Source organism: Lactuca sativa, chromosome 4, assembly GCF_002870075.4.
Source record: "Lactuca sativa cultivar Salinas chromosome 4, Lsat_Salinas_v11, whole genome shotgun sequence".
Taxonomy (NCBI): domain Eukaryota; kingdom Viridiplantae; phylum Streptophyta; class Magnoliopsida; order Asterales; family Asteraceae; genus Lactuca; species Lactuca sativa.
This window is the reverse complement of record NC_056626.2, coordinates 235652584-235796762: the sequence shown is the minus strand read 5'-3', so window position 1 is coordinate 235796762 and position 144179 is coordinate 235652584. Positions and strand designations below refer to the sequence as shown.

At 37.9% G+C, this 144179-nt stretch overlaps 1 pseudogene; it reads left to right on the top strand.

The window, feature by feature from the left end:
• Positions 1 to 400, top strand: part of LOC111897683 (cytochrome P450 CYP82D47-like) — a 1975-nt pseudogene extending 1575 nt beyond the window's left edge.
• Positions 401 to 144179: the final 143779 nt, after the last annotated feature.

Here is a 144179-nt window from a genome sequence, read left to right as displayed (position 1 = left end):
TGCCCTGGTATTCCCTTCGCCATTCAGGCTGTTGGTTTAACGCTAGCCAGTTTCATTCAACAATTTGTGCTAAAAAATCCATCAAATGAACCTATTGATATGAGTGAAACTTTCGGACTGACTATCAGTAAAGCTACTGCACTTGAGGTACTTTTGGCCCCACGTTTAACCTCGAATATGTATTAGGTGGGTTCATGCAAATCGCCTACAAACCACAGAGGCTAAACGTTTCTGATAGCAGAAAGAAAGTATTAGAATGATCTTGACAGCAACTGTTGAACATGATTGATTTTCATTCCCGTTTGAAAGTGGGTATGTTATGGAACAAATTAATATCTACTTAATGTTGTTGCATAATGAATTATTATAGTTGAATTTAATTCATAAATGTTCACTATCAAATGCTTAATTCAATTTTTTCGTCATATTTTTTCTAAAAATAATAGTGTAATCCAATGAAACTTCGGTATATATCTTTGTTGGTGAACGGACAGCAAAAACAATCAAACATATGAAAAATAAAATAAATGGTAAATTACACAAATGGTCCCTATAGTTTTTTGGGAGAACCTGTGTGTTTGGCTCCTAACATACAGTTATTTAGTTATTTGTTGGACCGTCTTATGGGTATTTTGTTTCATTTTTAGTCATTGATTTAATTAAAATGATCATATTAATGTATTATCCTTATCTATTTCCTTATTTATTATTTTTCATGATTTATGAATTTTTTAGAATGAGAAGCTTTCATTCAGGAAGCATACTAAAAAAGTGATTCATCTACTCCGTCGATCTAAAACGTGAATCAGAGAGACAAACATGCATATTGGATTTTGGATTCTCTCTATACTCCGGCAGAGAGAGAGAGAGAGAGAGAGAGAGAGAGAGAGAGGAGAGAGAGAGAGAGAGAGAGAGAGAGAGAGAGAGAGAGAGAGAGGAGAGAGAGAGAAGAGGAGAGAGAGAGAGAGAGAGAGAGAGAGAGAGAGAGAGGAGAGAGAGAGAGAGAGAGAGAGAGAGAGAGAGAGAGATTTTCGTTGGAAACAGCGAAGGAAACTAAGTAATATATGGGTTGATTGTTGGCTCATGGTTTTACAAAACTCGAAGGTTCAGAAGAGGGTAGATCAAGGGCGACGTTTGAGATTTTAGAAATCAATGGTTTCAGGAGAAGTTTATGCTCGTCGGGGGTTCTAGATCTCGAATTGTTGGGTGTCGTGGTCATCGGTGTGAAATAGTGGTAGATGTCAGATGTGGTCGGAGAGAAAGAGAGAGAGGAGAGAGAGTTAAACATGAAGGGGGAGCCTAATTTCTTTTCTTTCTGTTAACTTTTTAAATGATAAGAAATTATATATAAATTAAATGTTAAAATACATAAGGTTAATATAGTCAATGCAAGTATGTTAGAGATGAAATTCGCAACAACTAAATCATAAGGACAATCTGATTTAAAAAAAAAAAAAAATAGTTAGCGGACCAAACGGGCACGCTATCCAAAACCGTAAGAACCATTCATGTAATTTACCATAATATAAATAAATCTACAATCCATCTTACTTTATGGTCAAAATTGGTTGAATCTATGGATATTTTTTGTAAAACTAGTTAAAAGTCTAAATTTTATTTGTATGAAATTGCTTTATATAATTATTTGTAAATTTTTAGAACATTCAAGTAGCTTTTGGAATTAAAATTTTGTTATAATAAAACTATTAAACTTGTGTTGTTGGGTTTTTCTTTTTTTGTTTGATAATTATAGATTTTGTTAAAAGTTAAATATGAAAAAGTATTAAAACTCCCTCTGACAGAAACCATGTACTTCTTTTAAGGAAAGTGACATATATGTGTAAGATAGTTCTCATTTTGTATATACGTAGACCTTCATGTTTTTTTTGGTTAAATAAGCTTGTATACTTTATATTATTATACACATTAAGTCCTTCGGACTGCATTCTACATGTTTTGCTTACATAGAAGCATATTTGTCATATACAACAATTACATGGAATCTTACGTGGCCGTGTGACAACCCGAAATTTCCATTCTGTACAAACTATATCACTTCAATAGAAGTTATAGCAGTCACAGTTAATTTTCAGACTTTTTCGCGTAAGTTTGAGTAATTCAGGGTTTACACTTCAGGATATATCAGGAGAGTGGGTGCACTAGGATTTTGTGCAACACTGTTATTCCAACACTCAATTATATTAGAGATTATTTCAGGAATAAAAATATTTTCTGCCAAAAATATCTCAGGACTATAAATAGAATTCTGAACCAAATACATTCATTATTCACATTTCCAACTAGAGAAAAACCATTTTCTCTCTCACGTATCTTCGGGTTTTTATCCCAAATCGTGCGTACCTCTTTCTAGTAGTGTTAGAAAGCCTTATATGTGTTTATAACATGATTTAGAAGGCTAAATCACTAGATCTAGGAGTTTACTCCCCAAGGTGTTCTTGGGCGGTAAACTCCCGAAACAAAGCCGAGACCGACCCTTGTGTTATGCAACTGCCTTAGACTCATATGTATGTGTGTTAGGGACAAGAAAACAACCAAGAATCACCCAAGTTTGGGAGTTCACGGCCGAAGAGTTCTTAGGCCGTAAACTCCAATTTCAAACTCAAATGGTGCTTTTAAGGCACCTAAAGCTTTAGACTTTTATCTAGACTTGTTCCCATTTAATCTAAGACCTTAAGCACATCAAAATCACTTATCAAAGTGAGTTTACGGCCAAGAAATTGTTCTTGGGCCGTAAACATGAAAGAAGGGCACCAAAGTGTGCCTAATGTCTTCATATGCTTGGAATAAAAGCCTAGAACCTATACCACATGTGCAAGAGACTTGAAAGCATCAAAATCACCTCTTGAAGTGAGTTTACGGCCTTGGTAATGCTCCTAGGCCGTAAACACCAAACAAGGGCACCAAAGTGTGCCTAGGGTCCTAATTAGCTTTAAACAAATGCCTAGAAATTATCCCACTTATGCATGAAGCTTGAAAACAACAAAAACAACACCCAAAGGGAGTTTACAACCGTAAACTCCAAGGGAAATGGCCTTGGGGCCATAAACTCTTAAATGGAGTGTTTCTAGACCTTAAATCATTCCAAGGACTTAACCACCAAGATTGGAATAATTATAGGAATCATTTGGGACTTCAAAACACACAATACCCCATGGTTGGGAGTTTACGGCCGTAAACTCAAGAGTTTACAACCGTAAACTCCATGTGTGATGGTATATGGGGAGTAAACTCATATATGGGGTCCTTTGGAACACTAAACACAAGTGCCTTGTCCCACAATAGCTTAGATGCATTCCTTAGGGCTTAAAACACTTATATAAAGTGTTTATTATGTCTAGGATGTCTTAACATTATCAATTAGTAATTTGAAACTAATTGAGTGCATATATGTGTGATTATATGTTTATTAGGATCGTAGTGTGTGTACAAGTCCTCGCTTGACACCTAGCAATCCTATACCGTTCAGTTCATCCCAATCACCAACTACAGGTGAGTTCATACCCCTAATCAATGTTTTAAATGATTTTAAATGCTTTAAAGGGGGGAATACAAGTAGAAACAAACATGTTATTAAATCATTGATATGTATTTTATAACTATGTTTGTCATTTAACAGATTTCACATACTACAAAATGAGATGCATGAAATGGTTTTAAATCTTAAAAACACATTGTTATCAAATGTTTTACCTTTGAGATGTATATTAAAATGACATCAAGTCATTGTTAATTATTGTTCAAAACCCATAAGATGTCTTACAAAACCATTTTACATTCTTGAACTAAATTATGCATGTACACTTATATTCTTATATATGTATTGATGTTATAGTTTCCAACTTTCATTTAGTTTCTCACACCATTGAGTAGTAAGAGTGTATAAACCTACTTGAACAACCAATTACCTTCCAGTAAATTATCATAGGGATTATTTGGAGATATCAAACATAATTCCTATTACAAGGAATCACACAAGAGTCAGTTCATTCATGAGTCTATACCAGTACATTACCTGATGCATGAGTACATTTACATTTGATTACATGATACATGAGTACGTTTACATATACTTACATGATACATGAACACGCTTACATGAACACATTACATGAGTACCTTTACGTAGATACACTTAACTGTGTACATTAACATGAATACTTGTATCTCGAATTGCGAGGATGATTTATTAGTACCTTCTGTGTAAATATTCCTGCATATCCCTAGTACCTCGGGATATCTAGACAGGACCCTATCCCTAGTACCTCGGGATACCTAGATGGGTCCCTATCCCTAGTACCTCAGTATATATGGACGGGACTAACCATTATGGAACCCATCTGTTAGCAACAGTGGGTGATGAACATCTACGGATGCCTACGGTTATTACTTATACTAGGAGTACCTTTACAGTGACTAGCCCTTCCTACGCCCTGCTGCTGCTACAGAGAACAATTGGACAATCTTCGGATATTCATTAGGTTATATAGGTTGTGTTAGCCCTAGTACCTCGGGATAACAGTTACATATGTTGTGTTAGTCCTAGTACCCAGTGGCAACACTTACAGTAGTACATTTTCCTGTTTACTTTATTTTGTGATACCTTCACATAAACGATGAGTTAGACTAAGTACTTTAGTACTAAACAATTAAAGGAAAAACTATAAGTTTACTTACAAAACATTCGGGTCTTGGTAGAAGACTACATTGTCATAATAAAACATTCGGGTCTTGGTAGAAGACTACATTTCATACTTATAGAAAATAAGGGATTTTCTAGGTATTTCATACTTACATCAACATTTTCATTTGAAGGTTTACATGGCCTTCATAACAGATTTTCATAAGCAAGACAACGACACTTAATTACTTATGAATTCACTAGCTTTAAAGCTGATACTCGCTTTCAAAATAACTTGTATTCTCAGGTCAACAGTAGACACGTACGATGGCCAGGTTTTGAGAAGACAGAGCAGACAAGTCTCGTCTTTTATTTTGATTGTATATTTTTGGTGTCTTATTACAATGAAAGAACACACATGTATTAAACTTTACTTATAATGCAATGGATGATGTTGTTGCTTGTTTATTATATTACACTGTTGTGATATTGTACATGACGTCCTCCACCCCTGAACGTTTCCGCCATTCGTGGTTTTGGGGTGTGACATAATGAACGTTCATAAAAGAACATTTAAACAAAATATTAAATTACTCAAATTTTTCCTACAAGAAGAAGGAGGTTATTTGATTTCTCCCTTGAAGAAGAAGGATGTTATTTGATTTCTCCCTTGAAGAAGAAGAAGGATGTCGACTGGCTAAAGGATTTTGACTAGTTCAAGCAACTATAGAGTAGATAATTGAATACACTATGATTTGTTTATCCCCTACCCAAATTCGTACCCCCAATACCAAATTTAACTCCGGGAAGAAATTTATAGTATGTCGTAACTCATTGGTAATTATCGATTTTGATTTTATTTTTCATAATGCATGATTTTGGTATTCAATTTCTCCTTCTTACCTTGTTGTTTGTTTTTGTTTACTAAAGAATCTAGAAAAAAGTGTATAGTTTGAAAATGGTTTGCAGAAGAACTGGTGAATATGAAGCTCAATGTAGAAGATATGTTTCTAGAGGTTGTAGAGGACATGGAATCTGTTAGAAAAGAAGTGAATGAATTGAAGCTTATGTTTCTTGCAATGGGTTTTGTATTGGCTCTTGTGTCCGTTGGTAAGATTATGTATCGAGGTTTATAAAGTAGATTGTTGTTTAGGGTTCATTGTGAACCTTATGTATTGATGATTATGTATGGATGTTGATGTAATGGTTTTTGATGTAATGGATGTTTATGTAATGATTGTTGTTCTAATGGATGTTTATGAAAGAACATTTCTATTATATGCATCAAATTGGTAGAAAACTTTAATATAAGTAAAAAACAGTAGGGGTCGAAATTGATTCTTTTGAATAAAACTAATATATATGGAAGGGGTTGATTCCATTGTATAAAACCAAGACAATTTGTAGGAAATATTCTTTTGTAGACAAATAGATGTAAAGACAAACAAAAGTAACAGACAAAAGGCATCAAACCTTTAACTAATTATAAAAGTTGAGCCCACTACATCAAAATATTAAACTCGTAAGGGTAATATAATAATAAAGTTCAACAAATTCTCCCCTGCATAAAAATATTAAACCAAGATGGATAATATAGTACTCCCTCCGTCCCAAAATTATTGTGCACGTTTGACTTTTTAAGTCTCTTTTGTTCAACTTTGACCTTAAATAATTTACTTTTTGTTATATAATTTTTTATGCAAGATATATAAATAGATTGTTTTTTAAATATATTTTCATAAAAAATTATATAACACAACTAAATTATTTATGGTTAAAGTTGATATTCAAAGATTTCAAAAGTCAAATGTGGACAATAATTATGGGACAGAGGGAGTAATTAACTTCAAAACATTAGCCCACTACATCAAAAGATAAACCCACTTGAATTATACCATTACATCAATATTAACAACCAAGCACTAATCAATCTAAAGCTACATGTTTGTTGTGAATATATCCATTTCCATCCTTGTGAGGAACCTTCTTCTTTAGTCCAATTTTTGTGACTCTTTTTGAATATTTCCTCACCCAACCAATATCATTCACAAGAACCTTCTTCTTCATAACAACCTTCCTCTTCAGATGAGCTTGATTGATAAGTGTTTGACTCACAAAACTAATACGAGCTTGGTGCTAGAATTGATTGACTTGGAGCTGGAGTATAACAACTTGGTCTGGTTTGGGATTTTGGAGAATCCCTCTTTGATTTATATCCACTTGCACTTTCTCAATCTGCTCTAATTGGCTTACTTGACCACATGCCTTTGTTGTGCCTAATTTGGTGACAAATGGTAAATGTCTATGGAATTCATGCCCTTGACATAATATGCCTTTTCTACTTGTTTAGCTTATTTTATGTTTCATCTCTTTATCCTTTAGATACATTTCCTACCAGGTAATCTTCTCCTTTTTTTAGGCAAAATAGTTGAAAACATTCAACGTGTAGCAACAATGAACTATCATTAAGTCGGTGGTTGGTGTACTCATAGCTACTAAGATAAGAGGCTTTATTATATGATTTTAATACAAAAGCCTTTTCATATATGTTCAGTGAGGAAATGGCACATATGGGATGTACACATGGAATGCGGCCAAATAAGCAACACACATGTCATTGTCTTCGAAAACTTCAAATTCTTGCTACACATAGTAAACGAAGATAATTAGTATAACATTGTAAACCATTATATAAGTATGACTACTAAAAGTGTTACTAACATTTGCCAACCCTTTTAATCATCCCCTTGTTGATCAATTGCCTCGGTTTCAGACTGCATACTCATAACATAAACAACAACCTTTGAGGCAGGAAACAGATGGGGTGTTTGGGGATTGTTTGGATCATTTGTCTAGGGGAAATAAAGGTAAATCCTTTATTGTCAAGGAATAGGGAAGGATAAGAAACAATCTTAGGTTAGATATTTGTGTGCTTAGAATCATATTTATTTTTTCTTTACGAGAGACAAAATTGAAGTGTTTGGATTTATTTGTTGTTAGATTGGTATCGGGTAATCCATATTAAGATTTTTTTGTGGTAACATAAAATTTTTACTGAGGGGCATCATTTGTATTTGGGATCACATTATTTTCAAAAAGTGTAAAGTGTTTATTGGTAACTATTTTATTATCATGGAAGTGGTGGGTTTTTATATAAAAATAATCTAATTATAGAGACAAACTTAACGTAATTAGCAACACAATCATCTTATATTTGAATAAACAAAAACCATTTTAACCTACCAAGGACCATTTTGCAATTAACATGATTAACACATAACCAAAGGAAACAGATGTTTACAACCTTTGATGACTTTGGTTTCTTTTGGCAATTAGGAAGTTGATGAAGATGACATTAAAACGCCAAGACGAAGCTCTCTATAATGTATCACCTAAAGTAGAACTAGAGCCACTTCATGATGCAAATGTTCACCTCTATATAAGTTACTTTTACGCTATCAACACATATCTAAATAAGTCTTAATAGAAAGCAACATATGTATGTATTTTTATTTCAAGCACCATTTGCAAGACAAAAGATGTGATGGAGAGAGCATGTAGCCTATGGTTATAGTAGATCATAATAAGAGAAATATCAAGAAAAAATAATCAACCTTTCATCCTCTAACTGTTTTCTTTTATACATTGAAGCATGCATAAAGCCTAGACAATAAAGTATAGTATAATCCCTTTTCTTACAAGCATGAAGGAATGTAATAAAACAGTAAACACTCCATGTCATCTCTCCATAGCAAGCTATGGTTTTGACGAGAAGCATGCACATGCTAGCTTAAGCTTTAAGCAACCACATATCTTGTTACATGGAAACAAACCAAGTCATTACTGAAAGTGGCCAAAAGGTTTGTATACAACATCAATACTGATACCATATGATATTAAGATAGTTTTGTTCTCTTTTATTATTATTTCTTAGGAAGAATAGTTCTAAATATGTTGGTAAATACTATTTACATAGAATAATGTGTTTCCAATTAAATACAAGTGTTGACCCTATAGGATCATATGTTATTAGAAATAATCAATTAGTAGTAACTTGCTATAAGGTGTGACCATATATTGATATAGATAATGTTCAATGTCTAGCAACATCTCGCTGCCCCCAATAACGCATGACGAAGAATACTATTCATCAACATCCAATTCTCTAAAGCTCAAAGCTTTAATTGATGTATATGGTAAGTTTAGCAATCATCCCTTCATTACAACCATCGTATTGAACATGAGACATTGATCAATCTTTTCCGTATTTAACTTTGGGTAATGCTTGTTAGATATCTAAATCTCAACAGATAAGAGGAACATATCACATTATGACTAGATATGCCTCTTGCATTGTTCACACCATACCTAAAAATGGATTTTATAATTTCCCATTTAAGGATAAAAATTTAATCATATCTAAGCACAACACTCCCTATACTTAAGTCCCAGTATGTCTCTCAGGTGTTAACAATACAAGGGTAGTACCTTTTTGTCAAGTATCACTAGTAACAACGATCTAAGAGCTGACCTTGATGCAAGTCTATTTAATATCAGTTCATTGATAAGTACCTATGAATCTTGATTACAACCACTTGTCTAGTTTCATTTGGTCAGATTCAACCAATACAATTCATATTAGTCTTACTTCGTAATTTCTTCCAAAACTATAGTCTACTTTGAACATTTAGAATAATGAGATTATTCATAGATTAAACATGTTAATTGTCACACCCCGAAAACCGAAGGCGGAAACATTTCCGGGGTTGACTCCACGTTGAGTATCAAATCCAATGTACATAGTAAGTAAAGTGAAACAAACATTACATTACATATTAAAAGTTTTACAATTTGTTTCAAAAGACACAGTTTATACAGTTGTGATACATAACATAGATATAAACAAAATGAACGAGCCTTGCATGCACACGATCCTTAACCAAGAAATTCTTCGGGTACCTGTACTATCGTTGACCTGAGAACACAAGCAATTTGAAAATCAGCATAACGCTGGTGAGTTCATAAGCAGTTTTGTTTTGTGAAAATGTTTATGTTTCCTTTCTGTTTCTGAAAATATAACACACACCAAGAAAATCCCATATTTTATTAAAAGTTCATTGTTGTTTCATAAGAGTAATGTATGGTTTAGTTATCCGACACATTGTTTTATGTCTTTAATGTATCAGTGTATTTCCAGGAAAGTCCCATACTTTCCTGAAGTGTAGTTATTGTAAAAGATGTAATGTTATTCAATTGGTTACTCTTGTCTGATTATGTGTAGGTTACCCAGGAATGCCCCATGATTTCCTGTATGTTTGTTTTCAATGTAAAAGATGTATTCTGTTAGACCTGGTTGTGTACAAGATTTCCCAGGAAGGTCCCATACCTTCCTGAAGGTTGGTTATCATATGTAAAAGATGTAAAAGATGTGAAAGATGTAAAAGATGTAAACTGAATCCTGATTATCTGTAAAATGTAGTATTTTTTTTATTATTACTATTAGTAAATTTCTGTTATCCTAGTTGCGAGTTCCATAACCATACTAAAGACTGAACCTGTGGCAATAAGTAGTCCACAACCTTGTGGCAATAAGTGGTCCACAATCCTTATGACTTTCGTCACCCTTGAACCATTTTGGTTCGGCTGTAGCTAGCAGCCAGGTGTGGGGTAGTCAGCCCCGTATAGATCTATACACTCAAGTCACGCTCTCTAAATCCCAGAAATTCTGGTTACGGGTGTAGTCCTCCACTCGCGTATCTCTGTGGAGTGTTCGCCGAGGACGTGTCTCCAATCATACGGAATAACAAATTTACTAGTAATAATAGGATAATCCTCCATTCGCGTATCTCTGTGGAATGTTACCGAGGACAAGACAGTGTACGAATTATATTGTTCATGTGTTATAATGTCATGCTTTTAACTGAAAAAAATGTGGAAACCATTTGTGAAATATATATAAAACATAACCGTTTATAAAATCCGTTTCACAAATAAATGTTTAAGTGAACTGTATGATCTACTGGTTATCAGTTACGTATATCAGTATTAAAAGCATATGAATTGTGAAACACACACACACAAAAAAAAAAAAAAATAAGTTTTGAGTACAAGAAAACCCTTGTACTTTGCTTGTGTTCCCCCCCTAAAAACAGTGAAAAACAGTGAAAAAGGTAGGGGTATGAACTCACCGGACTCGGAAACATGTCGGTTTTGGATACTAGACGTTGGTTCGAGGTTTGATTACTCGCGATGTCCCTATGTAAAATAAAATAATGTCCATATATATACAATTAGAGATACATTCACTAATCATATGGAACATTACACTCCAATGAGGTTAAACACCTCAAAACGAGCGTTTGGAGTGACCCGGGTGACATCTTCGGACTTGTAATGGCACTAGGGACTTGGGACTTGAGTTTACTCTCCATAAGTAAACATTTAAATAAGTTTACAACCATGAAACACACCCACACATGAGTTTACGGCCGTAAACTCATGTTGGTGTGGTTTTGATGATCTAAGGGCTTAAATGGACATGGGGATTGCTAGAATGGATTATCTAAAATGCATTGGAACACTTGGAATGAATTTAAATCATCAAAATGATTATTTTATGGGAGTTTACGGCCTAATATAGGCTCCTGGCCGTAAACTCCTTAATCTTCATGAAAATGGTGTTAAATGTTGTTAAAACAAATCATATGTGATTAATAGGATTATTCCAAGATCTAGCATGAGTTTTATGGGACATTTGAGGGGTGTTATGGAGTTTACGGCCCATGATACCCTCCTCATGGCCGTAAACTCTTATATATGGTGATACAAAGTGTTTCAAGGTCTAAAACTTGCATAGAAGGGCTTCTAAAATTCATCTAAAGGCTTTAGGGGTGTTTAGTTTGCATTCTAACACCAAAAATCTTGGAGTTTACGGCCCAAGAACAAGCCTTGGCCGTAAACTCTTAGAACTCCCACAAATGATGTGATTAAGTCCCTTAAACTATTTTTGGTTGGTCCTTTGATTTATTCCAAGGCTTTTGGTGGTGTTGGATGGCTTTCTAACACCTTAAAAATGAAATTATGCCTTGTTTTGGGGAGTTTACGGCCCAAGCACTCACCTTGGCCGTAAACTCACATAAGTCCCTCAAAAGTTATGTTTCAAGTGTCCAAATGCTAATAGCAAGGTCCTATAATTCATATCTAAGCCATAGAAGTGATTTGGAAGGGTTTAAGGGCATGAAAAAACCCCTTTTACATGAGTTTACGGCCCAAGCTTATGCCTTGGCCGTAAACTCCTTCAAATGGCTCAAAATCAAAGTTTCAAATGTTCTAAGTCCATATCTTGTAGTCCCATAGCCATATCTAAAGTCCAATTGAGTTTAGGAAGGAGTTTAAGGGCTTAAAACCCCATTTAATGGAGTTTACGACCCAAGCTTGCTCCTTGGCCGTAAACTCATGTTCTTGGTCCTAAAACTCAATTAGTTCATCAATTTGAAGGCTAAAGGTGTTGATTAACATGCTAGGGAGGTTACCTTAGAGATTTGAAGCCTTAAACTTGAGATTTGGACCTTAATTCTAGCTTGAGGAGAGAGGTTGTAAGAGTTTAGTGAGAAATTGGCCAAAGGCTGCAAATGGAGTCTTAAACATGTTTATATAGTGTTCGGGAATTGGACACGATAGAATTCTACCCGATACCGACGTTAAGTGGGGTTTTTGGACGTACCCGATTGAGTTACCGTAACCCGATAGGGTAATTTCTAGAAATATTTCGATCACTAAAGTTGGGTGTTTAAAATGATTTCTAAATGTATTAAGACACCCATTAAGTCATTTCAGGTCAATATAAACTAATGACTTAATAAAATGGTGAAATTGGAAACGAAATTGAAAATAACGTTTGGTTGATCGGATCGGATTACAAGTTGTGATACAAGAAGTGACATGAAATTTCGGGTTGTTACATTATCCCCCCGTTAGAGGGAATTTCGTCCCGAAATTCAAGACAAACAATAAGATAATATACGATTTATTGACCTAGAAAGAGATGTAGATATTTTTGTTTAATCGAGTCTTCTCGCTCCTAAGTGAACTCCGGTCCCCGTTTGGCATTCCAGCGAACCTTCACCAACGGGATGCGACTCTGTTTTGTACTTTTGACTTCTCGATCCATGATTTCGATTGATTCCTCCACAAAGTTGAGGTTTTAATCAACCTCAATCTCGTCTAACGGAATCACTAGGGTTTCATCGGATAGGCACTTCTTGAGGTTTGAAACATGAAAGACGGGATGGATGTTACTAAGTTCGTGAGGTAAATGAAGTTTATAGGCTACCGGACCAACTCTGGCGATGATTTCAAATGGTCCAATGTATCTCGGATTAAGTTTTCCACGTTTACCAAAGCGTACAGTGCCTTTCCAGGGTGAGACCTTCAACAAAACACGGTCCCCAACCTGGAATTCTAGTGGTTTTCGACGATTATCAGCGTAACTTTTCTGACGATCGCACGAGGCCTTTAGTCATTCACGGATTTGGAAAATTTTCTCAGTGGTTTCACGGATGATTTCAGGACCGGTAAGTGCACTGTCGGGGACTCGACTCTTGGCTAACTGTGTATCTCCTACCTCGGCCCATCACAGAGGGGATCTGCACTTGCGACCGTATAGAGCTTCGAACGGGGCAGCCCTAATGCTGGTGTGGTAACTGTTGTTGTATGAGAATTCGATCAATGGTAGATGTGCGTCCCACGACTTTCCAAAGTCAATGACACATGCCCTAAGCATGTCTTCCAGAGTTTGGATTGTTCTCTCGCTTTGACCATCAGTCTGAGGATGGTATGCCGTGCTCATGTCTAGTTAGGTTCCAAGGGCTTTCTGAAGAGATTGCCAAAAGCGGGAAGTAAACCTGCTATCTCGATCAGAGATAATGGATGTAGGTACGCCGTGTAGTCGGACTACCTCTTGAATATATATTCGTGCGAGTCTTTCCATCTTGTATGATTCTTTAATTGGCACGAAGTGAGCTGATTTTGTCAAACGATCGACAATCACCCAAATGGTATCATACCCATTCAAGCACTTGGGTAGTTTGGTGATGAAATCCATGGTGATCATCTCCCATTTCCATTCAGGTATCTCAGGTTGCTGGAGCAGACCCGAGGGTTTCTGATGTTCAACTTTTACCTTGGCGCAAGTCAAACACTTGCCCACATATGAAGCTATCTCAGCCTTCATATTTGGCCACCAATATTGCTTCTTGATATCTAAGTACATCTTGTCAGAGCTCGGGTGAACAGAGTATCTGGTTCTATGTGCTTCTTCCATGACTAGCTCTCTAAATCTTCCAGACTTGGGAATCCATATTCGATCCATAAAACAATGGACTCCGTCACTTCTGATCTCAAGTTTCTTTTCCATCCTTCTCAAAGCTTCAGTTGTCATGTTCTCAGGTTTTAGGGCTTCTAACTGAGCTTCTCGGATTTGCACGGGTAGGTTGGAATGGATGGTTACCGACGGACTCTTCACTTTGTTGCTGGTACTCTCCTTTCGACTAAGGGCATCTGCTACCACATTGGCCTTGCCGGGATGGTAGCGGATTTCACACTCATAATCACTGAGTAGTTCTACCCATCGCCTTTGTCTCATGTTCAGGTCTTTTTGGTCAAAGATATGTTGCAGGCTCTTATGATCAGTAAAAATCGAGCACTTGGTTCCGTAAAGGTAATGCCTCCAAATCTTCAATGCAAAAACCACGGCTCCTAGCTCCAAGTCGTGTGTGGTATAGTTGACCTTGTGTGTTTTCAACTGCCTAGAGGCATAAGCAATCACTTTTCCTCTCTGCATAAGCACACAGCCTAAACCTTGAGTAGACGCATCGCAGTAGACAACAAAGTCCTCTGTCCCTTCGGGTAGGGATAGGACAGGCGCGCTGCACAAAGCTTTCTTCAATGTCTGAAATGCGGTCTCTTGTTTATCACTCCAACAAAAGGGTGCACCTTTCTGTGTTAGAGTGGTTAGAGGTTTGGCGATTCGGGAAAAGTTTTGGATGAACCTTCGATAATAGCCAGCGAGACCCAAGAATTGTCGGATTTCCGTGGGTGTCTTCGGTGCTGACCAATTCTCTATTGCCTTAATCTTGGAAGGATCAACATGAATACCCTCCTCACTTATTACATGACCAAGGAAAGTTACCTTCCGTATCCAGAACTCACATTTTGAAAACTTCGCGTATAACTTCTCGGATTGCAGGGTCTCCAATACTAACCTCAAGTGTTGTTTGTGGTCTGCTTCACTTCGGGAATAGACGAGTATGTCATCGATGAATAGTATGACAAATTTATCCAAATAAGGACGACACACCCGGTTCATCAGATCGATAAACACTGCCGGTGCGTTGGTTAAACCGAAGGGCATCACTACGAACTCGTAGTGTCCATATCGAGTCCTGAAAGCTGTTTTGGGCACATCACTTTCATGAACTCGCAACTGATGGTACCCTGACCGAAGGTCTATCTTAGAGAAGTAACTGGCTCCCTGGAGTTGATCGAAAAGGTCATCTATTCGAGGAAGAGGATATCGGTTTTTGACAGTCAACTTGTTTAGCTCACGATAATCAATACACATACGAAAGGATCCATCCTTCTTCTTGACAAACAAAACCGGAGCTCCCCAGGGTGAGGAACTCGGTCTAATGAATCCTTTGTTAAGCAGCTCGTTAAGTTGACTGGATAACTCCTGCATCTCTGCTGGAGCTAAACGATACGGAGACTTCGCTACAAGAGTAGCCCCAGGAATTAGGTCAATACGGAACTCGACCTGACGTTCGGGAGGAATTCCTGGAAGCTCTTCGGGAAACACATCAGGAAAATTACAGACCTCGGGGATGCTCGCGAGGTCTTTAACTTCTTGTTTCTCATTGATTACATGGGCTACGAATGCAATACACTCCTTTCGCAGGAGTTTCTGAGCTTTGATGCAGGAAATGATATGAAAGTTGGAACCGAGTTTATCGCCATAGATCACTAGAGTTTGACCCGATGGAAGATTAAGACGGATGGCTTTTTCGAAGCAAAGGATATCTGCATGATTGGGACTCAACCAATCCATGCCAATAATTACATCAAAACTCTTTATGGATACGGGCATAAGATCGATAGGAAATGAATGGTCGTTTAAGGTGAGAATGCAATCTACGAATACCTCACTCGCACTTTCTTTCTCTCCGTTTGCCATTTCGACGGTAAACATTTCGGTTAGAGGTCGAGAATCATGTTTTAGGTTATGTTTAAATGCATGACTAATAAAACTTCTTTCAGCGCCCGAATCGAAAAGAATATTAGCATACGAGTTGTCGAGAAGAAACGTACCCGAGACAACATTGGGATCGGCAACTGCTTCTTCTCGTCCCATAGCAAGGACCCTTCCTGTGTTGCCAGCAACAGTCTTCTTTGGGCAGTTCCTTTTAAAGTGCCCGACTTCACCACAGTTATAACAGGCTTGACCAACGCCTGTTCCAGAAGATTGATTCGCTGATTGAGTCGGAGCTTTGCAGTATCGAACAGTGTGCCCCTTCTTACCACAATTGGTACAAGATAGTTTTCGACAGGGACCAGGGTTGTGGTGATACTTGCATTTTTCACAAAGAGGGGGGTTACCAACATATCGGTTGGTAGGAGTTGGTGCTGTGGATCCTACAACAGAAGCAGCAGCTACGGGGGTAGTAGCAGCATGAACTGCTACTGTTTGTTGTCTTTTGGAGGAGCCTTGGGAAGATTGACCCTTCTTTTTCTTCCAGAATTTTCTTTTCTCGCCACTGCTTTTGGTCGACTCAGGGGTAGCAGTGGTGGCTTCCTCAATATCATCACTGTGATGAATTATAGCTTGGGCTAGAGTTTTAGCACTGTCATAAGTATCTGGGCGAGCAGCTAAAACATGACCTTTGGTCGGATTGGTTAACCCCCAAAAAAACCTCTCGATCTTTTTGCTTTCAGGAGTGACTAGTCCAGGGTAGAGAAGGGAAAGATCATCAAATCGGGAAGTGTAGGCAGCAATGTCGGAACCTTTCATCTTTAGGTTCCAGAGCTCGTGCTCTAGCTTCTGCATTTCGCCTCTAGGACAATATTCGACAAGGAGGAGTTCTTTCATAGTCTCCCCAGCCCATGGCATTGGCTACGGGGAGAGTTAAGGATTTGACTCGGCCATTCCACCAAGTCAATGCTTTATCAAGGAAGGTACAAGCTGCGAACTTGACCTTATCGGACTCATCACAGGCACAAATTTCGAAGATGGATTCGATTCTCTCGAACCATCGGGATAGGGAAATGACACCACCAGTGCTATTGAAGAAAGAAGGCTTCGCATTCATGAAATCCTTATAGGAACCCTCCTTACGGCGTTCCTGATTACCATCTTGATTTTGATTACTACCTCCTGAACCACCGGTATTTAGCTGGGACATGGCAGCTGCCACCGCGGCGGTAACAGCTGTTTGAAATAACACGGGATCGATTTCAGGAGGAGGTGGTGGAGGGTTGTTGGAGTTGGATCTTCTTCTGGGAGGCATCTTGATCTAATAAGATCAATAAAGAGAGAGGATGATAAGTCCTCTGAATCGAGAGATATGACAGGTATTAACTCCAATTAAGCGGTAAAGCAGGAAAGAGTTATTGAAGCAAGAAAACTATCGATAACAAAATGTTCGGGGTCTAAACATGCACAATGATTTAAGAAATACTCCCATAGTATTTCATTATTCGCTACTATACTAGCTCGATGTTTGTGGTATTAGGGTAAGTTTTAGGCATGCCGCATATCACAATCACTCCCAGGCATATGTTGGCCGTGTCTCGAATGAATATAGTTGGCCAGGCTATATTGACCCTAGACACGACTACATAACTGCCCAGGTTTAACTGCAATACACAACACCCATTTACTTATATTTTGTTCTATTTATAGATACGAATCTCGACGGTTCGGTATACTTGTATATTTTTGAAAATACTTGTAGTCTGAAGATACTTTTATTTCAGAGCACTTAGGCCCTTTTAGTGTTTATAGTTTTATACCATGTAAGGTTTGGTATACTTTATTCACTATAAACAAGGGCTCTGATACCAATCTATCACACCCCGTAAACCGAAGGCGGAAACATTTCCGGGGTTGACTCCACGTTGAGTATCAAATCCAATGTACATAGTAAGTAAAGTGAAACAAACATTACATTACATATTAAAAGTTTTACAATTTGTTTCAAAAGACACAGTTTATACAGTTGTGATACATAACATAGATATAAACAAAATGAATGAGCCTTGCACGCACACGATCCTTAACCAAGAAAGTCTTCGGGTACCTGTACTATCGTTGACCTGAGAACACAAGCAATTTGAAAATCAGCATAACGCTGGTGAGTTCATAAGCAGTTTTGTTTTGTGAAAATGTTTATGTTTCCTTTCTGTTTCTGAAAATATAACACACACCAAGAAATCCCATATTTTCTTAAAAGTTCATTGTTGTTTCATAAGAGTAATGTATGGTTTAGTTATCCGGCACATTGTTTTATGTCTTTAATGTATCAGTGTATTTCCAGGAAAGTCCCATACTTTCCTGAAGTGTAGTTATTGTAAAAGATGTAATGTTATTCAATTGGTTACTCTTGTCTGATTATGTGTAGGTTACCCAGGAATGCCCCATGATTTCCTGTATGTTTGTTTTCAATGTAAAAGATGTATTCTGTTAGACCTGGTTGTGTACAAGATTTCCCAGGAAGGTCCCATACCTTCCTGAAGGTTGGTTATCATATGTAAAAGATGTAAAAGATGTGAAAGATGTAAAAGATGTAAACTGAATCCTGATTATCTGTAAAATGTAGTATTTTTTTTATTATTACTATTAGTAAATTTCTGTTATCCTAGTTGCGAGTTCCATAACCATACTAAAGACTGAACCTGTGGCAATAAGTAGTCCACAACCTTGTGGCAATAAGTGGTCCACAATCCTTATGACTTTCGTCACCCTTGAACCATTTTGGTTCGGCTGTAGCTAGCAGCCAGGTGTGGGGTAGTCAGCCCCGTATAGATCTATACACTCAAGTCACGCTCTCTAAATCCCAGAAATTCTGGTTACGGGTGTAGTCCTCCACTCGCGTATCTCTGTGGAGTGTTCGCCGAGGACGTGTCTCCAATCATACGGAATAACAAATTTACTAGTAATAATAGGATAATCCTCCATTCGCGTATCTCTGTGGAATGTTACCGAGGACAAGACAGTGTACGAATTATATTGTTCATGTGTTATAATGTCATGCTTTTAACTGAAAAACTGTGGAAACCATTTGTGAAATATATATAAAACATAACCGTTTATAAAATCCGTTTCACAAATAAATGTTTAAGTGAACTGTATGATCTACTGGTTATCAGTTACGTATATCAGTATTAAAAGCATATGAATTGTGAAACACACACACACACAAAAAAAAATAAAAAAAAAATAATTTTTGAGTACAAGAAAACCCTTGTACTTTGCTTGTGTTCCCCCCTGAAAACAGTGAAAAACAGTGAAAAAGGTAGGGATATGAACTCACCGGACTCGGAAACGTGTCGGTTTTGGATACTAGACGTTGGTTCGGGGTTTGATTACTCGCGATGTCCCTATGTAAAATGAAATAATGTCCATATATATATACAATTAGAGATACATTCACTAATCATATGGAACATTACACTCCAATGAGGTTAAACACCTCAAAACGAGCGTTTGGAGTGACCCGGGTGACATCTTCGGACTTGTAATGGCGCTAGGGACTTGGGACTTGAGTTTACTCTCCATAAGTAAACATTTAAATGAGTTTACAACCATAAAACACACCCACACATGAGTTTACGGCCGTAAACTCATGTTGGTGTGGTTTTGATGATCTAAGGGCTTAAATGGACGTGGGGATTGCTAGAATGGATTATCTAAAATGCATTGGAACACTTGGAATGAATTTAAATCATCAAAATGATTATTTTATGGGAGTTTACGGCCTAATATAGGCTCCTGGCCGTAAACTCCTTAATCTTCATGAAAATGGTGTTAAATGTTGTTAAAACAAATCATATGTGATTAATAGGATTATTCCAAGATCTAGCATGAGTTTTATGGGACATTTGAGGGGTGTTATGGAGTTTACGGCCCATGATACCCTCCTCATGGCCGTAAACTCTTATATATGGTGATACAAAGTGTTTCAAGGTCTAAAACTTGCATAGAAGGGCTTCTAAAATTCATCTAAAGGCTTTAGGGGTGTTTAGTTTGCATTCTAACACCAAAAATCTTGGAGTTTACGGCCCAAGAACAAGCCTTGGCCGTAAACTCTTAGAACTCCCACAAATGATGTGATTAAGTCCCTTAAACTATTTTTGGTTGGTCCTTTGATTTATTCCAAGGCTTTTGGTGGTGTTGGATGGCTTTCTAACACCTTAGAAATGAAATTATGCCTTGTTTTGGGGAGTTTACGGCCCAAGCACTCACCTTGGCTGTAAACTCACATAAGTCCCTCAAAAGTTATGTTTCAAGTGTCCAAATGCTAATAGCAAGGTCCTATAATTCATATCTAAGCCATAGAAGTGATTTGGAAGGGTTTAAGGGCATGAAAAAACCCCTTTTACATGAGTTTACGGCCCAAGCTTATGCCTTGGCCGTAAACTCCTTCAAATGGCTCAAAATCAAAGTTTCAAATGTTCTAAGTCCATATCTTGTAGTCCCATAGCCATATCTAAAGTCCAATTGAGTTTAGGAAGGAGTTTAAGGGCTTAAAACCCCATTTAATGGAGTTTATGGCCCAAGCTTGCTCCTTGGCCGTAAACTCATGTTCTTGGTCCTAAAACTCAATTAGTTCATCAATTTGAAGGCTAAAGGTGTTGATTAACATGCTAGGGAGGTTACCTTAGAGATTTGAAGCCTTAAACTTGAGATTTGGACCTTAATTCTAGCTTGAGGAGAGAGGTTGTAAGAGTTTAGTGAGAAATTGGCCAAAGGCTTCAAATGGAGTCTTAAACATGTTTATATAGTGTTCGGGAATTGGACACGATAGAATTCTACCCGATACCGATGTTAAGTGGGGTTTTTGGACGTACCCGATTGAGTTACCGTAACCCGATACGGTAATTTCTAGAAATATTTCGATCACTAAAGTTGGGTGTTTAAAATGATTTCTAAATGTATTAAGACACCCATTAAGTCATTTCAGGTCAATATAAACTAATGACTTAATAAAATGGTGAAATTGGAAACGAAATTGAAAATAACGTTTGGTTGATCGGATCGGATTACAAGTTGTGATACAAGAAGTGACATGAAATTTTGGGTTGTTACATTAATAAAGAAGACAACAAGCATTGACGTGATGATCGTATCCCAATATATCAAAATAATATAATACTTGGTGTCTTAATGTTCTAATATCTGAATACTAAATTCAAATAAAAATACCATTTGTAGAATAATAAAGTCATATAGCTAAAGTGTGACCATTCATACTTAGCTTAATAGAAGGATTTAATAAAGGGTCTGAGTAAATTTAATTTGTATGAATTTTACGAATACTATCATCTCCATATTTGACTTTGATGTAAATATAATCAAATATCCTTGAGAATATGATTGGTGTTCTGATGTGACCTAGAGTGTCTTAGATTGATTAAGTATAATCTCGAAGTCAATAAATATTTCTAGGTTATTCCTAAATGGGAGGACTCAATCTAGTTTTCCAATGATCTTGTTCATCTAATCATATTTGCTTTCAACTTCTGAAGAAGAATTGTATTATTTTTCAGTAGAATATGCAATTACATTTTGCATGGAGCTCATTCCAACAAAAATAACTCTTCATTCCAAAATGAAATCATAATCCATTTATAATTAATAATTATATGTATTTTTTTTGATGTTAGGATCTTATATTGCTCCTTACATAAAGGCCTTATCCTTAATTGATTATCTCATATGCATTTTCATAGCTCTTTTTAAGTAGTCTCATAACTTTGTCAAAGTTACCTAGTGACTTACCCATTTATCCACTTGGTATTTTCTGATATCTTCATAGCGTAATCATATACCTAGTCTTGTGCATAATATGGCATAAATGATGGATTTTCATGCCAAGAAAACTGAATATAAATCATTGTATCTAGAAAAAACGTATTTTTTAGGTTCTTTTGAGGCTAGCTCAAAATAGTTCCATGTGACAATACAAATAATCCTCCAAAGGAAACTTCTATCTTGATTTTTTCTGAAATATTTTCAACACGTGCATTAGAATTTTAAACTTCTAACATTCATCTTTATCGATCTTTGTAGATTTTACAATCCAAGAATATATCTTTTTATTCCTAAGTGTTTCATTTTATAAACACTTTCCAGGTCAAGGTGAAAATGACCTTGCATAGTGCAATGTAATTTAAATTGATTAAGTATGTCTCATTCATGTAAGATTACGAATATCACTATCTTTCCATTAGTTCTTAGTAAACACAAATGATATCTTCATTTTAATATAAAAACATACTATGTATTTCCATATTATAATGATGACTCCAAATTTGAGATGTTTGCTTTATATCTATAAGTGGATCTAAGGCATTACATAGTTTGTTAGGATAACATGGATTAAGAAAACCTCCAAGCTAAGCTATATATATATCTTCTAGTAGATGTATAATAAGAAAAGCATTGTTTCTTCAAATATATTTTTCCATATCTTATATTGAGAATATGTGTTTATGGTAAATAATATCCTCGTTTATCTAATCATAGCTATTTGTGAAAAGGTTTTATCATAGTCGGTGTCATGAGTATGATAGGGATCATAGTCAATGAAAAGAGTACAAGAATATCATTTTATAACAAGCCTCACTTAAATGTATATAGATCAACATTTATATATTTTCTTTCTACAATAATTTATTACTTCTTCTAGCCTTTTTATAACGATGAAGATTAATCAAGCCTATATTTAATTATTATACATGGATTACATCTTATGTCCATGACTCTAAGTCATTTAGCAGATTTAAGCTTTGATATGGCATTATGGTAGTTGATGAATTTGCCATAAATCATCAAGAAAAACTAATCAATGAGAGATTCCACATTTATTAAATCATATATGATTTCTACCATATATGCGAACATTTTGTATTTATGAATAACTATTATTAGTGTTTACCATCTTCTTGTTGAAACTAGTTCCATATGTTATTACATGCGGCTATTGTTCTTGAGTTGTTTGAAGTTCTATGTGTCTTTCACTTGCTTTGTCATTAGAATCTTGCTTTCTGCTAACTTAGCTTCCAGAGGAATAAGAGAACTTATTCTTGATGGTTTTGTGTATAATAATCTAAACAACCTTTTAGAATATTCTACAAATATGTAATTAGTAGACTTAGGTTTAGAAGCTTTAGTCCAAAATAGGCTTCACATCCTTAAACATTAAATAAGATAAGGATGGAGCCTTTCCATGCCAAGTATTAGAAATTGTTTTATATACTTATTAATTGGTGTTTGTATTCAAATTACATGTGATAGTGATTAAGGTATAATCCCAAAAACATAAAGTAAGATTATTTTTATCGACTAGAAAATAAACTAAATATAGTAAGGTTTAATTCATCCTTTATTATCACTATGGCTTTAGATGGTTCTACTGATCTGTATCTCAACTTTATCTTTGAAAACTTCAAATATGTTTCATAATTATCTTTTAACATGACAAATATAATTACAAAGACTATAGTTATTAATAAAGTTCTTCAAGTATCTTGTATGAAATCTAGACATTTATAAGAAAGGAAGTCATACATCATAATTTATTGTTTGTTAAACATTATTTTCTCTATAGCTATTTGAAAATACCATTAGGATCCTTTTATATAAAATATTATTCAAATATCTAAAATAAACTACATTATTTTCCTTCAAATATCCATTTCTTGAAGTTGGAATGTATGTATATCATTTATATAATAAAGATAACAATATCATAGATAACTCGGATTCAAAACACAAACAAATTTAAGTCAAAAAGTGTTTGCATATAGAACTTGTTATTTAAAAAACATTGATATTTACAATATAATTCCTATTAAGAGATCTAGTCTTATAAATAAAACTTTAACCATTACAGCATATGAAGTGATCGTTATCAACAACGATTAAAGTAAACAATCACGTCCCCCTTTCTCGCGTAAAAGCGATCAGAATTCGAACACGCCGCGTTTTACTGGGAAGGATCGAACCATGGGAACGAATCTACAGGGCTATCACCTTCTTTGGCCAGATCTTCCAACCTTTTCACAATTACAGTTCACAGCGCCCTTGACTAATCATTTAATAAATTAACAGAGACGTATATTTATACAAGCTAAATTAAAGCATACATGATTACAAAAAAAAACATCATTTTACAATACAAGTACATTATGTTCAAAGCATAATTAATAAACTAAACTCTGAGAATATAGTTCCAACTTGCTTTTGCACATATAGACATATCAGCAAGTGTCACAAAGACAATTATCGTTCTGAAAACATAATACATTCCGTCGGCATTAGTGCCTTCGACCCTCGAGTACAACGCAGAGACTCACCTGAATCGGTCAACACATAATTCTCACGCTCGTGCTGCTAGTGTTGAAGTCTCTCCGACTTAATATATCCAAACCAAAACCTAATTAGAAATTAGGATAAATCGCTCAACTCATCTTAGTCTAAAGAGCAAGGAAATTCTCCTTTGGTCAAAATACCATTTCGCCCATCAAGGTCATCGATCCTCTTAGTTAACCAAATTTCAAAATAGTCAAAGGTCAAAAGTCATAGTCAATGGTCAACCATTCCTTTTGTTGACCCTTACGTGGTGACAAGCTTATGGTCACGTCCTGAGAACTGATTTCCCTTAGTCCATAACTCAGTCACGAGTTAACTCATATTAGTTATAACCCTAGTGAGTCTATCATTGTCACGTCATCAGATTCAACTCCTCACGTCGTCAAAACGTATGGCCAAATAATCGGGAATTTCCTTTATCACGTCGTGATCCCTAAGTTGTAACGTCGTGAGCTTCAAACATTGTGCATCTTAATGCATTCAAACCTAATCTTATCACTATTGCATTCCAACTTTCCAAAAGGTCTTATTACTACAAAATCAACTTAAAGATCGATGCTTTATGGACATATATGTCCAATACATGTCTAGGTCTCAACTTGGGACAAAAATGTAAGAGAATCACTAAAGTTTTGATGCAAAGCTTCAAGACTCAACCATTCACAAGATCTGAGCATTATATCATTCTAGGGACCCTTTAAACCCACAAAGTTGCCAACTTTTTAGTTTATTTTCATTTAAGCTTGCTTAGTCATGGATAAAATGGGACAAAAACCTAGACCTAGCCCTAACAAACAAAAAAGTTTGAAGCTTTGGCACTTACAAAGGTCCAAAGGTAGCATAATATATCCTTATGGGGAAAGATTTAGATGATTGCCTTTGGGAATGTAGATAGGTAATACTTTCGAGAATCTAGATTGAGTATGGAAAGAAAATAAAGATAAAGGTTCCTTGTAAGGAACAAGATAAGAGAGTTCTTTATAAGAACTTAGATGTAACCTACATGCGGTTGAATGTAAGGAATATGTGAGGAGTTCAACAGTAACAATAAAGATTAAGGATCGACGAGGATCACCAGATAAAGGTGTAAGAATAGGTGAGCATGAACAATAATGAAAGTGGAATATTGTCCCCTTAGAGTAGACTATGAGACGAGACCACTAGGTCTATATGAGAAGAGTCTGATTAGATTCTAAAAGTATAGATACAAAAGAAATGAGATAGAGATGGAGATAAAGTTGGAGTATATACATAGTATGAACACAACCTTTTTAGAGGCTAAGAGTATATTAAGAAACAGTGTACATAAGAGACAGACTTAGAGACGAAGATAGAGTATGCGAAGACCCTGTTAAGAGGGTATGAGACAATTATGATAATAGCTTGTTAAGAGGCTTACGAGAAGGAATGTTGTTGAGAAAGATTAGATAATAGAAAGAGATAGATCAAAGAAAGAGATGATAGCAATGTATCCTATGAAAGATAAGCAGAAGATAATGGAGTATGAGAAAGAGAAGAAAAAAAGGATAAAAAGGAAAAAACAGTGAGTCATTAGAAACGTAGTCTCTGATTCTACTGAGATTTATGTTTTACAGGTTCAGGTTGTAGCATCCGTTGTACTAGAAGAGAAGACGAGAGCACAAGGAATAATAGAAAGAAGGTTGTTTTTTATGTAATATTCCTTGTGGTCCCCTTAGATATGATGTATGAATTTTTGGGTTGTTACATTATTTATATGTGACTTTCCCAGTTTAAAAAGGAGAATGTTTTGTTTTTTGGGGATAAATGGAGTTGAGAACACCACTAATTTGTGTAAGCTATCAGGTACAACATATTCAAATCATATCACATCTATTAGGTTTACTGTATTTCTTCATGATATTAGATATTTCAACTTATAAACACTACAATAGTCATTATGACTAAATTGATATCGTTGTTTAATTCATTCCTTTTTCCTTGAGACAAATTATCATGAGTATGAAAATCACTTGTGGCTTAGGGATCACTACAAGAAAACTGGCCTTTAATGACGCGCAAACAATGACACTCGCTGATAGACGACACACATTTGTAAGTGCCCTAAAAGATAATGTCAATTTTGCAAAATTTGAAGGATAAAGGGCCCTAAAATTAGTGTCAGAAAAGAAAAAAAAGAAATGCGGAGGGCGCCTTTCATAAAATGTGCGTCGTGTAAATGTGTCGCTTTATAATTTTTAAGTGAAACATGCGTTTTAGGCGGGAAATAAAATCGACGAAAATTACCCCCGCCTATTGAATCCCAAAAATTAATCCCCTTGCCTCTTCTACTTAGCAAGAAAAAGCCCCTGGTCCCTTATCTTCATCTTTAGTATCATCAAACATCTCGTTCATCCTCTACATTATTTCCATTGTTCTTCCCTCTCCTCACTGATCAATACCCAAAAAACCCTAATATCATAACCAATCCTATTTTCTTGCACAACAAAATCCTAAAACATCACCAAATACTAAATTCCACAAAATCGTTGTGACCATTTTAGCTAGGGCTTTTTTCAAGAACGAAAACACTCTCGCATCTCTCTTAGCTCTGAAACATTGGACGATTCACCTTGCTTCGCCTTTGGTCACTTCTCCTTCGGCGACGTCAGGCCTTCCCCGTTACAAATCGACCAACGATATCGTGGTGAAGCTTGGCTGCCAAGCTGTGACCTTACGCTGAGGTAGAAGACTTCACGGTAGGTTTTCCTCTGGCGTTTCCCCCAAACCTAATTTCCAGTATTTCATCCCCTTTTACTCCACCGATCGTTCGATTGGCAATGATTCTTGACTCTTACGACCCTATGACCCTCTTCTTCCTCACGTCGTATTCTATCCTATCGTTCTTGCTTTTCATCTCCTTCTCACTATAAATAATTGCAGGTTCTATCTAAGAAATCAATTTTAGGGGGTATTAGGGTTGGAATTTTCTAATTTAATGGTTTGTTGTTTTCAAAATTAGGATTAATCGATGCTGGTGGTTTGGTCGCACGCCTTCTTCACTGTGGGATAGAGATCCTCTCCCATTGTTTTTGCTAAGGTACATTTCATTGATTTCTCGATCATATGTCTACTTCAATATCTCACACCTTTGTGTCTCCGTGTTTGCAATTGCAGGTAAACAAAGGGTCTGCTCCCCCATCGTTCACACTTAAAGATCAAGACTGTACAGTCCGATAGAAACCCCTCTCTTCCAATTTCTACGTGAATGTCGGTATTCGTATCCCACTCTGCAATAACTTCTACTCGCACTCTTTGTTCTTCTTTGAGGAGTTTCAGTTTCGTTTGCTTTCTCTCTATCTAGTTCGTTCATCATCCTGGCTTTATCATCGCTTCTAACATCTCGGATTTCATGCCGCGTAACCAGGTATTTCATCAATAACACCTCTGTTTACTTAACTTTTTGTTACTAATTGGTTTTATTTTTTATATTCAAGGGTGGGCAAGGGCTTATGAGAAAATTTATTGGGCTTTAATCGATTAATCATATATGAGAAGTATGTTTCATATTGTTTTTACTTGATGATTGGGCTATTGTCTGTACAATGTGATGTAATTTGGTTTCATCGCTAGTAATAATTGGCTAAGTTTGATTTTGTCCAGAAAAGAGGTGGTCGACCAGACCAGAGGTGGATTCAGAAGCCAAGCAGTAGCAAAATAGATGAAACGTTTGATGTTGCAGAAGTTAAGTCTGCAGCTTCTATTGAGGTTATCACAAATGGAGTTAATAGGCTTGCTATTGCTGAAAACAGTGCACAATCCTCTGTTCCTGTGCCACAGTTTGGGGGTATCACCGTGAATGATGTAGCAGTAGCAGCTCCTCATGGTCAAAGCAATGGACAGTCGTCCCATGTTTCAGTTGGATGTTCTCCAGTAATAAATGCCAACTCATTACATGGTAAAAAATGCATCTACCAACCAAAGTCTTATGGGACAGTTTCTGGTGATGCTGCAAAAGAAACTACCAAACAGGAAACTACAGCTCAAATTGCTGCTTTGAGCCGTTTGTTCAACAAAGATTTGTTGGAGAATTTTAATGTAGACAACTCGACTTACTCCACTGCCAAAATCAGAGCAACATTCTATCCCAAATTTGAAAATGAGAAGTCTGATCAAGAGGTAAATAAATTCCCTTCTTCATTTCATTGTTGTTATGATGTTTGGGGGTCTATAAACATTACCTCTTTGTATTTCTTGTATTTCATTGATGTCCCTGTAATATCCGATGTTCCTTTATCATACTTGTATGGCTGATAATGCTCATTGGTATCTTCTGATTGACTGCCATGGTGTTATTAGGTTTCACTCAAACACTTTGGATCTCTTTTTATGTATGCTGGCCATGAGGGTGGAGCCTATGCAAAGAACAGCTTTGGGAATGTGTATGTTAAGACCCCCTTTCTCTTTTTTCTTGTTTTTATATTATTCTACGAATTAGTTGATTGAAGGCATATGAAAAGTTAATTTAACTACCATTAACAAAGTGTTTGGAAGCGTTGTAATAATAATTTTCTGGTAGTTAACAAAACTGATTGAAATTAATCATTTTGTGATGTTTTAGCCTCAAACTAATCATATTTGAAGCAACAACTAAAATTTTGTAGTAAAAATGTTGATTATTGAAAATAAACTATAACATTCCTATTAAAGGTAACAATCTCAACATAATTTACATGTGCTCCTGGGACAGAAAACGTATATTCTACAAGTGCACCCAATCTGGTGTCTTCCTGTTACTTTCCCTGTTGTTGACAATGGTTATTCTACTTCAAATTTAATCTCGTTTTAGCTTCTATGCTAAGAATTAGATGCCTATATCTTGTTTCATATACTTCCTTGTTGACATCTGGTTCTTATTTATGATACGTGTTGACGTACGTTAGTGACTCTTATAAGCAGGCTCTGATGAACGGCCACAAGCTTATTGAGCGAGAAATGAATGGTTTAAGATTTGTGAAAAGGAGACAAAGACAAAAGCTTTCTCCAAAGAAGGCCTAGGACAACAACCTAAAACGGTATCTATTACTTTGCTTTTTTTTGCATATGATACATGGAAATAACCTTCAGTCACTGTATAGTTGAATAACACACATACATGGATTGTAACATAAAAATCTTGTAAATTAACAGGAAGAAATGATTGTGAATCTAGATTGTAACATAAAATCTTGTAAATTAACTTTCTTTTTTTGTTTCTTGGTTTTGGGTTTTAGTTGAATAACACACATTACTGGAAGCACTTGCAAACTTGTCTTGTGAAAACTAATGATTGTAGTAACTTATCAAAAAGATTCAAGGTTTGTATTTGATTGGTTTAACTTTGTGGATTTGCTTCAAGAATGTGATGATAATTTTTTTTTTGTTAATTTTGCAGACTCTTAAACAATATGAATTGGCAAAATTAACTCCCATTGAAGCCGGTTGTTGCAGACCACCATCTGTGTATGTTGGCCAAAGTTCCAAATACAACACCAAATTATTAATAAAAACAGTCAAAAGGGTCATCCAACTCTCCATTTCGTGTTAGTTCCACCAAATCCGGCAAAAATGACAAAAATACCCCTGAACTTTTGATCAGTTCCAGAACATTTTGATCAGAAATTTGATCAAAATGGTCAAAATGATGAAAATACCCCTGGAATTTAGATTAACTTTACTTGGTTGTTTTTACCAATTTGAAATCGAGGGGAAGTGTGTAATGGTCATTTTACCATTTTTCAATGGCATTTTGTCTAAAATCCATCGAAAATGGCAAAAATGACGAACATACCCCCGAACTTTAGATTAACTTTACTTGATGATTTTTACAATTTGAAATCAAACTACAGGCATAAGGGTTATTTTACCATTTTCCAGCACCATTGTCAGAAATCTTTCAAAAATGACAAAGATAGCCTTGATATTCATTTTAATTTCACTTGATCAAATTGAAGGGTGTAATGGTCATTTTACAATGTGTCACACCCCCAAACCAGAACGGCGGAAACGTTCGGGGGCGGAGGACGTCATATTCAGTATCATAACAGTTCATAGAAAGGAAAGTACACACCACCATACATATTAAGGTTTCCAAAATGTTTACATAATTGTATTCGTTACATGTTCAAAAGATAAATACATAAACATCTTTCAAAAGAAGTAATTAACGTCAGCACATTAATCCTCAAAAGTTGATTTCCTAACCTGCTTAGCGATTCCCTGAGAATACAAGTTATTTCAAACAAAAAGTGTCAACAATTAAGTTGGTGAGTTCATAAGTAGTGTTTTGAGAAAATGTACGCCATTCGAAAGTTCATGTATGTTTTCCAGAAAACACGGTATTTTCAAATGAAAAGAGTTATGATTCATTGGATTGAAAATGAATGTATTAGATCCAGAAAATCCCATATTTTCCCTAATAGTTGAGCTATGATTTGTTGTGCTTTCCAAGAAAAACCCTTATTTTCTTATAAAAGTATGAAATGCATATGAATGTTCGTGTTATAAGTTGTAAATAGTTGCACCAAGAAAATCCCTTATTTTCCTATTAGTTGTTTGTTTTAGATGCAGGAAAAACCCTTATTTTCCTAACATAACTGACAGTCTCTAAGACCGAAAATCGCAAGCAACCGACGTGCTTAAAAGTTGTGGCATAGTTTTATATAATAAAGCTATACGAAGATCGCACTTGTTAGATGAAGAATAGTTTGAATAGCTACTCGTTCATAAAAGCATAATACCATAATAATTGTATATCCGATGAGTTTTATAACCATACTAAACATAATATGCCTGTAGCGACGTTCTTCAGGCGTCGTAGCGTTATGACAACTGTCACCCCAAAAGACGGACTGTAGCTAACAGTCAGGGCGCGGGATCATGACTTCCCGTATAGATCTATACACATTTGACACGTTCTCCGGAGGGGAGACTCTGGTAATAGACAGGACTTGTAGCGATACCTTTTATCAAAAAGGCAGTGTTTGAAGATGTACATGTCTCATGGATTCTCAACTAAGTATGTATTAAAGTAATAGTTTTGTATGCAAAGATCATCCTTTCTCACAATGTTTTGACAATGCATAAATCATAAGTTTTTAAAATGCATTAAAACGGTTTAACAACGAAGGATACTTTGGAATTTCTAAATACTTTGTATAAATCTAGTGCATGCAAAGTATGACAACAGTTTTCACATAGTAGTAATAAATCACAAGTGATTCATTTGATAAAAACGAGTAAAGTGAAATTTTTGATGTAGAAGACAAGTTTGTAAACAAAACATATATATGTATATGGTTATATATATGTATAAGTTTTAAAAGATGATTTGGTATGTTTCGTAATTGTTGTTCATATTCTTACGTTTTTATTAGAAACTTTGCATGAAATCATCCTTAAGTTTGATACTAAAGACCTTTTTGTACTTATCACTTTTGTAAAAATGGTAATTAAACATATTTAAATGATTGTGTTTTAACTTCCTTAATGTATAAACATTGCTCAAAAATGTTAGAAGGTGTTAATAAATCTATAAACCACTTTTGACAGTTTTACCCTTTACTGTCCCTGTTTTTAGAAAACTCATAGAAAAATCATCGTAAGTCAAAAACTGAATCCGTCACCACTGAGAGTTTATAAAATGAGTCTACTTTGTTCCCAATTTTTATTATGATTTTTAGTGGTTTCAAACTAGTGTGAAAATGAACATCTTCACAGACTGGTCCGAAATCACTTCTGAAATGACAGGCAGTTTTATAAAAATCGCCATAAATTGTAGAAAAATCGTATGAACTTGTGCGAGTAGTCATTAGAAAGGTATAAACTTGAACTATTTGCATATTGTACAGTTTTGAATGATATTAAGTTTAAGATGGTCAAAACAGTCCGTGAACAGGACTCAACTTTTCTGTAGAAAGCTGTCATATAAATTTAAGTTATGTTTAGTGTTCTAACTTGTATTCCCCCCCTTAAAACTTGAATAAAACATCAAAATGTAGGGGTATGAACTCACCTTATGTGAATACTTGAAGAATGAAAGGTTGAAGATGAACTTTTGGTTGTTGGTTTGATGCTCCAAAACAGCCACTCTTTTGGCTATGTTGCTGTTATGAAAATTTCACAGCAAAAGAGCAAGAAAAAGGGTAGTTTACTCACTGTTTTGAATCAATAATTTTGAGTATCATAACAAGTAACTTCCAGGGGTATTTTGTGGTAAAAATATCAAGCAAAAAGGAAGGTGTAGATGGGTGAAATGGTGGCTGAAACACAAAAGGGACAGCAACCCTTTTGTTCATGGTTTTGATGGCTTTGGAAGGAAGTTCTTGTTCTTGAAAATGAGATGAAGGTTGAGAGTAATTCCATGGAGTATTGGCTGGTAAAATGAGGGTAAAATGAAGAGTAAATTTCGTGGATATGAAGGAGGAAAGAGTGGAAGAGGATAAGGGGACAAAACCTAGACTAGCTTGTGATGGGATGTGAGTTTAAGTGATGTGATCTTGTCTAGCCACTTGCTTGGGTGGTTGCTTAGAGATAGAGTTAGTTAACTAACTAACTACTAGATATTTAGTTAGTTAGGAGTTCTAGGTAAGGAGAGGGAAGGTCTTAATCTTGAAAATTAGAAGAGGGATTAAGAAGCATTCTTAGTAAAATGTCTTAAGTGATTAAGCACTTATTAGTTAAGTTGGCACTTATCTCCACCAATTCTCTTATCTTAGTTGATTTAGAAATCATATTCCTTACATGAAATCACTTTAGGTAATGACCCATAACTAGTCATTCACTAGATAATAATACATATGTACAAATACATACATGTATACTTAGTATAAAATAACAGTGTAGTTTTTGTGTATTTGAACTTTAATGTTTATGTTTTATTCTTTTTATTCAAAAACACTTGGATACATTTTAATTATACCTTATAATAATTCATTTTATATTTTAATTTATTTAAATATAAAATTTATTGACCAATGTATAATTTCGTGACATTTAACCGGTTAACCATATCGTTAAACACGTTTTGTCACTTTGGTTCGTATATTTGTCGAATTTAGATCCTACACAACTATTAAGCACACGTTTTACATAGAACCTAACTTAATTATCAACTAGATACATGTTGTTACAAAAATTAAGTTTGTTGCGTTCAAATGATGTTATATGCTAATTTCACAAACCGGTGATGGTTCGTAGCCATACATCATAACGAAATTTATCAATAGCTACTTGTTTTATATTTCACAATAACTTATTTAAATAAAAGAGGTTAAATTTCTTCAACCATTCTTGATGAAATACTCATATTGCTTAATAATCAAAACATAGCATCGTACGATCGTTCCTATTTTTACCAATTGTTACACAATGCACCTGCCATTTTGGTCAGATTTGGTGAGAATAGATACAATTTTGGAAGTTTAATGAAACCCCCTTGACACTTTCCATAAAAATTATGAATTATATTCTTTGAAAATTTTGTAGATTGGTAGGTTTAAAAGCAGAATGTCCTGATAAGAATTAATTTTAAAAGTAGAATGAAAATGAAAAGTGATTTTGTGTTGTGTTTATAGGGTTGATGAAAGCGAATAGCTTTGGAGTTAGAAGAGGAAAAGAAAGCTCAAGCCGAAAGAGATAAGATGCTGCAAATGCAAGTGTTGCATTCTTCATTTCAATTGTTAGTATGAAACACAGAGTAGATGGGCCAATGTACAACTTCTTATCCATATAACATCTGTTTGGAGCATTAGTCTTAAAGAATTATGAAAGGCAAGATACAACTTTACTTAGTTGGAATTTGATGTAGAGAGTAGATTAGATGCAAATTTAGATATTGTAAAAAATAGAATTGTATGACATTAAATTTTATGCAATGGATTGTATTTTTTGTATATGATATTTTATTTCTATTATGAGACATTAAATGCAAATGTTATTTAAAAATTAATAAATATATAAATATTTTTTTTAGAACATTTAAAATTATGATACGCAAAAATGTGTGTCATCTTCATTTATGACATGGCCTTTCTTGACAGGGGCTTACTTGATACGCATTGCGTGTCATAAACACGCGCGTCGTAAGGTTACGACACGCAAATGCGTGTCGTCTTCCTTTATGATAGGGCCTTCCTTGATACGCATTGTGTGTCATAACCGCGTGTCGTAAATGCGTGTCGTAAATGCGCGTCATAAATGCGCGTCGTCTATAGACGATGCGCAAAAGCGCGTCGTCTCTCTTTATGACAGGGTCTTCCTTGACACGCATTTGCGCGTCGTCTGAGCGTTTTACGACGCGCAATGAGCGTCGTAAAAGACATTTTTTCTAGTAGTGGATTATGGTTTTTCCAAGCCTTACATGCCCATAAAGGTGTTTATTACCATTTGATCCTTCTTGAGGTTGTTTTATATGTTACCATGAATTAAATAATTTTATTAGCTTTTGCGGAATATAACATCCCAACATATGATCATTATTTTTTTTATAGGAATATGTATATTATAATAAAAATCTTTTTTTTTTTTTTTTTGTTTTTTCTTATTGGATTTTTATGTGTTTAGTTTTTGGTGAATCATGCATGCGATGAGGGCCTGATTGGTAATTGATAAATTGGTGGTGTTCAAGTCCCCATGAATGGAATTCAGAAGCATGCCAAAAAATGTAAGCAATATACTAACTTTTATTTTAATTACCCCTAAAACTCATAATGAATAACAAACAAAAATACCGACATAGTAAGTTCTCTCTAATTCTTCTTGAAACAAGCATACATAAATACTTTTTTATCCTGATTATTGATAGTAACAATTTGACCTTAACTTTCATTGGAAACCTAGAAAAGACAGATGATTTTGGTCGTACAAGAAGAGCTTGAATTAATCATTTTTTGTCACTTTTCCATATCTACAAGAAGATATTGGATCGAATGTTAACGAATTTTTTGATTACTTTGATTTTATACAAATAGCTGCTACTAGTGTTGGTAATAAAAAAAATTTAATTTTCATGTCAATAAACCAACTTGTGTTGGTCAATATTTTCCATTAGTCTATTATATTAAGTGCTAATTACTAGATAACCATACTCTGGATGGGAACATATATCTAATGCATGTCAAGTACATTAAGAAAGATTAAAGGGTCAAGAATCGTTGTTAAAATAAAAACACTAGTTCTGAAGGATATTTCTGATATTGATCATAAAAATCTTAGGGATAGTGTAAAGAATTGCCATTATTTGTAAATTTCATAAAATATTTTGTCACACAAAGTGCTTCCTCTAAACAAATTGATAAACCCGTGAAGATTTGGACTACTTTTGTTGAACCTATGCTTGGTGTTCCTCCTCGATCAACATCCGTTGTTGACCAATATTCTTCTACAAAAACAACCAATCACGCTTCTTCTATAATAGCTAAAACCATGTTGAATGATAACAATAATGATGTTAAAGAGAATGGTGAATTTTCACCAAATGGAGATCTTAAAATCGGGAATAGTTGTAGGTCACTAGATAATACTGAGAATTCTTTTGATTCAGGAAGTGTATCCACTGATGCTAAGGATCACTCCCCATATGTCGACCATGGTAGCAATGGTGGGAGTGATGTTGTGCTGGATGTATTGGGAGATGAAACATGTCCATTTTCCATCTTCAGAACACACTTTAGAAAGAGTGAAATCACTTATGCTTCATGTTCCTGACACTTTGCAAAATAAAGAAAAAAAATCTTAGGATCTTTTACGGAAATGAGAATTTTATATTTTCTTCAGACTTCATCAATTAAACCTTGTATTTTTTTTCCCTCTTTTTACATATCAATACGATTATTTGGATTCTTATTTATTTATCTGCTTTTCTTAATTAACATATGTTGTACATTAACACTACAAGAGACAAAGGATAAGCCTCTAGTTGAAAAATGGAGGGGTTCAAATGATACAACACCTAATTATTCATATGTTATGTTATTTAGCTATTTTATGTCAATTATATTTTCTCTTTTCCCAATTTTCTCATTGTTGAATTAAAACAAAATTATATAGTTTCTTGGATCTACCCAATAGTTTTCTTCATGGTGCTATCGATAGTGCAAAATATGAAGCTGAATGTTGTTCTTGGCACTTGCTTATTTTATGTCTTCATAATGTACAAGTTGACCCTTGGAAATATAGTTGGTTACTTTTTTTTTACAAAACATAGTTGTATTTCCATGTTTAGCCATGGAAATATAAATTGGCAATGCCTTTGACAGCTACTAGCGATTGCAACGTATATGGTTAATAACAAGCTTCTTGATCTATATGAGTATGAAAGTTTACATAAAGGAGAGAGATTTCTAGATGAATTTTATAATACAAATGTGAGGGTGATTTTTAATGACTCAAAGATGTTCCAGTTTGATTGTGTGAGTATGGTGTAGTTATTCCTTTGTCGTCTATCATAGAAACGTACTTTGAAACATATTGTTTGCAATTTGATTTTTTCTTTAGTTATCTATCCCAGAAACATATACTCATAACCAATTAACTGTACAAATAATAAACATTAGATATGAAATATGAACTTCCATCTTCGTTGATGGACCCAAATCCAACTGTTGCAGCACATTTAAGCACTCAACTCCTTTGTAACATCCCAAAATTATTTATGTAAAAAATTTTGTTTTTAAAACTATTCAAACCATAATTCATTCATTCTAAAAATTCATCAAAAGGTGATACTGAATAAAATAGTCATCATAGTACAAATTATAAAATGCAATGCAAAATATTGGTGGATGTGGTGAGATCATGTCGGACTTTTCCCTTTCGAACCAGAAGTACCTGTAACCATAAACATAAAATTTGTAACAACAAATTTTAGTGAGTTTCCCCGAAATACCCTATACAACAACATAGATAAAAACTTGAAATTAAACTAGGTCTACTTCACCCCCATTCGATATCTTTTAACTGGTATTAGGTCTATTTCACCCCCTTCGGTATCTTTCAACCGATATTGTGTCTATTTAACCCCCTTTACTCTCTTTCAACATGTATTGGGTCTATTTCACCCCTCCATCTAAGCATCCAATCATATCAACAAGAGTCACAAAAACAACAAGCACATACAGACTTATCAACAAGTGTCAGAAAGTAAAGTATCGTTCTACAAACATAATACAGTGGGTCGGCATTGGTGCCTTCCACCTACTTGTATAGTGAAGAGATTCAACTCAATAGGTCAACGAACAATTCTCACACTCAGGCTGCTGGTGCTGAAGTCTACCCCACTAAATATATCCAAACCAAACCCTAATTAGCAATTAGGATAAATCCCTTAACTCATCTAAGTCTAAAGAGAAATGAAATCCTCCTTTAGGCAAAAGACCATTTTTCCCATCAAGGTCCTCGGTCTTCTTAGTTGACCAAAAGTCAAACTTGTCAAAGGTCAACAGTCACAGTCAACAGTCAACCTTTCCTTTAGTTGACCCTCACATCATGACTAGCTTAAGGTCATGTCATCAGAACTTTTTTCGCTTATTCCATAACTCGGTCACGAGTCAACTCGGATCAGCTCTAACCCTAATAATTATATCTCTATCACGTCGTGAGATTAAACTTCTCACTACATGACAACGTCAGGCCAAAATAATCAAGAATTTTCTTTCTCACGTCGTGAGCCCCAAGTTGTCACATCGTGAGCTTCGAACATTTCACATCTTAATACATTCAACACTAATCTTATCACTCATGCATTACAACTTTCCAAAAGGTCTTATTACTACAAAATCAATTTAAAGATCGATGCTTTGTGGACATGTATGTCCAATACATGTCTAGATCTCATTTTGGGACAAAAATGTAAGAAAGTTCACTAAAGTTTTCATGAAAAGCTTCAAGACTGAACCATTCACAAGATTTGAGCATTATATCATCCTAGGGACACTTTAGACCCATAAAGTTGCCAACTTTATGGTTTATTTTCATTCAAGCTTGCTTAGTCATGGATCAAATGGGACAAATACCTAGATCTAGCCCTAACCAACAATAAAGTTTGAAGCTTTGGCACTTACAAAGGTCCAAAGGTAGCACAATATGATGATGATTGTGTTCCCATGATTGATGTACAACAAAAATACCTTGTTCTTCTCTTCAAACTACTAAAAACACGAAAGTAAGCTCTAAAATGCAGTGAGGGAAATAGGATTTCTTTGGCTAGCTTAGAGGAGATGGGGGCTAAGGGTCAGGGAAACCCTTCCCCTCACTTCCCTTAAATAGGTCGAAAAACCTAACTTAGGGTTTCATCGGGTCTCACGTCGTGACACCTTTAGTATCACTTCATGACACCTTTTATGGTGCACCTACATACTATTTCCATATCACAACATGAGAGGGCTATCCTCACATCATGACCAGTCTCAAATCCAAAAAGTGTTAAGTTTTCATAACTCAAATATTTGGATGTTACAACTCTCCCCTTCTTGAATTAGACTTCATCCTCGAAGTCTGATGTTGCAAAAGGTCATGGTAGTGCTCCATCATCTCCTCCTCGGGTTCACATGTCCATTCGGAACACTTTCGGTGTTATTGTTAACCTTAACCAACTAAACCATGTTGTTGCCTAATGCTTTGGTATAACTGTCAATATGTCACACCCCGAAAACCGAAGGCGGAAACATTTCCAGGGTTGACTCCACGTTGAGTATCAAATCCAATGCACATAGTAAGTAAAGTAAAACAGACATTACATTACATATCGAAAAGTTTACATTTTTTCAAAAGTAAGTTGTACAGCTGTGATACATACTATATATAAACAAAATGAGACAAGTCTTCTGTGCACACCGTCTTCGAACAAAAGGATCTTTGGGTACCTGTCTAACGCTGACCTGAGAATACAAGCGGTTTGAAAATCAGCAAAACGCTGGTGAGTTCATAAGCGATTTTGTTTTGTGAAAAATGTACAAGTTTCCTTTCCGTTTTCTGAAAATGTTACACACACCAAGAAAATCCCATATTTTCTTAAAATGTTGGTTATTGATTCCCAAAATGTAATGTAAAGATATTCACTGAAAACATGTTTACTCTTATGAAATGTATGTTATCTGGTTTGTTACACTTTTCTGGTTATGTACAAATGTTCCCAGGAAAATCCCATATTTTCCTGAATGTTGGTTACCAAATGTGAAAGATGTATTCTAAAAACCTGGATATCTTGTGAAATGAATTAGGTTTAACACGTATACAAACTAATATTTACTAAGTAAGTTGATTACTTTATTCATTATTACTATTAAGTAAATTTCTATTATCCTAATTACGAGTTCCAAAACCATACAATAGACTAGATATGGCAATAAGTAGTCCACATCACCTTATGACTTTTGTCACCCTTGAACCATTTTGGTTCGGCTGTAGCTAGCAGCCAGGTGTGGGGTAGTCAGCCCCGTATAGATCTATAAACTCAAGTCACTCTCCCTATCTAAGAGATTATGGTTATGGGGGCGGTCCTCCACTCGCGTATCTTTGTGGAGTGTTCGCTGAGGACGTGTCTCCAATTATATAGGACTAACAAATTTACTAGTAATAATACGATAATCCTCCATTCACGTATCTCTGTGGAGTCTTACTGAGGACAAGACAGTGTATAAAGTTTTATGTTCAAAGGTTCTAAAGTTATGCTTTTTAACTGATAAAAATGTGGAAACCATTTGTGAAATAATAAACATAACAGCTTATAACTAAGCTCACAAATAATGTATATGATTACCCTGCAAGTTTCAAACGGTTATCGGTTGTGATTATCAGTGTTAAAAGCATATAAGTTTTGAAACATACACATGTAAAACAAGTTTTAAGTAAAAGTAATCCCTTGTACTTTGCTTGTATTCCCCCCTGAAAACATTGAAAAACCATTGAAAAAGGGTAGGGCTATGAACTCACCAGACGAGAAGGCGCAACTGTTTTGGACTAAACGTCGGTTCGGGGCTTGATCGCACGCGAGGTTCCTATGTAATTTGAAATAATATCCAAATATATCTAATTAGATTTAAAAATACTAATTAGATGAGATACTACACTCTAATGAGCGAAAACACATCAAAACGAGCGTTTGGAGTGACCCGGGTGACATCTACGGACGTGTAATGATGCGTGGGACTTGGGAATTGAGTTAACTCTTCAAGAGTAAACTCCTTAGGGAGTTTTCGGCTCATACAACAGACACACATGAGTTCATGGCCGTGAACTCATGTTTGGGTATTTTGGAGTGCTAAATGGCTTGATTACTCATGGGAAATGATGGAATGGATTTTTCTAAAGCCTTGGAATGGATTGAATGTGCTTATATATTATTTATGGGAGTTCACGGCAATAAACATGGAGTTTACGACCGTAAACTCCCCCCAAGCTCAATCCATAATTATTTTGTGAGGCAATGACAATCACATGTGATTCCAACTATTGTTCCAAGCCTTGGTATGAGTTTTGGTAATCATTTGACACATAAAGAGGAGTTTACGGCCCTGGAGCTTGTCCTTGGGGTGTCATGGCCGTAAACTCTGATTTGGAGGGTGTTTGTCATGTTTAAGGTCCCCAAACTATTTTTAGATGATTCTAGGATTTATTCCAAGGCTATTGGTGTAGTTATATGGCTTTTAATTATGTTTACATGATTTTACTGCCCATGTATGAGGAGTTTACGGCCCATGCTTGTTCTTTGGCCGTAAACTCTTATTTTCTCCTCAGAATTCATGTTTAGGGTGTTCTAAGTCCGGATTTGTAAGCCATAAGGTCGTATCTAAGTCCAAACGTTGGTTTGGAGGGGTTAAATTGCTCAAAAACCCATGTTTTTAGGTGTTTACGGCCCAAGCATGCTCCTTGGCCGTAAACACATGTTGTAGGTACAAATTGATAGATTAAACACGAATTTGATGGCCTAAGAGGTTAAACAACAAGTTGGGGATGTTACTTCAAAGATTTGGAGCCTTAATTCAATGTTTTGGACCTTGAATCTTTGGTTGAGGAGAGAGGTTAAAGAGAGAGTAGTGAGATGAAGCAAAATCTTCAAATGGAAGTTTAGAACACTTTAAATAGTGTTCGGGATTTGGACACGGTGGAATTCTACCCGATACCGGCATTAGACGGGGCTTTTGGTTGCACCCGACTAAGTTGCCGTAACCTGACATGGCTGATTCTATAAATGTTCCGATTACTAATACAGGGTGTTAGAATGAGTTCTAAATGCACTAGGGCACCCATTAAATCATTTTAGATAATTTCAATTTAATGACTTAATAAAATGGCTAAATCGGAAATAAATTTGGAAAGGACGATTGGTTAATTGAAATGGATTACGAAAAGGGTTACAAGCAATGATACGAAATTTCGGGTTGTTACATTATCCCCCTGTTAGAGGGAATTTCGTCCCGAAATTCAAAATTTAAGATACAAGTCAAGATACAAATCGTGGATCTCGAAAGAGATGCGGATACTTCTATTTCATCGAATCTTCATGCTCCCAAGTGAACTCTGGTCCCCGCTTGGCATTCCAGCAAACCTTCACTAACGGTATGCGGCTTTGCTTTGTACGTTTGACTTCTCGATCCATGATTTCGGTCGGTTCCTCCACGAAGTTGAGGTTTTCATTGATCTCGATCTCGTCTAAAGGAATCACTAGGGTTTCATCAGATAAGCACTTCTTGAGATTTGAAACATGGAAGACGGGATGTATGTTACTGAGCTCTTGGGGTAAACGAAGTTTATAGGCTACCGGACCGATCCTGGCGAGGATCTCGAAGGGTCCAATGTACCTCGGGTTAAGTTTCCCATGCTTTCCGAAGCGTACCGCACCTTTCCAGGGCGAGACTTTCAACAGGACATGGTCTCCAACCTGGAATTCTAGAGGTTTCCGACGGTTGTCAGCGTAACTCTTTTGGCGATCTCGTGAAGCTTTCAATCATTCCCGGATTTGGATGATCTTCTCAGTGGTTTCGCGGATGATTTTAGGACCAGTGAGAGCACTATCGGGGACTCGACTCTTGGCTAGCTGTGTATCCCCCACCTCGGCCCAGCACAGAGGGGATCTGCAGTTACAACCATAGAGGGCTTCAAACAGGGCAGCCCTGATGCTGGTGTGGTAACTATTGTTGTACGAGAATTCGATCAAAGGTAAATGTGTGTCCCACGACTTTCCAAAGTCAATGACACATGCCCTAAGCATGTCCTCCAGGGTTTGGATGGTTCTCTCACTTTGTCCATCGGTCTGAGGATGATACGCCGTGCTCATGTCTAGTTTGGTTCCAAGAGCCTTATGGAGAGACTGCCTGAATCTGGAGGTAAACCTGCTATCTCTATCAGAGATAATGGACGCAGGTACACCGTGTAGTCGGACTAACTCTTGGATGTAAATTCGTGCGAGCCTTTCCATCTTGAATGGTTCTTTGATGGAGATGAAGTGAGCGGACTTTGTCAAACGATCGACAATTACCCAAATGGTGTCGTACCCACTCGGACACTTGGGTAGTTTGGTGATGAAATCCATGGTAATCATCTCCCATTTCCATTCGGGCATCTCGGGCATCTCGGGCTGCTGGAGCAGACTCGAGGGTTTCTGGTACTCAACTTTCACCTTGGCGCAAGTCAGACACTTGCCCACGAACTTAGCTATCTCAACTTTCATGTTTGGCCACCAATATTGTTTCTTGAGATCCAGGTACATCTTATCCGAACCCAGGTGAACAAAGTATCTGGTCTTGTGCGCTTCCTCCATGACAATCTCCCTGAATCCTCCGGACTTTGGAATCCAGATTCAATCCATGAAGCACTAGACTCCGTCACCTCTGATCTCAAGTTTCTTTTCCATTCCTCTCAAGGGTTCAATTGACACGTTCTCGGGTTTGAGGGCTTCTAACTGGGCTTCTCGGATTTGCATGGATAAGTTGGAATGGATGGTCATCATCAGGGTCTTCACCTTTCGGCTTGAACTCTCCTTTCGACTAAGGGCATCTGCTACCACATTGGCCTTGCCGGGATGGTAACGAATTTCACACTCATAATCACTGAATAGTTCTACCCATCGCCGTTGCCTCATGTTCAAGTATTTCTGATCAAAGATGTGTTGCAGGCTCTTATGGTCAGTGAAGATCGTACAGTTGGTCCCGTAGAGGTATTGTCTCCAAATCTTCAGTGCAAAGAGCCGTTTCCTAATTCAAAGTCATGTGTGGTATAGTTGACCTCCTGTGCTTTCAGCTGTCTACAAGCACAAGCAATTACTTTTCCTCTTTGCATAAGCACACAACCTAAGCCTTGATTAGAGGCATCACAGAAGACAACGAAGTCCTCTATCCCTTCGGGTAGGGACAGAACTGGCGCGCTGCACAAGGCTTTCTTCAACGTCTGGAATGCGGTTTCTTGTTTTTCACTCCAACAAAAGGGTACACCTTTCTGTGTTAGAGTGGTTAAGGGTTTAGCGATTCTGGAAAAGTTCTGGATAAATCTCCGATAATAGCCGACGAGACCCAAGAATTGCCGGATTTCTGTGGGTGTCTTCGGTGCCGACCAATTCTCTGTCGCTTTAATCTTGGAAGGATCTACATGAATACCCTCCTCGCTTACCACGTGACCGAGGAAAGTTACCTTCCGAATCCAGAACTCACACTTGGAAAATTTTGCGTACAACTTCTCGGATCTAAGGGTTTCCAACACTAGCCTCAAGTGTTGTTTGTGATCTTCTTCTCTTCGGGAATAGACAAGTATGTCATCAATGAATATAATGACGAAATTATCCAGTTAAGGACGACACACCCGGTTCATCATGTCCATGAACACTGCCGATGCGTTGGATAGACCGAAGGGCATCACTACGAATTCGTAGTGTCCATACCGAGTCCTGAAAGCTCTTTTGGAAACATCACTCTCATGAACTCGTAGCAGATGGTACCCTCAACGAAGGTCTATCTTGGAGAAGTAACTGGCTCCCTGGAGTTGATCGAAGAGGTCATCTATTTGCGGAAGGGGATATCGGTTTTTGACGGTCAACTTGTTCAGCTCATGGTAGTCGATACACATCCGAAAGGATCCATGTTTCTTCTTAACGAACAATACCAGAGCTCCCCAGGGCGAGTAACTCGGTCTAATGAATCCTTTACTAAGCAACTCATTGAGTTGGCTAGATAACTCCTGCATTTCTGCTGGAGCTAAGCGATACGGAGATTTTGCCACAGGGGTAGCTCTAGGAATTAGGTCAATACGGAACTAGACCTGACGCTCGGGAGGGATTCCTGGAAGCTCTTCGGGAAATACATCAGGAAAGTTACAGACTTCGGGGATGCTCGCGAGGTCTTTAACTTCCTGTTTCTCGTTGATTACATGGGCTAAGAATGCAATGCATTCCTTTCGCAGGAGTTTTTGAGCTTTGATGCATAAATGATACGAAGATTGGAACTAAGTTTATCGCCATAGATTACGAGAGTTTGATCCGAATGAAGGTTGAGACGAATGGCTTTTTCGAAACAGAGAATATCAGCATGATTGGGACTCAACCAATCCATGCCAATGATGACATCAAAGCTCTTTATGGAAACTGGCATCAGATCAATGGGAAATGTATGGTCATTCAGGGTAAGGGTACAACCTACGAATATCTCGTTAGCGCTTTCCTTCTCACCGTTAGCCATCTCGACGGTAAACGTTTCAGTTAAAGGTTGGGGATTATGTTTTAGGTTATGATTGAACGAATGACTAACAAAGCTTCTTTCAGCACCCGAATCGAAAAGAATACTAGCATATGAGTTGTCAAGAAGGAACGTACTCGAGACTAAATTGGGATCGACGATTGCTTCCTCCCGTCCTATGGCTAGAATCCTCCCAGTATTATCAGTTGTTGACTTCTTGGGGCAGTTCCTTTTAAAGTGCCCAACCTCTCCACAGTTATAGCAGGCTTGACCAATGCCTGCTCCAGATGATTGATTGGCCGATTGGGCCGGAGCTTTATAGAATCGGACCCTGTGCCCCTTCTTACCATAATTGGTACAAGATAGTTCTCGGCAGGGGACGGGGTTGTGGTGATATTTGCACTTGTCACACAGAGGGAGATTACCATCATATCTGCTATTAGGAGTTGGAGCTGTGGATCCCACAACAGAAGCAGTAGCAACGAGAGTAGTAGCAGCATGGACTGCTACAGTCTGTTGTCTCTTGGAGGATCCTTGGGAAGATTGACCCTTCTTCTTCTTCCAGAACTTTCTTTTCTCACCACTCCTCTTGGTCGGCTCAGGAGCGGTGGTGGTTTCCTCGACGTCATCACTGTGATCCATTAGGTTTTGGGCTAAACTCTTGGCACAGTCATAGGTATCCGGACGTGCAGCTAAGACGTTTCCCTTTGTTGGCTGGGTCATCCCCCAGATGAACTTTTCTATCTTTTTACTTTCAGGAGTGACCAATCCCGGGCAGAGAAGTGCGAGGTCATTGAATCGAGAAGTGTATGCAACAATATTGGAACCCTTCATCTTCAGGTTCCAGAGCTCGTGCTCTAGTTTCTGCATTTCACCACGGGGACAATATTCGGCTATCATGAGTTCTTTCATGGCTTCCCACCCCATGGCGTTGGCTACGGGTAGGGTCAGAGATATGACTCGGCCATTCCACCAAGTCAAGGCTTTATCAATGAAGGTACATGCTACGAACTTGACCTTATCAGATTCCGCACAGGCACAGATTTCAAAGATGGATTCGATTTTCTCAAACCATCGGGATAAGGAAATGACACCTCTAGTGCCATCGAAGGATGTTGGTTTCGCATTCATGAAGTCCTTATAGGAACCCTCCTTTCGTTGTCCCTAATTGTTTTCTTGATCCTGAGTTTGAGTACCGCCTCCCGAACCACCGGCACCACCGGTGTTCAATTGAGACATAGCAGCTGCCACCGCGGCGGTAACAGCTGCCTGAAATACCACGGGGTCAAATTCAGGAGGAGGTGGTGGCGGAGGGTTGTTGGTCTTTGAGCTGGGTCTCTTTCTTGGAGGCATGTTGATCTAATAAGATCAAGAAAGAGAGGATGATAAGTCCTCTGAATCAAATCGAGAGATATGACAGATATATATTCTGAATAAGCGATAAAGTAGGAAAGCGTGATCAAAGCAAGCAAACTATCGCTAACGGAATGATCAAGGATCTATACGCGAATGAGGATTTCTACAAAGGATTGGCTCGAGAAATACTCCCATAGTATTTCATGATTCGCTACGACACTGGCTCGATGTTTGTGGTATTAGGGTAAGTTTTAGGCATGTCGCATACCACAGTCACTCCGAAGCACATGTTGGCCGTGTCTCGAATAAATATAGTTGGCCAGGCTATATTGATCCTAAACACGACTACATAACTACCCAGATTTAACCACAGTACACAACATCCATTTACTTATGTTTTGTTCTACTTGTAGTTACGGATCTCGACGGTTCGGTATACTTGTATATTTTTGAAAATACTTATATTTTGAAGGATACTTTTAGTTCAGAGCAGTTAGGCCCTTTAGTGTTTATAGTTTTATACCAAGTAAGGTTTGGTATACTTTATTCACTATAAACAAGTGCTCTGATACCAATCTGTCACACCCCGAAAACCGAAGGCGAAAACATTTCCGGGGTTGAATCCACGTTGAGTATCAAATCCAATGCACATAGTAAGTAAATAAAAACAACCATTACATTACATATAGAAAAGTTTACATTTGTTTCAAAAGTAAGTTGTATAGTTGTGATACATAGTATATATAAACAAAACGAGACAAGTCTACTATGCACACCGTCTTCGAGCAAAAGGATCTTCGGGTACCTGTCTAACATTGACCTGAGAATACAAGCGGTTTGAAAATCAGCATAACGTTGGTGAGTTCATAAGCGATTTTGTTTTGTGAAAAATGTACAAGTTTCCTTTCTGTTTTCTGAAAATGTTACACACACCAAGAAAATCCCATATTTTCTTAAAAGGTTGGTTATTGATTCCCAAAATGTAATGTAAAGATATTCCCTGAAAACATGTTTACTCTTATGAAGTGTATGCTATCTGGTTTGTTACACTTTTCTGGTTATGTACAAATGTTCCTAAGAAAATCCCATATTTTCCTGAATGTTGGTTACCAAATGTTAAAGATGTAGTCTGAAAATCTGGTTATCTTATGAAATGAATTAGTTTTAACACATATACAAACTAATATTTACTAACCAAGTTGATTACTTTATTCATTATTACTATTAACTAAATTTTTGTTATCCTAATTGCGAGTTCCATAACCATACAATATACTAGATATGGCAATAAGTAGTCCACATCACCTTATGACTTTCGTCACCCTTGAACCATTTCTGTTCGGCTGTAGCTAGCAGCCATGTGTGGGGTAGGCAGCCCCGTATAGATCTATACACTCAAGTCATGCTCCCAATCTAAGAGATTATGGTTACGGGGGCGGTCCTCCACTCGCGTACCTCTGTGGAGTGTTCGCCGAGGACGTGTCTCCAATTATATAGGACTAACAAATTTACTAGTAATAATACGATAATCCTCCACTCGCGTATCTATGTGGAGTGTTACCGAGGACAAGACAGTATATAAAGTTTTATGTTCAAAGGTTCTAAAGTTATGCTTTTTAACTGATAAAAATGTGGAAACCATTTGTGAAATAATAAACATAACAGCTTATAACTAAGTTCACAAATAATGTATATGATTACCCTGCAAGTTTCAAACGGTTATCGGTTGGGATTATCAGTGTTAAAAGCATATAAGTTTTGAGACATACACATGTAAAACAAGCTTTAAGTACAAGTAATCCCTTGTACTTTGCTTGTATTCCCCCCTGAAAACATTGAAAAAGGGTAGGGGTATGAACTCACTAGACGAGAAGGCGCAACTCTTTTGGACACTAAACGTTGGTTCGAGGCTTAATCACATGCGAGGTTCCTATGTAATATGAAATAATATCCAAATATATCTAATTAGATTTAAAAATACTAATTAGATGAGATACTACACTCCAATGAGCGAAAACACTTCAAAACGAGTGTTTGGAGTGACTCGGGTGACATCTACGGACGTGTAATGATGCGTGGGACTTGGGAATTGAGTTTACTCTTCAAGAGTAAACTCCTTAGGGAGTTTTCAGCCTCATACAACATACACACATGAGTTCACGGCCGTGAACTCATGTTTGGGTATTTTGGAGTGCTAAATGGCTTGATTACTCATGGGAAATGATGGAATGGATTTTTCTAAAGCCTTAGAATGGATTGAATGTGATGATATATTATTTATGGGAGTTCACGGCAGTAAACATGGAGTTTACGGCCATAAACTCCCCCCAAGCTCAATCCATAATTATTTTGTGAGGCTAGGACAATCACATGTGATTCCAACTATTTTTCCAAGCCTTGGTATGAGTTTTGGGCATCATTTGACACATAAAGAGGAGTTTACGGCCTTGGAACTTGTCCTTGGGGTGTCATCGCCGTAAACTCTCATTTGGAGGGTGTTTGTCATGTTTAAGGTCCCCAAACTCTTTTAAATGATTCTAGGATTTATTCCAAGGCTATTAGTGTAGTTATATGGCTTTTAAACCTGTTTACATGAGTTTACTCCCCATGTATGAGGAGTTTATGGCCCAAGCTTCTTCCTTGGCTGTAAACTCTTATTTGCTCCTCAAAATTCATGTTTAGGGTGTTCTATGTCCGGATTTGTAAGCCATAAGGTCGTATCTAAGTCCAAATGTTGGTTTGGAGGGGTTAAATTGCTCAAAAACCCATGTTTTTAGGTGTTTACGGCCGAAGCATGCTCCTTGGCCGTAAACACATGTTGCAGGTACAAATTGATAGATTAAACACGAATTTGAAGGCCTAAGAGGTTAAACAACAAGTTGGGGATGTTACCTCAAAGATTTGGAGCCTTAATTCAATGTTTTGGACCTTGAATCTTTGGTTGAGGAGAGAGGTTAGAGAGAGAGTAGTGAGATGAAGCAAAATCTTCAAATGGAAGTTTAGAACACTTTAAATAGTTTTCGGGATTTGGACACGGTGGAATTCTACCCGATACCGGCATTAGACGGGGCTTTTGGTTGCACCCGACTAAGTTGTCGTAACCCGACATGGCTGATTCTATAAATGTTCCGATTAATACTACATGGTGTTAGAATGAGTTCTAAACGCACTAGGACACCCATTAAGTCATTTTAGATAATTTCAATTGAATGACTTAATTAAATGGCTAAATCGGAAATAAATTTGGAAACGACGATTGGTTAATTGAAATGGATTACGAAAAGGGTTACAAGCAATGATACGAAATTTCGGGTTGTTACACAGTAATCGCCACCATTCTCTCAACATAATTCAGATGCTTTTCTACCTGAATATCCTCCAATGGAACCACTGCAGGATCGTCGGCTAGGCATTCCCTTAGCTGTAAGGCATGGAATGTGTTGTGGATCTGAATCAACTCAGCTGGTAAATCCAAACGATATTCAGCCTTGCCCACTCGGGCGAGGACCCTAAAAGGAACAACGAATTTGGGGCCCAGCTTGCCCATCTTCATGAATTAAATTACGCCATTCCAAGGCGACACCTTTAGGAGTATAGAATCCCCAGCCTGAAACTCCAAGTCTGAACGACATCTATCTATATAGCTTTTCTAATGGCTCAACACGGTCTAGAGTCTCCCCTACACCTAATGAAGCATCTTGGTGGTCTTTAGTACTACTTCAGTACTCCCTATGACTCGATGTTCCACCTCGCCACAACAAATTGGGGTCCAACACTTCCTCCCATCAAGGATCCCAAAATGAGTTCGATCAATTTTGGCATGATAACTATTGATGTAGGAGAAATCAACCAGCGGAAGATATGTATCCCAGCTCCCGCCAAAATCTAGTACACATGCCCAAAACATATCTTCCAATGTCTGGATAGTCCTATCGCTCTGACCATCGTTCTGTGGGTCGAAAGTTGTGCTAAAGTGCAGTCGAGTACCCAACTCCTCATGGAGCTTCGTCCATAATGTGGAAGTGAATCAAACATCCCTATCCAATACCACTAATACCTGAACCTCATGATGTACCACAACCGACTGGATATAAACATCTGCTAATTTCTCCACAGAGATGCTCTCCTGAATAGGGAAAATGCACACTATTCGTCAATCGATCCACGATGACCCAAATCGAATCCATCCCTTGTGTTGTCCTCGATAACTTCTTGATGAATTACATCGTGACCTCCTCCTAATTTCAAATGGGAATTACCAACGGCTTCATCTTGTTGTGACGTCGTTGACGCTCGGCCTTGACATTCCTGCAAGTCAAGCACCTATCCACGTATCAGCCCACATCCTTATTTATTCAGGGCCACCAGCAGTCTGATTTGAGATCTTTGTACATCTTCGTCGTACTAGGACGGATAGAGAAGTTTGACTTGTGTGCCTCCTCTATCTTTACGTTTTGTACACCTCCCCAATATAGAACCCAAACCCTATGATTTAATCTTTGAAGGGTTTTGAGCATTCTAACACTCTTATGGTGTACGTGCAACCTCAGAAACCTTGGATTTATGTTTTGTCTATGATACATGAAAAAAAATTCCAAGGTTCATAATCTGTCTAGCATACATGGGGAACTTTTAAACATAAAAGATAGTAAGAAATACATACCTTTAGCTGCTTGGATTCCTTGAGAACCTTGTAAGCCTATCACCTCAAGTGTGATGCCTAAAATGTCACACACAACACCAAATACACTTGGAATAACCATGAGAGAAATAGAACACTTTTAAAATCGGCTATGCCCTCTTGGATCCATGGGTACAAAAATACCATGGAGCCTCCATAGAGCATCCTATGGGTTTTAGCCCAACTTGATAATCCATGGAGCATTAGCCCACTATACAAGCATGGGTGATTTACATAATCAACCCATATATTTAATTAGTCTTCTTTTGATCACTTAATTGATTCCAAATTAATTCTTGATCAATACTAATTAAATAATATTATTAATATATTAGAACTTATAATATATTAATAAACCTTAAGTGTTATTTCTCTCATTTTAATCTATCCAAATGCATGATGCCATGCAACCCAAATGGACCATGCTAATCGGGTCAAGTACAATCCAGAAATAGTTATGAACTTAAATACCTAATCGAATAGTCTCCTACTTGGATAAGTCTAATAACTATAACTACAAGAATGACTTCAGGAAACGATCAACAATCGTAGCTCTTTCAAGGTCTCGCAGAACTAAGGTGATGATGATACGCCATTTAAGATAAGTGATCATATAATCCTCTGTTCTAGATATCAGCCGGACAAATACATGGAACAATGTCTTACTTATTGTCCAACAGTTTGTTTCTCGATTTCTGATTTGTTTGACATTGAACTTAATTGAACACATCAACTTAGTTCTAACCAGGCCTGGTTGATGGGTCAACACAAAAGCATCGAGGGGCCCAGATATCGCTTTTAATATAAGAAGGAAAATATAAACTTCGACTTATATGCTTGTTCTACTACTTGTTGAATCATACATAAAGGCACGTTTTATAAAATCGAGTTACCAATTATTTTTCGTACAATCAATGTATAACCAACTCATAGGCAAAAAGTCATTTCTCTCGGTTTAAAGACTTATATGATATTACCGTCTCATGATCACTCAAGATAAATTCCATGAAGTGATACAAGTGAGCGTGGGTTGAACCCAATACTCCGAACTCATTAGCACTCATGAGTGTTGTAGCACCACTAATGTCTAACATCTTAGACCTCTACAAGCCAACTCATGATAGTCATGATTCTCATCTACTTCCAACATATGACCGTCTGTGGAGAATTTGAATAATATGAAATAACATAACGTAATTATTCTGGAAGTCAAAACATGCAAAATGAAATGACAGTAACGATTGACAAAGGATAGAAAAACTTTACTCATGAATAAATAACAATTTTATTCATCATCAAATGTCAATTACACTTTACACATTTCAAAGCTATCTAACTAGTAAAACTAATATCATCATTCAACCCTATGTGCCTTGCATGCTGGAGATGCTTTACCCTATCCAGTCCCTTCGTGAGGGGATCTGCTGAGTTCTCATCCGATGATACCCTCTTTACCACAAGGAGTCCTTCTTCTATTCGATGCTAGTAATGATTGACAAAGGCCAGATTATGAACACCCGATCGGATCTGTTAAAAACGAGCTGACGACTACAGGGAAAGCAGCTGACTGCAGTCCCTGAGCCCAGCTTGTAGCAAGCCAAAAGTTTGACTTGAGCCTACTTTGCTAAGAGAAGAGAGAGAAGGATAGCAAAAATTTACTCATAAATAAATAAAAGTTTTATTCATCATCAAATGTCAATTACTCTTTACACATTTCAAATCTATCTAACTACTAAAACTAATATCATCATTCAACCCTATGCGCCTTGCATGCTGGAGATGCTTTACCCTACCCAGTCCCTTCGTGAGGGGATCTGCTGAGTTCTCATCCGATGATACCCTCTTTACCACGAGGAGTCCTTCTTCTATTCGATGCCTGATGAAATGATATTTTCTTTCGATGTGTCTGGATCTCGCGTGATCCCTTGGTTCCTTGGCTAAGGCAACTGCACTTTCATTATCACAGAAGATATCTATAGGCTCCTTTATAGCTGGTACAACTCCAAGGTCTCCAATGAAGTTCTTTAGCCATATATCCTCCTTTGCTGCCTCGCTTGCTGCTGTATACTCTGATTCGCAAGTTGAATCAGCCACTATCTCCTGCGTGGAACTTTTCCAAGAAATTGCTCCTCCGTTTAAGGTGAAGACCCAGCCTAACTGAGAGCAGAAATTATCCCTGTCAGTATGAAAGCTAGCATCACTATACCCTAATACTCTTAAGTCTTCACTCCCACTGAGGGTGAGGACCTAGTCCTCAGTCCTCCACAAGTACTTGAGAATGTTCTTTACCGCAACCTAGTGAGCTTTGCCAAGGTTCCCCTGATATCTACTGACCATGCTCAATCAAAAGGCCATATTAGGACGAGTACAAGTCATAACATACATGATCGAGCCTACCACGATAGCATACGGTACTCAACCCATTTCTGCTATCTCAACCTGTGTACTCGGACTCTGAGTTTTACTCAGTCTGGCATTACTCTGGAACGGTAACTCTCTTTTCTTGAAATTCTGCATGCAGAATCTATTCAACACCTTCTCCAAGTAGGTACTCTGACTAATACCAATTAGTCTTTTACTCTTGTCTCTCAAAATCCTTATCCCTAGGATATAGACAGCTTCTCCAAGGTCCTTCATAGCAAAACACTTTCCAATCCAGGACTTTACTTCCTGCAGAGTTGGGATGTCATTTCCTATGAGTAGTATTTCATCCACATACAGTACCAAAAAGCTGACTATACTCCCACTAGCCTTGACATATACACAAGATTCATCTTCATTCCTCGAAATGCCAAACTCTTTGACTTTCTCATCGAAGCAAAGATTCCATCTGCAAGGTGATTGCTTTAATCTATAGATGGATTTCTCAAGCTTACGCACTCTATTAGGGTACTCTATACTGACAAAACCCTCTGGCTGACTCATGTAAAAAGCCTCAGCCAACTTTTCATTAAGGAAAGCGTTTTTGACATCCATTTGCCATATTTCATAATCATGAAATCTAGAAATGGCTAAAATAAACCTAATAGACTTAATCTTCGCTGCTGGTTTAAAGGTCTCATCATAATCAACTCGCGGAGTTTGTGAAAAGCCCTTTGCAACCAGTCGCGCCTTATAAGTGTGTACATTACCATCCATGTCGTTCTTCTTCTTGAAGATCAATTTGCACCCGAATGTCTTGCGACCTGGTACATTCTCAACCAAGTTCTAAACTTTATTGTAATACATGGATTGTATCTCGCTGTCCATAGCCTTTTTCCATTTAGCAGCTTCAGGGCCTGCCATGGCTTCCGCGTAGCTGTTAGGTTCATCCAAACTCACTAGTGTGCTATCACTGATAAGTGTATCACCTTCCGTAGTAATATCGAGACCATATTAATGCTCAGGTGCATTCCTAACTCTCGTGGAACGCCTTAGAGGTACAGACTCTTCTTTCGGATCAACAGGAGTTTCCTCCTTAGGTTAATTACTAGGGTTTGAGGTTGCTTCGACTTGACTCTTGAATTTCTTCAAGTTCAATTTGCCTCCCACTGTTTTCTTGGCTCATGAATTCTCTCTCGCGAAAGACTCCTCTCCTTACTACAAAGACCACATTATAACTAGGTCTGTAGAAGAGGTAACCAAAGGATCTCTATGGATAGCCGATGAAAATACACCTTTCACTTCGAGGTTCGAGCTTATCGTGAGACTCGCATCTCAAAAAAGCCTCGCAACCCCAAATCTTGATGTGGTCCAGATTGGGAACTTTTCTGGTCCACATCTCATGAGGTGTTTTGGCAACCTTCTTTTTAGGAACTAGATTAAGGATATGGGCGGCATACCCCCAAAATGTGATTGGAAGCGAAGCTCGACTCATCATGGAACTTACCATACCAACAAGGTTCGATTGCGCCTCTCAGCCACACCATTAAGATGTGGTATCCTGGGAGGTGTCAATTGTGAGATAATCTCATATTTCATAGAATAGTCAAGGAACTTTGTACTAAGATACTCATCACCTCGATCGGTATCTAACTTATGCTTGATTAAGTGGACATATCCATATCTACTAAAATCATCAGTAAAAGTGACATAGAAGCGGTTAGCATCGCTTATGGCAGTTCTAAAGGGTCCACACACATCAGTGTGTATGAGGTCCAACAAACCGTCACCCCTAGCATAAGTACCAATGCACGGTGACTTTGTCATTTTCCCAAGCAAACAAGATTCACAACTATCATCTGACTTTAGGTCAAACGACCCCAAAACTCCATCCTTTTGGAGTTGGCCTATGCGTTTCTTGCTTACATTTCTAAGACGACAATGCCATAAAGATGCTTTATCCAAGCTAGTGGAAGAATCGATACACAATACATTATTTCCTAGGTTATCAACAACCTACACAGTTTCATATACACCATCACAAGGTAGGGTTTAGAAATAGTGTATGTACCTGCATGGTAGGGTTTAACTTTCCCGTCCTTCACATCTTGCTGGTACTTTGGGCAGTTTCGCTTCCAGTGCGACTTTTCATGGATATAGAAGCATTCTTCCCCTTTAGGGTTAGCAGAAGGAGTGACGAAACCTTTCTTGGTTCCACTTGAAGAGGATCCATAAAGGGTCTTCCCCTTGATGCCCTTCGAAGGGCTCTTCCTCTTCTTTCCCTTTCCTTTCCCGATTGCCAAGATAAGGGGCCACATTAGGAGTAGGAGTGGTAAAAACTGACTTACCTTTAAGACCACTTTCCATGATCTTCAAAATTCCTTGAGGTTTGATGAGTGTAACTTCCTCCTGGTTCATGTGGTATGTCATACGGAATTGATCATAACATGAAGGTAAGGATTGGAAAATGATGTCTATTGCCAACTCCTCGGGGAAGTTCACATTCAGTTTCAACAAATGGTCCACCTACCTTTGGATTTTCTACATGTGGCCTGTGATGGGTTTACCATCCTTCATTCAGGTTGTTATCATAGAGGAAATGATTTCATATTGCTCTTTACGAGCAATCTGAAGCTAGCGGTCCATCAAATCCAGGTGCATCTCAAAAGGATAGTAGTCCTCATAGGACTTTTGGAGTTCAGTTTTCATAGTGGCCAACATGATGCATGCCACTTTGGTAGCATCTCTTTCATGGCCCTAATATTCAGCGATCTCCTCAGGAGTAGCAGACGGCTTGAGTTCTTTAAGCTCCTTGTCGAGGGCATATTCTTTATCCTGATACCGAGTGAGCATCCTGATGTTCCTGATCTAATCCATAAAGTTGGATCCATCAAAGATGACTCTCCCACAAAGGTTCATGAGAGAGAAGGAGTCGGTAGGGTTTGAGCCAGAAGCAGCATTGTTGAAAGAAATCTGAAAAAAAAGACGAGTTTTAATTAGATATAAAGATAGTCCTTAATAAAACACCCAAATGTAATATTAAAGCTAGGACCCAACACAATATTTTATAACTTAGAAGAGGGATGCCGTAATCCAAGCTATAAAATATTTGAAGGTAGGTGAATGAAGATTCACCAAATTCCACCATGAAAAATGAAATAAATTATTAGGTTTTAATTGGTTTTGAAACTCGTGGATTCTTTGAAATTCATTGAACTTTTCAATGACATGCTTCAATCTCGAGTTTACCCTTCAGGTTTTGTGACTGGGATGCCGAGGATCATAAAACAAGGTGTGAAGTAACCATGCAAATTACTTGGTACCCTTAATATTTACCCGTCAATCGATGTGCCAGTTAACCACACGCTCTCCACCGATACTATGATAAATATTAAATTGCCCTTTGCCTACCTTGTTAGGTCTAGGTTAGTGTGTCGGTTAACCACACACGCTCCACTAACGACTTAATCAAAGTGCAAAGTATAATTTCATGGGTTAGCACCTTATTCATATTTTCCTAAAGTAACTCAGATTAGGAATTTATAAAAGCATTTAGTTACATTATATTCATCATACTTTTAACGAAGATTTAAATTCCTTGTCTTAGCCGTTCGGCTAACGACCCTCCAACGATCAAGGAAGCGGTGGGTGAGAGTGGACAACCATTAAGCTACCATTTTATAGTCAAAAACCTAATACCCCCCTTATAGACCGGCTTCATGAGTGAGGCCTACTAACGGTAAAACAATTTTTTTTCTTATACATATATAATTATTATTAAACTTAGAATATTATAAAGTATAAGGGATGAATTTTAACTTCTAAAATTCTAGGGGTTGGAACTAAAGTTTTCTTTAGAGTGACTTTACATGTTCCAAAACTTCAGGGGAGGTTTTGAAACTTCACAAAACTTTTCATTCATAACCTATGAGTTAATGGTTTAATAAAATGAGTGACTTTCATTTTATGTAACGTATATATTTGTTTAATGGTCTTTAAAAATGTGAATTTTGGTAATCCATAACTTGAGGACAAATTATGGATTCCATTAAAGCAGATAATTTATCAAGAATTAATCATTAACAATTTAGCATGTAATTCCTATGATCTAACAATAACTCATAAGAACATGAATATCATATCAATATTTCAAGAATCATATGAACACATATAAAACGTGAAATTTAATACTAGCCATTGTAAATGGATTAGCATAACCATTACACCATCAAAAGCAAGTTTTAAAACACCAAAACAGTTTAGGGTAATGTTTCTAGTCCATTTGCAGTAGCAAAAGTCAAAAAACTGTATTCTGGGGCTCCTACTCGTCGAGTGAATGAACCTGCTCGACGAGTAAGATGAGTTTACTCATGGACTCGTCAAGTCCCCCCATGGACTCGATGAGTTCATGCTGCAGAGTGTAGAAAAACTGATTTTTTTTTTCACAATTTTGCATCTAGTATCAAACAAACAGGCCTAGGCTCTGATACCACTGGAGGGGTTTGAGTATTCTAACACTCTTATGGTGTACATGCAACCCTAGAAACCTTGGATCTATGTTTTATCTATGATACATGAAAATTTGTTTTTCAAAGGTTCGTAACCTATCTAGCATACATGGGGAACTTTTAACCATAAAAGATAGTAAGAAATACATACCTTTAGTTGCTTTGATTCCTTGAGAACCTTGTGAGCCTAGCACCTCAAGTGTGATGCCTCAAATATCTCACACAACACCAAATACACATCGAATAACCTTGAGATAAATAGAACACTTCTAAAATTGGCTATGCCCTCTTGTTCTTACTAGTCCCGATATTGGTCTACAACATGTTGCTTATATAGTGTGTCATTATTAGGGTTACACCATGTAAACCCAAATTGATATGACTCTTTAATTCTTGGATCCATGGGTACAAAGACACCATGGAGCCTACATGGAGCATCTTATGGGTTTTAGCCCAACTTGACAATCCATGGAGCATTAGTCCATTATACAAGTATGGGTGATTTACACAATCAACCCATATATTTAATTAGACTTCTTTTGATCACTTAATTAATTCCAAATTAATTATTGATCAATACTAATTAGATAATATTATTAATATATTAGAACTTATAATATATTAATAAACCTTAAGTGTTGTTTCTCTCATTTTAGTCTATACAAATGCATGATGCCACACAACCCAAATAGACCATGCTAATCGGGTCAAGTACATTCCAGAAATAGTTATGAACTTAGACACCTAGTCAACCAAGGTTAACAGTCCCCCACTTTCGTAGTCAAAGGAAGACACGTTCCCCACAATGCACTCACTCCTGCGGTGCTCCTCCTTCATGGCCTTAACCTAGGCCTCACGAATCTGCTCCAACAGTAGTGTAATCACCGTCATTCTCAAACACAAATCTCAGATAGTAGTACTAGCCATCTTGTGGCTAAGAGTATCGGTTACCACATTGGCCTTTTCGGCATGATAAATGATCTCACAATCATAATCCTTCAATACATCAAGCCAACGGCACTGCCTCATGTTCATATTCGGATGATCCATCAAATATCTCAAACTATTGTGGTCCGTTTGAATGGTACAACGAAGCCAATATAAATAGTTATGCCAAATTTTGAGGGAAAAAACAACAGCCCCAACTCCAAATCATGTGTAAGATAATTCACCTCATGAGGCTTTAGCTTCCACAAAATGTAAACAATCACATGACTCCTCTTCATAAGCACTGCCCCCAAACCTATGTTTGAAACGTCACAATAAACCACAAAATCCTTCATGCCCTTCGGTAGGGCCAGAATCGATGCCTCACATAACTTCTATCTCAATGTATCAAGTGTCGCCCGCTAGTCAGGCCCCAAATGGAAAGTGATAGTCTTATTTGTACGCTTGATCAATGAAATTGTGATCCTAAAGAAGTTCTCGATGAACCTCGGTCTAGAATCAAAAACCGTAGGTGTAACATCTCCCGTCGGCACGTCTCACAATATTGTCCGCTTTAGGCCACTCTGCACGAGGACTTCCCAGGGGTCACACATCCCGGTACTACTCTTGCACGAGGACGCTTAACTATAGAGTTCTTACAGGATCTGTTTCCCTTGACTTTAAATCGCGTTGTGACAAAGAAGATATTCACACCCCATATAAAGAAATGTTCCGTTCTTCTTCCAAGCTGATATGGGTCAGGTGCGACCCAACTTCACCCCCATTATAGGTTTTGACGTCCCCACGTCAAACACATCGACATGTTACCCAGCTATGATATCATTTGTAACATCCCCTTGTGGCACGTATCATAATATTAGCCTCTTTGGGCTACCGACATGAAAATTTCCCAGGAGGTTACCCATCCCTAAATTGCTTTCGCCTAGGCATGCTTAACTTTTGAGTTCTTATGGGATTTGTTGCCCTCGCGGATTTAAAAGGTGTTGTGACATGGAAGGTATCCACACACCTATTAAGGAATGTTTCATTCTCCTTACAAGCTTGTATGGGATCAGGTGAAACTAACCTGCCCACCTTTACCCCCATTATAGGTTTCGACGTCCCCGACGAACACATCGACCCATGCCCTAAATCTGATATCATTTGTAACATCCCCCTCTGACACGTATCACAATATTTTCTGCTTTGGGCGCCCCACATGAAAAATTTGTAGGGGATCACCCACCCTTGGATTGCTCTTGACTGGGTACGCTTAGTTGTAGAGTTCTTATGGAATTTGTTGCCATTATGACTTTAAAATGTGTCGTTTCAGAGGATGTTACATTGGGTTTCTTCATTGAACCCCCAATCGTATGCACCTATTCTCCTTTCCTCTTTCTGATGTGCTCTTACTCGATTTCCTGTTCTCAGGCCCTGGATATCATATCCTCTAATGTTGGATAAGCTGAGTAACTAACAAAATCCTTGATATATGATGTTATCATGTAGTAGTACTGAGTGTTCTTCATCTCCTCGTGTGCAACATATTTGGGTACCAATAAAGATCTCTGTCATAACTTGGCAATGATCGCCACCATAGTCTCAGTCGGTGAAAACATCGCTCGAAACCGAGTCACAAAGTTTGGTCATGTCCTAGCCTCAATACTTGGTGCTCCCAAAGCATAACCAACCTCGTCCCACTAATCGTGGTCTCGTTCCCTTAGACAGCCTACAACGAACCTCACCTTGGACCTCTTGGGGTAAAAGCTATTCATCTGTTTACACTTCATGTATGATATCCATCACCTAGTGGCAATGGGGTCCTTCATCCCAAAGAACTTTGAAGCCAGATATCCCATGAAATCCTTGAATGAGAGAGTGTGGGCTCCGTACTGACTACTATCCAACTCAGCTCTAAAGGCCTGAAAATGCTCATCCATCAACTTGATGAACCCTTCCTTGTTGTCCTTAAGGTCATTGGGGTCGCATTAAGGATACCTCTTGTAATCTAAGACGTGATGAACTTACGTAGTCCCTCGTCAATTGGTTCGGTGCTAGTTCCCGAACAAGATCCAGATCCCAAAACTGCTACTCCATCAAGTGTCATTACCATATCGAAACAGGATGCATAAACAATCAATACACACACGAAGAGATTCATGCTCCTGAAGCTTCTCAGAATCATCATGACCTTCCCCGCCTCTGGTATAGATCATATGCTTTTAGTAGTACAGGCCTAATACTACCTTCCACACCAATATATATTGTGCTCAAGGACTGCCTCAAATCCTACTAGTTACTTCCCTACTATCACTCACTTCACTTGCACTATAGGGTTCCATGTACGCTAAAATGTTTCTTAGGATTCCAAGGGTTCCTTTCCCCCCACTCTTTTCCATTAGCTATCCGAAAGACTCCCTCCAATACGTTCTCACTACCTTGTGAATACAATTACATGTTATCGACACCAAAAACAAATTACTTCTAGGTCCCACCCTTCAGTGGTTGGACTAAAAAAAGAGCAGCACAATAGGGTTCAACATAGCCTTTAAAAATTATCCACTCCTAAAATATGTAAATTAATGAATTCACTTAGTAATTATCTGACATCATTGGAGTCCCTAGAAGCACAAAGAAAGCAGCATTCAAGCATTATGTTCTAAACCAGTGCACTACCTAATCAGGCCACTATGACTAACCATATGAATTCTATACTAGCATCCAGTTGCAGAGGGTCATGCAACCGATATACAAAATCATCTCTCCTAGCCTCCTACCATGCGATATTGAGCAGAACCATAGCCCAAATCTAACATGCTATATACATATATATACTGAAACAATAAAGATGTATGGGTATTTTGGGAAATACATACTTAAGCTCGGTTGATTGCATGCATCGTACCACCTAAGAGTGTGCCCAAATCCCTCATTTTGAGTTCTGAGACACCTAAGATTGTGCCCGAATCCCTCAAACCAAGGCTCTGATACCAACTTTTGACATCTCAAAATTACTTATGTAAAAATTTTGCTTTTAAAACTACCGAAACCGTCATTAACTCATTCCAAAAATCCATCAAAAGGTGATAGTGTAAAAGATAGTCATCAGAGTACTAATCATAACATAAAATGTGGAATACTAGTAGATGTGGTGCGACCATGTAGGGACTTTCCCTCTCGAAGCAGAAGTACCTAAAACCATAAATATAAAACTAAAAGCATAAAGCTTAGTGAGTTTCCCAAAATACCCCATACAACAACATACATAACAGCTTAAAACAAAATTGAGTCTATTTCACCACTTTTAGTATCATCATCACATTGGTACATGGTCTATTAAACCGCTTTCGGTATCTTTCAACCAGTACCGGGTCTATTTCACCCCTTTGGTATCTTCCAACTGATGGGTTTTGAGCATTCTAACACTTCCTAAGTGTACATACAACCCTAATAACCTTTGATCTATGTTTGTCTAATTATCATGCAAAGTTGATTTCCAAGGCTATGATCCTATCTAGCATACACGGGGAACAATTTTAACTTAAATAATAGATAGAACTACATACCTTGTTGTTGTACATGTTCCTTGAAACCTTGTGAGCCTAGCACCCCAAGTGTGATGGCTCAAATGCTTCACACAACACCAAATGCTATGGACTAAACTTGGAGAGAAAGTATAAGACACTAAAATAGGCCAAGCCCTCTTGTTTCACTAGTAGTATCGATTTTGGGAGAACGCATGAGCTTTATATAGTGTTGACACATCTAGGGTTACACCATGTAAAGCCTAATGTGTCATGACTCTTCATTTCCATGACCCATGGGTTTGTAACTCCCATGGAGCCTCCATGGAGCATCCACTGGGTTTAACCCAACTTAATTATCCATGGAGCCTCTTAACCCACTATATAAGTTATGGATGATTTACATAATCAACCAATATATTTAATTAGTTATCTTTTGATCACTTAATTAATTCTTGATCAAACTAATTAAATAATATTATTAATATATTAGAACTTATAATATATTAATAACCACAAGTGTTATTTCTCTCATTTAGTCTATCCAATTGCATGGTGCCATGCAACCCAAATGGACCATGCCGGGTCGGGTCAAGTACATACCAAAAATAGTTATGGACTTAGACACCTTATCCAATAGTCTCCCACTTGGATAAGTCTAATAACTATAACTGCAAGTATGACTTCAGGAACCGATCGACAATCGTAGCTCTTTTCAAGGTTTCTCTTAACTGAGAAGATGATGGTACACCATTTCAGATAAGGGATCATATAATACTCTCTTCTAGATATCAGTCGGAAAAACACATGGAACATGGTCTTGCTTATTGTCCAGCACTTTGTTTCCCGATTTCCGATTTGTTTGACAAAGAACTTAACTGAACACATCAATTTAGTTCTGACAGGGCCCGATACATAGGTCAAAACAAAACCATCGAGGGGCCCATATATCAACTTCTAATCCAAGAAGCAACAGATAAACTTCGAATCATATGCTTGTCCTACTACTTGTTAAATTACACTCAAACGCACGTTTTATAGCATCGAGTTACCAATGCGGTTTCGCACTTTCAATGTATAACTAACTCATAGTTAACAAGTCATATCTCTAGGTTTGAAGACTTATATGATATTACCGTCTCATGATCACTCGAGATAAAATTCCATGAAGTGATTCTAGTGAGCGTGGGTTGTGTCCAATGCTTAGAACTTATGAGCACTCATGATTTTTGTAGCCATGTCCAACACCTTAGACCTCTGCAACCAATCATGACAGTCTTGATTCATACCTACTTCTGACATATGACCGACGGTGGAGGTTTGAATAATATGATATACCAATCATAATTATTCTGGAAGTCAAAACATGCAAACGAAATATAGTAAACAATCGACAAGAGATAGCAACACTTTACTCATAAATAAAACACCTTTTATTCATCATCTAATGTCAATTACACTTTACAAATTTCATAATTTATCTAATTACTAAAACTTATATCATCCTTCAGCCCTATGCTCCGAGCATGTTGGAGATGCTTAACCCTACTCAGTCCCTTCGTGAGGGGATCTGCTGGGTTCTCATCCGATGATACCCTCTTTGCCACGAGGATTCCTTCTTCTATGTGATGTCTGTTAAAATGATATTTTCTGTCGATGTGCCTGGATCTCCCATGATCCCTTGGTTCCTTTGCTGAGACAACTGCACTTTCACTATCACAGAATATCTCTGTAGGCTCCGATATAGCTGGTACAACTCCAAGGTCTCCAATGAAGTTCTTTAGCCACATAGCCTTTTTTGCCGCTTCGCTTGCCGCTATATACTCTGATTCACAAGTTGAATCAGCCACTGTCTCCTGCTTGGAACTTTTCCAAGAGATTGCTCCTCCGTTTAAGGTAAAGACCGAGCCCGACTGAGAGCGGAAATTATCCCTATCAGTCTGGAAGCTAGCATCACTATACCCTACAACTCTCAAGTCATCACTCCGACAGAGGGTAAGGACCCAGTCCTTTGTCCTCCGTAGGTACTTGAGAATGTTCTTTACCGCTGTCGAGTGAGCCTTACCAGGATTCCCCTGATACCTGCTAACCATGCTTAAAGCAAAGGCTACATCAGGATGAGTATAGGTCATAGCATACATGATCGATCCTACTGCCGAAGCATAGGGTATCCTACTCATTTCTGCTATCTCAACCTCAGTACTCGGGCTCTGAGTCTTACTCAGCCTAGTGTTACTCTGGATGTACTTTGACTAAGTCCAATTAGTCTTTTACTCCGGTTTTTCAAAATCCTTATCCCTAGAATATACGCAGCTTCTCCTAGGTCCTTCATAGAGAAACACTTCCCAAGCCAGGACTTAACTTCCTGCAGAGTTGGGATGTCATTTCCTATGAGTAGTATGTCATCCACATACAGTACCAAAAAGCTAACTATACTCCCACTAGCTTTAACATATACACAAGATTCATCTTCACTCCTACAAAAGCCAAATTCCTTGACTTTCTCATCAAAGCAAAGATTCCATCTCCAAGGTGCTTGCTTTAATCCATAGATGGATTTCTCAAGCTTACACACTCTATTAGGGTACTCAGTGCTGATAAAGCCCTCTGGATGATTCATGTAAACATCCTCAGCCAACTTTCCATTAAGGAAAGCGGTTTTGACATCCATTTTCCATATTTCATAGTCATGAAATGCAGCTATGGATAGCAATACCCTAATAGACTTAATCTTGGCTACTGGTGAAAAGGTCTCATCATAATCAACTCCTGGAGTTTGAGAAAAGCCCTTTGCAACCAGTCGTGCCTTATAAGTGTGTACGTTACAATCCATGTCGGTCTTCTTCTTGAAGATCCATTTGCACCCTACAGTCTTACGACCTAGTACATTCTCAACCAAGTCCTAGACCTGATTGTCATACATGGGTTGTATCTCGCTATCCATGGCCTCTTTCCATTTAGCAAACTCAGGGCCTGCCATGGCTTCCGCATAGCTGTTAGGTTCATCCAGACCTACTAGTGCCTCATCACTAATAAGTGTCTCACCTTCCGCAGTAATATGGAAACCATAGTAATGCTCAGGTACGTCCCTAACCCTTGTGGAACGCCTCAGAGGTATAACTGGAGGTATAATTGGATCAACAGGAGGTTCCTCTTCAAGCTAACTGCTAGGGTTTGAGGTTCCTTCACCACTTGACTCTTGAAGTTCTTCAAGGTCAATTAGCCTCCCACTGTCTCCTTGGCTTAGGAACTCTCTCTCTCTCTCTCTCTCAAGACAGCCCTCCTTGCTACAAAGACCACATTCTCACTAGGTCTATAGAACAGGTAACCAAAGGATTTTTGTGGGTAGCCGATGAAAATACACTTCTCACTTCGAGGTTCGAGCTTGTTATGAGTCTCGCGTCTCACGAAACCCTCGCAACCAAACACATTGATGTGGGCTAGACTAGGAACTTTTCCAGTCCACATCTCGTGTGGTGTTTTGGCAACCTTCTTTGTAGGGACCAGATTAAGGATATGGGTGGCAGTCTCTAAGGCATACCCCCAAAATGAAATTGGTAGCGTAGCTCGACTCATCATGGAACGAACCATGTCCAACAAGGTTCGCTTACTCCTCTCAGCTACACCATTCAACTGTGGTGTCCTGGGAGCTGTCAATTAGCAGACAATCCCACATTCCCTCAGATAATCGAGGAACTCAGTACTATGATACTAACCACTACAATCAGATCGAAGCATCTTAGTGTTCCTGCCTAATTGATTCTCGACTTCCTGTTTAAACTCTTTAAACCTTTCAAAAGTCTCTGGCTTATGCTTGATTAATTAGACATATCCATATCTACTGTAATCATCCGTCAAAGTCACATAATACCGATTAGCATCCCTTGTGGCATGTTTGAAGGGTCCACACACATCCGTGTGTACAAGATCCAACAAACCTTTACCCCTCTCACATGAACCAGTGAAGGGTGACTTTGTCATTTTTCCAAGCAAGCATGATTCGCAACTATCATCTGACTTTAGGTCAAATGACTCCAAGACTCCATCCTTTTGGAGTTGGCCTATGCGTTTCTTGCTTATATGCCTAAGACGACAATGCCATAGTGATGGTTTATCCATGTTATTACTATTAGAAGAATCAATACACAATACATTATTTCCTAAGTTATCTACAACAGACACAGCTTCATACACACCATCACAAGGTAATGCTTGAAAATAAAACACATTATTATAGAAAGCATTTACTCCACCAGTTTCATTATCAAAAGAAAAGGTAAAACCTTGTTTATACAATGCATGAAAGGAAATAATATTTCTCACCATTTCTCGTGAATAACAACATTTATTCAAATCAAAAGTAAATCCACTACTAAGAAACAAAGTATAAACTCCAATCTTGGTGACAGATGAAACTTTCCTATTCGCCATGATCAAGTTTATCTTTCCATGCTCCACATTCTCACTTCTTCTTGGTCCCTGCATTTCAGAACAAATATGAATACCGCAACCGGTATCAAGGACCCAAGAGTTAGAATATAGTGAGTTACTAGATTAGATAGTGTAAATACCTGCATGGTTGGGTTTAACTTTCCCATCCTTCAAATCTTGTTGGTACTTTGGGCAGCTACGCTTCCTGTGCGCCTTTTCATGGTAGTAGAAGCATTCAGCCTAATTGGGATCAGAAGAAGGTGTAACGAAACCTTTCTTGGTTCCGCTAGAAGAGGAGCCATCAAGAGTCTTACCCTTGGTACCCTTCGAAGGCTTCTTTCTCTTCTTCCCTCTACCTTTCCCGATTTCCAGGACAGGTGCTGAGTTTGGAGTAGCAGCAGGAGTGGTCACAACTGACTTACCTTTAAGACCTAATTTTGTTGTCTTTAGGAGTCCCTGAAGTTTGCTAAGTGTAAGTTCCTCCTTATTAATGTGGTATGTCATGGGGAGTTGATCATAACATGAAGGTAAGGAGTGCAAAATAATATCTATTGCTAACTCCTCAGGGAAGTTCACATTCAACTTCATCAATCGGTCCACATACCTTTGCATTTTTTGCATGTGGCTTGTGATGGGTTCACCATCTTTCATTCAGGTTGTGATCATAGAGGAGATGATTTCATATCGCTCTTGATGAGCACTCTGATGGTAGCGGTCCATCAAATCCTGGTGCATCTCAAAAGGATAGTAGTCCTCGTAGGACTTTTGGAGCTCGGTTATCATGGTGGCCATCATGATGCATGCCACTTTGGTAGCATCTGTTTCATGAACCTCATATTCAGCAAGCTCCTCAGGAGTAGCAGTTGGCTCAGGCACCTTGAGCTCCTTGTCAAGAACATATTCCTTTTTCTCGTAAATAGTGACCATCTTGATGTTTCTGATCCAGTCAGTAAAGTTGGATCCATCAAAGATGACTCTCCCACAAAGGTTCATGAGAGAGAAGGAGCCAGTAGGGTTTGAGCCAGGAGTAGAATTATTGGATGACATCTGAAAAGAAGGAAAAAGGTTTAGTTTAGATATTGGGATAATCCTTAATAAAACACCCAAATGTAGAGTTAAGGCTAGGATCCAATCACAATATATTATAACCTAGAAGAGGGATGTCGTAATCCAAGTTATAACATATTTGAAAGGTAGGTAAATGAAAATTTACCAATTTCCACCATGAAAACAAGATATTCATTATTATCTTTTATTTGGCTTTTAGAAATTCCTAGATTCTTCGAGATTCATGGAACTATTCAATGGCATGTTTCAATCTCGAGTGTGCCCTTCATGTTTTGTGACTGGGATAACGAGGATCACAAAACAAGGTGTGAAGTAACCATGCAAATTACTTGGTACCCTTATTGTTTCTCACTTAATTATAGTGCCGGTAAACCACACACACTCCTTCCGACCTCATGAAAAACTTAAGTCACCCTTTGCCTTCCTTGTTAAGTCCAAGTTAGTGTGCCGGTAAACCACACACGCTCCCCCAACGACTTAAACAAGGTGCAAAGTGTAATTTCATGGATTAGCACCTTATTCACATTTTTCCTAAAGTAACTAAGATTGGGAATTTGTAAAACATTTAGTTACTTTATAATAATCATTATACTTTTAATGAGAATTTATAAGTCCTTGTCTTACCTGTTCGTCTAACAACCCTCCACTGGTCAAGCAAGCGGTGGGTGAGAGTGGACACCCATTAAGTTGCCATTTTATAAGCAACAACCTTATACCCACCTTATAGACCGGCTTCGCGAATGAGGCGTACTAGCGGTAAGACGACTTTGATCTTATACATTCATATATATATATATATATATATATATATATATATATTATTAATAAATTTATAATATTATAAGTATAAGGGTAGAATTTTAACTTTTAAAAATCTAAGGGTTGGAACTAAAGTTTTAATCAAGACTTTACTTGTTCCAAAACTTGAGGGCAAGTTTTGTAAACTTTCAAAACTTTTCATTTCTTGTAACTTATGAGTTAAATAGAGTAATAAAAATGAAGACTCCTCATTTTTCTAACTCTTGTGTTCTTTTAATGGTTTTAATTCAAGTGTGACTCTTGGTTTTCCATAACTTGAGGACAAGTTATGGGCTCCATTAAAACACATTATGATCAAGAATTAAACTACCAAGTAGGTTACAAGTAATTCCTATGATCATCTAAATTCGTAAGATCAAGTACATGAATATTCATATCAAAGTTTCAAGACCATATAAACACATATAATCATGAAAAAATGATATTTGCCATTGTAAATGGATTAGAACAAACATTAAACCATCTAAAACAAGTTTAATAACACCAAAACAGTTTAGGGTAATGTTTCTAGTCCATTTCCAGCAGCAAAGGTCGAAAATCTGCACTCTGTCGCTCCTACTCGCCAAGTGCATGAACCTACTCGGCGAGTAGGTTGAAGATACACATGAACTCGGCGAGTCCCCCCATGGACTCGGCGAGTTCATCAGGCATACAACAAGTTTTTCGACTTTTTTCAACGTTTTAGCACAAATAATAAACAAACAAGCCTAGGCTCTGATACCACTGATGGGTTTTGAGCATTCTAACACTTCCTAAGTGTACATGCAACCCTAATAACCTTGGATCTATGTTTGTCTAATTATCATGCAAAGTTGATTTCCAAGGCTATGATCCTGTCTAGCATACATAAGGAACAATTTTAACTTAAATAATAGATAGAACTACATACCTTATTGTTGTAAATGTTCCTTGAAACCTTGTGAGCCTAGCACCCCAAGTGTGATGCCTCAAATGCTTCACACAACACCAAATGCTATGGACTAAACTTGGAGAGAAAGTATAAGACACTAAAATCGGCCAAGCCCTCTTGTTTCACTAGTAGTACCGATTTTGGGAGAACGCATGAGCTTTATATAGTGTTGACACATCTAGGGTTACACCATGTAAACCCTAATGTGTCATGACTCTTCATTTCCATGACCCATGGGTTTGTAACTCCCATGGAGCCTCCATGGAGCATCCACTGGGTTTAACCCAACTTAATTATCCATGGAGCCTCTTAACCCACTATATAAGTTATGGATGATTTACATAATCAACCAATATATTTAATTAGTTATCTTTTGATCACTTAATTAATTCTTGATCAAACTAATTAAATAATATTATTAATATATTAGAACTTATAATATATTAATAACCACAAGTGTTATTTCTCTCATTTAGTCTATCCAATTGCATGGTGCCATGCAACCCAAATGGACCATGCCGGGTCGGGTCAAGTACATACCAAAAATAGTTATGGACTTAGACACCTTATCCAACAGTCTCCCACTTGGATAAGTCAAATAACTATAACTGCAAGTATGACTTCTGGAACCGATCGACAATCGTAGCTCTTTTCAAGGTTTCTCGAAACTGAGAAGATGATGGTACGCCATTTCAGATAAGGGATCATATAATACTCTGTTCTAGATATCAGCCGGACAAACACATGGAACATGGTCTTGCTTATTGTCCAGCACTTTGTTTCCCGATTTCCGATTTGTTTGACAAAGAACTTAACTGAACACATCAATTTAGTTCTGACAGGGCCCGGTACATAGGTCAAAACAAAACCATTGAGGGGCCCAGATATCAACTTCTAATCCAAGAAGGAACAGATAAACTTCGAATCATATGCTTGTCCTACTACTTGTTAAATTACAGACAAACGCACGTTTTATAGCATCGAGTTACCAATGCGGTTTCGCACTTTCAATGTATAACTAACTCATAGTTAACAAGTCATATCTCTAGGTTTGAAGACTTATATGATATTACCGTCTCATGATCACTCGAGATAAAATTCCATGAAGTGATTCCAGTGAGCGTGGGTTGTGTCCAATGCTTAGAACTTATGAGCACTCATGATTGTTGTAGCCATGTCCAACACCTTAGACCTCTGCAACCAATCATGACAGTCTTGATTCATACCTACTTCTGATATATGACCGACGGTGGAGGTTTGAATAATATGATATACCAATCATAATTATTCTGGAAGTCAAAACATGCAAACGAAATATAGTAAACAATCGACAAGAGATAGCAACACTTTACTCATAAATAAAACACCTTTTATTCATCATCTAATGTCAATTACATTTTACAAATTTCATAATTTATCTAACTACTAAAACTTATATCATCCTTCAGCCCTATGCTCCGAGCATGTTGTAGATGCTTAACCCTACTCAGTCCCTTCGTGAGGGGATCTGCTGGGTTCTCATCCGATGATACCCTCTTTGCCACGAGGATTCCTTCTTCTATGTGATGTCTGTTAAAATGATATTTTCTGTCGATGTGCCTGGATCTCCCATGATCCCTTGGTTCTTTTGCAGAGACAACTGCACTTTCACTATCACAAAATATCTCTGTAGGCTCCGATATAGCTGGTACAACTCCAAGGTCTCCAATGAAGTTCTTTAGCCACATAGCCTCTTTTGCCGCTTCGCTTGCCGCTATATACTCTGATTCGCAAGTTGAATTAGCCAGTGTCTCCTACTTGAAACTTTTCCAAGAGATTGCTCCTCCGTTTAAGGTAAAGACCGAGCCCGACTGAGAGCGGAAATTATCCCTATCAGTCTGGAAGCTAGCATCACTATACCCTACAACTCTCAAGTCATCACTCCCACAGAGGGTAAGGACCCGGTCCTTTGTCCTCCGTAGGTACTTGAGAATGTTCTTTACCGCTATCGAGTGAGCCTTACCAGGATTGCCCTGATACCTGCTAACCATGCTTAAAGCAAAGGCTACATCAGGATCAGTACAGGTCATAGCATACATGATCGAGCCTACTGCCGAAGCATAGGGTATCCTACTCATTTCTGCTATCTCAACCTCAGTACTCGGGCTCTGAGTCTTACTCAGCCTAGTGTTACTCTGGATGTACTTTGACTAAGTCCAATTATTCTTTTACTCCGGTTTCTCAAAATCCTTATCCCTAGAATATACGCAGCTTCTCCTAGGTCCTTCATAGAGAAACACTTCCCAAGCCAGGACTTAACTTCCTGCAGAGTTGGGATGTAATTTCATATGAGTAGTATGTCATCCACATACAGTACCAAAAGCTAACTATACTCCCACTAGCTTTAACATATACACAAGATTCATCTTCACTCCTACAAAAGCCAATTTCCTTGACTTTCTCATCAAAGCAAAGATTCCATCTGCAAGGTGCTTGCTTTAATCCATAGATGGATTTCTCAAGCTTACACACTCTATTAGGGTACTCAGTGCTGATAAAACCCTCTGGATGATTCATGTAAACATCCTCAGCCACCTTTCCATTAAGGAAAGCGGTTTTGACATCCATTTTCCATATTTCATAGTCATGAAATGCAGCTATGGATAGCAATACCCTAATAGACTTAATCTTGGCTACTGCTGAAAAGGTCTCATCATAATCAACTCCTGGAGTTTGAGAAAAGCCCTTTGCAACCAGTCGTGCCTTATAAGTGTGTACGTTACAATCCATGTCGGTCTTCATCTTGAAGATCCATTTGCACCCTACAGTCTTACGACCTGGTACATTCTCAACCAAGTCCTAGACCTGATTGTCATACATGGGTTGTATCTCGCTATCCATTGCCTCTTTCCATTTAGCAGACTCAGGGCCTGCCATGGCTTCCGCATAGCTGTTAGGTTCATCCAGAACTACTAGTGCCTCATCACTAATAAGTGTCTCACCTTCCGCAGTAATATGGAAACCATAGTAATGCTCAGGTACGTTCCTAACCCTTGTGGAACGCCTCAGAGGTATAACTGGAGGTATAATTGGATCAACAGGAGGTTCCTCTTCAAGCTAACTGCTAGGGTTTGAGGTTCCTTCACCACTTGACTCTTGAAGTTCTTCAAGGTCAATTAGCCTGCCACTGTCTCCTTGGCTTAGGAACTCTCTCTCTCTCTCTCTCTCTCTCTCTCTCAAGACAGCCCTCCTTGCTACAAATACCACATTCTCACTAGGTTTGTAGAACAGGTAACCAAAGGATTTTTGTGGGTAGCCGATGAAAATACACTTCTCACTTCGAGGTTCGAGCTTGTTATGAGTCTCGCGTCTCACGAAACCCTCGCAACCACACACATTGATGTGGGCTAGACTAGGAACTTTTCCAGTCCACATCTCGTGAGGTGTTTTGGCAACCTTCTTTGTAAGGACCAGATTAAGGATATGGGTGGCAGTCTCTAAGGCATACCCCTAAAATGAAATTGGTAGCGTAGCTCGACTCATCATGGAACGAACCATGTCCAACAAGGTTCGATTACACCTCTCAGCTACACCATTCAACCGTGGTGTCCTGGGAGCTGTCAATTAGCAGACAATCCCACATTCCCTCAGATAATCAAGGAACTCAGTACTATGATACTAACCACTACAATCAGATCGAAGCATCTTAGTGTTCCTGCCTAATTGATTCTCGACTTCCTGTTTAAACTCTTTAAACCTTTCAAAAGTCTCTGACTTATGCTTGATTAATTAGACATATCCATATCTACTGTAATCATCCGTGAAAGTCACATAATACCGATTAGCATCCCTTGTGGCATGTTTGAAGGGTCCACACACATCCGTGTGTACAAGATCCAACAAACCTTCACCCCTCTCACATGAACTAGTGAAGGGTGACTTTGTCATTTTTCCAAGCAAGCATAATTTGCAACTATCATCTGACTTTAGGTCAAATGACTCCAAGATTCCATCCTTTTGGAGTTGGCCTATGCATTTCTTGCTTATATGCCTAAGATGACAATGCCATAGTGATGGTTTATCCATGTTATTACTATTAGAAGAATCAATACACAATACATTATTTCCTAAGTTATCTACAACAGACACAACTTCATACACACCATCACAAGGTAATGCTTGAAAACAAAACACATTATTATAGAAAGCATTTATTCCACCAGTTTCATTATCAAAAGAAAAGGTAAAACCTTGTTTATAGAATGCATGAAAGGAAATAATATTTCTTGCCATTTCTGGTGAATAACAACATTTATTCAAATCTAAAGTAAATCCGCTACTAAGCAACAAAGTATAAACTCCAATCTTGGTGACAGATGAAACTTTCCTATTCGCCATGATCAAGTTTATCTTTCCATGCTCCACATTCTCACTTCTTCTTGGTCCCTGCATTTCAGAACAAATATGAATACCGCAACCGGTATCAAGGACCCAAGAGTTAGAATATAGTGAGTTACTAGATGAGATAGTGTAAATACCTGCATGGTTGGGTTTAACTTTCCCATCCTTCAAATCTTGTTGGTACTTTGGGCAGCTACGCTTCCTGTGCGCCTTTTCATGGTAGTAGAAGCATTCAGCCTAATTGGGATCAAAAGAAGGTGTAACGAAACCTTTCTTGGTTCCGCTAGAAGAGGAGCCATCAAGAGTCTTACCATTGGTACCCTTCGAAGGCTTCTTTCTCTTCTTCCCTCTACCTTTCCCGATTTCCAGGACAGGTGCTGAGTTTGGAGTAGCAGCAGGAGTGGTCACAACTGACTTACCTTTAAGACCTAATTTTGTTGTCTTTAGGAGTCCCTGAAGTTTGCTAAGTGTAAGTTCCTCCTTATTAATGTGGTATGTCATGGGGAGTTGATCATAACATGAAGGTAAGGAGTGCAAAATAATATCTATTGCTAACTCCTCAGGGAAGTTCACATTCAACTTCATCAATCGGTCCACATATCTTTGCATTTTTTGCATGTGGCTTGTGATGGGTTCACCATCTTTCATTCAGGTTGTGATCATAGAGGAGATGATTTCATATCGCTCTTGATGAGCACTCTGATGGTAGCGGCCCATCAAATCCTGGTGCATCTCAAAAGGATAGTAGTCCTCGTAGGACTTTTGGAGCTCGGCTATCATGGTGGCCATCATGATGCATGCCACTTTGGTAGCATCTCTTTCATGAACCTCATATTCAGCAAGCTCCTCAGGAGTAGCAGTTGGCTCAGGCACCTTGAGCTCCTTGTCAAGAACATATTCCTTGTTCTCGTAAATAGTGACCATCCTGATGTTTCTGATCCAGTCAGTAAAATTGGATCCATCAAAGATGACTCTCCCACAAAGGTTCATGAGAGAGAAGGAGCCAGTAGGGTTTGAGCCAGGAGTAGAGTTATTGGAAGACATCTGAAAAGAAGGAAAAAGGTTTAGTTTAGATATTGGGATAATCCTTAATAAAACACCCAAATGTAGAATTAAGGCTAGGATCCAATCACAATATATTATAACCTAGAAGAGGGATGTCGTAATCCAAGTTATAACATATTTGAAAGGTAGGTAAATGACAATTTACCAATTTCCACCATGAAAACAAAATATTGATTATTAAGTTTTATTTGGCTTTTAGAAATTCCTAGATTCTTCGAGATTCATGGAACTATTCAATGGCATGTTTCAATCTCGAGTGTGCCCTTCATGTTTTGTGACTGTGATACCGAGGATCACAAAACAAGGTGTGAAGTAACCATGCAAATTACTTGGTAAGCTTATTGTTTCTCACTTAATTATAGTGCCGGTAAACCACACACACTCCTTCCGACCTCATGAAAAACTTAAGTCGCCCTTTGCCTTCCTTGTTAAGTCCATGTTAGTGTGCCGGTAAACCACACACGCTCGACCAACGACTTAAACAAGGTGCAAAGTGTAATTTCATGGATTAGCACCTTATTCACATTTTTCCTAAAGTAACTAAGATTGGGAATTTGTAAAACATTTAGTTACTTTATAATAATCATTATACTTTTAATGAGAATTTATAAGTCCTTGTCTTACCTGTTCGGCTAACAACCCTCCACTGGTCAAGCAAGCGGTGGGTGAGAGTGGACACCCATTAAGTTGCCATTTTATAGTCAACAACCTTATACCCACCTTATAGACCGGCTTCGCGAATGAGGCGTACTAGCGGTAAGACGACTTTGATCTTATACATTCATATATATATATATATATATATATATATATATATATATATATATATATAATTAATAACTTTATAATATTATAAGTATAAGGGTAGAATTTTAACTTTTAAAAATCTAATGTTTGGAACTAAAGTTTTAATCAAGACTTTACTTGTTACAAAACTTGAGGGCAAGTTTTGTAAACTTTCAAAACTTTTCACTTCTTGTAACTTATTAGTTAAATAGAGTAATAAAAATGAAGACTCCTCATTTTTCTAACTCTTGTGTTCTTTTAATGGTTTTAATTCAAGTGTGACTCTTGGTTTTCCATAACTTGAGGACAAGTTATGGGCTTCATTAAAACACATTATGATCAAGAATTAAACTACCAAGTAGGTTACAAGTAATTCCTATGATCATCTAAATTCATAAGATCAAGTACATGAATATTCATATCAAAGTTTCAAGACCATATAAACACATATAATCATGAAAAATTGATATTTGCCATTGTAAATGGATTAGAACAAACATTAAACCATCTAAAACAAGTTTAATAACACCAAAACAGTTTAGGGTAATGTTTCTAGTCCATTTCCAGCAGCAAAGGTCGAAAATCTGCACTCTGTCGCTCCTACTCGTCAAGTGCATGAACCTACTCGGCGAGTATGTTGAAGATACACATGAACTCGGCGAGTCCCCCCATGGACTCGGCGAGTTCATCAGGCATACAACAAATTTTTCGACTTTTTCCAACGTTTTAGCACAAATAATAAACAAACAAGCCTAGGCTCTGATACCACTGATGGGTTTTGAGCATTCTAACACTTCCTAAGTGTACATGCAACCCTAATAACCTTGGATCTATGTTTGTCTAATTATCATGCAAAGTTGATTTCCAAGGCTATGATCCTGTCTAGCATACATAAGGAACAATTTTAACTTAAATAATAGATAGAACTACATACCTTGTTGTTGTAAATGTTCCTTGAAACCTTGTGAGCCTAGCACCCCAAGTGTGATGCCTCAAATGCTTCACACAACACCAAATGCTATGGAGTAAACTTTGAGAGAAAGTATAACACACTAAAATCCGCCAAGCCCTCTTGTTTCACTAGTAGTACCGATTTTGGGAGAACACATGAGCTTTATATTGTGTTGACACATCTAGGGTTACACCATGTAAAGCCTCCACGGAGCATCTAATGGGTTTAACCCAACTTGATTATCCATGGATCCTCTTAACCCACTATATAAGTTATGGATGATTTACATAATCAACCCATATGTTTAATTAGTTATCTTTTGATCACTTAATTAATTCTAAAATTAATTCTTGATCAAACTAATTAAATAATATTATTAATATACTAGAACTTATAATATATTAATAACCACAAGTGTTATTTCTCTCATTTAGTCTATCCAATTGCATGGTGCCATGCAACCCAAATAGACCATATCTAACACCAACAAGTACTGGCTCTATTTTACCCTACAACTAACCATACAGTCATAAATGCAAGAGTCACAAACAAAACAAGCACATGCAGGCATATCAATAATTTTCATAAAGACAACTACCTTTTAACAAACATAATCCACTGGGTTGGCATTGGTGCCTTCGACCCACAAGTATAGTGAAGAGACTCACCTCAATCAGTTAACGAACATATCTTACTCTCGGGCTACTCGTGCTAAAGTCTCTGCCACTAAATATATCCAAACCTAATCTTAATTAGCAATTAGAATAAATCCCTTAACTCATCTTAGTCTAAATACCAAGGAAATCCTCCTTTGGGAAAAATACCGTTTTCCCCTACAAGTTACTCGATCCTCTCAGTTGACCAAAAGTCAAACTAGTCAAAGGATAATGGTCAAAGTCAAAGATCAACCTTTCCTTTAGTTGACTCTCATATCGTGGCCAACTTATGGTCATGTTGTGAGAACCGATTTTCCTCAATCCATAACTCAATCATGAGTCAACGTAGATCATATGTAACCCTAACGACTCAGATCACAATCATTTTGTGAGATTCAACTCCCTACATCATGATAGCGTAAGGCCAAAATAATTGGGAATTTCATTTCTCACATCTTGAGCTTCATATATTGGTCGTCCTATTTCATTCAGCCCTAATCTTGTAACTCATGTGTTCCAACTTTCTAGAAAGTCTTATTACTCAAACATCAACTTAAATATCAATGCGTTATGGACATGTATGTCCAATACATGTTCAGATCTCATTTTGGGTCAAAATTGTAAGAAACGTCACTAAACTATTCATGCAAAGCTTTAAAACTCAATCACTCACATGAAGTGAATATTATATCATCCTAGGGACCCTTTATACCCATAAAGTTGCCAACTTTATGGTTTATTCTCATTCAAGATTTCTTAGTCATGGATTCAATGGGCCAAAAACCTAGATCTAGCTCTAACCAACAATAAAGGTTCAAACTTTGGCACTTACAAAGGTCCAAAGCTAGCACAATATGATGAGGATGAGGTTATCTTGATGGATACACAACCAAAACAGCTTCTTCTTCTCTTCAAACTACCAAAAACACCAATGTAAGATCTAAAGTTGAGTAGGGGAAAATAGGGTTTCTCTCTCTCTAGCTTGGAGGTGATGCGGGATAAGGGTCAGGGAAACCATAGACCCTCACTTCCCTTAAATATGTCAAAAAACTAAGCTTCGGGTTTCATCAGGTCTCATGTCTTAACACCAACAATATCACATTATGACACTTTTAATGGTGCACCCGCATACTATGACCATGTGAGGACGTGAGAGAACTATCCTCAGGTCGTGACTAATCTCAAATCCAAAAATTGTTATGTTTTCATACATCAAAGATCTAGATGATACGTCCATTCCTTTAACCATAGGAGAATGAGGCACATGATCTTCTTGAAGAGGTATATTTATGTGAATATCATATATTCATTAAATTTAGTTACGATTTTTGGTTTTATTTTTTGATGAATATATTACTTTATTACTACTTAGGGGATGATTTATTAGCTATTGTAGTATATAGCATATCAACCATTTCAATTTCCTACCACAGATACATCCACATTGCAGTTGGGGCCCTGAAACAGACCATGGTAATATAATCTTTTATGACAAGAAATAGCAATGTACTTTTCTTCTCTTACCAATAAAGGAAACGTATTATAGTTTCACCTATAATAGCAAGAAAATTACATTATTTCACCACAATTATAAATGTATAAGAAAACAAATACAATTCACATAATCCACATTTGTTGAAAAATCAAAGTACATTGCTATTTCAGGTAAAAACAAAATACATTACTATTATTGGTAAACAAATGTTAGCATGTTGTGATTACGGATAAGAAATAGAGTTATGATCATATTCCCAGTTTCTAATAGGATTAAAACAACTTGTTATTTATTGCAATTTGCCCTACTACTTCTATCTTTGTTGAGGTATGAAGTCTTGTGTAAAAACCCATTATTTCAGATCCTTGTAATGACTAACAAGGTTTCCAAAAATATAAAGGACACAAAAATCCGAGTTATAATGAAGAAGTTATGAAAATTTGAAGATTCGTAACTATACCCGTAAAACACTGTTAAGCCTAAAACGAGAAGTTTCAATAAAATACTTGTTAGCCTTAGGTATCTAAATAAAAGTCGTAGATATCATTTAACCATGAACATACATAAAAAGAACGCTCAAATCTGACTTCGTATGAGGAAGTTATAATTTTTCGAAGTTTCCGGATAGCGGTAGACAGCTAAAACCTCGAAATAGAGATCGAGCAATTTTTAGCCAAAGAAACCTAAATGAAAGTTGAAGGTCTCGACAATAGCAATAAAACGGTAAAAAGACAGACGAAAATGGACACCGGATGAAGAAGTTATGGATTTTAAACGGACTTTTCGTGTCCCGGCCTATTAAAAATAGATAATTAAAAATAAGATCAAAACTAGCCGACAGAGTCTAGATAAAAGTTTTAGAGTACATTCTCACCTACGTGTGAATATAAAGAATGCGAAACACGGAGCTCATACGCAAAAGTTACGCAATTTAGAAGTTGGAAAATCACATTACGCCCCGCGTACCAGGCAATAAGGGCCTCGTCCCATCGACCAACAAGCTCTCCCATCGGCCATCAGGTCCGAGCTATGCATGCGATGACGACTCATTACGCCCATCGTAATTGGGGTGAGTACGCCCCGCGTACGAGGGGGTTTCAGCCCCAATAAAAAGGGTGCAAGGGTTCCAGGATTATTTGCTTATTTCTCCTCTTTCTTGTGCCGAAGCTCTACGTTTAAACCCTCGGAGCCATCCCGAAGTCCCGGTTTGCACATCCAAGTCCCGAAGGAAGTTTTACGCTCCCGAGATTCTCGAGAATCTCGAGAAATCCGCTTTATGCTGTCGAAGTTCTGCTCGTTTATTGCTTTATCTTCTTCAGCCTGCCTCTTCAACCAAGTGAGTTCATACCCCTATTTCTACTCTTTTAAATACTTTTAAAATGATATTAACACATTACGGGGGGGAATAGAAGTAAACACACGGTTAAGCTTGTGTGAAAACATCTATCTTTCGTTATACATTTTTGATTATTTTTAATAACTATCATATGGATCTGTTAACATGCAAAACATCTTACATTACTTTAACCTTTGGGAATAAAACATGATTATAAATACTATAAGATCATTTATACGTTTGCATCATATTAAGGGTAACTATTTTTCAGTATACCATTTTTATATATACAAGAACATTCACTTTTCATTATGCCTTCGATAACATTGTGAAAAAGGATAATCATTTCAGAAACAACATTATTGATTTTAATATGGGACTTAATTGAGAATCTGTGAAACATTCATCTTCATTATACCTATTAAGGTATTACTAGAAGTCCTGTTTATAACCAGAATCTCCCGTCCGGAGAATGTGGCAAGTGTGTATAGATCTATACGGGATTAATGATCTCGCGCCCTGACTACTAGCAACAGTCCCTGGGGTGACAAGTTTCATCTCATTTCGACGCCTAAAGAACGTCGCTAAAAGCAAATTATGATAGTACGGTTATAAAAACTCACTGGACAGAAAATTATTACGGTATTATGTTTTCACGGGGAAAGTGACTATTACGGTCACTTTTCATTTACAAATATGATCTTCTTATAGTTTTGTTTTATAATAAGACAATACATCATTCTTTTAAGCATGTCATAGTTGCTTACAACTTACGGTCTTGGTCATTTGAGACTACATTTCACTTTTAGGAAAATAAGGGATTTTCCTGTTTCAAATACATACAGTTTATAGAACGATCTTTCATACCCATTTCATACATTTAAGAGATAATAAGGGATTTTCTGGAAAACATACACGAACTTTTGAATGGCATTCATTTTCTCAAAACACTACTTATGAACTCACCAACTTTATTGTTGACACTTTTACTTTGAAATAACTTGTATTATCAGGAAACCGCTAAACCAGGTAGCAACTACTTTTGAAAACTAACGCGCTGGCGTTAGTAACATATTTTGGATCACCATATTGTATTTGATTTCTTTTGCAAACATTTAACACATACAATTATGTAAAATTTTCAAATATATTTATATTATGGTGGTGTCTACTTTCTTTACTATTCATTTGTTATGATACTTGACATGACGTCCTCCGCCATCGAACATTTCCGCCGTTCAGGTTTGGGGGTGTGACAGATTGGTATCAGAGCATTGTTTATAGTGAACTAAGTATATCAAAACCATTTTTGATATGCAACTATAAACATAACTAGGCAAAAACATTCTGAGTGAGATTTATACTTTTAAAATGAAACTTTTATAAAGTATACAGACATACATTGTATAGCAGGGTCAGTATCGTAATGAAAACAATATAAAAGTATTATAGATGAGTTGTGCAATATAGGTATGCCTTGCAATATGTAATCGGGACTGGGATGGATATAGCCTGATCAACTATATTTTTCTGAGAGCCGACCAACATATGCCAAGGGATAGATATATAGTGGACAACAAGTCTAAAACTTACCAAACCTATAAACTTTAGAATCAAGCCTAACATCTAAATACTATAGTAGTATTTGGTAAATACAATAGTTTAACTTACATGTTTAGATTTACATGTTTTAATTTTTAGACAATTCTCACATCTCAATTCTCGCGTAGACACAATGGCTGGATTCCATCTACCAGGGGACCCCTACTACCCCAACCAAGGCAGCAGAGGTTGGGTAGAAGACGACTCGGAAGAGGAGGAGGAACCCATGGAAGAGGAAGAAGAGGAAGGCTCTGATGGAACAGACTTAGAGCCCGAGGTAATCAACCCACCAGCCATCCGACCTCCTGCGGTTAGGATAGGTTTTCAAGGACCAAATCTCGTCTGGGGAAGCCACATTCACCACTGGATTCAACAACAAGGAGTGCGTCCTCCCTACGACATGTGTCGGGACTTCTATAATGTCAGCAATGGAAGTTCAGCCGACTGAGCACTCCCAGTCACTGTGGGCAAGCTAGCTAACCAGTACTACCAATAAGGAGTTCAAGCAAACCGAATTCGCGAAATCAACGAGGAGGTACAAGGTAACGCTGCCGACATCCGCCACCTGGACATGTTGCAGGAAAATGCCCAACTCCACACCGACACACTCCAAGACCAACTAAACATAACCCTCTCTGAGATAAGGTAAATGAGGGAGCAGTAAGCCACCTTTAACAGGCATCATATGGGGGCAAAGCAATCAGACACGGAGTCAAACTCCAAGCGTAAACCACATCGCAAGTAGTCTTACTTTTCTCTAACTTTTGTAATCGGAGACCTTTATAAAAGGTCAAAATTCTCCTGACTCCAAAATGTAACCCAATATATGTTTAATATAATGAAGTATTTCTTTTTTGTGTTAATTTCATTGCATAATACTCGAATTCATAAGTTTACTTATAAACTCTTATTATGAATCAAACTCGAAAACGTTGCTTAGGTTGAACCTGATTCATGAAATGTTAGAAATAACTAGCCCATTAACACACGACTTTCAAACATTTGAGACTTATTGTCTTTCATTTTTTTCTTTGACAACACGATGCCTCCTCGTAGGTCAGCACGCCGAAATACGACACCAACACTGCCACCACCACCTCCAACTTACGATCCCGCTATGATACAAGTTGCCATCACCGCAGCAGTAGCAGCTGTGCTATCCCAAATAAAATCTAATGGAGCTGGGGGGGGGGGAGCGGGAGTAGTACAAATCATCATAACCATGGTGCTGGTCATGGTAAAGAGTTCTCGAACGCCAAGCCGAAAATGTTCAACGGCACTAGAGGAGTCATTGCAATAACGCAATGGTTTGAAAAGACCGAGAGGATCTTTAAAATCTGTTCATGCCAAAAAAGAAGCAAGGTCCATTTTGCTGCTTGTACCTTCACAGATCGAGCCCTTACATGGTGGAAGGGGCATGTGAAATCGGTATCTCTTCCAGTCGCCAACGCCATGAGCTGGGAGGACTTGAAGGTCCTACTGTTAGAGGAATATTGCCCGAGGGGTGAAATACAAAAATTAGAGTAGGAAGTATGGAACCTAAAAATGGTTGGTTTTGACCTAGCCATCCACACGGCCAGGTTCAGTTATTTGGCATACCTGTGCTCGGGAATGGTCAACCCGGAGCCGAAGAAGGTGGAAAGATACATATGGGGGTTGTCACCCCAGATTCAAGGGCATGTCTTGACATGCAACCTAATAACATTTAACAGCGCGAAGCACCTGGCACAACGTTTGATCGATCACGGGATCAAAAAGGATACTACCGTAGTTACTGCCGACCCACCAAAGGAAATACAGGGCCAAAGGAAACCGTGGAACATGAGAAAGGGACAATCCCTGCAAGAAAACCCCAACAAACAACAGATAGTGACGGCACATACTGTTACTGTCCCTACTACCCCTACACCAACAAGCTCATACAAAGGCCAACTGCCAAAGTGCAACCGATGCAACTTTCATCACCACGGACCTTGCTGTGAGTTTCAGTGCACTTGGTGTAACAAGAAGGGACACACTGTCCGCTTCTGCAAAAAACCAGCCCAAACAGCCGTTCCAGCAGCAAATGTCGGGGTAGGTCGCACCTGCTTCGAGTGTGGAGCTACTAGGCACTTCAAAAAGGACTGGTCGAAGGCAAACAACAAGAATTCTGGCGGGAGTGGCCGACTATTCGCAATAGGCCAGGAGGAAGCCGTTGCAGACCCCACTGTTGTTACGGGTACGTTTCTCCTTGATAGCTCATATGCATGCATTTTGTTTGATAGTGGGGCGGAAAGGAGTTTCGTGGGCCATACTTTTAAAAATCTACTCAAATTAACACCTCAATTGCTAAGTGAAACATTTATAGTAGAAATGGCTAACAGTAAAACAGAAAGTGCTAAAGAAATATTCTTAAATTGTACCCTTTCACTAAACAACAAGTCTTTCCCGGTCAACCTCATGCCAATCTCAATAAAAAGTTTCGACGTCATCATAGGCATGGATTGGCTAAGTGCTCATCGTGCGGACAGGAAAAACCCATATTATTTATGGCAATAAGCCTAACACCACTCATTGCATTATCTCCTGCATCAAGGCTCAGAAGTGCTTGTGCAAGGAATGACACACATTTTTAGCTCATGTCGTAGATATGAAACGAGAAGCAGAAGACATCAAGAGTGTGCCCGACGTATGTGATTTTCCTGATGTTTTCCCAGAGGATCTTCTAGGAGTACCCCCTACAAGACAAGTGGAGTTCAGGATCGACCTAATTCTAGGAGCTACTCCTGTAGCCAAGGCACCGTATCGATTAACCCCGGTAGAAATGCAAGAACTATCTAGTCAACAGAACGAGCTACTCATCAAAGGATTTATCCGACCAAGTTTCTCAAATTGGGGAGCGCCAATACTATACATGAAAAACAAGGACAGATCGTTCAGAATGTGTATCGATTACCGAGAACTCAACAAGCTTACCATCAAGAACTGATATCCCCTACCACAAATAGACGATCTGTTCGACCAACTCCAAGGAGCAGACTATTTTTCCAAGATCGATCTGAGATCGGGATATCACTAGCTACGAGTCCTAGAAGGTGATATTCCCATCATAGCTTTCCGAACAAGATACGATCACTATGAATTTGTAGTGATGTCGTTCAGACTAACCAATGCCCCTGCCGTGTTCATGGACTTAATGAATCGAGTGTCACACCCCCAAACCAAGGATGGTGGAAATGTCCGAGGGTGGAGGACTTCATGTATAGTATCATAACAACATTTGCAATAGTGATTAAAGTAAACACAACCAGCATATATATAATTGAAAGAGTTACATCATTGTATGAATTACATGTTTCCAAATCAATTACAATATGTTGACAAAAATGTAAAATGTTTGACGCCTTAACGTCGCATCCTTAAAAGCACTTGGTTACCTGTTTAGTGATTTCCTAAGAATACAAGTTGTTTGAAAAAGGTGTCAACACGAAGGTTGGTGGGTTCATAAGTTTTCGAATGCAGTTATGAAAACCTTTTCTTGCAAATGTAGTGTTAGTTCTAGAAAATCCAATATTTTCCTTAATGTGTAAATGTAGTCTTAAAACCCAAAGACCGGAATGTACAAATAATTTGTCATATTTATGGTAAATCAATGCATGTTTAAATCAACATAAACTCATTTAATTTCAATGAAATCCCCATGAATTCTATGTTCTCTAATACTTAATGTGAGTTATTATAACCATGCTACGACCTAGGTGGCCTAAAACGACGTTCTTCAGGCGTCGGAAATGTTATGACATTTGTCACCTCAGACCTGCCGGTCTAGCTGTTGCATGCAGGTCATGTGTGGGTTTGTCAATCCCAATATAGATCTATAAACAACTATCATGCTCTCCCTCCAGGAGACTCTAGTTACAAAATAGAACTTATCGGTAATGTGAAGCGAATGTCTTATAACAGTCATTAACGAATTTACATGTAATGTAATGAAAATCCCTTTTGTATAAATGTACTCTTTTTGTATGAGTATGTTATGTAATGTATCATAAACTATACCTATTATAATTTATCAAAACAAGGGTAGTAGTGGTAATGTGCGTAAACTATACCTAACATAGTTACTCAAATTTTTGTATTGTAATGGATGTACTTTGATTATAACAAATTGGTATCTTCTATTTTCTCTCTCTCTCTCTCTCTCTCTATATATATATATATATATATATATATATATATATAATCCGTTTGTTAACTGATGCATGTCTATATACTAAGACAAATTGTCATTTATTTGCAATAACATATTTTCACATAAATATATACACCTTGCTCAACATGTTACAAGGTGAAGTGAAATTGATAGCATTTTTCTGTTGTTAATATTTTATTTTACTGTGTTTAGAAAATTTATAGAAAAGTCATAACACGTCCAAATCAGGTCCCCAACATGAGTGAAAACGTCAATAATCACAGATTGTTCCGGATTGGTTCTTGAAATGATAGACAATTTGCTAAAAATCACTATAAATCATAGAAAAATCATGTGGAGATGTGCAAGTAGTCATTTTAAATCTAAGAACTGGAATTGCTTGCACCTAAAATAGTTTTGAAAACTAAAATGTTTATATTGATCAAAACATGCCGTGAATGGAGCCCAACTTTTCAGATGAAAGGTGTTAAAAGAACTTAGTGGTGTTCTTGGTGTTTTGACTTGTGTTCTCGCCCTTTAAAACTTAAGAAAACATGAAAATATAGGGTTATGAACTCAGCTTGTGTCATTTTATTGGATGGATGTTGAAGGAGAGAAGTGTTCAACTCAAGAACACTTGAAGGATTACTTGAAGATTCAAGAATCTAACACATTAATGATTGAGTTTGTGTAAGGAATCAATGATTTGAGTAAAAGGAAATGTAATAACCATACGGAGGGTGATAATACTTACCAAATGAAGGAGAAAAGCTGGAAAATTCCTTGGAAATCTCGAATTTGTGTGAGAGAATTTGAGAGAAAAGGTGTGTTGGATCTTTGGTGGAAATGAGAGAAGTGTGTGGGAATGAGGGAAGAGAGAGGGCTGTTCCAGATCAAAAACGTGAGTATGAGTGGAAAAGGTACTCTGGAATGACCAGGTATGGTGGTGAGGGGTGTGGGTTAGTCATGGAGTGGGTATGGGGGTGGTTGGTTGTGTCTAACACTATGGCAAAGTTAACACTCCACCACAAAATCTTACTTGATAGATTTTATTCTTAAATAAGAATTTCCTTAGAAATATGTTAAATTTATTATTATATGGGACCTTATATGTCAAAATATAAGTTTGGATGAAAATCACGCTTTAAAATGATGAAAACAGGCTTAAAACGGAGTCGTGGTTGAAAACCGGGTGAAAATTGGGAAATTCCGAAGTTCTGGGCGAGGGTGCGGTCATCAGTAGCCTTGGAACCGAAGTGGCTCGGCTGCTGATGCGGATCCGAAGTTGAGGCTCGCAGCGGCTGGACGGCTGCGGTCTCCTTGGCTGCGGTTGGACGGCTACGGTCTCCTTAGCTGCGGCTTCGGATGGCTACTGCGGCGTGATCCTTTGACCTCGGTTCAAGAAGGACTTGGCCCCTATAGAGAGGCTTCGGCCCTAAGGGGCTATTTTCCTATGTATCACTCCTCCTTGAGTGATTTTTCACCAAGATAAGTGTCGGGATACCCCAAATGACTATAAAACTCGAAAGACGTTTTTGAGAGAGATTTGCGAGAGATTTCACCTACGGAGAGAGATTTAGGAGAGTTTTGACATACTTGGAGAGATTTCACATATGGAGAGAGATTTGGGAGAGATTTCACATACTTGGAGAGATTTCACATACAGAGAGAGATTTGGGAGTGATATGACATACTTGGAGAGATTTCACATACGGACACAGATTTGGGAGAGATTTCTAATATAGAGAGATAAAGTGAAAGAGATTTAAGAGAGGTTTTAGTTATGACCATTTTGAGTATCCGGCTTCGCAAGGCAAGGTCCGTAAACCCCGTTAAGTCATGTTTTAGTGTCCTATACATTCCCGATGAGGGTGCAGTAGTTGTTTTTATCTCTTTGGTTCATTGTTTAGCACTATCAAGGTTAAGGAAAATTTAAACACATGAATTTTCCAAATGATGTTTTCTTATTAAAATACTGAGTGGAACAGTAATTACGCAATGTAAACCATCATATACTGTAACGCCTGTGTTTCCGGGCTTGCAAGTTTTAGCAATGTAATGGTCTAGGTTAACCTTTGTAACCCGTTTTGAAATAATAAGATTTGTATTATTTGAGTATTATGTGTTTTGTGCTTAATTGCTTAATTATGTAGTTTGATTAATTAAGAATAAGAATAAGCGTCAAAATTTAAGTGTAAAATAAACTTAATATCTTTGAATAATGTTGTAGTAGTTGAAACGAGGTTTCCGAATATATATAGAACGCCAAAATCTGACTTCGTATGAGGAAGTTATGATTTATCGAAGTTTCGGCTTAGCGGTATGCAGCCTGATTTACTCGATTTGAGATCGTGGGGTTTTTAGCCAAAGCAATGTAAATGAGAATCGAAGGTCTCATTGTTGGTATCGAAGCGATAAAAAGTTAGGCGAGAACGGACGTCAAACGAAGAAGTTATGAATTTATAACGAAGTTTTTCTGTCGCGGCCTATTAAAAATAAATAATAAAAACAAATCAAAATTAGCCGACGAAGTCTAAACAAAAGTTGTAGAGCGTAGTCTCACGTTTCTGTGGATATAAAGAACGTCGAAAACGGAGTTCGTATGAAGAAGATATGAATTTCTGAAGTTTATTAAATATTTTGTAATTAAATATAATTGGAAATTCGTAAGCATTATCCGAATGAGTCACCGGTCTGATTCGAGGTACGCCCCGCGTACTCGTGTATGCCCCACATACTCCGAAGGTGTCGACACTCGCAGCAAGTGGCTCGGATGACGCATGCAATGATGATTTCGGAAGTAGTACGTGCCGCATACTACAGTACGCCCCGCGTACTCCGAGGCTCCAGCCACCTATAAATAGGATGTGAGGGCAGCCGACCCATTTGCCAATTTCCTCTCTTCTCTCTCCCGTTTTGCATCATTTTGCATGTCAGAGATATCCCGAAGCCCCGGTATTGTTCCCGAACCCCGAGGCAAGTCCCGAGATCCCGAAGATCCCGAGAAGTGCGGTTCCCGAGCCGAAGCTTTGCCCGCGAGAAGTTTGATTTTTGAAGAGATCTTCCAGATCTGCTGAGGATTACTACTTCTGCAAGTCGTAGTTCTGTCCGATCATCTTCTGATCAAGTGAGTGTATACTACCTTTCATAAACACGATAGTAATACAAGTATGGTTCGAGTGTATTAAGTATATTGTTGTTTATAGGTGTGAGTGTGTAGTTACTTTCTTCTAACACATAATTATGAAGTATTTTATACGAAATATGTATTATGTGTACAATTTTGTGGTTATGTGTGTGAATGTGTATTCACTTTCTTCTAACTCATAGATATGATTTATTCTCTATGAGATATGTGTTATGTGTGTGTGGGCCTCATCTGTTATATGAAATATGTGTTGATTAAAGCATGCTATACAGGTTTTTAAACTATGTATACAAATGTATATTTTTATCTTCTAATATGTTGGGTAGAACATGGGTAGATAGTTGGTGTGAAATAAACAGATGAGAGGCCTCGTTGTTTGATCTAGTCATCTAGCGGAGTTTAGATGACGACCACATACTTTTCTAGATAGTCTTGTGGAAACATTAGCAGGTTCGCCACCTGTAGGTGTTAATGAACTTGGGTGTTCATTCGTTGCACTCCATCCCCCTCATGGTTGCCTTATTTGACTTATATTGCTGAGGTACCCCCGAGGCATGTGTTGTCGCCCCGATGAAATATTCTTAGACTAGGTCCCTTATGTTAGTTGTCTTAGGGATATTAAAGTGAGAATAACGGAAATGGGTAATTGGGTTATTGTTGGTTGGTGAAAATTAAATATGATTATTTATTGTGGGTTGAAAACCCTATATGCTCACCAGGCTCCCAAGCCTGACCCACTCAGTTTTAATTGTATTACATGAAGTGGTGCAAGGGCATCAGATGGATGAACTATCAAGTTGTTTTGTTTACAAGTCTACATATGTTTATATTTTTTGAATGACTTGTAATGTATTCGTTTGTGCTTATTGGTCTGTATCAGAACATGACACCCCAAGTTTTGATTATAATGAAAATACATTTCTTTTATGAAATGCTTCGGTAAACATTGTTTTATCATGTTTTATTTTTGGGAACAAATTCCGCAACTCTTTCAAATCAAAAGGATTTACTCTGAAAATATTTTAAAAGCATAAATGAAAATCGGTCTTTTCTGGCCGAGATTTTGGGGATGTCACAGTTGGTATCAGAGCATTAGTTTAAGTGAACTAGGACTTTGTAGGATTTCTAGACTTAAACATAGAATGCTAAGTGGAATTTTGAGATGTGTGTCTGTTGTGTTTTAGACACGAGCACTAGTTTATTTTAGGAAAGTTTCCTAAAATGTTTTTATGTGCTAAATGTTATATGTTTCCATATATGATATTATTTGTTCGGATCTATGGTCTGTTGCCGACCGGATCTAGAAACCTTATGTGTGTAGGATTCTAAGCATACGTCTACGACATTAGAACTAGCATGTAAACGTTTCGGAGTGATAAGTATAATTTGAATATCTATCATGATTGAGGATCTAATTTCACCTTATTCGGTGTGTAGATCAAAATGGTGAGAACAAGAAGTGGAGTTGGAATTCCTGACGAAACAGGAATCAACCACCAGTGATTGAACAAATACCTGTCGTAGCAGCAGCACCTAAGCCAATAACCATGACTGGTATGCAAATGATGATTCAGACAATGTTGGATCGTCAGATGGATGAAACTAGACGGTTGCTTCAACAGAATCGTGAAGAACTGTCAATTCGTGTGGAAGAGCCTGAATTAAATGAAGGGCACTCGGAAGGTGGAAACTTCAGTGGGTCTGTTGGTCCAGCCAACCCACCGATAGTTAGGCAAGATAACCATGATGGAAGGAATGATGGAATGGGATGCAAGTATAAGGACTTTCTAACTTGCAAACCATCGACCTTTAATGGAAGGGAGTATCTGATTGGGGTTATGGATTGGATCTCCGAAATGGAGCTAGCCTTCATGACTTATGGTTGCAGAGGTAAGTTGTAGACTATCTATGCCGTGCGTCAATTCTGAGGAGGAGCTGTTCGTTGGTGGAACACTCTAGGGAAGAATTTGAGCCCTAATGAGCCACTGCAATTGTCATGGGCAGAGTTCTTGGTGCAGTTCAAGCGCAAGTTCTGCTCGGCTCAAAATCTGTTGGAGTTGGAGAATAAGTTTTTGACATTGACGAAGGGCAGCATGTCAGTTGATGAATACACCAATAACTTCACCGATAAGATGGAGTTTGCCTTGCGTATCGTTCCAGAGGAGCTGACAAAGGTGGACCGGTATGCGAAGGGACTTCAATGGGAGTACGAGGTGCCAGTATGTCAGGCACTTACTCTAGAGGCATCTATCTGGGCTGCCAAGTCTGTTGAGAACATGATCAAGGGGGGAAGCATCGTCAAGGTTGAGGTTGGTGAGAAAAGAAAGTTTGAGGGAACATCTGGTTCGGGTAAGAAAGGAAAATTTTCGAAATCTGATTCGAAAAAGTTTGGAGGAAAAGGAGGCGAAGCAAAGTGGTGTGATAAGTGTAAGAAAAAGCACTTTGGGAAATGTAGCGAGGATATAACCTGCTACAAGTGTGGAAGGGTCGGACATTTTGCCAATGAATGTCCAAACAACAAAAGGATGTGTTTTGGGTGTAATGAAGAGGGACATATTTTGAAAGACTGTCCGAAGAAGAAGGAGACAGCTAGGCCCAACATTCCACCAAAGCCGAAGGCGAGAGCCTTCCAGATGACACTTGAGGCCGTGAAAGACGAAGCTGATGTTCCTTCAGGTACCTTTCTCATAAACGAATTACCTGCTCAAGTATTGTTTGATTCTGGAGCCAACTACTCCTTTATTTCGCATGAGTTTGGTAGAAAGCTAGCTTTTCCTGTTGATAGACCAGATAATGCTTTATTAGTCGAAGTAGCTAGTGGCAAGTTTGTACCTGTTAGCAATCGTACGAAAGACATATTAATCGACCTTAATGGGAATATGTTTCACGAGGAATTATTGCCCATCGATCTTAATGGTTTCGACATCGTTTTGGGAATGGATTGGCTTAGCGCCAATGATGCCGAAATTTTATGCAAGAAGAAGATAGTTAAAGTAAACCTACCTGGAAAAGATTCGTTTATGGTGTATGGGGACAAACGGCGAGTGAATTCTAGAATTATTTCTCTAATGAAGGCTAGAAGGTGTTTGACCAAGGCATGTACATCATATTTAGCATTTGTGATTGATGCTAAGAAAGAAAAGAAGGTGATGTAGAGTATTCTAGTGGTGTGTGAGTATCCGGAAGTATTTCTCGAAGATCTTCCTGGATTACCACCTGATAGACAAGTGGAGTTCAGAATAGACTTGTTACCAAGAACCATGCCAATAGCAAAAGCACCTTATCGATTAGCACCGACGGAGATGAAGGAGCTGATGATGCAACTTCAGGAGTTATTGGACAAAGGTTTCATTAGACCTAGTTCATCGCCCTGGGGAGCTCCGGTGTTATTTGTGAAGAAGAAAGATGGAAGTATGAGAATGTGCATCGATTACAGAGAGCTGAACAAGGCAACAATAAAGAATAGATATCCGTTGCCGGGGATTGATGACATATTTTATCAATTGCAAGGTTCGAGCTATTCTCAAAGATCGATCTTAGGTCAGGATATCATCAGCTGAAAGTAAGAGAGCAAGATATCGAGAAGACTGCATTCAGAACTAGATATGGACACTACGAGTTCTTGGTTACGTTGTTTGGACTAACCAATGCTCCCCCAGCATTCATGGATTTGATGAATAGGGCTTGTAATACTTTCCTTGATAAAACCGTGATAGTGTTCATAGACGACATATTGATTTACTCGAAAAGACAGGAGGAGCATGGCAGACACTTGCGAGAAGTGTTAGAAGTTTTGAAGAAGGAGAAGCTATGTGCAAAGTTCTCCAAATGTGATTTTTGGATTCGTGAAGTTCAATTCTTGGGTCACGTGGTCAACCAAGAAGGGATAATGGTTGATCCAGCACAGATTGAAGCTGTGATGAAGTGGGAGCAACCGAAAAGTCCCACAGAGATTCGAAGCTTTTTAGGATTAGCCGGATATTACCGAAGGTTTATCCAAGGCTTTTCTTCGATTGCTACTCCATTAACAGCTTTGACCCACAAAGGAGCTACTTATGCTTGGAATGATAAGCATAAAGAAGCATTCGAGAAGTTAAAGAAGAAGCTATGCGAGGCACCGATACTTTCTCTACCCGATGGAGTTGAAGACTTTGCTGTTTATAGCGATGCGTCTGGTGTTGGATTGGGTTGTGTTTTGAGCCAAAGAGAAAATGTGATAGCATATGCGTCTCGACAGTTGGAAGAGCATGAAAAGAATTACCCGACTCATGATTTGGAGTTGGCAGTGGTAGTTTTCGCTCTGAAAATATGGAGGCATTACCTCTATGGCACGAAGTACAAACTTTTTACTGATCATAAGAGTCTCCAATATCTCTTTAATTGGAAGGAATTGAATATGAGGCAACGACGCTGGCTAGAATTACTTAAAGACTACGACTGCGAGATACTTTACCACCCCGGTAAAGCTAATGTTGTTGCTGATGCTCTCAGTCGGAAAGTCAATCTTGAAAGGAAGAGGCCAAGAGCGTTGAGAATCGAAGTTGTCTCGACCATGGTGGAAAGTATAAAGAAAGCTCAAGAGGAAGCTTCTGAGAAAAATGACCGAAAGGAGGAACGTTTGGGTAAAACGTTGGTGTTTGGTACTAACGGTCATGGACTGAAGGTATTCCAAGATCGTATTTGGGTACCTAAGTCAGGAGGAATTAGGGATCTTCTGATGGAAGAAGCTCACAAAACCATGTACTCAATTCATCCGGGTAGAACTAAAATGTATAGGGACCTGAAACCCTACTGCTGGTGGCCGACGATGAAGCTTGATGTTGCAAAGTATGTGGCCGAGTGTGTGACTTGTGCGAGAGTCAAGACACAACATCAGAAACCGTACGGGAGTTTAGAACCATTGCTTGTGCCTATGGGTAACTGGGAAGACATTGGTATGGATTTTGTCACTAAACTGCCCAGAACAAAGAATGGTCACGACATGATTTTGGTGGTCGTTGATCGATTCACTAAGAGTGTGCATTTCATAGCGGCTAAGGAGAAATGGTCTATGGAAAAACTTGTGAATTCTTATGTAAAGGAAATTGTGAGGCTTCACGGTGTTCCGTTAACGATTGTATTGGATCGTGATAGCCGTTTCACCTCAAGGTTTTGGAAAAGTCAACAAGAGGAAATGGGTACCAAGTTATGTGTAAGCATAACTTACCATCCGCAGACTGATGGTCAGTGTGAAAGAACGATACAAACACTTGAAGATATGCTAAGAGCATGTACCTTGGAATTCCTAGGTAATTGGGATGAACATTTACCTTTGGTAGAATTTTCCTATAATAATAGTTTTCACTCGAGCATTAAGATGGCACCTTATCAAGCTTTGTATGGACAGAAGTGTCATACGCCGTCTTGTTGGCTTGAGGCTGGGGAAAAACAGTTTATGGGACCAAAGATGGTTCATCAAACTGCTGAAAAGTTGAAAATAATTAGGGAAATAATGTTAGCAGCTCAAGATCGTCAAAAGAGCTATGCTGACAAGAAGCGAAGACCGATGAGTTTTGAGGTTGGAGATTCGGTTTTGCGTAAAGTCTCGCCGTGGAAGGGACTTATAAGATTTGGTAAAAGGGGAAAGTTGAGTCCAAGGTTTATTGGACAATTTAAAGTTCTTCAGAGGATTGGGAACCAAGCTTACAAGCTCGAATTACCCGAAGAACTGAATGGAATTCACAACACTTTTCATGTGTGTTATTTGAGGAAGTTCACGGGAGAAGTTCCCGATATAATTCCAATTTCTGAATTGAGAATTGATGAGAACAAAAGGTTGATTGAAGAACCAGAGGCAATTGTTGACCGAAAGACTAAGAAGTTGCGATGCAAAATGGTTGGGTTAGTGCTTGTCCGATGGAAACACACAAATGGGCCGAATCTCACCTGGGAGACGGAGAGTGACATGTTGAGTCGCTATCCGCATTTGTTTGTTGATGTGTGATTCCGAGGACGAAATCATTCTAAGGTGGAGAGAATTGTAACGCCTGTGTTTCCGGGCTTGCCATTTTTAGCAATGTAATGGTCTAGGTTAACCTTTGTAACCCGTTTTGAAACAATAAGATTTGTATTATTTGAGTATTATGTGTTCTGTGCTTAATTGCTTAATTATGTGGTTTGATTAATTAAGAATAAAAATAAGCGTCAAAATTTAAGTGTAAAATAAACTTAATATCTTTGAATAATGTTGTAGTAGTTGAAACGAGATTTCCGAATATATATAGAACGCCCAAATCTGACTTCGTATGAGGAAGTTATGATTTATCGAAGTTTCGACTTAGCGGTATGCAGCCTGATTTACTCGATTTGAGATCGAGGGGTTTTTAGCCGAAGAAATCTAAATGAGAATCGAAGGTCTCATTGTTGGTATCGAAGCGATAAAAAGTTAGGCGAGAACGGACGTCAAACGAAGAAGTTATGAATTTATAACGAAGTTTTTCTATCACGGCCTATTAAAAATAGATAATAAAAATAAAGTCAAAATTAGCCAACGAATTCCAAACGAAAGTTGTAGAGCGTAGTCTCACCTTTTCGTGGATATAAAGAACGTCGAAAACGGAGTTCGTATGAAGAAGATATGAATTTCCGAAGTTTATTAAATATTTTGTAATTAAATTTAATTGGAAATTCGGAAGCATTATCCGAAGGAGTCGCCGGTCTGATCCGAGGTACACCCCGCGTACTCCGAAGGTGTAAACACTCGCAGAAAGTGGCTCGAATGACGCATGCAATGACGATTTCGGAAGCAGTACGCGCCGCATACTGCAGTACGCCCCGCGTACTCCGAGGCTCCAACCTCCTATAAACAGGATGCGAGGGCAGCCGACCCATTTGCCAATTTCCTCTCTTCTCTCTCCCGTTTTGCATCGTTTTGCGTGCCAGAAATATCCTGAAGCCCCGGTATTGTTCCCGAGCCCCGACGCAAGTCCCGAGATCCCGAAGATCCCGAGAAGTGCGGTTCCCGAGCCGAAGCTCTGCCCGCGAGAAGTTCGATTTTTGAAGAGATCTTCCAGATCTGCTGAGGATTACTACTTCTGCAAGTCGTAGTGTTGTCCGATCATCTTCTGATCAAGTGAGTGTATACTACCTTTCATAAACACGATAATAATACAAGTATGGTTCGAGTGTATTAAGTATATATTGTTGTTTATAGATGTGAGTGTGTACTTACTTTCTTGTAACGCATAATTATGAAGTATTTTATACGGAATACGTATTATGTGTATAATTCTGTGGTTATGTGTGTGAATGTGTATTCACTTTCTTCTAACTCATAGATATGATTTATTCTCTATGAGATATGTGTTATGTCTGTGTGTGCCTCATCTGTTATGTGAAATATGTGTTGATTAAAGCATGTTATATAGGTTTTTAAACTATGTATACAAATGTATATTTTTATCTACTAATATGTTGGGTAGAACATGGGTAGATAGTTGGTGTGAAATAAACAAATGAGAGGCCTCGTTGTTGTTTGATCTAGTCATCTAGCGGAGTTTAGATGACGACCACATACTTTTCTAGATAGTCTTCTGGAAACATTAGCAGGTTCGCCACCTGTAGGTGTTAATGAACTTGGGTGTTCATTCGCTGCACTCCATCCCCCTCATGGTTGCCTTATTTGACTTATATCGCTGAGGTACCCTCGAAGCATGTGTGTGTCGCCCCGATGAAATATTCTTAGACTAGGTCCCTTATGTTAGTTGTCTTAGGGACATTAAAGTGAGAATAACGGGAATGGGTAATTGGGTTATTGTTGGTTGGTGAAAATTAAATATGATTATTTATTGTGGGTTGAAAACCCTATACGCTCACCAGGCTCCCAAGCATGAGATGGATGAACCATCAAGTTGTTTTGTTTACAAGTCTGTATATGTTTATATTTGTTGAATGACTTGGAATGTATTCGTTTATGCTTATTGGTCTGTATCGGAACATGACACCCCGAGTTTTGATTATAATGAAAATACATTTCTTTTATGAAATGCTTCGGTAAACATTGTTTTATCATGTTTTGTTTTTGGGAACAAATTCCGCAACTCTTTCAAATCAAAAGGATTTACTCTGAAAATATTTTAAAAGCATAAATGAAAATCGGTCTTTTCTGGCCGAGATTTTGGGGATGTCACATATACAAGGGTTAATTGAGTCGAACGGTTTGACTCTTTTACTTTATTTGACTTTGACTTGACCCAAAATTGACGGTTGTCAGATCATCCCCCCGTTAGAGGGAATTTCGTCTCGAAATTTACGTTTTCGCTGCGAGTTCAAGAGTTTGGGAAGAGATGCGGGTATTTCTATTTCATTTAATCTTCGCTTTCGCAGGTGAACTCAGGTCCTCGTTTAGCATTCCAACGGACCTTAACAATGGGGACACAACTTTGTTTCGTTCTTTTGATCTCTCGATCCATGATTTCGACTGGTTCCTCCACGAAGTAGAGGTTTTCGTTAACTTTGATTTCGTCCCGCGATATTACGAGTGTCTCGTCAGACAGACACTTCTTTAAGTTCGATACGTGAAATGTGAGATGTACTTTATCAAGTTCTTGAGGTAGTTGAAGTTTGTACGCCACGGGAACAATCCTGGCAAGGATTTCAAACGGTCCAATGTACCTCAGGTTTAGTTTCCCACATTTACCGAAATGTATCATTCCTTTCCAAGGGGAAACTTTCAGTAGTACCCGATCTCCGACCTGGAATTCCAAGGGTTTGCATTGCTTGTCTGTGTAACTCTTTTGTCTATCACGAGACGCCTTCAACCTTTCTCGAATTTGGACTATCTTTTCCGTGGTTTCCCTTATGATTTCAGGACCTGTGAGGGTGCTATTAGGGACTTGCCCCTTAGCTAGCTGTGTATCGCCCACTTCAGCCCAACATAGGGGGGATCTGCACTTGCCACCGTAAAGAGCTTAGAATGGAGCGACTTTAATGCTAGTGTGATAGCTGTTATTATAGGAGAATTCGATAAGCAGTAAATGGGTATCCCATGCCTTACTAAAGTCTATCAAACAGGCTCTCAACATGTCTTCCAATGTTTGTATGGTTCACAGCGAACTACACAACAATAGAATTAGAAGACCAGGTTTCTCACCCTTGAGAGCTCCGGTCTAATTCTTACCAGAAGTTGACGGAGTTCATCATATGTACCTCGATGACCGGAGACTTCATTAAGATTTCCTTTTGAAATAGTTGTCATTGCCTCGCATAGACGAGTTGAATGACCAAACACAGGGAAAGAGTTACTTTCAGAAATGGACCTGAGATCCGAATATCACCAGTTCGAGTGATAGGCAAGGATGTCCTGAAGACTATCCTCCGAACTCGATGCGGACATTTCAAGTTCGTAGTGATACCCCTCGGATAGGACCCTCGTAGTAAGAAAGAACCCATGGAAACATTAACCTCGGAGATACTTTTCGTAAAGTTCTCTGAACATGAGTTTTGGAATTAAGAGTCAGATTTCCTGAGACACACTATTAGTGATGTGGAAATTCTTGAGTACTCTGAAAAGTTATCCAAAACCGTTGGGAATTTGTCGGCACCGTAGTCAACGACGGGAAAATTCTCCAAATACTAGGTCTTACAGACCTACTATCATAGTCCAACCAGAACTCATCGCAACTTACAGAAACCCTTTTGACTTTGACCCAACGAGGGGTGGCCCTTGACTGGGAAATTAAGCAATAGAAAGAACCTTTGGAATACCAAGTGAGAGACCAAATTCTTTAAGAAACCTCACTTTGGGAATGGCTTAAATACGCTTCGTAAGGCGTGGAAAGCTAAATCCAATATAGTTAGGACCTCCGAGATTCCTACCAGAATCGGTCCTGCATCTCACCGACTAGATCTACTCCGCGAACTTAGTAACGTACATGTTACCCTTCGCGTCTCAATTTTTAAACAATACCTTTCCGTTAGGACTCTCGTAAGCCCACTCGACGAAATCGAGATTAACGAGATCCTCGCCTTCGTATTAGAACCGTTGTGACGCTCAACCGAGTGGTCAAGCGGACGAAGCAGCGCCATCGCCCGTTAGTGAAGGTTCATTGGGGTACCAACCGAGAACCCGATTTCACTTAGGAGCGCGAGAACCAATCGATTAGGAAATTCACATAACGACTCGATCATTCGTACCTACTTCCTTGCCTAAATTCTAATTTCGAGACGAAATTCCCTTTAACAGGGGGATGATGTGACAACCCGAAATTTCCATTCTGAACAAACTATATCACTTTAATAGAAGTGATAACAGTCACAGTTGATTTTCAGACTTTTTAGTATAAGTTAGAGTACTTCAGGGTTTACACTTCATGAAATATCAAGAGAGTGGATGCACTAGGGTTTTGTGCAACACTGTTATTCTAATACTCTATTATATTAGAAATCATTTCAGGAATAAAAATATTTTCTGCCAAAAATATCTCAGGATTATAAATAGAATTTTGAACCAAATTCATTCATTATTCGCATTTCCAACTAGAGAAATGCCATTTTCTCTCTCACGGATCTTCGGGTTTTATACGAAAACGTGAGTAACTCTCTCTAGTAGTGTTATAAAGCTTTTAATGTGTTTACTCCCCAAGGTGTTCTTGGGCGGTAAACTCCCGAAACAATGCCTAGACCTTCCCTTGTAATATGATACTACCTTGGACTTGTATAGAAGTGTATTAGGGACAAGAAAACAGCAAAGAATCACCCAAGTTTAGGTGTTCACAGCCCAAGAAGATCTTGGACCGTGAACTCCAAAATCGTGGACAAAAGGGTACTTTTATGGCACCTAAAGCCTTAGGCATTTACTAGAAATTGTTTCCACTTAAATAAGGACCAAAACACATCAAAAACACATCATTTTGGATGATTACGGCCCTAATAAAGCTCTTGGGCCGTAAACATCAAAGAAGGGCACCAAAGTGTGCCTAAGGCCTTCATATGCTTGGGATAAAAGTTTAAGACCTATACTACATGTGTATGAGACTTGAAAGCATCAAAAACACCCATCCTTAAGAGTTTACGGCCGCAAACTCTAAAGGAAATGGCCTTAAGGCCGTAAACTCCTCAAAGGGGTGTTTCTATTCCTTAAACCCTTCCATGAATTAAACCACCAAGTTGGAATAATTCTAGGGATCATTTGGGACTTCAAAACACAAAATATCACCATGATTGGAAGTTCACGGCCATAAACTCAATATTTTACAACGGTAAACTCCATGTGTGATGCTATATGGAGAGTAAACTCAAGTATAGGGTCCTTTGGAACCCTAAACCCAACTACCTTGTCCCACAATAGCTTAGGTGCAATCCTTAGGGCTTAAAACGCTTATATAAAGTGTTTATTATGTTCTAGGTTGTCTTAAGATTATCAATTAGTAATTTCAGACTAATTGAGTGCATATATGTGTGATTATATGTTCATTAGGCTCGTAGTGTGTGTACAAGTCCTCACTTGACACCTAACAATCCTACACCGTCCAGTTCATCCAAACCACCATCTACAGGTGAGTTCATACCCCTTAATCAATGTTTTAAATGATTTTAAATGCTTTAATGGGGGGAATACAAGTAGAAAATAGTATGTTATTCAATCAATTTTATGTATTTTATAACTGTGTTTTCACTCAGTAGATTTCACATAATTCAAAAGGTGACACATGAAATGGTTTTCTATCTTAAAATACCTTGATAACAAAAGTATTAGTTTTGAAATGTTTATTAAAATGACATCAAGTCACTCTTAATTATTGTTCAAAACACCTAGATATCTTGCAAAACCATTATTTTTACCTTCTTGAGCGAAACTACACTTATACACATATGCTCTTATATATGTATTGATGTTATAGTTTTCATCCTTCGATCAGTTTCCCACACCCTGGTGTAATGAGGGTGCATAAATCTACTTGAACAACCAATTACTTTCCAGTTAATTATCATAGGTATAATTAGAAGAAACAAAACATTATTCCTATTTACAAGGAAACACACAGGAGTCAGTTCATTCATGAGTCTATACCAGTACACTTATATATGCTTACATAATACATGAGTAAATTAACCTAGGATTACATGACACATGAGTACGTTTACATAACTACATTTATCTGAATACGCTTACATGAATACCATACATGAGTACTGTTACTTAGATACATTATCCTGTATTCACTTACCTGGATACTTGTACCTAGAGTTACGAGGAAGATTTATTCGTACCTTCTGTGTAAATTTTCCTGCCTATCCCTGTTCGACGGGATGTCTAGACGGGACTAACCATTCCGGAACCCAGCTGTTAGCACCATTAGGTGATGAACATCTAGGGATGTCTAAGGTTGTTACTTGTATTAGGAGTCAGTTACGGGACTAACCATCCCTCCATCCTGCTGTTGCAACAGAGGATGAGATGAAAATCTTCGGATGATTATTAGGTGAACGATTATATTAGGAGTCGGCCACGGGACTAACCCTTCCTCCAACCTGCTGCTGCTACAGAGAACAATTGGACAATCTTCGGATGTTCATTAGGATATACATGTCGCTTATTGCGATGGCGTGTTAGTCCTGGTAACCAGCGATAAAACTTACATGGTTATATTTTCCTATTTTACTTAATTTTCTGATACATTCGCATAAACGATGAGTTAGACAAAGTACTTTTACTACTAGTCAATAGAAAGGAAAAACTATCATTTTACTTACAAAACATTTAGGTCTTGGTAGAAGACTATAATATCATTTTTCCTGTTTACTTTATTTTGTGATATATTCACATAAACGATGAGTTAGACTAAGTACTTTTAGTATTAGTCAATAGAAAGGAAAAACTATCATTTTACTTACAGAACATTTAGGTCTTGGTAGAAGACTATCATATCATTTTCCTATTTTACTTTATTTTGTGATACATTCACATAAACGATGAGTTAGACTAAGTACTTTTAGTACTAGTCAATAGAAAGGAAAAACTATCATTTTACTTATAGAACATTTAGGTCTTGGTAGAAGACTATCATATCATTTTCCTATTTTACTTTATTTTGTGATACATTCACATAAACAAAGAGTTAGACTAAGTACTTTTAGTACTAGTCAATAGAAAGGAAAAACCATCATTTTACTTACATAACATTCAGGTCTTGGTAGAAGACCACATTTCATACTTATATCAACTGTTCTATTTAAAGATTTATACGACATTCTTAACAGAGTTCCAAAACAGGACAATAACACCTAAATACTTATGAATTCACCAGCTTGTAAGATGATACTCGCTTTCAAAATAACTTGTATTCTCAGGTAATCAGTTAGACAGGTGCGTTGGCCAGGTTTTTGAGAAGATGGAGCACAGACAAGACTCGTCTTATTTTGATTATTCATTTTATTGTTGTACATTATGAAAGAACACACATGTATTAAAACATTACTTTTAATGCAATGGATGATTTTGTTGCTTGTTTACTACTTTACACTGTTATGATACTTCACATGACGTCCTCCACCCCTGAACGTTTCCGCCGTTCTTGGTTTTGGGGTATGACAGTGCCTGTCTATTCCTGACCTGAGAATACAAGTTACTTGAAAGAGAGTATCAGCATTTTTATAAATGCTGGTGAGTTCATAAGTATTTAGTGTCATTTTATTCAATTAACTTTATAAAAAGTAGTAGTTCAGAGTCAACAGTGTATTAGAGTTCTTTCCAGAAAATCCTATATTTTCTAAATAAAAGCAGTCTTCTACCAAGACCCGACAGTGTTATGTTTTTAAAGAGTAATTTTCCCTGAAATACTATAATTACCATAATACGGTAGTTGATTTTAAAGGAAGTAGAAGGATATCACAAGTAAAATCATTAGGGAAAATAACATATGCCTCAGCAGAAGATACTGCTGACTAAGGCAAAGAAATCATAGACTCCAGGAGAGCATCGAGTGAACGACATGCCTGGCTCAGTCTAACAAAAGGAGACACAGACCCAAGACAGTATCAAATGAATGATACGTCTAGCAAGGTCTAAAAACAGTGAATACAGACCACAGACAATATCAAATGAATGATACGTCTACAAAGGTCTAAAACAGTGAATACAGACCCCAGACAGTATTAAATGAATTATACGTCTAGCAAGGTCTAAAACAGTGAATTAAGTGTTAATTCCCGTTACCTTAAGGCCATGAATTATAAGGTAACCCTGAGATACCCGTAACAATACTGATAGACATTAGAGAACTTGACGCCCTGCAAGCGTCGGAAAGAATGTGACATTTGTCACCCTTTAGCTTGGTAGGTCGTGGACTGTAGCTAGCAGTCAGGGTGTAGGGGTGTCAATCCCGTATAGATCTATACACATAATGCCCGCTCTCCTTACAGGAGACCCTGGTTACCAACTAGACAACGAAGAAGGTCGTGTCCTGAAGATGCATCTTGTGTAGTGAGTTCTGATGTAAATATTGGACTAATGATAGAGACTCACAAATAAACTGACCGACGTAAACCTATATGTCTATACCTATATACATAATATATAATTAATGATCAAACGACCTTCGGACGGATATCCGATCCCACCAGACCACATCCCAACGAGGAAAAGGAAATAGGGCGAACTAGCCTTCCTAAGTCCTTTAAACATTATTTATATAACTATACAAGTACAAGCGTACATTTGACTAAGTAGAAGCATTTAACGAAGTTGAAGTGTTTATCGAAGTAGAAGTGTTTCACGAAGTAGAAGCGTTAACAAATAGAAGCGTATCATGAAGTAGAAGCGTATCACGAAGTAAAAGCGTTAACAAGTAGAAGCGTATCACTAAGTAGAAGCTTTAACAAGTAGAAGTGTATCACTAAGTAGAAGCCTTAACAAGTAGAAGCGTATCACTAAGTAGAAGCGTTAACAAGTAGAAGCGTACCACTAAGTAGAAGCGTTAACAAGTAGAAGCGTATCACTAAGTAGAAGCGTTAACAAAGCAGTAGCATTTAACTAAGTAGGAGCATTAACTAAGTAAAAGTATAATGAAGCAGTGGTATCTAACGAAGTAGGAGTATAAACACATGGAAGGAAACTTTGATGAAAATTTTGGAAAACCATTACATTTAAGAAAATCACGACCTGGTATTCTTTCGTAAAATAAGTTTGAAAAACTTTAGAAATCCTTTGAAAACATTTCATAAACAAGTTTTAAATGAAGCTTTGATAAAGCATTATTGGTAAAGAAATCCTTTGTTTAAAATACCGCTGTAACTGAATCTGAAGTAAAACATGCAGCGCGACAGTCAATTTGAAAAAAGCTTTGAACAAGTAAACACATTTTAGAAAACCATTTAAAGAATCATACATGGTAAAATAGTTAAAAGTGTAATAAATCCTTGTGCATGCGGGTTATCAATCACATGTGATTGATATGATAACTAGCATGTTTTAACTTGTATTCCCCCTCCCCCATAAAAGCATGTAAAAACGTTTAAAAGGTTAATTCAGGGGTATGAACTCACCTGTTGTAAGCGGATCGAACGAAAGTATCGGTTGGGTGCTCGATGTCAAGTAAAGACTAGAACACACTTAGTGACCTATTAACATATGATGACATATGTTTACATACAATTAGTAAATATAATACTAATTAAACATGTATACGCATCCTAAAATGCATAAAACATTTTGGTCAAGTGCTACAAGTGTCTCGGGTAACATCTAAGGGTGTGTATGGCCTAGATAGGGAGTTTACTCTTCAAGAGTGAACTCTTTATAGAGTTTACGGCCCTAAGACCTTATTTCCATGAGTTTACGGCCGTAAACTCATGGATGATGTGTTCTTTGATGCATTAAGGTCTTATAACACTCGTGGAATTAGGCTAGGTTCAATTCTAGGGCTTATGAAGTGTTTAATGCTTCAAAATGGACCATTAAAGGAGTTTACGGCCTATGAATACTCCTTGAGGAGTTTATGATCGTAAACACATGAGTTTACGGTAGTAAACTCATGTTGTTCCATTTCTTTTGTTGTTTGGTGGTTCTAACTCATACATGTAAGGTTCTAGTCACTTTTAGGAGCATAGGAAGGTGTTTAGGGCACTTAAACACCTTGGAAAGGTGTTTAAGGTCTAAGAAATGCTCTTGGGGAGTTTACTACCTTAAACACATGAGTTTACGGTACTAAACTCATTTGTCCATGAACCCTATCTTTTGGTGCATCAAACGAAGGATTATAAGGCTCTAAGCACTCATGGAAGCTCTTGGAGGTGTTTGAGGGGTAGTTTAACACCTTAAAAGGTGTTTATGGTCCATGAACATGGTTTTACGGTCTAAGAACATCCTTAGACCATGAACTCATGTTTACTCGCAATTTGGTCCGATTTTAGTGTTCTAAGTTCTTTTGGGTAAGCGTCTAAGCTATTTCTAAGCATGAGAATTGTTTTGGAAGGTTTTTTGAGCATTAAAACCCTCTTCAAAGAGGTTTATGGTTTCGGGAGGCTCCGAAGACCGTAAAAGAAGTAGGTATGAATGATTAATTAATAAGATGAGGGTACTTCCTATTAGGCTGGTCCTTGCACTCCCAAGTGAACTCTGGCCTTTGCTTGGCGTTCTAAGAAAACTTCACTTACGGGATGCGGATTCTGTCTCGTGCCGATAGCAATTACTACAGGTTCATCTACGAAGTTGGGGTTCCCAATGGTTTTTATAAAGTTGAGTGGGATACAAAGAGTGACGTCGGGAAAACACTTATCAATGTCTAAGAAGTGGATTGATCTGTGGTAAAACTTGTGGAATTTCCGAAAGTAGTAGTGGCCTGACGATGGTTGGACCAATCTCCGTAAAGAATATTGGATGGTTCTAAGCTCTCAGAAGGGTAGAGCTTTTCAGTACTTAGAACATAGTGTACTTCTATGGCGAGATCATCACTGACGTGATCGCCATTCCAAAGTTCCAACGTTCTCTCTCATACTAGAAGTGTAGTCCTTTAGGTTGTTTCATAGAAAGCTCGGGTTGTCCTTGGATTCGTGTTCATGTTGATTGGGTCTCCGAGATTTTCTAGATCATCGGATGGATTGCGTATCTATGGGTATTTGTTTGTTGCAGAGTGTCTATCTCAATCTTGTGCAAATGAACCTGCACTTCTGATTCTGGAGATGTTTTTAAAGGAAACCCTCAGTGTCGGGGAGATAGGGTTTTACTAGACGAGTGTTGGACTATCTCGGGAGGTGGTTCTACTATTTCTATGCGAGATAGTATACGTGAAACACCTAGTAGTCTAATGAACTTCTAAGACATGTCCTATTCTCAAATTCGTTGGTTTATTTTAGTGCGGAAAGCGTGTGCTCTTGTATAACCCATCGACTAACACCTACACTGGTGTCAAGCCTATAATCTCTTCGGGATCAGGGTTATAAGGCTTAATGCAACCTACTCTCGCACTTTATTCAGATATTGTTGGCTGCGGAGGTTATCCTTTGGTTCTCGGTATTCTAGTGTTCACTTCGGAGAATGCAGTCTATCGTCTATAGGGCGACGGTGGGTTCCTCTATGTGAGAGGGCGAAGGGTCGTAGGCACTACTCGTCAGTAATGGCGTGGACGAAGTACCTGAATATTGCAAACATCTTCAGCAACTACTCTCTCGAAGGTTCTGAGTTTTCTCGGTCTAGGTCAAATCTAGTGAGTATAGGGTTCCATCCACTCTTCTCAAGGGTTAACATATCGTAGTGATATGTGTGTTTTTATATATATTTATGTGAAACATATCTTAATATTTTAGCCTTTATTATTATTATTTAGAACTAAAATATACTTAATATGCTTTGAAATATTTAATTACAGTTAAAATGGGAGATGGAATGCAAAAGAAAGAGAATGGAGCTGAAAAGATGCAAAAAGGATATTGCTGGCAGATTGACCCCTCTTCAGTGTTTCGGGTATATCTGATGACTCACAAGTCCAATTGACGAGATTCAAAATGTTCTGAAAACTAGACGAAATTTCGTACGACTTATGTGATTGAGAGTTTTGGCTAATTCGACACTTAACTTATCCAAAATCGGCCTTGAAGATGAAGCATAAAAGATGGACGGAAATTCCCTCCAAGTTACTTATTCCCCAAGCACCACTTTCCTTATTCCAATCCAACTCTAATATTCCATATAATTCCATCTCCATCAACTATAAATACCCCATATCATTCCACCAGTTTCATAATCTATGATATTCCACTTCGACTTGTGCAACAAGAAAACTTCATAGTTGCCGTTTTGAGAGTCTAGGAGTCGGCCGGAAGGCCGTTAAGCTAACGGAAGCGGAGATCGGAAGGATTGGAGAGCGGATACATGTCGGTAATCATATGGATTGCTAACGTGACCATGTTTAGCATTCCATTGTGGTACTTATCTGTATTTAGTTTCTGATTTGGGTGTAAAAACCTTTTACTTTGTGTTTATGATTGAATGAAGCTTTGATTATTAGACTAATTGCTATATTGAATTGTTTATTTATGTTCAATTTATCTTGCCAAGCTTGTTAAAAGACCCTTATGTGTTAATGATGATTATTTTCTGTTAATTGTTAAGTGAATTAAGTTGCATGAACATCTGCTTGATTTGCTTGTCTCTTATGATTTTTGATGACCATCGAGATTATAAGTCTAGAAATAACGAATGCGAAACTAGGATTAACTTGAGAATAAGTAAGTTAATGTGTGAGCCTTGTTTCATGACCATCAACAAGAGGTTAAATTGAATTAATAATTCGATTAACTATATTTACAAGTCTTGCTTGATACGAACTGAATACTAGGAAGCATGTTAGTTTAATCAACTGATCACTGTTTGAATTGACTTGTTTGCTAAAGGATTAGTTATAGTGAACGCGAATCTAATCATTTTAGGAATCGGTGAACATGAATAAATGAATTTGTGTATGCAATTGTCTACGTTTTAAAGGTGTAATTTGTCTAAACCAAAGTACCTGAAGAGATTTGTTGTCCTGTTAGTTTATCGAGAGTAGTTAATTAATTGTTAGTTTGATATTTATTTATTCTTTTCGTGTAACATGTAACCTATAATTAAATATATTAAATTAATCCACCGTTCCCTGTGATCGACACCCGACTTACCTAAGCTATACTGTAATCTGACTAGGTACACTGCCTATAAGTGCATAGATAGTCTAAGTTTGTTAGGTTATAAATATTAAAATTAGTGGGTACTTTTGTGCACATCAAGTTTTTGGCGCCGTTGCCGGGGAACGACTTTCAGTTAATTTAGTTTATTTGATTATTCATTATTTGTTTTTAGTTAGTTTTTTATTTATTTTCATTTTTTTATAGTTTTATTTTCGTTGATATCATTTCACTTGTCGGGAAGGTTTTTGTTGCTATGTGCAGGAATTCGTGATCATACACATTGTTTGGTTTTATCTTTTGCATGGGTTTCGAGATTGCAAGCGATTAGGGAATTCTTGACTTGTTTAGTCTACTACTTTGGGTGATTTGTCCAACTCAATCCACGAGGCGTAGTATAGCAAGGCGTATCAAGGTGGTTAAGTGGAAGACCGAACTCTGGCTACTCTTGACTAGTTGGGTCGACTCTTGTTCTACTTTTTAGTTAATGGTGCAAAGAAAACAAAGGAAATAGTCTGACAGGTCCCGAAAGTTTTTGTTTTCACAAACCACCTCTTGCATCAAGGGATTTAATCAACAATTGTTGCTAGATTTCGACGAAGACGAGTGATTGTGATATCCTTTTTAGTTATTTTGTTTTTTTAGTTATTTTAGTGAGTTTTTATTTTTATTTTTAGTTTGTTTAAATTTTGTTTTCCATGTTGATGCTCTTGATGTTTCAGATCTTTGCAAAACTTTTACCCTTCAGATGCTTTCATAAATTTCAATAATTAAGGTCGAATGTTGATTTGTCACGAGAGAAAAAACCGTGTGAGATTTTGAAGTTGACACTTAATATCCATGACTTTCAATAAGTGTGGGGTGCGCGTTGATATTTGGAGGGATTATTATTTCGAAGAGTGGCATTTCTAACTATACATTGATTCCCATGGCATGGATGAGCTGTTCCCACATCATGGAGTTTTATTTTGACGCAATGTAGAAGTATCATCCCGGCTGCCATGACATGGTTGACACTTTCTTATGTCGTGGGCGAGTTTTTCATCACAAGAGGAGGCTGCTATTCTACATACCAGGACGTGACCACTACTTACTACGTCGTGGCCATGCTATTATTTGCGATATGGATTTTTCCTCACTCGACGACACGACGTGGTTGACACTTTCCCACGTCATGGTCACTATATATTGCTTTAGCTTGCAATCGTTTGCACCACATTTCAGAAGTCAATGTTCTTTTGTATTTTCCGGCACATTCAGATGCAGCAGTTCCAGTTTCCAGTCTTCCAGCAATTTTCAGAGCAGCTTGTAGCAGCCCCATTCGATGTCGCCACAACTACCCAGGGGAGTCTGTTCCTTTTTCTCATTTTTTATGTTCTGAATTCGTTTTAGCATACAATGAGGGCATTGTATGAAATAAGTGTGGGGTAGGGGATCGGTAAAAGTAAATTAAAATTAGAAGTAAAAATAAAATAATAGTTAGGAAATTGCTAGATTTAGGAAATTTAAAAGTTTAAAAACTTGAAATAATAGTTTAACTTAGAAAAATATAGTGATAATTTAAATTTTGCGAATATTGTATGAAATGATACGATGAGAACTCAAATGTTTAGTTGAGCCAATATACGTTATAGTGCATTTGTGGCCTCCCTTATTTTAGTGAAATCATGGAACAAAAACATAACCCTGCTTGGTTTGAGGGATGCAATATGTTTAGCAGCCTAAACCTGAAATGTATCCAGGAAAATTATTATCGTTAGCCAATAAAGGTTGAGGTTGAGCGCCTCTGCTTAAGCATGTAGGTTTTGAGTGAAAAAAGTGAGGTACATGTAATATATAAAAAAAAGAGAGAATTACGAGTAAAGTTTGAAGAATTTTGGAGCAAATAAAGTGAAGATCAAAAGATCAAAATTCTGAAGAAATCCAAAAAGTTGAAGATACCAGAAATCAAATCAACAAAGGTGGTGAATTCAAAGAAATCAAAGATCAAATGTCAAAGAATTGAAGAATTCCAAAAGAGCTCCATAGTGGTATCGAAAAGTTGTAATTCTAGATTATGTATGCTTAGGTTGCTCAACTAAAAATACCTTGAGGTTAGGAGGTTTTCTGTGGATGGATTCGGAGGGTTGCATAAAATGAGCATTGTTCGGAAAAAGTTGGCTAGTGTTTATGAAGATTGTGAGTATTTAAAGTATGGGGGGGTACTTTAGGAAAATTTTAGACACAAATGCATGCGTTGCGGTCTTGACATAATGGCTGAGTTTTAAATGGATTGTTTAGTGCGATATTGGTAAAATAAAATTAAAAGTAAATTTGCTTGGGGGCAAGCAAAGGCTAAGTGTGGGGTATTTTGATATGTGTGTTTTTATATATATTTGTCTGAAAAATATCTTAATATTATAGCCTTTATTATTATTATTTAGAACTAAAATACACTTAATATGCTTTGAAATATTTAATTATGGTTAAAATGGGAGATGGAATGCAAAAGAAAGATAATGGAGCTGAAAAGATGCAAAAAGGATATTGCTGGCAGATTGACCCCTCTTCAGTGTTTCGGGTATATCTGATGACTCACAAGTCCAATTGACGAGATTCAAAATGTTCTGAAAACTAGACGAAATTTCCTACGACTGATGTGATAGAGACTTTTGGTTAATTCGAGACATATATTATCCAAAATCGGCCTTGAAGATGAAGCATAAAAGCTGGAAGGAAATTCCCTCCAAGTAACTTATTCCCCAAGCACCACTTTCCTTATCTTTATTTGCTTAATCCCTAAGCCACATTAGTTTCCATATTCCAATCCAACTCTAATATTCCATATAATTACATCTCCATCAACTATAAATACCCCATATCATTCCACCAGTTTCATAATCTATGATATTCCACTTCGACTTGTGCAACAAGAAAACTTCATAGTTGCCGTTTTGAGAGTCAAGGAGGTGGCCAAAAGGCCGTTAAGCTAACGGAAGCGGAGATCGGAAGGATTGGATAGCGGATACATGTCGGTAATCATATGGATTGCTAACGTGACCATGTTTAGCATTCCATTGTGGTACTTTTCTGTATATATAGTTTCTGATTTGGGTGTAAAAACCTTTTACTTTGTGTTTATGATTGAATGAAGCTTTGATTATTAGACTAATTGCTATATTGAATTGTTTATTTATGTTCAATTTATCTTGCCAAGCTTGTTAAAAGACCCTTATGTGTTAATTGTTAAGTGAATTAAGTTGCATGAACATCTGCTTGATTTGCTTGTCTCTTATGATTTTTGATGACCATCGAGATTATAAGTCTAGAAATAACGAATGTGAAACTAGGATTAACTTGAGAATAAGTAAGTTAATGTGTGAGCCTTCTTTGATGACCATCAACAAGAGGTTAAATTGAATTAATAATTCGATTAACAATATTTACAAGTCTTGCTTGATACGAACTAAATACTAGGAAGCATGTTAGTTTAATCAACTGATCACTGTTTGAATTGACTTGTTTGCTAAAGGATTAGTTATAGTGAACGCGAATCTAATCATTTTAGGAATTCGTGAACATGAATAAATGAATTTGTATATGCAATTGTCTATGTTTTAAAGGTGTAATTTGTCTAAACCAAAGTACCTGAAGAGATTTGCTTTCCTGTTAGTTTATTGAGAGTAGTTAATTAATTGTTAGTTTGATATTTATTTATTCTTTTCGTGTAACATGTAACCTATAATTAAATATATTAAATTAATCCACCGTTCCCTGTGATCGACACCCGACTTACCTAAGCTATACTGTAATCTGACTAGGTACACTGCCTATATGTGCATAGATAATCTAAGTTTGTTAAGTTATAAATATTAAAATTAGTGGGTACTTTTGTGCACATCACGTAGCTTCTGGATTTCCAGGATATCCGCTGAGATGCTTAATTCGGGAAAATTAAGCGAGAATGGATGGTCGTAGTCAATTTCCTTGACTCTTACGACTCAGATTTCTTTACCAACTGAGGGTGTTAGCTACTATGTTGGCTTAATCGGGATGACAACAAACTTCGGATTTGTGGTCATTATAGTAGCTCAACTTGCAGGGGTTCTCTTGACTCTAGCTCCTATTCCGTGGGATAGGATGAAGGGTTTTACTATGAGATTCGTGGTAGAGCTGATACTCGGCTTAACCACTATTACATGGCGTATGCAAGCCGTATATAATTGAGGTCGGCAGGATGTTCAGTTGTGCGACTCCACCCCATACCCACAACCCAACGAGGAACAGGGAGTAGGGAGGAAAGACACATCTTAAATCTTTTTTATCTCAATTATATACCACCTTCATGCATATACACAGTTATAGTGGTTAGTCCCATGCGTTCTATACTCTGGGTTCACGAACCTGATTTGCGAGGTGCGAAGGGTCTTTCTTTGCCGAAATGACTATGACTATGGAGAAAGTTCTTTTTACACAGCACTAAGGATTTACACATGGTTCAACGAAGTCGAACCATGATTAATAGAGGCGTCGAAGTTGGCATACTTCGACTTGATATAGAATGAGGGTCGATAGAGTCCTGTGCCGAACGGGCACACCAGTTCCAGGCATCTCGGGTTTCGTCCCGTGTATCACTGTTGCGGATACTTGGACCGATAGAGTCGACACGGAACTATAGAGGGTCCTGAATGTTTCTGAGTAGAGTACCTTTTCATGAATGGATTCTCACGAGGCATTTCAATAATTGCCTAATATATACTAGTCATGTATAATTAAGGTGGGAAGGAATGTTGACTGAGTGACTCCGCCCTAAATCCACAACCAAACAAGGAACAGGAAATGAGGCGGTATTCACTCACTCTAGGTCTATCCATCTCAATTATACATGGCCGTAATGTATATATCTATCCATTATAGTTTTACCTCATGAAATTTTAAATTTTATAACAGTGCTACGCCTTTCCCCTTAATGGGGAAATAATTACATTTTGAATTAGCCTTTTAATGTTTTCGGTAAGTTATCTAAGATTGAGAGACGTACCAAAATCTACCTGTTTCCTTGATGCTTCTCCCTAAGCAGTAGAGTCAGACTCCTCCTGTGTTCTTATCGTTTCCTTCAGTTGGGCAGTCCCTTTTGAAGTATCCAATCTCACCACATAGACGGCAAACTGGACTGGCCGCCACATTGGTGGTCGATGTAATGAACTCAACTGGGGCTCTGCAGGTACGAGAGGTGTGCCCCTTCCTGTTGCACCTAACACAGAAGAGTTCCTGGCATATACCATGATGGTGGTAACTACACTTGCTGCAGTGGGGAAGGCTTCCTAGGTATGGTCTCCTTGAATTCGGGATGGAAGGGTTGGCAGGGATATTGACTGCCTCAGCTCGTTGCCCTTCGGAAGGTCCTTGAGCCGAGGTACTTCCCTCCTCGATCTTGACTTTTCTCTTCGGTAGATTTAGTTGAGGTTCATGGGTAGCTAGGTATACAGAGGTTGGCTGCTGCTGTCTATTACTAGGATCGGAATTCCCGATAGGGCTCTTGCTAACATTGACATTGTTAGCATTCAGTTGAGCCATGATAGCTGCTACAGCTGCCGAGACTACAACTTGGAACGTAGCTTCATCGAATAGGAGAGTCGGTTTCTTGCCAGTGGATGGGTTACGCTTCTTCGGAGGCATAGTTTTTCCTACATGGAAAGGTACACAAGCTGATGAGAGACGATGGTTAACCCTGGACATATCAATCCTTACTATATTAGGCATAAATTTTTCCCGCACTTCGGATACTGGTTGTCTGAGTGTCAACCTACAACCCTATGATGTAGTTCGGGTATTCAAGGTAAGAGTATGAGTGTCGGAAAAGCCAAAAGATGGGAGTCGTTCCTACTAAGTTACCTTTATACTGGGAAAGGTTTCACTCTCCGGCTTGGAAAGAATTGAGAACTGTTCGGAACGAAGACCGTGGGAAGAAATGCTCATGAAGACTTATGGCTAAACATCCTCAATAGAGGTGTGGGGATCCGCTGTAATCGTATTACTTGCAACGGGAAAAGGCTATTTTCCTAACACATAGTGTGAGTAGTGTAATCAATAACTAACTAAATTGTATTATTTTATGGGTGCATTAGTGTGACGAACACGAGGAAAAGACACTTCTCGGGTTCCATGTATTGGCTCCCTCTGTCTACCTCGTATCTTTGACTGGGACCGGCGTTGGTTCCCTTTGGGTAGTTACCTAGGGTTTTCTTCTCCTATAGACATATTGAATTTCTACTCCGTCTTACTTCGAATTCTGACTCAGGGTGTCATCACTTCAGGATGGATGACTGGAAATCTCGGAAGTTTAGGCGAATTTCTCACCGATGTCGCTAAAAAGATATAGGCACTTGGTGATTTCAATAGTCTCGACTTAGTTCATTTATTTCCGAATTGGAAATCTTCTCAATGAACCTCTTCTAGGTCTGAATCAACTCTTCTTCCGAGTACTGAAGTGGATAGGGTTTTCTACAGGGTTCATGCGAGAATGGAAATGTCTAAAGAATCCTAAGAGATTATTAACATTTCACTGAGTGATCTATATCGAGTCCTTCTACGATTACATAGGGTCTACAAATCATATATAACTTAGATCCGACAGACCTTTGAATATGTGATACTACTCTATATCCACATCCCAACGAGGAAAAGGAAGTAGAGCGAAACCACACATTCTTAGCCTATGGGATCCTTATTATATATTACCTTGGGAGTATACCCTATGTAATTCTAGGTATATCAATAAGGATCTTTTTAGTTCTTCACACAAGGTTATCTATGGATCCTAAAATACCCTTATGGTATTTTAATTTCTTCTTTGTTTCTTAATTTCTGAATATGATTCTGGGATTAATGTGAGTCTTTTAGTATTCCAAGATACTCCCATAGTATTTTAAACTTTATGTTTGGCTCTACCATTCCTAGTTGGTAAGTTTCAGACTCGTTGCAACACCACTATCACTGCCAAGCACACGTTCATCGCATCTCGAATAAATGTAGTTGATCAGGTTACATTTATTCCAGCTTACAGTTACATAACTGCCCTGGTTTGACGGTAATGCTCAACATCCGAAGACTTTTATTCTTGTTCTTCTTGTGATACTTGTGTTCGAGTGTTTAGATTCTGGATGTTCTTATACTTTGGTATAATATGGTTAAATTTTAAAGTATAATTCTTGGTCAGAGTGTTTTATCCCTAAGTATTTATAGTCTGTATATCTTTTATGAATTGATATACTTAGCTCACTATAAACAATGCTCTGATACCAATATGTCACACCCCAAAACCGGAACGGTGGAAACGTTCTGGGATGGATGACATCATGTCAAGTATCACAACAAATACAGTATAGTAATCAAAGTACAACAACCATTGCATTAATAGTAATAGTTTTACATAGTTTACATTACATAGAAACAACAAAGTAATACAAGTAATAATATAGGTGCAACTTGGTACTAAACTGTCTTCACCAAAAGCTCCTGGAATGTACATGTCTATTGCTGACCTGAGAATACAAGTTATTTGAAAGCGAGTATCAGCATTTTCATAAATGGTGGTGAGTTCATAAGTATTTAGTGTCATTTTATTCAAATAACTTTATAAAAAGTAGTAGTTTAGAGTCAACAGTGTATTAGAGTTCTTTCCAGAAAATCCTATATTTTCTAAATAAAAGCAGTCTTCTACCAAGACCCGACAATGTTATGTTTTTAAAGAGTAATTTTCCCTGAAATACTATCATCACCATAATACGCTAGTTGATTTTAAAGGAAGTAGAAGGATATCACAAGTAAAATCATTAGGGAAAATAACATATGCCTCAGTAGAAGATACTGTTGACTAAGTCAAAGAAATCATAGACTCCAGGAGAGTATCGAGTGAACGACACGCCTGGCTCAGTCCAACAAAAGGAGACACAGACCCCAGATAGTATCAAATGAATGATACGTCTAGCAAGGTCTAAAAACAGTGAATACAGAACCCATACAATATCAAATGAATGATACGTCAAGCAAGGTCTAAAACAGTGAATACAGACCCCAGACAGTATCAAATGAATGATACGTCTAGAAAGGTCTAAAACAGTGAATACAGTGTTAATTACCGTTACCTTAAGGCCATGAATTATAAGGTAACCCCGAGATACTCGTAGCCATACTGATAGACACTAGAGAACTTGACGCCCTGCAAGCGTCGGAAAGAATGTGACATTTGTCACCCCTTGGCTTGGTAGGCCGTGGACGGTAGCTAGTTGTCAGGGTGTGGGGGTGTCAATCTCGTATAGATCTATACACACAATGACCGCTCTCCTTACAGGAGACTCTGGTTACCAACTAGACAACGGAGAAGGCCGTGTCCTGAAGATGCATCTCGTGTAGTGAGTTCTGATGTAAATACTGGACTAATGATAGAGACTCTCAAATAAACTGACTGACGTAAACCTATATGTCTATACCTGTATACATAATATATATTTAATGATCAAACGACCTTCGGACGGATATCTGATCCCACCAGACCATATCCCAACGAGGAAATGGAAATAGGGCGTACTTATCTACCCTCGTAGTAAGAAAGAACCCATCGAAACATTAACCTCGGAGATACTTTTCGTAAAGTTATCTGAACATGAGTTTTGGAATTAAGAGTCAGATTTCCTGAGACACACTATTAGTGATGTGGAAATTCTTGAGTACTCTGAAAAGTTATCCAAAACCGTTGGGAATTTGTCGGCACCGTAGTCAACGACGGGAAAATTCTCCAAATACTAGGTCTTACAGACCTACTATCATAGTCCAACCAGAACTCATCGCAACTTACAGAACCCCTTTTGACTTTGACCCAGCGAGGGGTGGCCCTTGACTGGGAAGTTAAGCAATAGAAAGAACCTTTGGAATACCAAGTGAGAGACCAAATTCTTTAAGAAACCTCACTTTGGGAATGGCTTAAATACGCTTCGTAAGGCGTGGAAAGCTAAATCCGATATAGTTAGGACCTCCGAAATTCCTACAAGAATCGGTCTTGCATCTCACCGACTAGATCTACTCTGGGAACTCAGTAACGTACATGTTACCCTTCGCGTCTCAATTTTTAAACAATACCTTTCCGTTAGGACTCTCGTAAGCCCACATGAAGAAATCGAGATTAATTAGATCCTCGCCTTCGTATTAGAACCGTTGTGACGCTCAACCAAGTGGTCAAGCGGACGAAGCAGAGCCATCGCCCGTTAGTGAAGGTTCGTTGGGATACCAACCGAGAACCCGATTTTACTTAGGTGTGCGAGAACCAATCGATTAGGAAGTTCACATAACAACTCGATCATTCGTACCTATTTCCTTGCCTAAATTCTAATTTCGGGACGAAATTCCCTTTAACAGGGGGATGATGTGACAACCCAAAATTTCCATTCTGAACAAACTATATCACTTCAATAGAAGTTATAACAGTCACAGTTGATTTTCATACTTTTTAGTATAAGTTTGACTACTTTAGGGTTTACACTTCAGGAAATATCAAGAGAGTGGATGCACTAGGGTTTTGTGCAACACTGTTATTCCAACACTCTATTATATTGGAAATCATTTCAGGAATAAAAATATTTTCTGCCAAAAATATCTCAGGACTATAAATAGAATTCTGAACCAAATTCATTCATTATTCTCATTTCCAACTAGAGAAAAGCCATTTTCTCACTCACGGATCTTCAGGTTTTATACCAAAACGTGAGTAACTCTCTCTAGTAGTGTTATAAAGCTTTTTAATGTGTTTACAACATGATTTAGATAGCTAAATAACTTGATTTAGGAGTTTACTCCCCAAGGTGTTCTTGGGCGGTAAACTCCCGAAACAATGCCTAGACCTTCCCTTGTGATATGATACTACCTTGGACTTGTATAGAAGTGTATTAGGGACAACAAAACAACAAAGATTCACCCATGTTTAGGTGTTCACTGCCCAAGAAGATCTTGGACCGTGAACTCCAAAATCGTGGACAAAAGGGTGCTTTAAGGCACCTAAAGCCTTAGACATTTACTAAAAATTGTTTCTACTTAAATCAAGGACCAAAACACATCAAAAACACATCATTTTGGATGATTACGGCCCTAATAAAGATCTTCGGCCGTAAACATCAAAGAAGGGCACCAAAGTGTGCCTAAGGCCTTCATATGCTTGGGATAAAAGTTTAAGACCTATACTACATGTGTATGAGACTTGAAAGCATCAAAAACACCCATCCTTAAGAATTTACGGCCACAAACTCTAAAGGAAATGGCCTTAAGGCCGTAAACTACTCAAAGGGGTGTTTCTATGCCTTAAACCCTTCCAAGATATAAACCACCAAGTTGGAATAATTCTAGGGATCATCTGGGACTTCAAAACACAAAATATCTCCATGATTGGAAGTTCACGACCATAAACTCAATATTTTACAACGGCTATATGGAGAGTAGACTCAAGTATAGGGTACTTTGGAACCCTAAACCCAAGTACCTTGTCCCACAATAGCTTAGGTGCAATCCTTAGGGCTTAAAACACTTATATAAAGTGTTTATTATGTTATAGGATGTCTTAACATTATCAATTAGTAATTTAGTACTAATTGAGTGCATATATGTGTGATTATATGTTCACTAGGATCGTAGTGTGTGTATAAGTCCTCACTTGACACCTAACAATCCTACGCCGTCCAGTTCATCCATACCACCATCTACAGGTGAGTTCATACCCCTTAATCAACGTTTTAAATGATTTTAAATGCTTTAATGGCGGGGGGGGGGGGGGGGGGGAATACAAGTAGAAAATAGTATGTTATTAAATCAATTTTATGTATTTTATAACTGTGTTTTCACTAAGTAGATTTCACATAATTCAAAAGGTGACACACGAAATGGTTTTCTATCTTAAAATACCTTGATAACAAAAGTATTAGTTTTGAAATGTTTATTAAAATGACATCAACTCACTCTTAATTATTGTTCAAAACACCTAGATATCTTACAAAACCATTATTTTTACCTTCTTGAGCAAAACTACACTTATACACATATGCTCTTATATATGTATTGATGTTATAGTTTTCATCCTTCGATCAGTTTCCCACACCCTGGTGTAATGAGGGTGCATAAATCTACTTGAACAACCAATTAATTTCCAGTTAATTATCATAGGTATAGTTAGAAGAAACAAAACATTATTCCTATTTACAAGGAAACACACAGGAGTCAGTTCATTCATGAGTCTATACCAGTACACTTATATATGCTTACATAATACATGAGTAAATTAATCTAGGATTACATGACACATGAGTACGTTTACATAACTACATTTATCTAAATACGCTTACATGAATGCCATACATGAGTACTGTTACTTAGATACATTATCCTGTATTCACTTACCTGGATACTTGTACCAAGAGTTACGAGGAAGATTTATTCGTACCTTCTGTGTAAATTTTCTTGCCTATCCCTTTCGACGTGTTCTCTAGACGGGACTAACCATTCCGGAAACCAGCTGTTAGCACCACTGGGTGATGAACATCTAGTGATGTCTAAGGTTGTTACTTATATTAGGAATTAGTGACAGGACTAACCATCCTTCCATCCTGCTGTTGCAACAGAGGATGAGATGAAAATCTTCGGATGATTATTAGGTTAACACTTATATTAGGAGTCAGCCACGGGACTAACCCTTCCTCCAACCTGCTGCTGCTACAGAGCACAATTGGACAATCTTCGGATGCTCATTAGCTTATACATGCCGCTTATTGTGATGGCGTCTTAGTCCAGGTTACCAGGGATAACACTTACATGGTTATATTTTCCCATTTTACTTTATTTTGTGATACATTCACATAAACGATGAGTTAGACTAAGTACTTTTAGTAGTAGTCAATAGAAAGGAAAAACTATCATTTTACTTACAGAACATTTAGGTCTTGGTAGAAGACTATCATATCATTTTACCTGTTTACTTTATTTTGTGATACATTCTCGTAAACGATGATTTAGGCTAGGTACTTTTAGTACTAGTCAATAGAAAGGAAAAACTATCATTTTACTTACAGAACATTTAGGTCTTGGTAGAAGACTATCATATCATTTTCCTATTTTACTTTATTTTGTGATACATTCACATAAACGATGAGTTAGACTAAGTACTTTTAGTACTAGTCAATAGAAAGGAAAAACTATCATTTTACTTATAGAACATTTAGGTCTTGGTAGAAGACTATCATATCATTTTCCTATTTTGCTTTATTTTGTGATACATTCACATAAACAAAGAGTTAGACTATGTACTTTTAGTACTAGTCAATAGAAAGGAAAAACCATCATTTTACTTACAAAACATTCCGGTCTTGGTAGAAGACCACATTTCATACTTATATCAACTGTTCTATTTAAAGATTTATACGACATTCTTAACAGCATTCTAAAACAGGACAATAACACCCAAATACTTATGAATTCACCAGCTTTAAAGCTGATACTCACTTTCAAAATAACTTCTATTCTCAGGTCATCAGTTAGACAGGTGCGTTTGCCACGTTTTTGAGAAGATGGAGCATTGACAAGACTCATCTTATTTTGATTATTCATTTTATTGTTGTACATTATGAAAGAACACACATGTATTAAAACATTACTTTTAATGCAATGGATGATTTTGTTGCTAGTTTACTACTTTACACTGTTATGATACTTCACATGACGTCCTCCACCCCGGAACGTTTCCGCCGTTCTTGGTTTTGGGGTATGACAGTACCTGTCTATTCCTGACCTGAGAATACAAGTTACTTGAAAGCGAGTATCAGCATTTTTATAAATGCTGGTGAGTTCATAAGTATTTAGTGTCATTTTATTCAATTAACTTTATAAAAAGTAGTAGTTCAGAGTCAACAGTGTATTAGAGTTCTTTCCAGAAAATCCTATATTTTCTAAATAAAAGTAGTCTTCTACCAAGACCCGACAGTGTTATGTTTTTAAAGAGTAATTTTCCCTGGAATACTATGATTACCATAATACAGTAGTTGATTTTAAAGGAAGTAGAAGGATATCACAAGTAAAATCATTAGGGAAAATAACATATGCCTCAGCAGAAGATACTGCTGACTAAGGCAAAGAAATCATAGACTCCAGGAGAGCATCGAGTGAACGACACGCCTGGCTCAGTCTAACAAAAGGAGACACAGACCCCAGACAGTATCAAATGAATGATACGTCTAGCAAGGTCTAAAAACAGTGAATACAGACCACGGACAATATCAAATGAATGATACGTCTACAAAGGTCTAAAACAGTGAATACAGACCCCAGACAGTATCAAATGAATGATACGTCTAGCAAGGTCTAAAACAGTGAATTAAGTGTTAATTCCCGTTACCTTAAGGCCATCAATTATAAGGTAACCCTGAGATACCCGTAACAGTACTGATAGACATTAGAGAACTTGACGCCATGCAAGCGTCGGAAAGAATGTGACATTTGTCACCCTTTAGCTTGGTAGGTCCTGGACTGTAGCTAGCAGTCAGGGTGTGGGGGTGTCAATCCCGTATAGATCTATACACATAATGCCCGCTCTCCTTACAGGAGACCCTGGTTACCAACTAGACAACGAAGAAGGTCGTGTCCTGAAGATGCATCTTGTGTAGTGAGTTCTGATGTAAATATTGGACTAATGATAGAGACTCACAAATAAACTGACCGACGTAAACCTATATGTCTATACCTGTATACATAATATATAATTAATGATCAAACGACCTTCGGACGGATATCCGATCCCACCAGACAACATCCCAACGAGGAAAAGGAAATAGGGCGAACTAGCCTTCCTAAGTCATTTAAACATTATTTATATAACTATACAAGTACAAGCGTACATTTAACTAAGTAGAAGCATTTAACGAAGTTGAAGTGTTTATCGAAGTAGAAGTGTTTCACGAAGTAGAAGCGTTAACAAATAGAAGCGTATCATGAAGTAGAAGCGTATCACGAAGTAAAAGCGTTAACAAGTAGAAGCGTATCACTAAGTAGAAGCTTTAACAAGTAGAAGCGTATCACTAAGTAGAAGCGTTAACAAGTAGAAGTGTATCACTAAGTAGAAGCGTTAACAAGTAGAAGCGTACCACTAAGTAGAAGCGTTAACAAGTCGAAGTGTATCACTAAGTAGAAGCGTTAACAAAGTAGTAGCATTTAACTAAGTAGGAGCATTAACTAAGTAAAAGTATAATGAAGCAGTAGTATCTAACGAAGTAGGAGTATAAACACATGGAAGGAAACTTTGATGAAAATTTTGGAAAACCATTACATTTAAGAAAATCACGACCTGGTGTGTATGGCCTAGATAGGGAGTTTACTCTTCAAGAGTGAACTCTTTATAGAGTTTACGGCCCTAAGACCTTATTTCCATGAGTTTACAGCCGTAAACTCATGGATGATGTGTTCTTTGATGCATTAAGGTCTTATAACACTCGTGGAATTAGGCTAGGTTCAATTCTAGGGCTTATGAAGTGTTTAATGCTTCAAAATGGACCATTAAAGGAGTTTACGGCCTATGAATACTCCTTCAGGAGTTTATGACCGTAAACACATGAGTTTACGGTAGTAAACTCATGTTGTTCCATTTCTTTTGTTGTTTGGTGGTTCTACCTCATGCATGTAAGGTTCTAGTCACTTTTAGGAGCATAGGAAGGTGTTTAGGGCACTTAAACACCTTGGAAAGGTGTTTAAGGTCTAAGAAATGCTCTTGGGGAGTTTTGTACCTTAAACACATGAGTTTACGGTACTAAACTCATTTTGTCCATGAACCCTATGTTTTGGTGCATCAAACGAAGGATTATAAGGCTCTAAGCACTCATGGAAGCTTTTGGAGGTGTTTTAGGGGTAGTTTAACACCTTAAAAGGTGTTTATGGTCCATGAACATGGTTTTACGGTCTAAGAGCATCCTTAGACCATGAACTCATGTTTACTCGCAATTTGGTCCGATTTTGGTGTTCTAAGTTCTTTTGGGTAAGCCTCTAAGCTATTGCTAAGCATGAGAATTGTTTTGGAAGGTTTTTTGAGCATTAAAACCCTCATCAAAGAGGTTTATGGTTTCGGGAGGCTCCGAAGACCGTAAAATCATGTTCTTCGGGTTTTTGCATGATTAAGTCACGAATTTGCAAGCTAGATAAGTTAGATAACAAGCTAGGAAGGTTTACTTACCGATTTGAGGCTCGGAGGGGTGATTTTTGACCAAAACGCGTTTGTAGAGATAGAAAGTAGAGAGATAGAGAGTCTAAGGTGGGAAAAGGCTTCTAAGGAGTGTCCACCCACCCTTATATAGGGCTTGGGTGTTGTACACGGTATACGAGTAACCGATACTTATGGTTAACGAGGTTTAAAATTTTTACCCGGTTAAATGGCCGTAAAAAAAAATAAACTTTTTCCAAATAAATGGAAAGATAATTTACGTGTTTTTATTTTCACTTGACGAATATTAATTAAAATATTCCAACGGGTTTAAATCCGGTCAAAAATATTTTCGGGATAAATTTGGCTAATTTTTGACGTAATTAATTTCGACGTTAATTTCGATGTAAAAACTAACGGAAATTTTTGGGTTGTCATATCATTCCCCCTTTAGATGGAATTTCGCCGCGAAATTCTGGTTTAGGCAAAGAAGTAGGTATGAATGATTAATTAATAAGATGAGGGTACATCCTATTAGGCTGGTCCTTGCACTCCCAAGTGAACTCTGGCCTTTGCTTGGCGTTCTAAGAAAACTTCACTTACGGGATGCGGATTCTGTCTCGTGCCGATAGCAATTACTAGAGGTTCATCTACGAAGTTGGGGTTCCCAATGGTTTTTATAAAGTTGAGTGGGATACAAAGAGTGACGTCGGGAAAACACTTATCAATGTCTAAGAAGTGGATTGATCTGTGGTAAAACTTGTGGAATTTCTGAAAGTAGTAGTGGTCTGATGATGGTTGGACCAATCTCCGTAAAGAATATTGGATGGTTCTAAGCTCTCAGAAGGGTAGAGCTTTTCAGTACTTAGAACATAGTGTACTTCTATGGCAAGATCATCACTGGCGTGATCGCCATTCCGAAGTTCCAACGTTCTCTCTCATACTGGAAGTGTAGTGCTTCAGGTTGTTTCATAGAAAGCTCGGGTTGTCCTTGGATTCATGTTCATGTTGATTGGGTCTCCGAGATTTTCTAGATCATCGGATGGATTGTGTGTCTATGGGTATCTGTTTGTTGCAGAGTGTCTATCTCAATCTTGTGCAAATGAACCTGCACTTCTGATTCTGGAGATGTTTTTAAAGGAAACCCTCAGTGTCGGGGAGATAGGGTTTCACTAGACGAGTGTTGGGCTATCTCGAGAGGTGGTTCTACTATTTCTATGCGAGATAGTATACATGAAACACCTAGTAGTCTAATGAACTTCTAAGACATGTCCTATTCTCAAATTCGTTGGTTTATTTTAGTGCGGAAAGCGTGTGCTCTTGTATAACCCATCGACTAACACGTAGACTGGTGTCAAGTCTATAATCTCTTCGAGATCAGGGTTATAAGGCTTAATGCAACCTACTCTCGCACTTTATTCAGATATTGTTGGCTGCGGAGGTTATCCTTTGGTTCTCGGTATTCTAGTGTTCACATCGGAGAATGCAGTCTATCGTCTCTAGGGCGACGGTGGTTTCCTTCATGTGAGAGGGCGGAGGGTCGTAGGCACTACTCGTCGGTAACGGGGTGGACGAAGTACCTGAATATTGCAAACATCTTCAGCAACTACTCTCTCGAAGGTTCTGAGTTTTCTCGGTCTAGGTCAAATCTAGTGAGTATAGGGTTCCATCACTCGGAACTTTTAATCTCTTCATCTACTCTTCTCAAGGGTTAACATATCGTAGTGATATGTGTGTTTTTATATATATTTATGTGAAACATATCTTAATATTGTAGCCTTTATTATTATTATTTAGAACTAAAATATACTTAATATGCTTTGAAATATTTAATTACAGGTAAAATGGGAGATGGAATGCAAAAGAAAGAGAATGGAGCTGAAAAGATGCAAAAAGGATATTGCTGGCAGATTGACCCCTCTTCAGTGTTTCGGGTATATCTGATGACTCACAAGTCCAATTGACGAGATTCAAAATGTTCTGAAAACTAGACGAAATTTCATACGACTTATGTGATAGAGAGTTTTGGCTAATTCGACACTTAACTTATCCAAAATCGGCCTTGAAGATGAAGCATAAAAGCTGGATGGAAATTCCCTCCAAGTTACTTATTCCCCAAGCACCACTTTCCTTATCTTTATTTGCTTAATCCCTAAGCCACATTAGTTTCCCTATTCCAATCCAACTCTAATATTCCATATAATTCCATCTCCATCAACTATAAATACCCCATATCATTCCACCAGTTTCATAATCTATGATATTCCACTTCGACTTGTGCAACAAGAAAACTTCATAGTTGCCGTTTTGAGAGTCTAGGAGTCGGCCGGAAGGCCGTTAAGCTAACAGAAGCGGAGATCGGAAGGATTGGAGAGCGGATACATGTCGGTAATCATATGGATTGCTAACGTGACCATGTTTAGCATTCCATTGTGGTACTTTTCTGTATTTAGTTTCTGATTTGGGTGTAAAAACCTTTTACTTTGTGTTTATGATTGAATGAAGCTTTGATTATTAGACTAATTGCTATATTGAATTGTTTATATATGTTCAATTTATCTTGCCAAGCTTGTTAAAAGACCCTTATGTGTTAATGATGATTATTTTCTGTTAATTGTTAAGTGAATTAAGTTGCATGAACATCTGCTTGATTTGCTTGTCTCTTATGATTTTTGATAACCATCGAGATTATAAGTCTAGAAATAACGAATGCGAAACTAGGATTAACTTGAGAATAAGTAAGTTAATGTGTGAGCCTTGTTTCATGACCATCAACAAGAGGTTAAATTGAATTAATAATTCGATTAACTATATTTACAAGTCTTGCTTGATACGAACTAAATACTAGGAAGCATGTTAGTTTAATCAACTGATCACTGTTTGAATTGACTTGTTTGCTAAAGGATTAGTTATAGTGAACGCGAATCTAATCATTTTAGGAATCGGTGAACATGAATAAATGAATTTGTGTATGCAATTGTCTACGTTTTAACGGTGTAATTTGTCTAAACCAAAGTACCTGAAGAGATTTGTTGTCCTGTTAGTTTATCGAGAGTAGTTAATTAATTGTTAGTTTGATATTTATTTATTCTTTTCGTGTAACATGTAACCTATAATTAAATATATTAAATTAATCCACCGTTCCCTGTGATCGACACCCGACTTACCTAAGCTATATTGTAATCTGACTAGGTACACTGCCTATAAGTGCATAGATAGTCTAAGTTTGTTAGGTTATAAATATTAAAATTAGTGGGTACTTTTGTGCTACTCTTGACTAGTTGGGTGATCTGTCCAACTCAATCCACGAGGCGTAGTATAGCAAGGCGTATCAAAGTGGTTAAGTGGAAGACCGAACTCTTGCTACTCTTGACTAGTTGGGTCGACTCTTGTTCTACTTTTTAGTTAATGGTGCAAAGAAAACAAAGGAAATAGTCTGACAGGTCCCGAAAGTTTTTGTTTTCACAAACCACCTCTTGCATGCAAGGGATTTAATCAACAATTGTTGCTTGATTTCGACGAAGACGAGTGATTGTGATATCCTTTTTAGTTATTTTGTTTTTTTAGTTATTTTAGTGAGTTTTTATTTTTATTTTTAGTTTGTTTAAATTTTGTTTACCATGTTGATACTCTTGATGTTTCAGATCTTTGCAAAACTTTTACCCTTCAGATGCTTTCAGAAATTTCAATAATTAAGGTCGAATGTTGATTTGTCACGAGAGAAAAAACCGTGTGAGATTTTGAAGTTGACACTTAATATCCATGACTTTCAATAAGTGTGGGGTGCGCGTTGATATTTGGAGGGATTATTATTTCGAAGAGTGGCATTTCTAACTATACATTGATTCCCATGGCATGGATGAGCTGTTCCCACATCATGGAGTTTTATTTTGACGCAATGTAGAAGTATCATCCTGGCTGCCATGACATGGTTGACACTTTCTTATGTCGTGGGCGAGTTTTTCATCACAAGAGGAGGCTGCTATTCTACATACCACGACGTGACCACTACTTACTACGTCGTGGCCATGCTATTATTTGCGATATGGATTTTTCCTCACTCGACGACACGACGTGGTTGACACTTTCCAACGTCATGGTCACTATATATTGCTTTAGCTTGCAATCGTTTGCACCACATTTCAGAAGTCAATGTTCTTTTGTATTTTCCGGCACATTCAGATGCAGCAGTTCCAGTTTCCAGTCTTCCAGCAATTTTCAGAGCAGCTTGTAGCAGCACCATTCGATCTCGCCACAACTACCCAAGGGAGTCTGTTGCTTTTTCTCATTTTTTATGTTCTGAATTCGTTTTAGCATACAATGAGGGCATTGTATGAAATAAGTGTGGGGTAGGGGATCAGTAAAAGTAAATTAAAATTAGAAGAAAAAATAAAATAATAGTTAGGAAATTGCTAGATTTAGGAAATTTAAAAGTTTAAAAACTTGAAATAATAGTTTAACTTAGAAAAATCTAGTGATAATTTAAATTTTGCGAATATTATATGAAATGATCCGATGAGAACTCAAATGTTTAGTTGAGCCAATATACGTTATAGTGCATTTGTGGCCTCCCTTATTTTAGTGAAATCATGGAACAAAAACATAACTCCGCTTGGTTTGAGGGATGCAATATGTTTAGCAGCCTAAACCTGAAATGTATCCAGGAAAATTATTATCGTTAGCCAATAAAGGTTGAGGTTGAGCGCCTCTGCTTAAGCATGTAGGTTTTGAGTGAAAAAAGTGAGGTACATGTAATATATAAAAAAAAGAGAGAATTACGAGTAAAGTTTGAAGAATTTTGGAGCAAATAAAGTGAAGATCAAAAGATCAAAATTCTGAAGAAATCCAAAAAGTTGAAGATACTAGAAATCAAATCAACAAAGGTGGTGAATTCAAAGAAATCAAAGATCAAATGTCAAAGAATTGAAGAATTCCAAAAGAGCTCCATAGTGGTATCGAAAAGTTGTAATTCTAGATTATGTATGCTTAGGTTGCTCAACTAAAAATACCTTGAGGTTAGGAGGTTTTCTGAGGATGGATTCGGAGGGTTGCATTAAATGAGCATTGTTCGGAAAAAGTGGGCAAGTGTTTATGAAGATTGTGAGTATTTAAAGTATGGGGGGGTACTTTAGGAAAATTTTAGACACAAATGCATGTGTTGCGGTCTTGACGTAATGGCTGAGTTTTAAATGGATTGTTTAGTGCGATATTGGTAAAATAAAATTAAAAGTAAATTTGCTTGGGGGCAAGCAAAGGCTAAGTGTGGGGTATTTTGATATGTGTGTTTTTATATATATTTTTGTTAAACATATCTTAATATTTTAGCCTTTATTATTATTATTTAGAACTAAAATACACTTAATATGCTTTGAAATATTTAATTATAGTTAAAATGGGAGATGGAATGCAAAAGAAAGATAATGGAGCTGAAAAGATGCAAAAAGGATGTTGCTGGCAGATTGACCCCTCTTCAGTGTTTCGGGTATATCTGATGACTCACAAGTCCAATTGACGAGATTCAAAATGTTCTAAAAACTAGACGAAATTTCCTACGTCTTATGTGATCGAGACTTTTGGTTAATTCGAGACATATCTTATCCAAAATCGGCCTTGAAGATGAAGCATAAAAGCTGGAAGGAAATTCCCTCCAAGTTACTTATTCCCCAAGCACCACTTTCCTTATCTTTATTTGCTTAATCCCTAAGCCACATTAGTTTCCTTATTCCAATCCAACTCTAATATTCCATATAATTCCGTCTCCATCAACTATAAATACCCCATATCATTCCACCAGTTTCATAATCTATGATATTCCACTTCGACTTGTGCAATAAGAAAACTTCATAGTTGCCGTTTTGAGAGTCTAGGAGGTGGCCAAAAGGCCGTTAAGCTAACGGAAGTGGAGATCGGAAGGATTGGAAAGCGGATACATGTCGGTAATCATATGGATTGCTAACGTGACCATGTTTAGAATTCCATTGTGGTACTTTTCTGTATATAGTTTCTGATTTGGGTGTAAAAACCTTTTACTTTGTGTTTATGATTGAATGAAGCTTTGATTATTAGACTAATTGCTATATTGAATTGTTTATTTATGTTCAATTTATCTTGCCAAGCTTGTTAAAAGACCCTTATGTGTTAATGATGATTATTTTCTGTTAATTGTTAAGTGAATTAAGTTGCATGAACATCTGCTTGATTTGCTTGTCTCTTATGATTTTTGATGACCATCGAGATTATAAGTCTAAAAATAACGAATGTGAAACTAGGATTAACTTGAGAATAAGTAAGTTAATGTGTGAGCCTTCTTTGATGACCATCAACAAGAGGTTAAATTGAATTAATAATTCGATTAACTATATTTACAAGTCTTGCTTGATACGAACTGAATACTAGGAAGCATGTTAGTTTAATCAACTGATCACTGTTTGAATTGACTAGTTTGCTACAGAATTAGTTATAGTGTACGCGAATCTAATCATTTTAGGAATTCGTGAACATGAATAAATGAATTTGTGTATGCAATTGTCTATGTTTTAAAGGTGTAATTTGTCTAAATCAAAGTACCTGAAGAGATTTGCTTTCCTGTTAGTTTATCTAGAGTAGTTAATTAATTGTTAGTTTGATATTTATTTATTCTTTTCGTGTAACATGTAACCTATAATTAAATATATTAAATTAATCCACCGTTCCCTGTGATCGACACCCGACTTACCTAAGCTATACTGTAATCTGACTAGGTACACTGCCTATATGTGCATAGATAGTGTAAGTTTGTTAGGTTATAAATATTAAAATTAGTGGGTACTTTTGTGCACATCACGTAGCTTCTGGATTTCTAGGATATCCGCTGAGATGCTTAATTCGGGGAAATTAAGCGAGAATGGATGGTCGTAGTCAATTTACTTGACTCTTACGACTCAGATTTCTTTACCAACTGAGGGTGTTAGCTACTATGTTGGCTTAATCGGGATGACAACAAACTTCGGATTTGTGGTCATTATAGTAGCTCAACTCGCAGGGGTTCTCTTGAATCTAGCTCCCATTCCGTGGGATAGGATGAAGGGTTTTACTATGAGATTCGTGGTAGAGCTCATACTCGGCTTAACCACTATTACTTGGCGTATGCAAGCTGTATATAATTGAGGTCGGCAGGATGTTCAGTTGTGCGTCTCCACCCCATACCTACAACCCAACGAGGAACAGGGAGTAGGGAGGAAAGACACATCTTAAATCTTTTTTATCTCAATTATATACCACCTTCATGCATATACTCAGTTATAGTGGTCAGTCCCATGCGTTCTATCCTCTGGGTTCACGAACCTGATTTGCGAGGTGCGAAGGGTCTTTCTGGGATCCTACGGTGTCTGCTTCGGGTGGTTATCGTCTTTTGGAATGCATGCAGTGCCGTTCGCTTTGGTTTCTATCTGTCTAAGAGGGGTTAGTTAACAGCGCGCGGTACCATCTCCTGGGTACTTCGGACGGTTTGAAATACGAGTGTCGACTGACGGATCCCATTAGGTTTTATAATTCTTATTTTGTTTAGGTTTGGAAGAACCTTTATTTGCCGAAATGACTATGGAGAAAGTTCTTTTTACACAGCACTAAGGATTTACACATGGTTGCACGAAGTCGAACCATGATTAATAGAGGCGTCGAAGTTGGCATACTTCGACTTGATATAGAATGAGGGTCGATAGAGTCCTGTGCCGAACGGGCACACCAGTTCCAGGCATCTCGGGTTTCGTCCCGTGTATCACTGTCGCGGATACTTGGACCGATAGAGTCAACACGGAACTATAGAGGGTCCTGAATGTTTCTGAGTAGAGTACCTTTTCATGAATGGATTCTCACGAGGCATTTCCATAATTGCCTAATATATACTAGTCATGTATAATTAAGGTGGGAAGGAATGTTGACTGAGCGACTCCGCCCTAAATCCACAACCAAACAAGGAACATGAAATGAGGCAGTATTCACTCACTCTAGGTCTATCCATCTCAATTATACATGGCCGTAATGTATATATCTAGCCATTATAGTTTTACTTCATGAAATTTTAAATTTTATAACAGTGCTACGCCTTTCCCCTTAATGGGGAAATAATTACATTTAGAATTAGCCTTTTAATGTTTTCGGTTAGTTATCTAAGATTGAGAGACGTACCAAAATCTACCTGGTTCCTTGATGCTTCTCCCTAAGCAGTAGAGTCAGACTCCTCCTGTGTTCTTATCGTTTCCTTCAGTTGGGCAGTCCCTTTTGAAGTGTCCAATCTCACCACATAGACGGCAAACTGGATTGGCCGCCACATTGGTGGTCGATGTAATGAACTCAACCGGGGCTCTGCAGGTACGAGAGGTGTGCCCCTTCCTGTTGCACCTAACACAGAAGTGTTCCTGGCATATATCATGATGGTGGTAACTACACTTGCTGCAGTGGGGAAGGCTTCCTAGGTATGGTCTCCTTGAATTCGGGATGGAAGGGTTGGCAGGGATATTGACTGCCTCAGCTCGTTGCCCTTCGGAAGGTCCTAGAGCCGAGGTACTTCCCTCCTCGATCTTGACTTTTCTCTTCAGTGGATTTAGTTGAGGTTCATGGGTAGCTAGGTATATAGAGGTTGGCTGCTGCTGTCTATTACTAGGATCGGAATTCCCGATAGGGCTCTTGCTAACATTGACATTGTTAGCATTCAGTTGAGCCTTGATAGCTGCTACAGCTGCCGAGACTACAACTTGGAACGTAGCTTCATCGAATAGGAGAGTCGGTTTCTTGCCAGCGGATGGGTTACGCTTCTTCGGAGGCATAGTTTTTCCTACGTGGAAAGGTACACAAGCTGATGAGAGACGATGGTTAACCCTGGACATATCAATCCTTACTATATTAGGCATAAATTTTTCCCGCACTTCGGATACTGGTTCTCTGAGTGTCAACCTACAACCCTATGATGTAGTTCGGGTATTCAAGGTAAGAGTATGAGTGTCGGAAAAGCCAAAAGATGGGAGTCGTTCCTACTAAGTTACCTTTATACTGGGAAAGGTTTCACTCTCCGGCTTGGAAAGATTTGAGAACTGTTCGGAACGAAGACCGCGGGAAGAAAGGCTCATGAAGACTTATGGCTAAACATCCTCAATAGAGGTGTGGGGATCCGCTGTAATCGTATTACTTGCAACGGGAAAAGGCTATTTTCCTAACACATAGTGTGAGTAGTGTAATCACTAACTAACTAAATTGTATTATTTTATGGGTGCATTAGTGTGACGAACACGAGGAAAAGACACTTCTCGGGTTCCATGTACTGGCTCCCTCTGTCTACCTCGTATCTTTGACTGGGACCGGCGTTGGTTCCCTTTGGGTAGTTACCTAGGGTTTTCTTCTCCTATAGACATATTGAATTTCTACTCCGTCTTACTTCGGATTCTGACTCAGGGTGTCATCACTTCAGGATGGATGACTGGAAATCTCGGAAGTTTAGGCGAATTTCTCACCGATGTCGCTAAAAAGATATAGGCACTTGGTGATTTCAATAATCTCGACTTAATTCATTTATTTCCGAATTGGAAATCTTCTCAATGAACCTCTTTTGGGTCTGAATCAACTCTTCTTCCGAGTACTGAAGTGGATAGGGTTTTCTACAGGGTTCGTGCGAGAATGGAAATGTCTAAAGAATCCTAAGAGATTATTAACATTTCACTGAGTGATCTATATCGAGTCCTTCTACGATTACATAGGGTATACAAATCATATATAACTTAGATCCGACAGACCTTTGAATATGTGATTCTACTCTATATCCACATCCCAACGAGGAAAAGGAAGTAGAGCGAAACCACACATTCCTAGCCTATGGGATCCTTATTATATATTACCTTGGGAGTATACCCTCTGTAATTGTAGGTATATCAATAAGGATCTTTTTAGTTCTTCACACAAGGTTATCTATGGATCCTAAAATACCCTTATGGTATTTTAATTTCTTGTTTGTTTCTTAACTTCTGAATATGATTTTGGGATTAATGTGAGTCTTTTAGTATTCCAAGATACTCCCATAGTATTTTAAACTTTATGTTTGGCTCTAGCATTCCTAGTTGGTAAGTTTCAGACTCGTTGCAACACCACTATCACTCCCAAGCACACGTTCATCGCATCTCCAATAAATGTAGTTGATCAGGTTACATTTATTCCAGCTTACGATTACATAACTGCCCTGGTTTGACGGTAATGCTCAACATCCGAAGACTTTTATTCTTGTTCTTCTTGTGATACTTGTGTTCGAGTGTTTAGATTCTGGATGTTCTTATACTTTGGTATAATATGGTTAAATTTTAAAGTATAATTCTTGGTCAGAGTGTTTTATCCCTAAGTATTTATAGGCTGTATATCTTTTATGAATTGATATACTTAGCTCACTATAAACAATGCTCTGATACCAATATGTCACACCCCAAAACCGGAACGGTGGAAACGTTCTGGGATGGATGACATCATGTCAACTATCACAACATATACAGTATAGTAATCAAAGTACAACAACCATTGCATTAATAGTAATAGTTTTACATAGTTTACATTACATACAAACAACAAAGTAATACAAGTAATAATATAGGTGCAGCTTGGTACTAAACTGTCTTCACCAAAAGCTCCTGGAATGTACATGTCTATTGCTGACCTGAGAATACAAGTTATTTGAAAGCGAGTATCAGCATTTTCATAAATGGTGGTGAGTTCATAAGTATTTAGTGTCATTTTATTCAAATAACTTTATAAAAAGTAGTAGTTTAGAGTCAACAGTGTATTAGAGTTCTTTCCAGAAAATCCTATATTTTCTAAATAAAAGCAGTCTTCTACCAAGACCCGACAATGTTATGTTTTTAAAGAGTAATTTTCCCTGAAATACTATCATCACCATAATACGCTAGTTGATTTTAAAGGAAGTAGAAGGATATCACAAGTAAAATCATTAGGGAAAATAACATATGCCTCAGCAGAAGATACTGTTGACTAAGTCAAAGAAATCATAGACTCCAGGAGAGTATCGAGTGAACGACACGCCTGGCTCAGTCCAACAAAAGGAGACACAGACCCCAGATAGTATCAAATGAATGATACGTCTAGCAAGGTCTAAAAATAGTGAATACAGAACCCAGACAATATCAAATGAATGATACGTCAAGCAAGGTCTAAAAAAGTGAATACAGACCCCAAACAGTATCAAATGAATGATACGTCTAGCAAGGTCTAAAACAGTGAATATAGTGTTAATTACCGTTACCTTAAGGCCATGAATTATAAGGTAACCCCGAGATACTCGTAACCATACTGATAGACACTAGAGAACTTGACGCCCTGCAAGCGTCGGAAAGAATGTGACATTTGTCACCCCTTGGCTTGGTAGGCCGTGGACGGTAGCTAGCTCTCAGGGTGTGGGGGTGTCAATCCCGTATAGATCTATACACACAATGACCGCTCTCCTTATAGGAGACTCTGGTTACCAACTAGACAATGGAGAAGGCCGTGTCCTGAAGATGCATCTCGTGTAGTGAGTTCTGATGTAAATACTGGACTAATGATAGAGACTCTCAAATAAACTGACTGACGTAAACCTATATGTCTATACCTGTATACATAATATATATTTAATGATCAAACGACCTTCGGACGGATATCTGATCCCACCAGACCATATCCCAACGAGGAAAAGGAAATAGGGCGAACTAGCCTTCCTAAGTACTTTAAACATTATTTATATAACTATGCAAGTACTAGCGTACATTTAACTAAGTAGAAGCATTTAACGAAGTTGAAGTGTTTATCGAAGTAGAAGTGTTTCACGAAGTTGAAGCGTTAACAAATAGAAGCGTATCATGAAGTAGAAGCGTATCACGAAGTTAAAGCGTTAACAAGTAGAAGCGTATCACTAAGTAGAAGCTATAGCAAGTAGAAGTGTATGACTAAGTAGAAGCGTTAACAAGTACAAGCGTATCACTAAGTAGAAGCATTAACAAGTAGAAGCGTACCACTAAGTAGAAGCGTTAACAAGTAGAAGCGTATCACTAAGTAGAAGCGTTAACAAAGTAGTTGCATTTAACTAAGTAGGAGCATTAACTATGTAAAAGTATAATGAAGCAGTAGTATCTAACGAAGTAGGAGTATAAAAACATCGAATGAAAGTTTGATGAAAACTTTGAAAACCATTACATTTAAGAAAATCACGACTTGGTATTCTTTTGTATAATAAGTTTGAAAACCTTTCATAAACAAGTTTTAAATGAAGCTTTGATAAACCATTATAGGTAAAGATAATACTAATTAAACACGTATACGCATCCTAAAATGCGGAAAACACTTTGGTCAAGTGCTAGGAGTGTCCCGGGTAACATCTAAGGGTGTGTATGGCCTAGAGAGGGAGTTTACTCTTCAAGAGTGAACTCTTTATAGAGTTTACGGCCCCAAGACCTTATCCCCATGAGTTTACGGCCGTAAACTATTTGATGGTGTGTTCTTTGATGCATTAAGGTCATATAACACTCGTGGAATTACGCTTGGTTCAATTCTAGGGCTTATGAAGGGTTTAAGGCTTCTAAAAGGACCACTAAAGGAGTTTACGGCCTATGAATACTCCTTGAGGAGTTTACAACTGTAAACACATGAGTTTACAGTAGTAAACTCATGTTGGTCCATTTCTTTTGTTTTTTGGTGGTTCCAATTCATGCATGTAAGGTTCTAGTCACTTTTAGGAACATAGGAAGGTGTTTAGCGCACTTAAACACCTTGGAAAGGTGTTTACGGTCTAAGAAATGCTATTGGGGAGTTTACTACCTTAAACACATGAGTTTACGGTAGTAAAGTCATCTATCCATGAACCCTATGTTTTGGTGCATCAAACGAAGGATTACAACGCTCTAAGCACTCATGGAAGCTTTTGGAGGTGTTTGAGGGGTAGTTTAACACCTTAAAATGTGTTTATGGTCCATGAACATGGGTTTACGGTTTAACAACATCCTTAGACCATAAATTCATGTTTACTCCCCATTGATTCAATTTTGGTGTTCTAAGTCCTTTCGGGTAAGCCTCTAAGCTATTGCTAAGAATGAGAAGTGTTTTGGAAAGGTTTTTAAGCATTAAAACCCTCTTCAAAGGGGTTTACAGTTTTGAGAGGCTCCCAAGACTGTAAACTCATGTTATTTGGGTTTTTGGATGATTAAGTCATGAATTTGCAAGCTAGATAAGTTAGATAACAAGCTAGGAAGGTTTACTTACCGATTTGAGGCTCGGAGGGGCGATTTTTGACCAACACCCGTTTGTAGAGAGAGAAAGTAGAGAGAGAGAGAGTCTAAGATGGGAAATGGCTTCTAAGGAGTGTCCACCCACCCTTATATAGGGCTTAGGTGTTGTACCCGGTATACGACCACCCGATACATATGTTTAACGAGGCTTAAAATTTTTACCCGGTTAAATGGCTGTAAATAAAAATAAAATTTTTTCCAAATAAATGGAAAGATAATTTATGTGTTTTTATTTTCGCTTGGCGAATATTAATTAAAATATTCCAACGGGTTTAAATACGGTAAAAAATATTTTCGGGATAAATTTGGCTAATTTTTGACGTAATTAATTTCGACGTTAAAGCTAACGGAAATTTTTGGGTTGTCCCACTTAAGTTGCCTTCACGTGTAAGCGATGAACTTCCCTCTCTACATGAGCATGCATCCGAGGCCTTGATTTGAAACATCGCAATATACCATGAAGTCATCAGTTCCTTCTAAAAGAGACAAAACCAGTGCGCTGCACACGGCTTGTTTTAACGTTTGGAAGGCGGTTTCTTGTTTATCTCCCCACTTAAACATCACACCTTTTTGAGTCAAGGTGGTGAGTGGTTTAGTGATCTTGGAGAAGTTCTGTATGAATCTTCGGTAGTAGCCGGCGAGTCCTAAAAATTGTCGAATTTCTGTCGGCGTTGTAGGTGCTGACCAGTTTTCGATTGCTTTGATTTTTTAGGGATCCACGTGTATCCCTTTTTCGCTAACCACATGGCCTAGGAATCCCACTTCTAGAAGCCAAAATTCTCACTTTGAAAACTTAGCATAAAGCTTCTCGGCACTTAGAGTCTCCAATACTAGTCGCAGATGTTGGCTGTGCTCTTCCTTGCTTCGCGAATAGACCAGGATATCGTTGATGAATACGATCACAAATTTGTCTAAGAAGGGTCGACACACTCGGTTCATCAGATCCGTGAACCCTACAGGTGCATTTATCAGTCTAAAGGCATTAACACAAATTTATAATGGCCGTAGAACGTTCTGAAAGCTGTCTTAGGGATATCATCCTCTTAAACTCGCAGCTGATGGTAACCCGACCTCAAGTCGATTTTTGAAAAGTAGCTTGCTCCTTGAAGTTGGTCGAAGAGGTCGTGAATTCGGGGTAGGGGATACCGATTCTTGATAGTAAGTTTATTTAACTCCCAGTAGTCGATGCACATGCGAAAGGATCCATCCTTCTTTTTCACAAATAGGACTGGTGCTCCCCAGGGTGAAAAGCTCGGTCTGATGAATCCATTGCTCAATAGTTCGTTCAATTGACTAGACAGTTCTTGCATTTCTGCCGATGCAAGGAGATATGGAGCTTTGGGTATGGGGGTAGCACCAGAAACCAAGTCGATTCGGAATTTGACTTGTCGTGCGAGCGGCACACCTGGCAGATCTTCTAGGAATACGTCGGGGAAGTTACACACTTCTGGAATGTCTTTGATATCCTTCACTCCTTGTTTCTTATCTACGATGTGGGATAAGAAGGCGTGATATTCCTTTCGGAGGTACTTTTGAGCCTTGACGCAAGAAATGATTTGTATATTTGTACTAGGTTTATCGCTGTAGACGAGAAGGGTTTTTCCATTTGGCAGATTAAGGTAGACGGCCCTTTCGTAACATAAAATGTCGGGATGATTAGAACTTAACCAATCTATACCAATGATGATGTCGAAACTTTTTATTGTGACTGTTATTAGATCGATTTTGAACGAATGGTTGTCTAGAGTGACGGTACACCCTATGTAAATATCATTAGTGCGCTCAACCTTTCCGTTTGCCATTTCTACGACGTATGAATCTTTTAATGACTGGGGATTTTGTTTAAGTAAATGCTTGAATTGGTGGCTCACGAAACTCCTTTCTTCCCCACAATCGAAAAGTACGCATGCATAAGAGTTATTAAAGAGGAACGTACCGGTAACCACCGTGGGGTCCTTGACTGTTTCACTATGCCCTAAAGCTAGGACTCTTCCTGCACCTCCAGCATTGGGAGCTTGTGCTTTGGGGCAGTTTCTCTTGAAGTGTCCTGCGTCGCCACATCCGTAGCAGGTTTGGCTTTCCCCTGCATTGGCAACATGGTTGATTGGTCGTGTTGGTGCTTTACAGAAACGCGTGACATACCCTTTCCTGTCACAGTTTTTGCAGTGCATTTCCCGACAAGCACCATTATGGTGGAAGTTGCACTTGTTGCACTTAGGGAGATTTCCAGCATATTGCTTCAGTGGTGTTGTAGTGGTAGCAGTAGTGGCAACACGGACAACAACAATTTTTGTTGTTTCTTTGCGGGGTCCTGCGTCGGTTGCTTCTTTTTATTGTTCCAGAACTTTCTCTTGTTGTTCCCTCCCTTTGCTTGATTGGAGGTGCTTGGGACCGTGACATGGCTAGCCTGATGATAAATGAGTTGCTATGCGAGCTCCTTGGCATTGTCAAAAATGGTTCACCTTGAGGCCAGCACGCTATCTTGAATCTGCGGTGATAGGCCCCAGAGATATTGTTCCACCTTCTTGTTTTCTGGGGTAAGGATCGCATGACATAGGATTGCTAGATCATTGAATCGGGCGGTGTAGGCTACAAGATCAGAGCCCATCATCTTGAGGTTCCACAGTTCCTGTTCTAATTTTTGCACCTCACCCCTTGGGCAATATTCCTTCAGCATCATAGTTTTCAAATCTTCCCAGCTTTACAAGTTAGCCACAGAGAGTGTCAGCGATTTTACGTGGCCGTTCCACCAAGTGAGGGACCTGCTAGAGAAAGTGCAAGCTGTGAATTTGACTTTGTCCATTTCGTGGCATGCGTAGATCTCAAAGACGGATTCAGTCTTCTTGAACCACTACGTCAAAGCGATGACGCCCCCGCTTCCGTTGAATGAATCGGCTTTTCCATTTGTGAGGTCTTTATAGGAACATTCTCTGGAACGCCCTTGGCTATCCCCTTGAGTAGAGATGTTAATACCGCTCCCTGTCCTCCTGGCACCGTCAGTGCTGATTCGGGACATAGAAGCTGCTACTGCGGCTGTAACCGCAGCCTGGAACATAACGGGATCATACTAGGGAGGCGGCGGGGGTGAATTTGTTTGCGTTCTATCAGTGCGTCTAGCAGATCTATGAGGTGGCATTTTCTGTCATAGAATTTTCAAATACGAAAGGGCCATAAGTCTTTTAATAATTGGATATAAGTCGAGTGTCATGAAATTAGTTCATTGGTTTCCAAGTATAGTATTGTGACAACTCGAAATTTCCATTCGGTCAAACCCTAAAAGTCAACCACTTCGTATCATCAGTTAATGTCATCATTTCTTATTTTTAAGAAATTTAAAGTTCGTTTGATTATTTTAATATTATTTTTAAACGAACAGGTGAAAGAAAGTGTCGTCTCGGGTTTTGATTTTTAGAAACCGCAAACACCTCGCGTCTTAGAAATTCCCAACCAAACATTTATGTTTGGGTTGAAAAATCATCCCAAAAATCCGTAAACTCATGTTTATCCATGAGTTTACTCCCCAAGACTAGTCATTTGTGTTTACTCCCCATTTACTAAAAGAGTAAACTGCAAACTCTTTCAAATATCATCCTTGATTTTGTTCTAGATCTTCAAACTAGTAAGTGTTCTAACCCTTTCAAGTTAGTATATCACTTAATCTAGTGATTGTACATCCTTTAATCCATTCATTTATGTGTTTTGATTAGTTTTTGCAAAACACCGAGAACACACACTAGTGTTCTTGGAATTAAAGCTCATTCCAAGCTTCAACAATGTAAGTACTTCTATCCTAGAGTCATTTAAAGCTAGCTATACATGTTTATACCAAGGAAAATTCCCAAGAACACCAAGAATGAGGTGTTCACGATTTTGGGAGGCTCCCAAAACCGTAAACACCAATTATAGTGCCTTAGGGTGCTTTAGGGTGTCTAGATGCTTCACAATGCCTTAGGGACTTGTCTGGATCCATCCTTGATGATAGTATCACACAAAAAGCACAAAAATGCTACATCTATATGTGCTTTTGCGGTTTCGGCAGCTCCCAAAACCGTAAACACCTTAAAAGTTGTATAAATTTCCCATAAATGTCCCATAAATGTCCCATGGTTGTTCCTTATGCCTAGAATCTAACCTAGACTAGTGCCATGTTTGAGCTAAGGACTTGAAAACGGCCAAATACCAAAATTGTGAGTTTAAGGTAGTAAACTCATGAGTTTAAGGTAGTAAACTCATGAGTTTAAGGTAGTAAACTCATGCAGAAATGGTCCTTAGACCATAAACTACATTTAGCAGTGTTTTGATGCCACACAACACTTCCTAAGGCTAAATCATGAAGTAGGAATGCTTGAAATAGCTTAGAAGACTCCAAACCAACAAATGGACAAAAGGTTAGGAGTTTACAACCGTAAACTCAAGGGGTGTTGGTCCTTAGGGAGTAAACTCATTTTAAGAGTGTTCCTTGAACCCCAATCATACTAGCCTTTCCCTACAACACTTAGATGCTCTCCTTAGCACTTATAACACTTATACAAAGTGTTTGTCATGTCCTAGAGTGTCTTGACTTGTATATTAGATGTTTAAAGACTAATTGTTTATATACATATGTCCTCATATGTAATTAGGATCTTTGTGCGTGTCTAAGTCTTCACTTGACACCAAACACTTATCTGACACTTCCTTCCGACCACTTAATAAATGTTTTAACTATTTTTAAATGTTTTATGGGGTGATACAAGTAGAATTATGCTAATTATTATATCAATCACATGTGATTAATAAGCAACATTCAAATGATTGGCTACTCGTTAGCCGTTTTACCAAACAATTTCCTTCAAATGTTTTACATAAACACTTTATGTATTTAAAACTCCTTATTACACTATATATTTACTCTGTATGTTACATTTCAAACTTATTTACAAATGGTGTTTCAAAAAAACATTTCTTTTTAATAAACTGTTTTTATCAAACCCATGCCTTCAAACCGTTTTATAGATTGACATCAACTCAATCTTTTCTTAGATAATAAATATGTTCAAAGGTTTTACAAAACTTATTTTTATGCTTTTATATTATCAATTGCATGCCTATATATGTATAGATATATGAGAAATGTTTAAAAGGCTTAGGAAGGCCACCCACCCTCTTTCCTTTTCGCGCTTGAGATGTGGTCTAGTGGGACATCGGGTATCCGTCCGAAGGTTGTTCAAATATTAGTTATATATCATATGTACATATATAGTCATAAAGTTCCTTCCAGTTCATCCAAGGCCCTTGGGTAGCAAGGGTATACATCCATGTCCATACGTACCAGTTAGATTACTAGTAAGCTACCATATGGGTAGTTTAGGAAGATACTAGAACTATTACTAGACCACGATATCATACAATGAGTCAGTTCATTCATGAGTCAATACTTGCTAGATAGAGAGAACATACATTACAGCTAGAACATTTCAGTACATTACTATTCTTGCTAGATAGAGAGAACATACATTACAGCTAGAACATTACAGTACATTACTATTCATGCTAGATAGAGAGAGAACACACATTACAGCTAGCACACGTAGAACTTTTCAGTACATTACATATACATGAATACGTTGACATAATTGTGATCCACTGTATCGGAGCATGCCTTCAATGGAATGGCCCGAGTTTTAGCCATAGTCTCTTGGAGGGAGAGCGTGAGTTTGCGTATAGATCTATACTGGATTGACTATCCTACACCTTGCTGCTAGCTACAGCTGGACCTGCAGGTCTGCGGGTGCCAAACGTCATACCTTTCTACGACCTACATTTTTCCTTGTTACGCAGTCGATAGTATGGTACTATTAATCTCATGATGCCTTAATATAAATCCGGTTTAAGGTAGTTACTACAGCAGTAGTTCCTATAGCACTACACTACAGTACTACATTAATTTGGCCTTTACATATATTTAGTGATCTTTTCACTTAAACATTAAATGTAAAAACTATATTTTGTTAATGATAGTTACACTTGGGAAAATTACACACTTTTACAAGAAATGAACATTTACAACAGTTAAGTCTTGGTAGAAGACTACATTCAGAACAGTCGGGTCTTGGTAGAAGACTACATTCAGAACAGTCGGGTGTTGGTAGAAGGCTACATTTAGAGCAGTTAGGTCTTGGTAGAAGGCTACATTTAGAACATTTAGGTCTTGGTAGAAGACACCCTTATATAATAGTAGGAATCACAGGGATTTCTAGGGTTTTTCAAATGTTTACAGTTGTTTTACAAAACATTTTTATACTTACAGTTCATATACATTTTCAATACTTACGATTCGTATACATACAAATTAAGACACTAAAATACTTATGATCTTACCAGCTTTAAAGCTGATACTCGCTTTCAAAATTACTTGTATCCTCAGGTCATCAGTAGACAGGTACCGATTCAAGGTTTAGAGAAGATGGAGCTCGTTCAAGACTCATTTTTCATTTTGATTTTACTTTAGTGTTTATCATAATTTGTCAGAACACTTGTGTTAAAATTATATTATTAATGCAATGGATGATGTTGTTGCTTGTTTACTACTTTTGATTGTTGCGATACTGTACATGACGTCCTCTGCCCCAGAACGTTTCCGCCGTTCTTGGTTTTGGGGTGTGACTGATTGGTATCAGAGCATTGTTTATAGTGAATTAAGTATATCAACCCATAAAAGATATACTAACTATAAATACATAGGGATTAAAAATACTCTGACGAATAGTTTATACTTTAAATAATAAAATATTTAAGTAAGCATACGTGCCTGCATTCATACTAAAATCAGTGTCACCAGGACAGTACAAAAGAATTACGGTTGTTGGCCAACACAGGTGGACTTAGAGATATATGGTCAAAGCTGGGAAGATATAGCTTGATTAACTATATTATCCGAGGGTTGACTAGCATGTGCCTAAGTGTAGTTGTGTGGTTGCAACAAGTCTAAAATCTTACCAACCCTACCACAATGAGAATAGTATAACATAACATTAAACTTAAAATACTATAGGAGTATTTGGTGTTACTATAAGTACTCTATACTTGAGAACTAAAATGGGATCTTCATTACTAAGTTGATAGTTGCTAGGTGGATACACTAAGGCTATATGTAATTAGGATGTTATAGACTTAGAATCTGTGAAAATTTTACTTCACCCCTATTCTGTATGAATATGGAGTTAAGGTCACTTATTCGAAGGCCTATCCTGTTTCGATTACATATAACTGGTATGCACTTCACAAATAGCGATGTAACTAATGAATATTTTCTAAATAATTATCTAGATAGTTTGTATAATAATGATTCTCCTACCCCAATTCTCGCATAGATAACATGGCTAGACTCCATCCCCACGGCAACCAGTATCTTCCGAACGAAGTCATTGCTGGTTGGTTTGGAGAAGAACCAGAGAATGA